Below are 142,353 nucleotides of genomic sequence, written 5' to 3'. Positions count from 1 at the left end.
CACAAGGTGGAATCAAGATTGCCAAGAGAAATATCAATAACCTCAGGTAAGCAAATGACACCACCCTTATGGCAGAAAGGGAAGAAGAACCAAAGAGCCTCTTGATGAAAGTGAAAAAGGAGAGTGAAAAAGCTGGCTTAAAACTCTACATTCAAAAAACGAAGGTCATAGCATCCAGTCCCATCACTTTATGGCAAATAGATGGGGAAACAATGGAGACAGTGTGAGACTTTATTTTCTTGGGCTCTAAAATCACTGCAGATGGTGACTGCAGCCATGAAATTAAAAGATGTTTGCCGCTTGGAAGAAAAGCTATGACCAACCTAGACAGTGTATTGAAAAGCAGATACATCACTTTGCAAACGAAGGTCCATCTAGTCAAATCTATGGTTTTTCCAGTAGTCGTGCATGGATGTGAGAGTTGGACCATAAAAAAGCTAAGCACTGAAGAACTGATGCTTTTGAATTGTGGTGCTGGGGAAGATGCTTGAGAGTCCCTTGGACTTCAAAGAGATCAAACCAGTCAATCCTAAAGGAAATTAATATTTCTGAATATTCTGGAAGGACTGATGCTGAAGCTGAAGCTCCAATACTTTGGCCACCTGATGCAAAAAGCCAACTCATTGGAAAAGGCCCTGATGCTGGGAAAGATTGAGGGCAGTATAAGACGAGTGCAGAGAAAAAGAGAGCGAGCTGGAGAGTCAGGCAAGAAAAGGGAAATTTATTAGAGGGAAAAGAGCAGGTGACTGGCCTTTAAGGAGAACCAGCGTCCTCCCTTTCTGACGCAGTCTTTCTCATATCCCACCAATAAAAAATTCTCTGAAGGGATGGTTAATTTTTATCCTGTAGTTGAGTCCTATGGTCATGGAGCCGGAGGTCTAGAATCTGGTGGTCTTGTAGCTTTGAGAAGGTAGGCGCCAGTGAGAAAACAGTACTCCGTTTGGGCAATTTGGTCATTCTCAAATTTCACTGTGATTTTATTCTTGGTTTGTGAGGTCAACATAATAAGCCATCTTAACAATGTGGGCCCTATCAGTCAGGAGGATAAGGAAGGGACAGAGGATGAGATGGTTGGATGGCATCACCGACTCAATGGACGTGAGTTTGAGCAAGCTCCGGGAGATGGTGAAGGACAGGGAGGCCTGGCATGCTGCAGTCCATGGGGTTGTAGAGTCAGACACGACTGAGCGACTGAACAACAACAACGGAGATTAGTTAGTTCAGGGACTGAGATTGAATTCATCTGGGGGACGCAACCATATCTGGCCAAGTGCTCCTCTCAGACTTTCCAGCAAAGATTGTGGGGTCATCTGGGGACACAGCCAGAGGAGTGGCCTGCTGTTGGTGAGCAGAGGGGCATGTGGACAGAGGGGCTAGTCCCACCCTGTGACGCCTGACTGAGCCACCCCCAATCTGAGAACATGTCACCCTCAGTCCAGGTGTCATGGGTGAGTGGCTGTAGCCACAGCTTCATACTCCTGAGGGAGGGGGCTGATGGGCCTCCTGGGCCCAGCACATACCCTGGGCAGAGGTCAGTGCCAAGCTGTCCATGGACAAGAGTTCAGGCAGGAGATGGCAGGTCACAGAGACCACCCATACCCGCTCGCTCTCCCCACCCCTCCAAGGAGGCCAGCAAGCAGCAGGCCAGGCAGGCTGGGATAACAGCATATCAGCCAAGTTTGTGCTGGGGCCTCCACAGGGATGGAGCGGTTTTTGTCCTTGTGTGGCCAACAGAGCAACAGTGCGAATAAGCAAAGCAGCTCTTCTTAACCTTCCCGCTCTCCTGCTAGAGGGGTGCTGTGACTGCCTCAAAGTTACCTATGGGGAAATGGAGGCAGGGAGTGGTTAGAGAGCTTGCCCATGGCCAGACACCTCGCCAAGAGATGAGCAGACTCCATCTGGACTCCTGGCCCCTCACCTGCCTGTGTTAGTGTGACGGGTGAGGACCACACAGTGCGTTTGGGGAGGACCACCTTGTCCCTGGGCTGAGGCTCACTGACGCACCTTCACCTGCGTGTCTGTGGGAGCTGAGGTCTCCTGGGCCCGTGGGGCCCTGGAGGAGGGGTGGGAGTGCTGGGCGGGGGGTGAGGACCCTGTGTCTCGGGGCTGCCCTCTCTTCAGGTTCCGAAGTCCTGGGACAAGTGGCTGGGGGCAGACAGGTGCGAGCAGTTTAGGGGCACTTGGGGGGCTGCAGACAGCAACGAGGGCTCTGTTCTGGTTCCCCTCAGGCTCGCCTGGGTGGGTGCAAAGGCCTCCAAAGGGCAGACACACCTCATGGCCCGTGGAGCCAGAGCAACTGAGAGCACTGTTGGCTGAAGCCTAGGCGTGGTTGGCCTGCTCGGAGAGAGCCTCATCGGGGCCTTCTGATGCTGGTGCCAACTGGCTGTTTCAAAGGATGCTGACAGTAACTGGGGCAGAGACGTCGGGACTCAAGAGCCCCCGGTGTGGAGTCTGAGCCACAAGGGCAGCCAGGACCTACGGTGTGGGACCCAGCACTCTGAGCACAGGCGGCTGAGCAGGAAGCTCATGGTGGGGCTGGGCAGCAAAGCCCTTCCCAGACCCACCAGGGACAGCTCCTGGAGGGGATGGGCTGGGTCTGTGCCCGTGGGGCCATAAGGCTGGGCACAGGCTGCCCGATGAAGCAGGGTGCAGGTAGTGCAGAGGACCTCCTGCCCCAAGTAGAAGATGGAGCCTGCAGGGCCGGACCCACATCAGGTTTTAGTCCATAGGATAGAGAACCGTGGAATTTCCCAGGCCCTCTCCTCCTCTCTGTCCCCCAGCAGCTGCAGACACCGCCCACGAAGTGACCACAGGAACCAAGAATGCAGCCGCCAGACGCAAAAGGAGGAGAGTCAGGAAGACCCACTCCCACTGTGTCGAGGGAATCTCCAGCCTCTGTGAGCAGTAAAAAGAAAAATAAAACTAGCACAGAACCGTTCATTGTTCTGTTTCATGAACTCAGGAAAGGGCAGCACCTACTTGGGAAAGAAATTTTAACGGAAAGATAATACATCCTGGCTGCTTTTTTCACTTCATTTAAGAAAATTTCTATGTAGGAAATAAAGGCTGAGATGCAGATGAAACAGACTGAAATTGAGCGGAAATTGGTGGGTAGACAGATATCCACTGAGATGAGAGCAGATGATGTAGGGGGAAAGTGTGGAATAAAAACATAGTCTCGGGACTTCCCTGGTGGTTCAGTGGCTGGGACTCTGTGTTCCTGATGCAGGGGCCCCGGTTCAGTCCCTGGTCAGGGAACTGAATCCCATGTGTCGCAACTAAAGACTCCACAAGCTGCAGCTAAGACCTGGCGGAGCCAAATGAATCTTTAAAAAAAAAAAACAAACCTTAAAAAAATCACAATAATAAGTTGAAAGGACACTCAAAGACAAAAGCTAGAGCCTCGTCAAGTGCTTTTCCAGAGGAAGAAATATAACAAACAGAAAAAAGACAATAATCAAAGATACAGTAGAAGAAAGTTTCTTAAACTGAAGGCCAATGACTATTTAACAAAAAAGTCTCATTGGGTACCAACCCAAAGTAATGGCAATCTGGTGAAAAACTTTCAAGTATAAAACCTCAGACAAGTGCACACAAAGAAACTCAGAGTAGTCTAGCGAGTTGTGTACAAATGCCAGGCAAATACAGCCTTGATGCCATGGCTGCAAACCCTGACTTCTGTACCTAGCCAGGTTACTGTGGGGTGACCTTCTACATGTGTGCAGGCAACAGAAAAAAAAGTTCTCAGGTACAAGGGGCTCAAAAATTGTACTAAGAACATTCCCTTCCTGAAAAACCAACTCAAAAAACCATCCAGGCAAACAAGAGGTGACTCAAAATAAAGACCCTACAAACAGAGAAAGCCAGGTTGGAAAGGGTGAATGGGGGAATCAAGGTGATTGAAGTTGGAGTGAAGTTCAAGTAGAATCTATGAATAAAATCCAAAAATTATGAAAGAAGTACTGCTAAAGCTAAAACCTTCAGCCTACAAGGAATGGTGGTTCTTTGGGGTCTCTCTTCATAGCAGACACGTTTAGCACAGTAGGTAGCCCCTGGGAGAGGTGTGTATGCTGTCGTGCTCACAGCCGGCACCAGAGTCTGAGGGTCCCCTGCCCACCCAGAGCCCTTTGGCACAGGTCGTGGAAGAAGGCACACCAGCCCCATCCCACCCCACGACTCGCACCCTCAGCCTAGCCACCTCCTTCCTTCCAGGTCCCTCCACACCTTCCTGTGGATTTCCAACTTCTTGTAACATTCAGTCTATCCATTTCTCTTGTGTCTGAGTCAGGGTTCTCCAAAGAAACAGAATCAGTAGGGGATATATCCATATTCATATCTGTATCCATATTGGTATATAGCTATGGAGAGAGAGGAAGAGAGGAATTTATTTTCAGGAATTGGCTCATGTGCTTGTGGAGGCTGTGTGCTTAGTTGTTCAGTCCTGTCTGACTCTTTGCAACCCCGTGGACTATAGCCCACCAGGCTCCTCTGTCAATGGGGTTCTTCAGGCAATACTGGAGTGGGTAACCATTCCCTTCTCGAGGGGATCTTTCTGACCCAGGGATTGAGTTTCCCACATTGCGGGCAGATTCTTTAACATCTCAACCACCAGGAAGCCTGCTTGTGGAGGCTGGCAAGTGCCAAGTCTGCAGGGCAGGCTGGAGTCCTGGGAAGAGCTGATGCTGCAGCTCTAGTCTGAAGGCGTCTGGAGGCAGAGCTCCTTCCTCCTTGTGGGACTTCAGCTGTGCCTTCTCTCATGGCTTTCCACTGATTAGATGAGGCCCACCCATGGTTTGGAGGGCGATCTGCTTTACTCAAAGTCTACTGATTTAATGTTAATCTCATCTTTAAAAAAAAAAACACAAAAAACCTTCATGGCAACATCCAGATGTGTTTGACCAAATACCCGAGTATTATGGCCCAGTCAAGTTGACACACAAAATTAATCATCATCCCTTGTCAATCCTGTAAAAATTACATTTTGGGAGAAATTATAAGGAGAGGAAAATATCCTCCTTTTAGAAAAGTGAATCACCTAATCTTCCCTCACACAACATGAATTATTTCTACCATATATGTGCATACTTATTTTTATACTTCAAAAACAAACTTCTATTCTCAATTACACAGGTGGGGCAAGGGTGAGGGACCTCTAAAGGCATTAGTCTCACCATTAATATTAGCACATTTTCTTTCTACTTACTTTATTAACAATGACGAATTTGCCAGTAAACCACAGATGTCATGCCATTCCTCCCCAAAATCTCTGTTTGCCTCTCTTAAAAATACAAATATTTCTCCCCTAAACAAATATCATCACCATCACAAAATCAGGACAAATTGTTTCATAATATCCAACCTCCAGTTCATGCTCTGATTTCTCAAACTGCCCAAAAATATCCTCCACAGCTGGCGTCTCTCAAAGAGGACTTAATCCAGACTGCACATGCTTTGTTCCAGTCCCAGATGTGGCGTTCCCAGACCACACGCCATCTCCAAAACACTGACATGAAGACAGGCTGGTGTCCTGAGAGCGTCCACTCCTGGGTTTGCATGGTGGCCGGTTGTCTCGTCCCTTGTCATCCCTGCAGCTGGAAGTTCACTCTGAAGGCCTGTTAGACTTGAGTTAATTGTTTGGGCAACAGTGCCCTGTAGCTGACGTCTGTGGGCTTGCATCACAGGAAGAGACACGAAATCCAGGCATCACCCTGTCATGGAGCCAAAACTGACTCAGGTTCAAGCTTCAGCCAGTGACGCTGGCTCACCCAGCAGAGCAGCCCCAGCACCTGGCCCACCTGCCCACCCGTCTAGAGACCACTCGCAGAGCCAGTGTTGAAGAGTCCACGGGGCCGTCTCGAAGCGGCATGGCAGGTTCACGTGGAAGCTGGGGACCTGCTGCCACCCTTGCTGCTGCCAACTTTGTTGTGGTGGCGCCCCCAGCTGTGGAGTGGGCAGTCCAGCTCCTGTGTGAGTGCAGCTGCTGGGCCTTGGCCCTACCTGAGTGAGCAGGACAGGGGGAGCCACAGCCGGGGGCACTTTTGTTGTTCAGTCACTCAGTCGTGTTTGAATCTTTGCGACCTCATGGACTGAAGCATGCCAGGCCTCCCTGTCTGCCAGAGTTTGTTTAAACTCGTGTCCATTGATTAGCTGATGGAATCCACCAAGGCCCCCAGCACCTCATGGGACACCCCCCATACTCTGTGGCCGTGTGGGCCCAGTAAGAGCTTCTTTCACTGAATTACGTTTTGGAAAGGAGCCTCCTGCTGTGGGGATGGCTATGACCCAGCAGGGACTTGCATCCGTGGACTGTTTCTCCAGGCGGCTGCTCCTGCCTCTCACTTTTCCCACACTGCCCTCTTCATGTGACCACATCCCTTCTGCCCTGGAGTCATGGAGCAGCAGCTCCAAATTCACCCCCCGAGGCCAGCACAGTCTGTCTGCATCCACCCAGCCTATGGGGGAAGGTGGACCGAGACCCTTTCCCCGGTGGGGGTTGGAGAGAACCCCCCTACAGGCTGGGCCACCCCAGGCCCCAAACGCCTCTCCTGGGAGAAAAGGCCTGACTTTTGGCACCTGCCTCTGTCCACAGTATGAACACTCCACCCGGCAGGCAGGGTGAGAGCCAGGTCTGACCACCATCCAGGGACCAGGGCCCCAGAAGACCTCGCAGAGACCACAACCAGTGAGATGTGGGCACACGGCCCCTGAAAGCCGACCTCCTGTCTTCACAGTGTGACTGTTGGCTAGGTTTTGCTCACCCACTTCTCTGTAACAATACCCCTAGCTCAGTCTACTTAGCTCATGGTTGGAATGTGGCAGGGCTCCCTGTGGCCAGTCCGCCCCTTCTCCATGGGCACCAATGGGTGATACCAGGAGGCTGAGGCTGGAATCCCCTGCAGGCTGAGCTCAGACTTGGGAGAATGGGCTGCCAGCTGCACCCAGGAGGTGCCACATAAGATGGTACAGACTCTGCACCAGGGCCGGAGGACGGCTGCTCAGACCGGGGGTGGAGTCCTGCCCCAGGAAGTGGGGGGGTGCCCTCGGCTGGCACAGAGCCCATGGGGCCACTGGGGACTCAAGGCCCTTAGTCTTTCTGTCCAAACTGCACAGGCCATGCCAGCCGCGTGTGTAACCAGGATGTGTGGCTATGTAGATGGCCAGGCTGCTGCCCTCGATTAACTGATGGCATTCTGCAGAGGCAGGCTCAGGGGCCCTGGAGAGGCCCATCATGCCCAGCCTGGGGCCTGAGCTTGGCCGTCAGAATTCTCATGCCAAACCTGATCCAGAAGCGGGCCGTCTGGGTGGTACATGTGCAGCAGGTGGCCTCGGCCCAGGATCTTCCCACCTCCTCGCTGACCCCAGAGTCCCGCGAGGCCTCCCTCCATGCTGTGCAGAAAGAGCCTCCATTGCCTGTATGGAAGGGCCCTGAGGGGTGCCCATTGCTTCTCAATAAAATGGAGGTGGGGGAGAAGCCTGAGTGGTACAGTAGCTGCTGCTGCTGCTGCTAAGTCGCTTCAGTCGTGTCCGACTCTGTGCGACCCCATGGACGGCAGCTCACCAGGCTCCGCTGTCCCTAGGATTCTCCAGGCAAGAATAGTGGAGTGGGTTGCCATTTCCTTCTCCAGTGCATGAAGTAGATGTGGTTCAAAAGGGAGAAAGCAGAAAGATGCTCATGCAACCAGACTCTGCTGCCGAGACAAAGAAGCACAGAGGCACTGAGTCAGGAGCAGCGACCGAGAAGAGGAGAAGCTGGGGGCCTCCCACTCCCCCAGGAGCCCTCGAGGAGCTCTGGATCCCTCAGGACCACCCTACCCACAGGCCTCAGTCTGCAGGTCTGTACCCATGTGCAGCCCAGACTCCTGGACACCACTTGGGCCTTGCCCTCCTCAAAGGGCAGGTGGGTGGATGTTGGGGATTTCAGGGTCTACACGGGCTAATTACCAGCTAATTCCTGCTCTGCCCTGCCCAGCGGCTTTGTCACGGCTGGACACACCACCAGCACTATTATGCTGCCTAGGGGTCTGTGAGAGACTGCACGGGCGGCAGTGCACGCACACATAAGCACACAAACATATGCACATACAGTACAGACACTCACAGACAGAAGCACATGCACACACACACACACACACACACAGTCTCGAGCGCAATTGTGGGCAGAGCCACACTTTGACCAGCGCAGCATGGAGCTCAGCTGGGGAGGACAGGGGGACCTGTCAGCCCCGAGTCCGTGGTGGGGTCGGATAGTGCCCGTGGGGAGGGGGTGACATGGGGCTTGGTTCTAGACGTGCTGCTCATGGGCATGGACAGCGGCCCAGCACCATGGGAGCGTGACCCCAGACCCTCGAGCTCACCTGTGTTACACGGGCCTCCGTGACTCAGGCGCAGTCACTCCCGAGAAGTTCTGGAGGGATGGGACTCAGGCTGAAAGGACAGCAAGACGACCCCAGTGCCCTGGCTGCATTGGGGGTCTCAGCCCCACACCGCCCCCGTGACCATGCTGCTGCTGCTGCTGCCAAGTCACTTCAGTCATGTCTGACTCTGTGCGACCCCATAGAAGGCAGCCCACCAGGTGCCCCTGTCCCTGGGATTCTCCAGGCAAGAACACTGGAGTGGGTTGCCATTTCCTTCTCCAATGCATGAAAGTAAAAAGTGAAAGTGAAGTTGCTCAGTCATGTCCAACTCTTAGCGACCCAATGGACTGCAGCCTATCAGGCTCCTCCATCTATGGGATTTTCCAGGCAAGAACTCTGGAGTGAGTCCTGTGACCATGGACACTTGGCAAAGAGATTAGAGCCTGTGATTTCATCATGAACCCCTAACCACCCCAGGGAAGAATCAAGGAGTTCTGGGGACACAGCCCTCTGAGAGCAGAGAGTTGTCCCCACTGGAGTCGACGAGCCAGAGCTGGATGGGAGAGCGAGGGCCAATAGGAGAGGACTTAGGACATTGTCCAGGCCAGAGAGCTGTCCCCACCCAACAGCCAGCAAGAAAACAGAGCTCTCGGCCTTGCAACTGCAGGGCCCTGCATTCTGCCCACAGCACAGTGAGCGTGGCAGGGGCCCTGTGCTCCGACTTGGCCCTGCCAGCATGGGCCTTGATGGTGACCTCAAGCAGAACCCAGGCCTACCGGCTGCACTTCCAACCTACAGACCAGGCTGACAAGTGCTGATGGGCTCTCTTGTGTACTTATTTACTTTTATTGTGGTAAAGTACACACCACAAGAAGTTTACAGTTTTATCTCTGCATCCAGAGGCACTAAGTACTTCACAGAACTGCACGACCATCGCTTCTGTCCCACCACCTCATCTTCCCAGGCATACCAGGTGGACAGACCCCAAGTTCAAGTCTTTCAAGACACCCTTGGAGAAAGTGTGGGTCTCGGTCAGAAGCCAGAAGAGCCACGGGAAGCCCCAGCCCAGCCCCTGGGGCAGCTCGTTTCCTCCCCGGCAAGCCCCACTCTGTTTACTTTCTCTGAGCTGTCTTCCCACTGGGGAAACTCCACACCCAGCACATGGAGATAAGCTTCCAGGAGAACATTCCACCCCCTGCAAGCTGGGGTGTGGTGAGGAAGTGGGTGAGCACTCTTCCAGGTGCTACCTGGTGGGAAAGAGGAAGGCATCTGCCCACTCTTGACCTTGGGCTCCGGGACAGTGGGCCCCCTTCCCCCAGACTTCATGGCACCCCGCTGGCACCTCAGCCTGGGATTTCTGCAGGAGAGTGGGCGGAGGGGCTGGTTTGCACATGGCCCCCTAGGCAGCCCCTCTGAGCAACCACTGTAGGTTCGTTCAAGGCAAGAAATCTTCGAGAGGCTGCCTCCCTGTCCTCCCCCAGCCCCATTGCCTCAGTTACGTCTTGTCTCCTGGTTCCACAACAGGCTCCAAATGTAGCACCTCTCTGAGTGGACGTGAACACACACACGCAAGTGCACAGGCTCCTACATGTAAATGCACACGGGCCTCAGAGTCCAGGGGTCAGGAGGGCCCAGGCACCTTTTGGAGGCCACCTTCCTCCCCAGAAGCGACGGGCATGGGGTGGACAGGGTGTCTCAGCCCCTCTTTTGACCTGAGCATGCCACGTCAAACGAGGAGCTGAGATTCCTGTCCTCGCATCTTCTTTCTGCCCAGCAAAGTAATTGGAAATGCGATTAACTCCCCCTCCAGTCCCCCAGCCTCATCTTTTTTATTTAATTTTTTGCAGGACGCTTGCATGCAGGCAGGACGGGCCTAGCTGAGTGTGGACGCCTCTTCTGGTAGTTTCCACAGAGGATACTGTGAGCGGACAGATGCCCGGCCACTCCGCCAGGGCTTAGGAAACCACTTGCCACTCACGCCTGCAGAGGGGCCCATGTGCCCAGCATGGAAGACATGTTGGACATGAGCGCAGGATGCACGAACCAGGTGCCGTGTACAGAGACGCGTCTGCTGCCATGAGGTCACATCAAAAACACGGACATGTGCAGCTTCAGGACACACCTTCCCAAAGCTGTTGGGATGCATGAAATGCTTTCTGATGCACTTTGTGGGGAATTTGGAAAGTACAGAAGAACTCGGAGAAGAACCCGAAAATCACCCAATGTGTGGCCAGCCACCACCAGCTATCAGTGTTCCCGCCCAGGCTCAGAGAGATGTTTAAGTAACTGGGGGGGGGGCAGTCATATTAAATGACATGACCAAGTTGCTCACAGTGCCAGTGAGGACGGAAGCCTGTTTAATACAACAGGATATCCGAGCTCACATCTGGCCCCTGGTCTGCCCCACCAGCAGAGTGGGCACAGAGCCGGCACAGGTGAGGGTCCCTGACTGAGGAGGGGGGCAGGCGAAGTCCCTGGAGGGTGGGGACCAGTGTAGGATGGTGGCTGGTGGCCCTCTCTGTGGCTGACGGTGGCGAAGGGCTGGGGGTGGTAGCTGGCAGTTCAGTTGCCTGCTCTAAGGGAAGGTCCCTCCTGAAGTCCTGGCCCCCTGTCCTCATTCTAGGGTCCTGCTGCTCCAGGAACAGCTTCCCAGACCCCAGGACGCACCTTCAGGACTCTTGGGTGGGGTTCCGCCAGGATAGCTGGCCAATTCCTTAGAGGCCTGTCCCCTCCCTGACTGCCCCGGAGCAGGAATGAGAAAGCATTCTCCAAAACCACCCTCTTGCTCAGACCTGGGCGCCAGCCAGCATGGAGACCTGGTGGAAAGGGCTCCCTGCCAGTCGGAACCCTCTGCCTCCCCAGCCTGGTCACCTAGCAGCTCTCTCCAACAGACTGTGACCCCAGGACTGCGCTTGCTGGCAAGGCAGCCTCCATGCTCCCGGCCCACCAGCAACCCCCAGGAGTCCCACATCCAGGTCCCATGTCCCAGGTTTTCTGGCTCACAACCCCCTTCACGATTGTGCCACTTTTAATAAACACATGAGTTCAAGGTTAAAAAAAGTTGATTTTCTATCTGTAGCTCATTACAGATTTATTTAATAGATTGAAAGTGAAAGTGATAGTCGCTCGTCATGTTCATCTCTTTTCAAGGCATGGACTATAGCCTGCCAGGCTGTCCATGGGATTCTCCAGTCAAGGATACTGGAGTGGGTTGCCATTCCTTTCTCCAGGGGATCTTCCTGACCAAAGGATTGAACATGGGTCTCCTGCATTGTAGCCAGATTCTTGACTGAGCCACCAGGGAAGCCCCAATAAAATTTAAACTAAATATAAAAAAGACCAATGTCAACCTCCACTCATCCAGTCATTTATATCACCTTTGTAAGAAGAACAAATATTTTTCTGAGTGATAACATGTTTAATGCACCACAAAGTGCTTGATCTGGGAGTAAACCTGCACTAGAACATAGATGACATCCAGCTTCCTGTTCTGGCCGCAGGCCCGGGCACACCATCCTTGGAGGGGACTGTCGCAGGGAAGTCAGCTGCCAGCTTTCATCACATCCAAGCCGTCTCCAGGTGAAGAGCTCGATGCTGTGGGCAGCTTGGGTATGCTTCTTGGCAGAAAGGAGGGCAGGACTTCTGGCCCAGAAAGCAGCCCGTGGACCACACCAGGGATGGACCCTCAGCACTGGCTCTGGCTCACAGGCAGCCAGGTGCGCGGCGGGAACCTCAACCTGCCGAACCACCCAGTTCCCGTGTCCCGTTGACTACAAGTGAAAGTGAGACCCATCCTGAGCCCAAGGCCTCTGTGAGGAAGGAGGTAGAAACACCTGATGCTTCTCAGTGAGGCTGGATGTGTGTGATACACACAACCTATAAAGCTGAGTGGACACAGGTCCCAGGACCGAACCACCTGGAGAGATGGGCCTGAGGCCCTGTGGGGTCAGGGATGGGCAGGGGGACGCAGGCGAGAACTCGACCTCCAGCCACCTTTAGGGCATATGGGGGTCCCCAGATGGCCCCAGGTTTAAACGCATGTCTTCTGTCCCAATTCCTCGGCAGGTTGGTCCTTTTACAGAAATCAGACAGATGCTGCCCTAGGAATGACAGGCCCCTGTCCTGGCCCCCCAGGAATGCGGCCCCCGAGGAGGCTGGCTGTCCCAGTAAGTCATGTCCACTGCCCCCTGGACCCACCCCTTCCTTGCCCAAGGCTCCAGGCCGGTACAGCACTGCTGCCTGGCTGCCTTTATCCAGGGACATGATGCCCACTCTCCTGGAGCCAGGGCATCTGACCTGCCTGCCAGTCTACCCCCACCTTTCCAGCTGCAAGATGTGGTGTGGATGTTGGGCACCCTGCTGCTAGGCGAGTGGGGAGCAGCAGGCACACTCCACAGCAGGAAAGTGCCAGGGACCCTGGGCACAGGAGCCATGGGGGCCCGTATGGATGGAGCCCCAAGGGACTGAAGGCTGCAGTTTCTACTGAAGGAAACGGAGGCCTAGCCAGATGGAGGGGCCATCCTGTTCCCCGATGTCACGAGAGGGGAGCCCAGGCTGCTAGTTTGGACTCTGAACATGTCCCCCTTTTAACAACTGCCTTCCAACTTCACTGACTCCAAGCCCCAGTTCAGGGACTCCCCAGTCCTGCAGGGACATCGCACTCAGCACATGGGCTCCCGGCCAGCTGGGAGCTGAGGAGGCAGGCAGGGTGCCAGGGCACATAGCTGGCAGGAGTGCGCGCCCCGCCCGCCCAGTGCCATGCCCGCCTGAGGCTCTGGGAGAGGGCTCACTTCCTCCCACTGCCTGTCTCGGGGTCCGGCTCCCACGTGAAGGAACGAAACGTCAGGGCAAGTCCCCTGGCTGCTTCCCAGGAAAGTCCCAACTGAGTCCCGCTCCCTCGACACTTTCAGGGCTTATTTTAGCCCAGGAGGAAAGGGGATTTCTCTCTCCTGTGTCTGACAGGCATACTGGGCCCCTCATATTGGCCCTGACAATCACCAGCTCCTGCTGCAGCCACGGGGCCCGAAGCTTCCAGAGTCTGACGAGGCTGGACCCACACAGGCGGTGAGGAGCCCCCAGGCCAGTGACCACTGCACCCAAAGGACTGGGGAACAGATCATCCCCCAGATCAGCACCCATCAAACCCCCAGAACTGCGGACAGACATACCCCCAGGTCAGTGCCCACCACACCCCCAGGACTGCAGACAGACATACCCCCAGGTCAGTGCCCACCACAACCCCAGGACTGGGGACAGACATATCCCCAGGTCAGTGCCCACCGCACCCCCAGGACTGGAGAACAGACCTCTCCCCCAAGCCAGCACCCACAGCACCCCCAGGACTGGGGACAGACTAACGCCCAGTCCAGCACCCATCACAACCCCTAGGACTAGGGGACAGACCACACCCTCATGCCAGCACCCGACACACCCCCCAGGACTGAGGACAGACTACCCCCCCAGGCCAGTGCCCACCACATTCCCCCAGGACTGGGGGCAGATCATCCCCAGACCATCACTCACTGCACCCAGGACTGGGGACACTAAAAGCACCATCACAAGGCGCTTCCCCTCAGCAGCTCACATCGTGCCTTTCCAGGCCTTTCTTGGGGCACAGATTCTGCAACCACCTGATTAGGGACCCCCCCCCCAGCAGGGTTGCAGCCCCTTCCCACCAACGGGGCTCTGGCTGCAGTTATGAGGGGGTGAGAGGAGGGGAACCTCCTCTCAGCAGGATGTCCTGTGGTACAGAAGTGTGGGGCCCTGGGGACCCTGGTGGGGGACAGTGGCCTAGAGGAGGTGGACACGACTACAGGAGACGTGCTCAGGCCCTCCTCCTTCTCACCCACCAGTAACCTTGACTTCACAGGGTCTCCTGGGCCTCAGTGTGCCCCGCTGAGCTGCCTGGTCCCAGCCCTTATCCCAGTCTTCCAAGGGCTAGGACCACTCACACTCGCCGCAGTCCTGACACCCTGCCCCTCTGGTCTTTGATCTCTCCCCGCAAACCTGAGGGGTCTGAACTGTTGATCACTGACTTTCACTCAAGCCCAGGCACATGTCCACTCCCTGCCAGCTCCTCCCTGGGCCGAGGGTGAGTGCAACTTGGAAAGGAGCCCTCCAAGCAAGAGGAATAGCCTGTGCAAAGGCCCGGGGCAGAGGTGCCTGGAGAGAGCAGAGCAGCTGAGCTCGCAGAGGTCGGGGATCAGGGCAGGCCTGGGTGCAGCCTGGTGAGTTGGCACTCGGGGTGTGGGCTGGGGGAGTGGGCTCCAACTCCCACCTCTCTGACCCTGGCGGGGCTCCCCCAGGATGCTGGCCAGCCAGCCCTCTCTCACGCCGCCAGCTGACCTGGTGACTCCACTTTCACCTGGGGTTTCCCCACGAGTGTCTCCGTGGAAGGGAGCCTGGCCAGGAAAGTCCCAGACCACAGGCGACAAGGGAAAGTAGGCTCCAGGCCAGACTGGGCAGGGCCAGGCCAGTGGTGCCTGGAGGACTCCTGAGGGCCAGAATTCAGGCTCCAGTTCCTCCAAGGGCAGAGGGCATGGGGCCGTGGGGACACCAGAGGGCCTGCGAGGAGACCTCTGTCAGGCCTCGGCCTGTACCCGCGCCGGCCTCTCGGCCTCTGCTCTGCCCTCAGCCAGATGTGGGCATGGTCCACGGACCTCAGGGCCTGAGACCTGGTTGCTCTCTGGGAAGTGACCCTGATGCTGGGGAGTGGGGGTGGCCAAGAGCAGGGGTGCAGTGGGTGTGGGGTCTGGAGGATAAGGACCCCAACCTCAGATAGAGGGGGCAGGTTCAAATGCACGGGGCTGGGCGGCCACAGAAGGGGGCTCTGGGCTCAGTGGGGGATGTGGTGGAGGAGATCTGAGAACCCAGAGTGGAAGGAGCCCCGAAAGGACACGACAGGGTGGAGGGGCGGCCAGGGACATGCAGAAGTGCTCTCATTCCAGGAGGTCCTGCTCCACCCAGTGCAGCCCCAGAGGTCAGAGGTCAAGCAGGTGGACAGCGGCTGGGCTGTGAGGTGGGGTTCCAGCGCTGCAATAACAGGGCACAGTAGGGGTCATGCCCCAATAGAGAGGGACAGTGGAGGTGTCCTGGGCCTGAGTTGCCCACCTCTTCCCAGGGTGCAAAAGCACACGCAGACAGTGAGGGGGGGCCCCAGAGTTACTGTGTTCCCACTGGGGTTCCTGGGAAGCAGGTGGCTGGTGGAGGTCACAGTCCTGAAGGTAGGGAGGAGAGGCCCCCACCCGCTGAGGGAGATAGCCCAGGCCTCACTATCACCCCTAAATGCCATGGTCAGCATGTACACTGAGCTGAGTCCCTCTCCTCACCCATCCTCCTCTGTCTCTGCTCTGGGGACTAGGGTCCCCTGAGAGTATACGGCCCACAGGGAGCACAGGTGGGTTCTCCCAAAGGGACCCCACTAACCAGAGTCCACTCAATGACGGACCTCGCCCCACCATACCAGTCTCAGCACCATCTCCTCCCAGTCCTGGGACAGCTGGCATCCTGTCTGATCCCTGTCCCGTGCCTCGAGGGTCTGTGCCCCTGCCCGCTCGGGTCGGCCCCTCCCCCACGGCGGCTGGCTCTCTTCTAATCCTCCTCCAGGAAGAACTCCTAGCCCGGGCTCCTGTCTGTGGACAGACAGGCTGTGAGTCTCCCTGTGCCCTGATGTCATCTTGGCTGTGCATTGGCGAGAACCCAGCCCGTCACCCTAGAACCAGTGCTCCCCGAGTCCCGACTTCGACCAATTGGACTTCTTGGCCCAACTGACTACCAATGGCCCACTCTCGCTCCTTATCTTGACCGTCCAGGTCCTCCTATGGCAGCCAAGTGACCCTCTAGAAGCCATTCCTGGCATCCCTCTCCACTGACTCCCGGGGGCACGCCAAAGGCACCGGACAGCCTGTTCAAGTCCGTTGACAGTCCTGTGCTGCTGCCTGAATGCGCGCCCCCACCCAGAACAGCTCTCACCCCCGCTGTCCCTCCAGCCTGTGTCCTCGGTTCCACCTGCATCCGCTGGGTGCACCCTTGCCACAGGGCTGGCGTCCTCTTGTGGGCAGTGGTGGGAGATACCTGCCACGCTTGGATGTGAACAAACCCTGACCACCCCACAGAGTCCACTCCCCTCTGGCCTGGCCACATCCTCACGTGCCAGGGTCCACAGCTGGATGCATCCATGCCCCTCGTCTGCAGCGCCCACCTGGCCCCCCACAACCCACAAGCACCTCAGGAAGCAGCTCTTTATTCTCCCCATTTCACAGGTGAGGAAGTTGAGGCCTAGAGAGTTGGGCGGCTCACCCCAGGCCACAAAGCGCGGAGGACAGAGCTTGTTCAGAGAGAAGGGGCCCTGCCCACGCCCACTCCAGCCAAACCTCAGGCCTGTGGCGCCTGACAGCCTGACCGGCGGGGAAGCCCCTGGAGGGAGCATGCAGCTGCAAGGACAGGGCTCTAGCACCGGTCTGCCCCTGCTGATATCCTAAAACACTTCACATTTCAAAACAGTTTCAAGAGTGGAAAAAGGAAATGGGGCTGAATGTCACACTTTCTCCAGATTGGCAGCATCTCCATCGGGGAAGTCAGTGCAGGCGGCTCGGAGCCCTGGCCTCAGGAAGCCGCTCATCAGGGCCTGCACTGAGCCCCAAGGACCATGAGGAAACCCACACCTTCCTTGGAGCCAGGTCGAGATGTGAAACTCAGGTCTCGTGAGATAATGCAACTGAGTAATATCATAAAGTTCTTAGAAACCGAGTTTCAGGGCAAGGAGGAGGTAGCACAGACAAACAGCCATGCAGGTGAGACTCCTGCTGTCATGTAAGCGGCGATGCTGCCGTGTGCATGTCCACCTGTGTGTGTGTGCTCTGCGCTCCATATCCTAGCTAGCTCTAGGGAATGATCTAGAGACAGGGACACCTAAGGCCACTGATAGCTCCTGGGCCTCGGCCTCAAATCCCCCTTCCTTTGAAAGGAATCAGGAAGGAGGTGGGTGCGAACCCGCAAAGGTGGGGCAGGGGGGTGCAGGAGCGGGTAGGAGGCACTCGCCACCTGGGACCCTGGGTTGGGGGGAAGCCAGCAGCCACACTGTGGACACTTTCAGTGTCAAACAGAATAACGGCTGTGATCCACTGTGATACTTTGAATGAGTAAAAATCCATAAATCCAGAGAGATACTTTAAAAAACTCTAAGGCTAAACGAAAAAAGCAAGAGACTGGAGACAGAGGGAAAGGAGACTTGACAGTGGGGGAGTAACAGCACCACCACCTGCCACCCCCTGTGATGACCACCCCCACCTCCTGGGACAGAGGCAGAGGCGGAGGCCACCAGGTGAAGGGTCCCCAGGGGCCAGGTATCTCTTGGGATGAAGTGGGGTCTCCAGTGACTTAGGAGTTGGCCGCAGTGTAGGCCTGCCTGCAGAGGTCACAGGTGCCCTTTGCTGGCTGTCCTGGCAGAGGAGCAAGCTCTTGGCAGTGCTTGCTGCAAGGACCTGGCCAGAGGTGTCTGAGCTGGAGCTCGGCAGCTTCCAGACTGGGGGTCCTCACCCTGGTGCTACTGAGCTCTGGGGGGCCAGCTCTGTGCAGATCAGGGGTCCTCACCCCGGTGCTCTGGGGGGACAGCCCCGTGTGGTGGGGGCTGCCCTGCACGGTGCAGGGTGTTGAGATGTGCTGCTGTCCCTGGGAGTGACAGCCCTGAACGTCTCTGGGTGTTGGTGACTATCTCCTGGGGGCAAAGTTAAGGATGACCACTCTGGACCCTGGTTTCCTCCAGGTTACAGGAAACCAGGCAGGGGATTGTGGGCAAGCCAGAGACTGCAGGGGACAGTGAGACAGATCCAGAGTGTGGACCAACTGCAGCCAAGGGAGTGTCATCAACAAGAGACTGTGGTCCGAGGCTGGCTGTGACCTGGAGCGCAGGCTGGTGGGCATCTGGGAGACGGGCAGGGTGATGGGGGTGGGCAGTGAGGAGCTACGGATGTCCTGAGGGCAGAGAGGTCACTGTGGTGACTTCTCCTTACCCCAGAAGTTGGCTCAGGGATCCAGAGTCCAAATGTCTACAACTCACTTTAGGTGGAACATCTGAAAACAACGTATGCGCTGATATCAGAAGAGCTGGAGTGAACTTGCTAACTGCTTTCCTGGGATACAGGATGTGGGTGGGGTCCTCAAACTTCCTAGACACTTAGCAGTTTTCACAACACACCCCACTGAGATGACTGTGACGTAGAAACAAAGAAACAGGAACACAAATGTTGGTGACAATGAGCGTGTAAAGTGGTGCAACTGCCATGGTGCAACCACAGGATGGTGGTTCCTCAAAAAGTGAAAAATAGAATTTCCATATGACTCACTTCCCTTAGGTATAGACCCCGAGATTGAAAGCAGGGCCTCAAACAGGTATTTTGAGATGTATTAGTACATCTGTGTTCATAGCAGCATTACTCACAACAGCTAAGGGGTAGACACAGCTCAAGTGCTCGTGGGTGGATGGATGGATGGACAGGTAAAAGGTGGTCCATCCACACAGAGTCCATCTTCCAGCCTTGAAAAGGAAGGAGGTTCTGACACCTGCTACACATGGGTAGACCATGAGGACATGATGCTCAGTGACACCAGCCAGACACAAGACGAATACTGGGTGATCCACTTACCTGAGGTTCCTGGAGGGGTCAGATCCATAGAGACAGGAAGTAGATGGTGGAGGCCAGGGGCTGGGGTGGGGGATGGGGAGTGACTGCTTCCTGGGGACAGAGGTTCAGTTTGGAAGATGGGAAGTCCTGGAGATGATGGTGGGAATGCTTGCACAACAACACGAGTGTACTTAATGCCACTGAGCTGTGCACTTAAAAATGGTTACGGTGGCAAGCTTTACATTGTATGTGTTTTCCTACAATTTTAAAGAAGGAAATACTGGTTTCAAATAAAGCTTTCACAACAAAGCACTGGAGAAAACTTCCCTCGGATCCCAGGGTCCTTTCTGGAGAGAAGGCCCCGCTCGGTGGCTGCAGCCAGAGAGTGGGAGGCGGGGGCCGGGAGGGAGGGGAATGGGCCCTGGCGGCTCCAGTTGCTGGGCCACCGCGGGGGAGGGGGTGGACTTCCGCTCTGTCTTCCTGAGCCTGACAACTGCCCACTCGGCGGTCCTGAAATTCAGGCCTCCCCACCGCCCACTGACCTCCAGCACTTCCCCAATATTTCCTGAGACCGCGGCCTGACGCCCTGCTCTGAGGGAAGCCGGCCCTGTGGCTGGAACACGCGTAGCTGGCTGCCCCCACCTGAGGGATCTGCGGTTTCCCCCCACTTCCTCCAGGGGCAGCTTCCCCGTCTACCCCAACCTGTCCTTCCTTGTCTGCCCACGCTGTCCACCCTTCACTTGTCCCAAACTTGGAGGGGCCTGTGGGGCTGGGCAGGTGGCAGTCATGGCTCCCATCTACAGCCACCCCTGGGCACCTGGGGAGAATGTAGGGGGGCCACCAGGGTGGACATTCTAATCAGCATCATGGCCCCCCAGCCTCCAGTTGGGCCCCCCACACGGCTGCTCTCCTGGCTTAGGCTAGCCTCCTTCTGGAAGTGGGGGTGCCTCCTGAGGTTGGGGAGAAGTTTCCATAAAGCAGCTCGGCCAGGGGCCTCCACTGCCTCACCCACTTGCCCCCCGGCTGTCACCACAGACCTCATCCCTGTTCCAGAGGGACGTCCCCTCCCCTCTGGAGGTGACCCCTGCAGATGACCAAACGGCACTCCTGGGGCTGGAGGTGGACAGGGAGGAGTCAGGCTGTGGCTGGGCTGGTGCTGGCTGGAGGCTAGGGGTCAGTGGTCAGAGGGCATCCAGTGCCAAGGAGGGTGCCCAGATACACGGGGACCTGGGGCAGTTGGGTGTGGGGGAGGGGATTATCAGAAGAGGCCAACACAGCGCTGCACCTGGGAACTGGGGGTCCTGGCTCCCTCCCCTGGCTGGTGGAGGCCATGCTCCAAGCCCCATGGCCTCAGCCCGGGGCCCCACTATAGGGAGGCCAGGGGTCCTGGGAGGGGGCAGCTCTGAGCCTGGTGCTGCAGGGAAGTCTGGCCACCAGCTTCCTAGTGAGTCATCATATGGCTCTGAGGACACTGTCCTCAGTCATGCTGTCATACCACAGAGACGGCATCGGTGTGACTGCTGGGGTCCTTCCAAAACCCTTCCCTGCCTCTGGGTTTTCCTCAGGTCACTGCGGGCAGGTGGACAGATGGAGCAGCAGCCACCCCCGTGCTGAGTGGGTGCCTGAGGCCACCGGCTCTGAGCCCAGGTGTGGGGGTGGGGGACATGCAGGCTGTGGTGCTGCCTCCCTGCACCACTAGGGTCTCCTCTGTGGTGGTGCCTCCAGGCTGGAATGTGGATGCTCAGGACCCACACCTGAAGCTCCATGATGGCTGCGGGTCAGGGTCGGGTCACTGCTCTCACCAGCTGGGCTGCCCCAGGGTTTGACCCTGGAGGGTTGACAGCACTCCGTCAGGCGTCTGTTTTGCAATAGAGGATGGCCTGCAGTCCAAGTTCAACAGCCCAGGCAGGCGGGAGGTCTGTACTGAGGTCAGTGAGAGGAGCCGACCAGGAGAGGAAGGGATGGCTCCCTGGGCGGTGGGGTCCGAGGCTGAGGCCAGCCCGGGTCAGACAGGGTCTGTCCCCGCACGGGCAGTGATCGCGCTGCAGACCCCAGCCGACACCCCGGCCGGTGGACAGGCCCCCACACGGCGCCCCCGCTCTTTCTCGGATTTCTCCTGACCTAGGACCCCATGGACCCTGGAAGAGGAAGCTGACTGGAGAGCCGCCCACCTTGCCGGCTGCCGCGGGCACCCACCTCCTTCTCCAACCTGAGTCTTGGTTTCTGGGTCAGGTCCTGGGCCTTCCTGTGCCCTGGGCTGTGCTCCGCTGAGAGTCACATCCCTTTGGCTGGTGCTGGAACACATAGGGAGGGCCCCCGCCTGCCCCATGAATGCTCCTGGCTCCTCCAGGGACACTGTCCTCCAGGTGCTGACGGGCACCCTCCATCCTCAGTGTCAGGACTGGGGGCCGCTGGGCACGGGGTTCCCAGCCAGGCTGTGAAGCTGGGGGGTCCCAGGGAGCTGTTAACATCTGCTGCCCAGCACACAGCCCATCAATCCAACCAGGGTGGTGAGTGCAGGTCCCTTGGGGCACGGGGAAGCTCCCAGTGGCGTCAGAGGTGCTGCTGGGGGCGGGGAGGGGGGGGCTCTGGTTTTGTTTCTGGTCACTCACGGTCCAGGGCCCACCAGCATGAGGGCAGACACTCAGAACCAGTGGGAAGCCCAGTCTGGCCGCCCAGATGCTGAGTCATAGTCGGCTTTTCAGCAGGAGGCCGAGGATTCCGTGCCCAGCCGCGGGTGCGGTGGGCTGCTTGGTGAGAACCTGGGGATCACCTTGAAGGAGTGGCCACGTCCGCTCTAAGAGGGGCAGCAGCCACCCTGCATTCACCATCATATCAGCTCCCTGGAGCTGCCTAAGCACAGACATGGACCTCCAGGCAACAGAGATCCAGTCCCTCACATTCCCGAGGTGAGGGCTGGGAACCCAGGTGTCTACAGGGTTGTTCCCTCCTGGAGACTCAGGGAGGCCCTGCTCCAGCCTCGCCTCCAGCTCCAGGGGCCCCGTGCATCCTCAGCTGGAGGCCACGTCATGCCATCACTACACAGCCTCCTCCTCTCACCGTGTTTCCTGTAGGGACACCTGTCCCTGGACTTAGGGCTGACCCTGGTAACCAGGACCAACTCATCTCAGGATCCTCAATGTAATCACCTTTGCAAAGACCTCACTTCCAGGAAAGGGGTCCAGGTAGAAGCATCCAGCAGGGTACGACTCAACCCTCTACAGGATCTGGACCAGTACACTCCTTCCCAGAAAAGCAGCCATGTCCAGACAACGCCCACGTGTGCTCTGCAGACCAGCACCTCAGGGACGCAGGGTCCTGGACAGCGCCCCCAGTGGGATCACAGATGAGGGGTGGGGGGGTTGCTTATGATGCCAACGCCTTTAGTCCAGGTCCCAGGAAGGAGTTCCTCAGGGCAGGGCTCCACACCATGACTGGAACAAGAAACGAGCAAAGAAGGTTGGTGGGGTCGGTGGGGTTGGCAGGGTCCATGACCCTGTGAGGTGGGCGCCTGGGAGGCATGTGCAGGGCCCGAGATGTTCTCCCATAAAGACGCCAGTTCGGTTCGGTTCCGTTTAACTTGCTGTTTTCCCACACAGGAAAGGCTGGACACCAGGCCCCCTACCCCTCCAAAGGAGGCTGGGCATGGACCTGGCCCTCCCAGGACCTGGGACAGTGCCCACACAGGGCCCTGCCCTTGCTGCACCCCCTCCGCGGGGTCTCTCTCATCCTCCGCCACCCCTGGGGCTCCAGGAGGCCCTCGGGAGTGAGCTGGAAACCAGGGCCAGCTGCTGGGCTCAGGACAGAAGCCTAGGAAAGGACTCGGGGTCAAGGGCACCAGGACCCCAGGCTGGGCAGTGGTTACTTAAACCCAGAGCCCTAGCCCAGTCTGGAGGGAGCCTCAAAGGAAGAAAGCCATCTGACAACTCTTAACATGAGAAGGAGACACTCAGGGCCTTGGCTCAGCCTGAGTACCGGGGGGACGGCGGGGGCTGGCTGCTCAGAGATCCCGGGGCTGACAGGACTCCTGCTGGGGGTGAGTGGGTGATCAGATGGCTTGGAGGACAGGGGGGTGAAGTGTCATATACGGAGGGTGGGGCTCGGGGGGTCCCAGTGGAGAGGGAGGTGCACAGTGGAGCCTGGCTGGTGCGTCTGCCCCAGGCTCTAGGTCAGCATGAAGAGGAAAGAACACGTCTGGCCCGGGGCAAAGGCTGTGGCTGGACTGGGGGGGGGGGACAGGGGGCGGGGACACCAGGAGAGGAGAGAGGGTGAGGGGGGAGCATGGTGGGGGGGCAGGGGGCCGAGCCTTCCTTTCCACGTCCTTCCCAAGATTTGCTGAAGGTTCCAGGAGAAAGTCTCAGGGGAGGAGGTAACCTTGAGGGCCAGGCTGGGGGCAGCCAGCGGACCCCCAGAGCCCCAAGCGCCACACGTGCTCTGACCTGCCTGGAGCCTGCGGTGACAGTGGGTCAGGGGGCCGGGAGCGGGGCCCTGGCCCACCGTCCTGAGCAGCCCCACCTGCCCTTGGATCCTGCCCAGAAGCTCTGCCTTCACCTACTGACCCGCTGCCCGCCCACCTGCACGTGCAGACAACGACGAGTGTGCTCAGAACACAGCTCCTCTCAGACTAATGACACAGACAGTGGGGTCTCCACCTGACGGCCAGCGACCCCGTGAGCCCCCGACCGGGCTGTGGGGTTGCCAAGCCCTCCTCCAGGGGATCTTCCCAACAGGAATCGAATCAAGGTCTCCCACATTGCAGGCAGATTCTTTACCAGCTGAGCCACCAGGGAAGGCTGTGGAGATGCCCAGTGCAAGCCAGGGCCACACCCATAGTGGAGGGACCTAACACAGGGTTCCTGGGAGAAGGGAGTCTCTGCAGCAGCCCCAGGGGAGGTCTGGGGACCCTCCTGCCCAGCCCAAGACACCCAGCCCCTCTACTAGGACCCCGGCGGCCCGATCCTGGCCCATCATGCTGGGAACGTCCCTTGAAGAGCAGCTCCTGCCTTGGGAACCTACCCCCTTGCAGCTCAGCTGTGGATATTCACAACCTCGATCCTGTAACCCACTTCTGAGAAAACACTCTGAGGGAAAAGCCTTAGAGGCCAAAATGTTCTTGTCAATGTTATTTTCATCAGGAAAAATCGCAAACAACCCCAACGTGGGTCACAGTAATGGGGGGGGTAGTTTCATGTAAAGGCTCCGTGGAGAAACCACCACGGCCAGCTGGAGGCCCCGTGTCCCAGCAGGAACGTCGGAAAGGCTGTGAGACCCAGGGCTCGTCCAACAGGCTGCAGGGCGCACACGAGTGTACGTGTCCAACACACACCAAACACAACACGCGGCTGCTTTGGGGCCCCTCCCCCACGTGACACCACCGTGGGGGCAACTCAGCCGCCAGAGGAGCCCCTGGAGAGGCCCCCCCTCAGCTTCCCACCCTGGTGTCACGTGCGGGCCCTTCTTTGTCGGGTCCAGGGGTAACTAAAGGCTTTTCCACGGGAAGGGCCACCTCCATGTCCATAGGGCAAAGGCGGCCCTCTGGACAGGCACCGGCCTCAGCTGTGCTGCCCACTGTCCCCCTCCACCTAGCTCAGCTCCCGGGAGCCTGAGGTGGACAGCAGCCCCACATCGTGTGTCAGGCGAGCCCCTTGTCACACAGCAGTGAGTCAGTGAGGGGGTCGCCCCAGCTCTGGGCTGGGGGCTCACAGGGTTCTGGTGTCTGCTCTGGTTTCCTGTTGGCTTTACTGGGATTGCTGGGGAGGAAGGCAGAGTCCACCGAGTCAGGCTTGCCCAGAAGCGCCCCAAGATGCAGGGGACACATAACACAAACTGGGCATCAGCCTGCTGGGACCAAGGGCCCTGCCGCCCGCCCTCACTCAGGAGCCCACAGGACTGAGCCCCAGCGGGCACAGCACAGACCTGAGGGGCTGGGCTCTAAGCTCTAAGGTGACTCACTTGGTAAGGACTGACCTTTCAGAGCCACCTCCATGAAAGCTGGTGCCTGAACAGGAACTGCCCCCCCAACAAAACCCCCACAGGCTCCAGAGACCAACTTCCTCCTCTGGATGGAGCCAAGGGCTGTGCCACTGGCTGCCACCTGCCCAGCTCCAGACCCGTGCCAGCCCCGCCCTGTAGGAGCAGCCAGGCAGGTGAGGGGACAAGTAGGTCCCGCCCAGGACATCACGGGTCCAGAGCTGCTGGGGTACAACACTTGCTCTCACAGATCCTCTCCCAGCTTCTGTGCCCCCATCCCAGCCCGCCCATGGTGGGCACTCGGGGCAGTGGGCTCCAGGAGCCAGCCCTGAAGCCCCCACCTAGGCAGAGGCACCTGGAAACCTGTGTCCTGGGCCTGATGGACAGGGCAGGGGTACAGGGGCCCTGCCCACCTCGCTGGCTGGAATCTCGAAGCTAACTCACCCTCCAGGGCCTGGGATCCACCTTGAAGCTGCCATGCTTGCCCCCCAACCTGTCTGCCCATGTTCACGCCCCTCCTCCACAAACCCCTTGACCCTCACCCCAGGTGGCTTCTAGAGCGCTGGTCTGAGGCAGCCTGTGGGAGCCCCGGCTCAGCAGAGGGAGTCCCTGTGGGCACCGTGGGGTCATGTCCCAGCCCTGGGGCGGCCAGGAGAGGGTGGGCTCTGGGGAGAAGGTGGCCATTAGGACTTTCTTGGACCCCTCGGTGCTGGGGCCCCACTGCTGTGCTCACGGACCGGCAGAGAGAGGCAAACAAGCTTGGGGCACGGCCAAGGCCTCAGCACTGCCGAGAAGAGCTGGGCTCTGACACCCAAGTGGCCTCTTAACTTTTCCTCTGAGCGTGTCCAGATCCAAAACCCATGTCCACCTGGAGCTGACAAGTCCCCCGGGCAGGTGGGTGGGCGGCTGCCAGGTGGCGTTTGGGGTGACAAGGGAGGGTACCGAACTGACTCTGCTGGTGGCCATATGGCATCAGGACTGTCCTTGTCAACCACAGAACCATCTGCTTTAATACAGCTAAAATGGTTAACAGCTAAAACAACCTGTGCTCACCCCAGAAAGTCCATGGGCCAGGAGTGGGGTGGGGGAGTGGGGGCCAGTGCCCTCATCCTGAGCTGTGTTGGGGCCAGCTGTGGGCAGGGGCCCTGCAAGCCTGTTCACCCTGTCCAAGAGGGTCCACTCAGAATGAGCTCTGCTGTCAGATGGGCACTGCCTGACCCCAGGTGATCAACAGCCTCACCTTCAGCCTCTGTACTGACTTTTAAAAAAAGATGGTTTTATGTATTGATTGATGTCCTCCAAAATCTGTATGTTGGAGCCCCGGCCCCCAGCACTGGAAATGTGACAATGTGTGGAGGTGAGGCCTCCAGAGACGTGACTATGTTATAGGGAGGTCACCAGAGTGGGTGCAATTCAACCTGGCTGGTGTCCTTATGACCAGGGAAGATCAGACATAGACAAGGGACAAGCATGGGAGACACGGGCCGGGGACGGCTGTCACACGCCCGGGAGGAGGCATCAGCGGGATCCTGCTGACTCCTTGGCCTCAGGCTTCCAGCCTCGACTGAGAAAGAACAAACCTCTGCTGTGAAAGCCGCCCTGTCCATGGTGTCGGATACGCCGCCCTGTCCATGGTGTCGGATACGACAGCCTGAGAGGACTGGGTCCCAAGCTTCCCCGAATGACCTCAGTCCCTGTAAGCCTCTGGTGTCGTCCCCAAGTCAGGGATGGGCCTTTCGGGCTGAGGGCCCCGCATCCCTGCAGGACCCCAGCCAGGGCCACCAAACCCGCGGTGGACATGGAGACTGCCCGGCGACAAGTCTCAGGGAACTAGCTGTTTGGGGCCAGATCAGAGAACCATGAGACATTTGATGAGAAATATTTTAGTACTTCTGCTATTTGATCTCAGCCCAAACCAGGAAGTGCGGGGAGGCACGGCACGGAGACAGAAAGTAAAGACAACATTTTCAAAAGGAGCCACAGGTTATGACGTCTGAATTCCATAAATTCTTCCCGAGTCCCACAGTGTGTTCCTGGGCCTCGGCCCCTTCGGGAACACCCTTCTGGAGCCAAGAGGTCAGCCTGCACATGTGGCATGCCGGGGGTGGGGCCTGAGGGGCTGCAGCACAGACCAGAAAGACCAGGCCGGCCGCTGTCTCCGTCTCCACGTGGGAGTCGTGGGCAGGGATTAGCAGTGGAGCGCCAAACCAAGCACTGCAAGGCCCCCAAGGCCCACAGTCCCCAGGCAAAGGCAGGAGGCTGGGCCCTGTGGGCTGGGTCAGACCTCACCACAGCAGGAGTAAATCACTGACCCCTGCCTTTAAAAGCAGCCCCCTGCAACCCCGTGGGGTCAGGACGTTCCTGGTTTCCTGTTTCAGCACACCAGCCCCCTGAGTCACCCTCCCTCCAGGCAGAGGTGGGGACCCACACAGCCAGGCCCTCAGGAGCTGCGAAAGCCTTTCTTGGGGGCAGGGCCCTGGACTGCTGTTGTCATAGCAACAGGGGCAGCTGGGTCCTGAGGTCAGAAGTGAGATCCCACCTGCTCCCCACACAAGGTTCTGCTGCCCCTGGCAGTGAAGTCCAGGGCTCAAGTGACTGAGTGGTGGTTGTTTTCTTATGGCTGCAGTGGTTTTCTAAGAAGGTAACTCATGTTATGTGATAATAATAAAAATAATTACTGTTAATGCAAACTGGCATCTCCCTGACTACTCTAGATGCTGGCATACATGCACACATTAATGTGCACAACACACACATGTGCACATACACACACATGCACACACACCTACACATGTATATGTATCAGCACCACAGAACCACACATGCCTATTCGTCTGTGCACTCACATGACACACCAACATGCATGTACACGCCTATCTGCACACACTTGTGTACATATACCCTATACACACATGCACACACTTGTACACATATACCCTATACACACATGCATACACTTGTGCACATATATGTACACACTCAACCACACACAGCCCAAGTCCTCAAAAGCCCCCATGAACAGGCGCTGTCACCTCCATTTCTCCGTGGCTTCAGCAGTCACGGGATTTGCCTGTGGTCATGCAGGAGAAGGGATCAAGGTGCAGACCAAACACTGTTCTTTGCCCAGCAGTGCCCTGGGTTGTGGGGAGGGGTGGTGCTGCTGGTGGTCACAGGACTCACGCGCCCACAGCACACAGAGGCTGGCAAGGACCTCCCTCTGGCAGCTCCAGTGGACTTGGAGCATCTGAACTCCTCCAGCACTCAAGCTCATGCCAAACGTCTACCCTCCTGGAAATCCGAAACACCCAACCTCTGTTCCCAGAGGACTGGCGTGGGGCCACCGGACCTGACTGCAGAGCATCCAGGGAGCCAGGCCTGCCTCGCTGGGGAGGCCTGTTCTAGAAACACCTGGTGCCCACCAGGGAGCTCCGGTCCACACATGGATGAGCCCCCAGCACACACAACACCTCGGGCATTTCTTCCCTGTGAGACTGTTCTGTTTCTCTCTTGGATGAACAATGGCTTTGGATTTTCACCACATCTGTGACCCCTGAAGCCCCTCACCACTCCTTTCACCGTGGACTCACCCTCTGCCTGGTGAGCCCCCTCCTCCTGATCCTCAGAGCCCAGGCCTGCAGGCACACACACGACATAGCTGGATGGGGGGACTCTGGTGAGCTAGGCCAGCACTGGGTCAGCGTGAGCCTCAGGACTTGAGCTGCTAACTTGAGACCCTCCCCAGTGGGGGCGGTCAAGGGCACGGAGTCCCTTGTATCAGGAGACACCGACCACACAGGGCTGATGACGAAAAGGGACTTGATCAGTGGCAACTTCACCTGAGGCCAGCTCACTCCCAGGATTCTCGGGGGCAAGCTCAGGAACCCCTCCCCTGTGTAAGCCCATGTGTGTGGGTCTCCGTTTTGGAACTGACACATTCTGAATCCAAATGCCCCCACTTTTGAAATTCATCTACAGTTCACATCAAGGCAGAATTTACTTAGCTATTAAAAGGCCAGGGGGGCTTCCTTGGTGGTCCAGCGGTTTGTTCAGTTCAGTTCAGTTGCTCTGTCATGTCTGACTCTTTGCAACCCCATGGACTGCAGCACACCAGGCTTCCCTGTCCATCAACTCCCGGAGTTTGCTCAGACTCATGTCCATCAAGTTGGTAACGCCATCCAACCATCTCATCCTCTGTTATCCCCTTCTCCTCCTGCCTTTAATCTTTTCCAGCATCAGGGTCTTTTCAAATGAGTCAGTTCTTCACATCAGGTGGACAAAGTATTGGAGCTTCAGCTTCAGCATCAGTCCTTCCAATGAATCTTCAGGACTGACTTCCTTTAGGATTGACTGGTTTGATCTCCTTGCAGGCCAAGGGACTCTCAAGAGTCTTCTCCCAACACCACAGTTCAAAAACATCAATTCTTCAGCGCTCAGCTTTCTTTAGGGTCCAACTCTCACACCCATGATGACTACTGGAAAAACCATAGCTTTGACTATATGGACCTTTGTCAGCAAAGTAATGGCTCTGCTTTTTAATATACTGTCTAGGTTGGTCATAGCTTTTCTTCCAAGGAGCAAGCATCTTTTAATTTCATGGCTGCAGTCACCATCTGCAGTGATTTTGGAGCCCAAGAAAAAAAAGTCTGTCACTGTTTCCACTGTTTCCCCATCTATTTGCCATGAAGTGATGGGACCAGATGCCATGATCTTCGTTTTTTGAATGTTGAGTTTTAAGCCAGGGTTTTCACTCTCCTCTTTCATTTTCATCAAGAGACTCTTTAGTTCCTCTTCACTTTCTGCCATAAGGATGGTCATCTGCATATCTGAGGTTATCCATGTTTCTTTTGGCAATCTTGATTCCAGCTTGTGCTTCATCCAGCCCAGCATTTCTCATGATGTACTCTGCATATAAGTTAAACAAGCAGGGTGACAATATACAGCCTTGATGTACTCTTTTCCCCATATGGAACCAGTCTGTTGTTCCATGTCCAGTTCTAACTGTTGCTTCTTAACCTGCACACAGGTTTCTCAGGAGGCAGGTAAGGTGGTCTGGTATTCCCATCTCTTGAAGAATTTTCCAGTTTGTTGTGATCCACAGTCAAAGGCTTCAGCATACTCAATAAAGCAGAAGTAGATGTTTTTCTGGAACTCTCTTGCTTTTTGTATTATCCAACAAATATTGGGAATTTGATCTCTGGCTCCTCTGCCTTTTGTCAATCCAGCTTGAACAATCGGAAGTTACCGGTTCACGTACTGTTGAAGCCTAGCTTCGAGAATTTTGAGCATTACTTTGCTAGTGTGTGAGATGTGTGCAACTGTGCAATAGTTTGAACATTCTTTGGCATTGCCTTTCTTTGGGATTGGATTGAAAACTGACCTTTTCCAGTCTCGTAGCCACTGCTGAGTTTTCCAAATTTGCTGGCATTATGAGTGCAGCACTTGAACAGCATCACCTTTTAGGATTTGAAATAGATCAGCTGTACACACAATGTACAGCACAAGCATTTCTGCTCTACAAAGACACGATCAGGAGAATGAGAAAACAAGCCACAGACTGAGATAATTACAGAAGACATATCTGAGAAAGGGCTGTTATCCAAAACATACCAAGAATTCTTAAAACGTAACAAAAAGTAAACGAAGCAATCCCACTGCTGGGCATACACACTGAGGAAACCAGACTTGAAAGAGACACGTGTACCCCAATGTTCATCGCAGCACTGTTTATAATAGCCAGGACATGGAAGCAGCCTCGATGCCCATCAGAAGATGAATGGATAAGGAAGCTGTGGTACATATACACGATGGAATATTACTCAGCCATTAAAAAGAATACATTCGAATCAGTTCTAATGAGGTGGATGAAACTGGAGCCTATTATACAGAGTGAAGTAAGCCAGAAAGAAAAACACCAATACAGTATACTAACACATATATATGGTATGTAGTCAGTCGGTAAAGATAACCCTGTATGCGAGACATCAAAAGAGACACAGATAAATAGAACAGTATTATGGACTCTATGGGAGAGGGCGAGGGCGGCATGATATGGAAGAATATCATGGAAGCATGTAAATTATCATATGTGAAACGAATCGCCAATCCAGGTTCAATGCATGATACAGGGTGCTTGGGGCTGGTGCACTGGGATGACCTGGAGGGATGGGATGGGGAGGGAGGTGGAAGGGGGGTTCTGGAAGGGGAAAACATGTACACCCATGGTGTATTCATGTCAGTGTATGGCAAAACAAATACAATATTGTAAAGTTAAAAAATAGAAAATAAACTAATTAAAAAAAAAAGTAAATGAACAACAGATTTTAAAGTGGACAAAAGATCTGAAAATATACCTCACTGAAGATACACAGATGGCAAATAAGCCTATGAAAAGATTCGCCACATCACAAGTTATCAGGAGGAAAATGGAAACAGCAGTGAGCTACCCCTAAGCACCTCCTGTGGGGCCAAAACCCCACACCTGACACTCCAAGGCCAGTGAGGATGCGGCGCCCTCCGTCACCGCTGGAGGGAGTGCAGAACGGTACAGCCATTGTGAGGTACAGCCACTGCAGTCTTTTCCAAACTGAACATACTCCCACCATACCATCCAGCAGTTGTGCTCCTGGGGGGTTATCCAAAGGAGCTAAAAACTTATGTCCACACAAAAACCTGCACACACATGTCTACAGCAGCTTTTTTTCCACAACTGCCAATACTTGGGAGCAAACAAGATGCCCTTCAGTAGCTAAACGGATAAACAACAGGTCCATTCTGACAATGGACTATCGTTTCAGCACCAAGAAGGAATGAGCCATCAAGTCAAGGCCTGGAGGAACCTTAACAAATACAGTAAATGAAAGAAGCCAGTCTGAAAAGGCTACAGACTGCTTTCAACTACACAGCATTCTGGAAAAGGCCCAACTATAGAGACAGTAAGATCAGAGGCTGCCAGGAGAAGGGCTGGGAGGGCTGCCCAGGTGGAGCTGTTTTAGAGCAAACCCGTCTATATGAAACCACCATGGTATCACTGTCATTACACACGTCATGGTATCACACGTCATTACACGTGCATCTCAACACACAGGCTGTCCAACAACAGGAGTGACCCCCCGGGTACACTGTGGACTCAGGCGGCTGAGGCATCGGTGCAGGCTTCTCAGCTGTAGCAGCTGCACATCTGGTGGGGTTGCTGACAGCGGGGGAGGCTGTGTGCATACGAGGTGGAAACCCTGCACCTTCCCATCAACTTTCCTGCAAACCTAAGACTGTGCTAAGAAATAAAGTCTGTGTAAGACACACAGAGAACCATATTACCACAGGAAGTCCTGCAGGAAGAGGAAGCTGCGGAAAAGCAGGTCCGTCAAGCAGAGGGGCCACGGGGCAGGCCTGGGGCAGGCTGAAGGCAGCACCAGGGCCTCCATGTGAGCCCCACCCCGGCCAGCAAGCTACGCAGTTTCCGGTGCCCACTAGTCAGTTCACTACCTGGTCCTGGGGAGACCGAGGAGCTGTCCAGTGTCTTCTCTTTCAGAGCTCTCAGTCCTCGTGGACAGGACCAGTGACAAGCCAGTGATGAGAACGTTCACATGCATGTGCACAGGCATGCACACGTGGGCGTGCACAAACACAGGTCACGAACCAAGAGCTCAAGGCAGCAAACCAGGAGGCACCCCCGCAGCCAGACAGCATGGCAAGTCCTCAGCAGGGTGATGCTGGGGCAGGGGGCTGAGGGCCAAGGGGGCTGGTGGTCCAGAAGCAGGGGCCAGGCTTTCCAGGTGGAAGGGACTGGAGGGGTGGTGAGGAGGTGCCCACAAAAGGGCCCAGACAGGGGCACAGGGAGGGACTGTGGGGGCCAGGAGGGCCTTGGGGAGAAATGACAAGCCCTGCCCCCGGGGTGCAGGAGGAAGAGGCTTGGGGGGCTGTCACGCGGGCCGGGTCAACCCTGGAGCCTGCACCAGGCCTGACGATGGCTCTGCAGCGCCCCTGGTGGCCGGGCCTCCTGTCAAGAAGCCTCCAGGGACCCACAGCCCTGAGGCACCAGTGCCTCCCACCATAGATGCCATGCTGTCCTTGAACCCAGGCCCTCTGCACGGCCACTCCTGTCAGGACCGCTCTTCACACACAGCCACCTACTTGCTCTGCTGTCAACCCTGCTCAGATGGTGACCGTCCCCTCGGACGGCCCTCTTGCACTGCGTGTCCCTGCCCCTTGCACCCAGCTCGGGGACACTGCTCAGCGTGAGGCAGGCACTCAGTCCTTGTAACTGGACTTGTGCCTGGACTCCCTCTGGCTCTGGTCTGCTGGTCCCTCCGGGGCTTCTGAACGCCTCAGATGCGTTTCCAGAGCCAGGTTCTTCACCGGTCTTGCTAGTTGAGGACCCCTCCTGGGGCTGGCACCAGGGCTAAGCGGGCAGATGCACAGTCCACAGGACAGCGTGATGGCTGGCACCTAGACCTGACACCCAGGTGCTCTGTGTGGAAGAGTCCAGGGCAGACAACAGGAAACCATGTGACGACACCCAGTGACCACACCAACATCCTTGGGGGGCTTTCTTGTGAGCTCTCCCTGCCCCCTCTGGTCACCTGCACTTTGGCCGGCTCATGGTAGGTGGCAGCAGAGGAGGTGGAATCCAGGGGCCCAGCCCCTCAGACACCGAAGCCCCACAGACCTCGCCCCCACAGCCATGGGATGAACCCGAGCGAGCGGGGCCCCTGGTGGCCTCGTGGTGATGGTTCTCGGGCCGCCACACCACGCTCTGCTCCGTGGGCATGGCCCCGGGATTTCTGGAAGAGAAGGATGGAATGCAGAGCAGAGGGTTCCAGACCAACCGCTGACCTAACACGAGGCGGAGTAACAGTGGACCCAGGTTTCAGAGGAAGCACAGGAGAACGTGACTTCCTTCCAGGGGAGGAAGTTCTTCCACAGAAGGACAGAAACACAGGCAGCAAGGGGAGGTGCAGGCCTGTGACTCTGCACTCTCCTACGTGTACACACACATTTGTAGTAAACTTGTCAGTGAACAAGCTCCTTAGAAGGAGCTGTCACCCTCAGCTCCCTGACCTCCGCAGGCCCTGCAAGCCCTCTGCAGCCACCCGGCACAGGATGGTCCCGGCCAACCATGCTGGTGCCCCCAAGGGGGCCCAGGGGCTTGTGTCCCAGGGGACCCAGGCTCACGGGAGGATAACAGGCCACAAGAGAACAAGTTCTTGGGGAGGAAAGAACGGCAGACACAAGACACCGCGGCACTGAGGGGACTGGGCGGGCGTGAACTCAGGCTCTACTGAGCCATCCGCAGGCCCCTGCCCCACCCACGCTACCCAGGAACCCAGAGAGCTGCTGGAGGGGCGTCACTGTGGTACCTGATGTGGGGCGGGGGGCAGTGTGGGGAACCTGTCCAGCCCACCGAGACACAGCTCAGCGTGAACTAGAACCAGCTGTGCCGGCCCAGCAGCCTCCTCAGGACCAGGCGTGGACGCGGCAGCACAGTGGCCAGGTCCCTGAGGACAGGCGGGCAGGGCTGTGCCATGCCACGTGAAGGCCTGGGCTCTGCCCCGGGACAGAAACCACTCGCTCAGACGAGGGCGCCAGCCAGAACCACTCACACTTCACTGCTCCTCCCTCAGGTCCGGGTCCCCTTGCCCCCTGCTCAGGGCCCAACCCACAGGGCCCACCCTCCCTTCCTGACATGAGCAGACCTGAGCCTGAGGTGAGGAGCTCACATGGGCCCCTCATTTGCGGGCTCAGGAAGCCTGGATGGGGCGCCCTTGTCTGTTTTGGACACGTGTTTACCCTCCCAGCCGAGGGCCTGCTGCTCTAGAAAGCTGCAGGTCATTCTAATCAGGACACGTCTACTCCAGGTTAGAGAATCTTTAATTACCGATAAGATGCTATTTTGGTCTCCTAACTATGAGATTTGTGAGCTTCAAGAACGTTTCCTTCCAAACACTACATTAGGTGCCCTGAAGCGAGCCTGACCTCGGCCTGGCATCGCCTCAACCTGCTGCTTGTGCTGAAGAGCAGACTCGAGTTGAAGCCGGAGACTGCAGAGCAAGTAGCCAGGGTTCCTCAAAGGGTGGCCCCGCTGCCCCCTCCCTCCTTGCTGGGGGAACACCTCACGTCAGGCTCCCGGCCCCGAGTGTGTGAGAAGTGCCCTCCTTACAAAGACGATGCCTACACGTTTAAGCAAAGAGTCAGCCCCTGCAGGGTCCCAAGCCGATGGGAGGGTGGTTGTGCGGGGAGCTGGCCGGGCCTGTGCCGAGGCCTTAGCGGCCAGCGAGCTCCAGCACCTTCCGCACCATGGAGCCGATGCCATCGTGGATGTGGTGGAGGGCGGTGTCGCACATGAAGGCCGGGGTCGTGACCACCTTGTTCTTCTGGTCCACGTGAGCCTCGTGCACACAGGTTATGGAGAAACACCCGCAGCCAGGACCAGGACGATGTGGTGTCCAACACCACCCTGTACCCCCAGAAGTGCATCCCCCTCCCGCCCCACAGCAACACCTGGAAGAGGCTTCTGGCACTGACTGCACTGCTTCAGCAAAGACCCGAGACCAGCCAGCAAGCTGCTGAGACCCCACCAACAGAGTGCTGCTTCCTGACCCGCATCCCTGTGGCAAGCCACTGGGGGGCCAGCTGCAGGCCATCTCCACACCACACAGCCGCCACCCCCCTCACCCCCGCCATGAGCCCAAGACCGTCTCCTCGCCCCACCCACGGAGCCTGAGTCTGGGGTGCACTGAGCTCAGCCGGCACCACTGTGGGGACCTGGGAACAAAGCCACTGGGCAGAGGAGGCATCAGCCTCGCTGCTACACCCATCACTCAGGTGCCCCGGGCACCCCCGCCCTGCAGTGCCCCAGGGCAGCCCTGAGGGGCCGGAGGGGGTCCCCACACCGCCCCGGCTCTTGGAAGGATATGGTCACACCCATGACACAGTGCTTGGCGCCCAGAGCTTTGATGACCTCCGCGGTTCCGGCGTGCGGCCACTTGCCACCTTCCTCCTGCTCGTGGCCCACAGTGACCTCGACGCCTCTGAGCACTTTGGCCGCAAGGACAGGAGCGATGCAGCACAAGCTGAAAGGGGATGAGAAGAGGTCAGCTCAGGACCACACGTGGCCACCTGGTCGGTAGCACAGTGAGGCCACCTGGAGAACATGGTCAGCCTCAGAAAGGAGCGTGAACCCTGTGCTGTTGGCTCTGCTGGCTCTGAGGGCTGGAGTCTGACCCTGACCCCCGGCGGCCCGCAGTGATTGTGACCGGCGGAGCGTGGGGGAGTGTAGGGCCCGGCGCCAGGCTGGGGACCCTCAGGGGGCAGTTAGCTGAGGCCCGTTACCACATGTGCACCAGAGGCACCCAGCAGTGTCCTGTGTCCCGGGGAGACCGTACATGGTAGCACTGTCTCTGGCTGAGGCTTTCGGCCAGTCTGTCACACGACACAGAAGCTGAACTGTACTGACCGGCTGCAACCCGACCTCCTTTTCTGGAGGGAGAGCAGGGGGCTGGGGGATGTGGTCCAACCAGCAGCCTTGCCTGGCCTGTCGAGTGGAGGCGAGGGCCCTATCCTAGAAGCAGGCCAAGCCCACCCCCACCCTCCACAGCAGGCTATCCCCAGAGGCGCCAGCAGGTTCAGGGGAACACCTGCAACATGGATGCCTGTTCCAAGGTCCTGCTCTTCATCGAGGGGCTCCCGACCAGCAGCTCCTGAGCCCTTGGATCAGCAAACCCAAGGCCCACGGGAGCCAGGGCTGCACCATTGCCCTGCTCCCCAAGAAAGCACGTGTGACACCCACCACAGCAGTTCCGGGCCTGGCCGGTCCCACTCCTCTGAGGCCCAAATGCCCCCAAAGGGCTGCACCTCACCTCCCCCACCTGTTCATTTGGTCCTGAGCTGACCTTAAAGAGTGAGTGTGCACTCCCTGTAATAAAACGTCCTAAGAACGTTATCTTCACACTAACTGGTGCCACAGCAACTGGGAACGAGATAAATGCCTGCTGCCTGGACCAGGTGAGTGTCATCGGAACCGACATCTTGGGGACCTGTTGTGTCACCAGGTCACAGGTACCTAATTCGGCAGGCGATGCGCAGAGGTGTACACTGGGCCGTGGACACCACCGCAGGCTGCCAGGGGCCCCTGCAGTGCGGGGACGAGCACAGAGACCTGGGACAAAGCTGGCTGGACCCCATACCATCCGTGCTTGTGACCAGCAGGCTGAACAGTAATGGGCGGGCGGCCTGGAAGGAGGATATGAAGGGTCCTGACCTAGCAAGGGCGTTTTGCTCGTGGTCGAACAACACTGCCACTTTTAGAAAGAAACAGGCAAGCTGCTGTAGGAGGCACTGAACAGAGCTGCCCAGCATGACCTGGCAGCCAGCACAGGGCGATGTCTCCGCCCTGTGCCCTCCCCCCGGCTTCCATGCAGCTCGGCTGAGGCGTCCGCTCACTGGAGCAGGAGTGCCCGCTGGGAGGTGGAGGAGCGCCCGCCGGGAGGTGGTCGATCTGCTGAGTACCCATCCTGCTCATCGTGCCGTGCAATCGTTAGTGGAAGAGTGTGATGCGCTTGTCTGCACGCACAGGCCCTGCCTCAGCGAGGTGCCAGGGCTGATCAGTTGGGCTCTGCAATTGCTCGGCACCGCCTCCCACAGGCAGTTGGAGCATTCAAGGTCTGGGGTGGAGGTGTTGTATGGGCACATGTCCTCCTGGGCTATGGCTGCTGCAGCAGGGGGATGTGTGTCCTGGATGTTGAACCCTTGGTAGGCTGTCCTCTCCAGCCTCTGTGCCCCCTCCAGACTGAGCACTCTAACAACCTCCTTCTCCAGTTTGCCAAGAGAAAGCAGCAACCAGCTGTGTGATGTAGGCCTGGCAAGTTCTGCTTTCAATGTGTCTGTGCACCACTGTGCTCCTGGAAGGACTTCCCCAGTCAGGGATGACCCCAGAGCATGCGACCCATGTGCTCCAGCACCACTGTCTCAGTAAAGCAGAACTGAGGAGCCCCCTGGGGATGCTCATGGACAGGACAGCCTGACAAGTAGGTCTGATGATGGCGTGGCCATTTCCTGTCTCTGAGAGCCTCCTGGTGTGAGTTATAGCTGGTCTTGCCGGTCTGTTGGGACCAGGATCAACGACCAAGGGCTGGGCAGTGAGGAGTGTCTGTGCCCTGAGTGTGGGTCCAGTGTGCGACCACCACAGGATCTAGTCCCCAAGGAAGCTCAGTTGTGTCACGGGGCCAGCATGGTGCTCAGGGTGGCTGTGACTCCAGGAAGGACAGGCCAGCTAGCTGAGGGGCTGCCTGAGCCAGGCCGGGAAGGCAGAGGCCAGGAGCGAGGAGAGGCCTGGCAGAGGCTGGGGCCAGAGCAGGACCAGGGAACCTTCTAGACATGGACAGACTCACTCTCTCCTCTCCCTGTTATGTCACCCAGAAACATTAACATAACCACACAACTTCAGAATTCTCAGAGCTGGAAGGCTTTGTGAACTCACACAAAACCCCGAGTTACAGTGAGGAAAGGGCCGAGAGTTTCCAAAACCACACAGCTCCAAGCCCAGCTCCTGGCCAGGGGACCCGGTATGGCCACACTGTGGGCTCCACCATGGCCCTCCCACCACCCCGCTATGGCCGCCCCTCCCAGCCGCACCTACCCAATGGGCTTTCCGGCCTGGTGGAACTCCTTCAGCACACGCTCTACATCTCTGTTGACCTTGCAGGTGCCCCCATCCACGGCAAATGTGCTCCTGCCACGAGAAGGGGGCTCCTCAGACCTCAGGGCTCCACGTCTGCCTGCCTGGGGAGCACCCCCTCCTGGATCCCGAGTGCTCTGTCAGCTTCTCAGCAGCTGAAGGAAGTGGCACGTGTGCAAACACGTGTGGGTACTCAGCTGTCTGCTCGGTCAGCCCCGGAGTAGCAGGACATGCCATTGGCCTGAAACCCGTGACGGAGCCTGCACGGCACTAACAGGGCTGAGAGACAGTCAAACAAGATCCGTCTTCTTCACAGAACAAGGGCACTGAGGGTCTGGATGGGCCCCCTCCAGCGGGTGGGCTCAGACCCGGCAACGCCACAGCACTCTCTGCCACGAGCCCCCTCCTGGCTCCCTCTGCCAGGCTCACGTGGTCAAGGCCTCTGCCCCGGTAGGTTCTCAGGCTGTGTGAGCACCTCAAAACGGGTCAGACTTTACACTTTGACCACATGCACATCAGCTAAACCCCCACAAGTGATGAAGAGTCCTGGAGTCTCGTCAGCCTCACGTCACTACATGATGGGATCTGCATGTGTGGCTGTCCATTAACAGACAAGTCGCAGCTTTAACTGAAAAATACAAAGTGCAGAACAAGAGGCTACCATCTTACTGGAGTTTTAAGACGTGTGTGAATCTCGCAGAAGACAAGAGTTGGCAACGGTGCTGGAGAGGGGTCCCGGGGTCCCCTGCAGGAAGAACTGGGGTTCCACAGGGAACAGGTCACACTGAGCTCACCCGCTGCCCCGTGTGCACCTCACAAACCACTGGCAAGGAGCTACTTTCTTTTGGAAAGGTCAGAGAGAGCTCCCTGGGGGTCTGTGAGCTCACAGACAAGGATGCTGACCCGAGGCCCCGCTTCCTCACGACCGCTAAGTCACCCAAGGCGGGTTGTGAGCCACACCAGGGATACAACCCCAACCCCCTCCCTGCCACACACACAAGGACACACTGGTGCCGCTGCCCTCAGACAGGGCAGGGTCTGTGGACTGGGGCTGGCTCCGTGAATCCAGCTCATACTTCAGGGACGGAAGCCTGGTCCTGCCAGGGGGACAAGCCCAGCCGATGCAGATGAGACCTGCTGCCTCCCGCCAAGGGGCTCGGGAGCACAGAGATGGTGGAGAGCACCCCAAGGCTGGCCATGAGAGGGGCACTGGACACGAGGCGCAGCAGGAGTGTGGGGAAGGACTGTGGAAACCGCCGGGAATGTGGGGAGAGGAGGCTCTCAGGGGACATCCGTGAACAGAGGGGAGCCTGGAGGTGAAAGGCCAAGGGCAGGGATGGAATCAGGAAATGGAAGCGCCTCTGCCCTTGCTCCTGGGGGCACGGCACCCGGGCAGACAGAGCGCCAGCTGGGAGGCCATCATGCTGCCTCAGAATCACCATGAGTGAACGGGTCAACTGAGGAGAATGGTATTGTTGTGAGGCACAACGCCCTGTGCTAGAGCCCCAGAGCCACGGGCGCAGCTGTCTGGTGCCTCCTGGCATAGCTCCAGCTGCAGCAAGCCCCTCCGTCATGGGAGCAGCAGCTCTGCGCAAGGCGGAACGGATGTGCTGGGCCCACGAGGCCAGCGTAAGAGGACTTCCATGAAACGTGGAGAAGAGACTTAAAGGAACGGAGAACAGAAAGAGGACCTGAAAGCCAAAACACGTCATGGCTGTGGTCATGACGGCCTCCCGGCTTGAGGTTCAGTTACCCTCCTGTTCCCCACAGGGCAGAAAGAACAGGGCGCCTGGCCTCATCAGGACCATCCTCCAAATGGCCCTACTGGGAAGGAAGGGCCGTTTCCCCACTGCAAGGTCCACAGGAGGGCAGGTGTCTGAGGGGAAAGGCTCCGGGGAACGGCCCCCAACTCCACGCCTGATGGCCTGGTCCACGAGCCTCCTCCCTCTGGGGTCCCCTGTCCCAGGGCAGCTACATTGTCGCCGGGCCTGTCACTGTCTCCCCACAGCTGCTCTTGTCACCACTGTGTCCCTACCCAACACCCCAGGGGAAAAGAAGGAGAGCCCGAGCGGCAACACATACAGGTTTTTGGCAGCCCCGAAGCCCCCGGGGAAGATGGCTGCGTCGTGGTTGACAGCAGTGAGCTTGGCCAGGTCGGTGATCTTGCCTCGCGCGATCCTTGCCGATTCAGTCAGAACGTTCCTGGGGATGAGCACAGGCCCCAAAAGGTCAGTGCGGACAGTCTATCCCTCAGCGTGAACGGGGGTGGGTAGAGCTGCCACGACACAAGAGGACCCACCCTCCCAGCTCACAGGCCACACTGTGACAGGGACCACAGTGGGTCTACATGCAGTCTCCGGACCCTTTCAAATGGCACTCAGAACTACCACACCTGGTCACTCAGACACCAGTGTCAGGCAGGGCCACCAGGTGGTGTTCAGCGAACAGAACAAATGGGGACAGAACTGTAGGGGGAGGGTTAAGAGGTGACTTTGAGGGACCAGCCGCAGTGGGAACTTCTCCCTGACTCATGGGCAGCCCAGGGCCAGGGTCCTGACCAGGGGCCCTCAGTCCCAGAAGAGGGCACCACACTTCCTTCCCACCACCCCATTCCTCACTGTCTGCACCCTGCCCTGAGGGCACCTGGGAAACACAGCCTCCAGGGGCCGTCACCCCACAGCCCAGGCAGGATGGAATCCGAGAGCAGGGCTGCATACCCTCAGAACAGAAATGCTGGTGGGAGCTGCTTACAGATATCTGGGGCCCAGGCGGGTGGATGAGGTTCAAGGCCAAAAGAATGCACACGCCTTTGGTCAGAAGGCAGGTATGAGAGCTCATTGGGGAGACCCGCCTTCACTGTTCCTGTAGCGTGGGAAGTGAGAACACCCCGACCCGAGGCCCAGGACAAGCCCAGGACCACGGCTGTGAAGTCCACCTGAACACGGACTCGGCTCACAGCTAAGACAAAGCAACTGTGGGCAGGCTCTCAGAGAGTTTCAACTCGCCCTGTCCACACTGAGGGATGAGGCAGAGGGCTCATACCTGGTCTCGCCCTCGGAAGGCTGTCCCTTGATGTGGTCAATCACATGCATCTGAGGGACATCAGGGGCGAAGATCTGGACCTCGGCACCCCCACGGCTCAGGTGGACCAGGATCCTGCATGGGAGGGAATCAGACCAGACTGACCTGTGCCCAGCCCAACTTTACCTGCCCACAGGTGTTTATAAACACAGTGTTTCAGCTGACTGACAGGTGCACACTCCTCACACAGGTTAAGTCTCCTTGCTCTGAAAATAGTTATAGCTGGCTCACTTAACAACCCAAATGCCCTCCATTGAGTCGATGTCACTGACCTGGCCTGAGGAGACCAGCCAGCGCCCAAGCTCCTTCTACAAACCAGGGTGTGGGGACGGGCGACCAGCTGAGGCCACAGCCTGGATGTCTGGGTTCCCAGGCTGCCTCTGGGCACTTGTTCTCCCTCAGGCCAGCAGACAATGGCCTTGAGGGTTTGAGGAGGGCTTCTGGTGGTCCTGGTCCCCTCAACCTTCCCCTCATGGGGGTGAAAGGCAGGAAGACATGCAGGCATCCTGGGGACTGCTGATGATAGCAGTGTTGCCCAGGGCTGCTTGGTGCCAGCCCAAGTCCAAACATTGGCATGTGATCCATCCCTGGCAGGGCTGTCAGCACCCACTTCCAGGGAAGGAGGTGGCATGAGAGCATGACCCCAAGAGAGATCACAGCCATCTACTGGCAGGGCTGGGAACCCCTGGATCTGGTCTCAGCTCCTTGGACCTCGTGTACATTCGACCCATGAAAGTCACTCCCTGTCCAACCAACACCAGCACATGCTGGCCACCCCCAATGGGAGGGCTCAACGGACACACCACCGTAAGGGTCCTCTGGGGCCAGTAAGGTCCCAGGCTTTGGAGGGGGGGTGTTCCCTAACCCTCCCGTCCAACTAACTTTGAATCTCACAGCCTCTTCAGTCCTGCTCACAGTAACTTCTCAAATAAACGAAAAGCCAAAATATAAACTACTTGGTAACAACTGACAGGCTACACCGATGACACCTGTCTACAGCGAGGTCACTGCATCACCCTTAACAATTACGCTGTAAACACGGGATGGAGCTCGATCTCAAAAACACAGGATCTTGTGAATCCAACGTGTGTAACACAGGGGTGTGGAAAAACAGGAGGGGAGAGAGTGTTTACTGCTGGGTGACAACATCAGAGGTGACGCTAAAAAGCTTATTTTGTGCCTCCCTGTATTTCACATGCATGATTTCAAACGTTTTCCTTCGCGTCCACCGTGGTCTCTGCCTAACCAGCAGGAAGGTTTCTCCAGACGATTCAGGAAAAGGGGGACCGGCCCTCCCTAGAGTGAGCCGCCTGGGGGCTTACGATGAGGCCTCGTGGAGCTCGGTTCCGTCGTAGACCCCGCAACCAGACAGCACCTGCGGGGATGGAGGGCCGGGCACCAGGGTCAAGGGGTCCGCCGGGCGGCCGACCGCTTCCAGCGGGGGGAGAGGCTGACTTCGGGGACGGGGAAGGGCTGGGGAGCGGAGGGAGGGCGTGGATGCAGAGGAGCCGACCGCGGGCAGAGACTGGGTGGGAAGTCGGGCCTCAGCGCCCGGTCCCCACGGCCCCAGGTTCCCATCTCCCCAGGTGCCCGCGTCCGCTCACCACTGCAACCCTGGGCCCGGGGCACGGCGCGGAGGCGTGGAGGGCCGCGCGCGAGGAGGGCGCCGGTCCGCCGAAGGGCAGCGACCACAGGCCGGGACGCGGCGCGAACCCGGGGGTCACCGCCAGCTTGGACGCCACCAGAACCCTGAATGCCGCCATGCTGCGCGAGGAGAGCAGGGTCACAGGTCACGGTGGGCGGGGCCGCGCCTGCGCAGTAGCCCCTGAGTCGGGCTCCGCCTCGCGAGCGCAGGTGCTCGCGCAGGTGGTCCCGCAGTGGACTGCGCGGCCTCGCACGCTGTCGCCGCTCCACGCCGGTGTCCCCGGGGCGGAGGGGGCTGGGGGGACGACGCAGAGTCGCAGCCCCCGAGAAGCACCATGCTGAGATACCGGTTCCGGAAAGTTAACTTCAGTGTCGCCATAAGGCCTCAACGAGACGGGCGACACCGAGTGGCCGGCGCCCACTTGTCCAACTCTCATCCACGCCCCCCTTTCTGGTTCGCTGAGTTGGGACGGAGTGAGGGTCCCCACTTCAGCAGCCTGGCGACCTTACCGCCCCCCTCCACCCCCGCCGTTCCCCCAGCCCCACCCCCACCCCCAATGGAAAGCTCTTCGCGTTTCCATTGACCAGGTTGTGCAAAGGGAAGGTCACGTAGACACCAGGTCTTTGCGGAGAAAGGGCTTTATCCCACGGTGCCAGGCAAGGACCAGGGGGTGAAGCTCAGATGTGTGTACCTGAGGGCTTCCGAGGGGCTGTTTATGCGGAAGTAAGGAGCAAGAAGGGAAGGGTAGGATTGATGGAAAGTGTCCGCATAGCGTTATGGAGAGCTCGGCGCTGGGGCAGTGGCGGCACTTCATGCCTCTTCCCAGGCCCATGTGCAGACTGGGAGTAAGACACAGTGGGTCTTCGGCCCTTGAGGACTAAAGTTCACTATCCTTCATTCTGGTCTTTCATGTGCCTGCCTGATTCTTGGTCAGAGGGGCTGTCAGCAAGCTGTTTCCCTGTTGTTCAGTTGTGTCTGACTCTTTGCAACCCCACGGACTGCAGCACACCAGGCTTCCCTGTGCTTCACCATCCCTGGAGCTTGCTCAGACTCATGCCCATCGAGTCACTGATGCCATCCAACCATCTCATCCTCTGTCATCCCCTTCTTCTCCTGCCCTCAATCTTTCCCAACATCAGGGTCTTTACCAGTAAGTCAGCTCTTCACATCAGGTGGCCAAAGTATTGGAGCTTCAGCTTCAGCATCAGTCCTTCCAGTGAATATTCAGAGTTGATTTCCTTTAGGATTGACTGGTTTGATCTTCTTGCAGTCCAAGGGACGCTCCAGAGCCTTCTCCGACACCACAGTTCAAAAACATATTCTTCAGCCCTCAGCCTTCTTTATGGTCCAACTCTCACTTCCATACAAGACTACTGGAAAAATCATAGCTTTGACTAGATGGCCCTTTGTTGGCAAAGTAATGTCTCTGCTTTTTAATATACTGTCTAGGTTAGTTATAGCATTTCTTCCAAGGAGCAAACATCTTTTAATTTCATGGCTGCACTCATCATCTGCAGTGGTTTTGGAATCCAAGAAAATAAAGTCTATCACTGTTTCCATTGTTACCCCATCTATTTGCCATGAAGTGATGGGACCGGATGCCATCATCTTCATTTTTTGAATGTTGCATTTTAAGCCAGCTTTTCCAGTCTGCTCTTTCATCAAGAGGCTCTTTAGTTCCTCTTCGCTTTCTGCCATAAGGGTGGTGTCATCTGGGTATCTGAGGTTATCGATGTTTCTCTTGGCAATCTTGATTCCAGCTTGTGCTTCATCCAGCCTGGCATTTCTCATGATATACTCTGAATATAAGTTAAATAAACAGGGTGACACTATACAGCCTTAATGTACTCCTTTCTCAATATGGAACCAGTCTGTTGTTCCATGTCTGATTCTAATTGTTGCTTCTTGACCTGCACACACATTTCTCAGGAGGCAGATCAGGTGGTCTGGTATTCACATCTCTTTAAAAATTTTCCACAGTTTGTTGTGATCCACACAGTCACCCCTGCAAACAGGCTTGGTTTTCTCTATATCATTTTCTACCTCCTGGGCCTTGTAACTTACAGGGGGTGGTTTCAGTCCATGCCCGTCTTTGGGTCATTCCTCAGTCTTGACGGATGGAAGCAACCACCCCTCTGGCTGCCTCCTGTTGCTAAGGGACGTAGGCCTAGCAAGGGCTTGGGGAATAAAACAGTTTGATGATGGAGCTGTACAATTCTTGGGTATTCAAACTGGATTGTTGGAGGGATTGGTATCTACCAGCTCAGGGTTGACACAGGGGTTGACAAAGAGGAATAATCTGGCTGCCTGTGGCCTTAGGGAGACAAACCTGACGTGAAAGTTAAGAATTACAGGCCCAAACAGAAATCAATAGTGCTGTGACTAATGAAGTACCAGTGGATAAAGCCAATTTCACTCAAACTTACAGGAAGGTCCTTTTTAGAACTCCATGCCTCCAAGACAGAATCACCAGGACTCTGTCCCCAACTGCCCAGCTGGTGTAGTTCCTTTCCATCGTGGCCACTCGTCGGGTGGTGTCCACGTGCAGCAGGTGTGGCAGCCACACTGACTACTTGTTCTGCCAGGAGAGAACTGAGGGCTGCTCTATTATCCATCACCACGCTGTCTACACAACTCCCCAGTCTGTAGTCTAACTGGAGGCTAGTGTTTCAGCCAGTTCCTCCACTGAGGCGGATAGATCTCTGATAGGCCCCCCTTCCCATGGTGAGCTCATCCTGGGCTAAGCTGGTGCCCGTGATCAACCCTGAGGCCTGCTCCTTTTTTATCTGCTCTCCTGGGTGAAAAATACTTGTCTCTGGGTGACATGATACAACCCTTTTGAGTCGGGCGCCACCTTCTGCTCACTGTCACTCATGCCAGTAGATGGAGACCAAGTTCAGTTCATAAGCAAAGGGAAACTTTATTCTGTGATGAAAGAGTGAGCAGTGTGAGCTCGCCCTGGAGAGCACAGGCTCTGTCCTGAAAGGCTGTAGGTGATGCTGCTTTATAGGCTGCTCCCAGAAGGAGGGTTGGAGTCGTGGGTTGGGCTGGTCGAGCTGTCAGGCACAGTGACTTTGCACTGGGAACTCTTAAGTAATTCCTGTCTGGGGACCTGTTACGCTTATTTTACTGGAACCCATGCTTGACACTCAATGGGCTCTTGGTAGCCAGCATGTTCTAAGGCTGCCCAGGCAAGTTGGGAGCACCCTGGAAGGCTTGACCATCTTTGGTTTGGGTCAGTGCCTTTGCTGACTCATTTTGGATCCCCCTCTGTGGAATAGATAACAAGCTGTAAGGTTAGTTTTCGGCTGGCACCCACTTGCTAGGGTGTCCTGGGTTGCGGATGGCAGATCCGAGCTCTGTAGAGAGGCACTTAAGTACATCATTAAGGGAACTGTCCAGTGGTGTGTGGGCTTTCCTAGTGGCTCGGTGGTGCAGAATCTGCCTGACAGGGAGACATGGGTTCAATCACTGGTCTGGGAGGATCCCAGTTGTCAGGGGGAAAGCCCGTGTGCCCGAACTACCGAGCCTGCCTGCCTCGAGTTCGTGCTCTGCAATAAGACAAGCCACCGCAGTGAGAAGCCTGCACACAAGGAAGAGCAGCCCCGCTCGCCACAACTAGAGAAGTCCACATGCAGCAGTGAAGACCCAGTGCCGCCAAAAATAAATACGTAAAAACCTTTTAAAACAAGAACTGTATAGCCGCATGTAAGGGGAAGTCAAATTAACACAGGAATTTTGTTTCAGGGGTGATGTTAGGGTAGCCTCTAGAGGAAGGTCAAGGTTACATTACTCAGTCCTCTTTTGATATTAGTGGGGGAGCCTGACCCCTAGATGGGTGGGGAGACAGACCCTACACCGCTCTTCACCACCTGCTGCTGTAGTGGCTTTTGACAGCAGATTCAGAGTGTTGTGTCCCAATCTTGGTAGGTGACAACCACCAGCAGGGAGAGGGGAGAAAAACGTCTGTCCGAATTTTTTGCAGGACCACGGGGATAGCTTAAGATGAGTTATCTGTGTCTGAACGTACATAACCATCCATGTATTTATTTTATAGCTTAAGACCCAATGATGGAAGAGGATCTGATAGATATTATGTTTACAAAAGAAATGATTCCTCTGGAGGTAGCACACGTTTCACAAGCAGATAGAAGAGCACCGCAAGGTGATACACGGTCCTACCCGACAAGCAAGAACCTGCCTGCTGCCCTTCCCAGTAAGTCCAGTGACTCCTGGCCACCCCTGGTGACCTGCAGGCTGGGGCCTGTGTCCTGACCCTGGAGGCTGTCACTGCTGAGAGCCCAGGCGCCTGGCTGTGGTCTGGACCACCCTCATGGTGACCCTTCCTGAGGGGCCTCACGGGATGGGGTCCTCCTTGGTGCTGGCAAGCAGGTCCGACAAGTCTCCCTGGGAAGCCCTTCCAGGCCATCTCCAAACTTAAGAGTCCAGCGGATGCTCCCTGCCCCAACCCTGTGCAGGGAGATGGGGGGTGGCCAGGCTACCTGCCCCGCTCACCTGTTCGCTGGCATGGAGGTGCCAGCATGACAGTCACACCCAGGATACGTTACAAACACTTCAAATTCAGAGATCAGGCTTAATACCTATGTTTTAGAAATACATGTCATTTTTATCCCTAAAATTATCAAAACTTTGTATTAAAAATATAAAAATCCTCATACAAAGTTTGTGTCTTCACACATTAGCCCATTAGCCTCTCTGCAAGGTGTTTCCAATAGCAGACGCTCCCAGGCCCCGAGCGCTGAGCCGTGCCCGCCGGGAACCTGTCGGCTGGAGCACTGACCCCGCGACGGCGTTTGCTTCCTGCTGCAGGGCGAGCCCAGGTGCTGGTGCTCCGGCTCAGGGGACAGCTGCCCCCAGTGATGGCGGTCCCTCCTCACCCAGCATCCCAACCAGAGCCGTGGAGTGCGGCCCTAGGCCAGCGGCCTGTCCTCGCGACCACGTCCTCCCCTGAGCAGGTGCAGACTGTCGTCGTCATCCTCGGACGCGTCTGCCTCCTCCTCGCTGCCCTGAGGCTCTGAGGGCCGCTTCAGGCCCCGCTGCTTCGAGACGGCCAGCGCATACTGCAGGTTGTAGCGGTTCCAGTCGCAGCTGTGAGGACACGTGGGACTCATGTCAGTGAGACCGACGCGGGGGCCCTTTGTGCCCAGATCTGACAACATGGGAGCAGCCCTGGCTGGACCAGCTGGCGATAGTGAAAGCCCCCCACCCCTGCCCCCCGGAGACGTCACATACAGCTTGGAGACATCATCCAAGTGGCGCTGGATGCTCTTCTGAAGGAACTGAACCACCGGCAGCAGCGTCCCTACTCTAGAAAAAGACGTTCCTCAGCATGGGCTGCCACCCGAGGCCCCCGGGACCTGCTCCACGCTGTCCCTGGGTAAAGGCTGCCACCTCCACCCCAACCAGCGGACCCAGTGACCGGAGCCCACGGTGAGTGGGCAGGGTGTACCTGGACTTCAGCTTCTGTCCATGCACCATGAGCAGTTTCTGAGTCCATATGAGATAGAATTCTAGATGGCGAGATACTTCAAAGGACGAAGCTAAAAATTCCAGCACCTTCTCCACGTACAAGTCGGGCAGGGAGGAGCTTATGACTTCAACTGTGAGGGAAGGACAGCTGCACTCAGCCCGCAAAGACCCCGTCAGGAGAGAAGCGCTCACAGCTCGTGGCCTCTGCACGTGCAAAACCGGCCAGCACGTGTAAATGCAGGCCCCTCGGCCCCCCTCGCTCCTCCGGCCCAGGCTCACTCTCATCCCAGGGCACCGCCTCCAGAGTCTCCTGCAGTAGCTTCCTCTCGTTGAGCCGGAAGGCCAGGAGGATGGCCCTGGTGAAGTCCCGCTGGCGCAGTGCCGCCCGGATCCGCACGGGGGTGACGCTCGTGTCCAGCTCGAACGGGTCAAAGAGCATCTGGGCATCCAGGGAGTAAATGAGGAGCCCCTCGGTGGTGGTGGCCGCCCAGCAGCGCCCTGGAACAATAAGCAGGCTTGAGAAAGGCTTCCTGAACATTTAGTTCCACTTTCCCCCTTAACAGGTCCTGAACACATCTGGGACCCCGAGTGCAAGTGTGGAGGGAGCCTGGGAATGCTGGCCCCTCAGGAAGGGGTGCCTGGGCCTCTGCTGTGGCCCCTGTGAACCCCTGTCCTGCTCCACCCCCACTGGACACTCCGGGGTGGGGGCGGGCAGGGGATGAGGCCCAAGAGGGACACCGCTGTCGGGGAGCAGGGGAGCTGCCTGCCTCCGTGCTCCCATGCCAGGCACGTCTGCAGCCAAAGCTGCCCTCCAGCAAGGACACAGGTGACATTTGACCCCAGGGGGACTGTGGTGCCCAGAGCTGGCCCCGGGAGCAGGGTGACAGGCCCAGAAGCCCTTCGGGACCAAGCTCAGCTCTCCCACCCTGACGACTCGAAGCCCAGGGCTCACCGGTGGGGGAGAAGCGGAGTGAAGTCACCCTGATCTCAGGTTTGAAGTGCCGGGAGCTCATGTCACCTGGGAACAGAGATCCCCCTACTCACAGGGCTGCACACACCTCACCACCCCCCACAAAGGGAGGCCCATGCTTCGGAGCCTCGGGTATTGCTTCACGGGTGCCGGTGGTCTCCACAGGCAAGCCCTCAGTGTGGACCCTCCTGTGGGCTCGGGCCCAGCCTAGAGCAGCCCCCCTGCTCCTAGGGAAAGCCCCGCCCAGCCCAGGGCTGCCAGGCAGGTGGTTTCAGGCCCTGCACTCCTGACACAAGACTTCCTCTCTGGCCACATGGGGGCAGGTACTAGGAGTAAGGCACAGGGCTGGGCACCAGCCAGACGTCCAGCTGCTCACAGGGGGCTACCCACGTCAGGTTCCTGGACGTCAATCGCTATAGCCTCGACAAGGGAGCAACGCGGCTGTCACCCGGGAAAGTGGCCAGCGAGTAGGACGGCCTGTCGTGGCCTGGCCACGGGACATGAGAGGACCCCTTGGTCACCTTTCTTCACGCCCGGCAATGGTATGGCGACCCCGCCCTCCTCCGCAGCGTCTTGGTCAATGAGTGCCAGGTTGCCAAACTCCGTCATTTTCCTTCTGTTCAAAAATTCCTGAAGGGCGAAACCCAGACGTCTCACTGTGGGAGGTGGGGAGGGTGCACTCATCTGCCCCACCTCCCCCTGCATCACCAACAAGGGGCACAATCCTGCCTGGAACCCACACAGGACACAGGGAGCCTGAGACAGGACAGCCCAGGGCCCGCAGTCAGGCTTGTGGAAGGCGGGTTCTCATAACTCAACGTCTGAACAGAGGGTGCGCATGAGCCCGCGAGGGAGACGCACATGGGGCACCTCTGCTGCCACTTGCCTCGGCCTGTCCTGGGAACATGAGGATACCCCAGCCCCGACACCTTGGAGGGTGGGCTACGGCTGCACACAGAAGCCCTACACCCGGCACGAGGGCCAGAACAGGTGAACCCAGGCAAGCACACCTGTCTGGAGGGTCCCCAGGTTGCCTGTGGGGCCAGGGAGTGAGGAGGCCTCCAGGTGAGGCTGGACAGCTCTGGGGACCACGGAGCTGGCAGATCCCACCCAGGGATCCCCCGGGCCCTGCAGCCCCCCAGAGCTCACTCACCTCCATGGCGTCCAGTGACAGGTTGCAGGAGATCTCGAACTTCTTCCTGAGAATCTGCTCCCTGACGTGATAAATGCACACGAACTTGGACATCCCTCCCGCCAGGATGCTCTGGCCGTCCGCAGAGTAGCACAGAGTGGTGAAGGCCCTGGGCAGAGGGCATGCAGGCTTAGAGGGCATGCAGGCTTAGTCACCACCCAGAGGACAAATGGCATTTGCCCTGGCCCCTCCAGGGCTCCAGCCCAAACCCTGCAGCCTCGTCACCCGGCTCCCTGCGGGCAGCACGACCCCTGGAGGAGGTCAAGGACCGCGGAGCTGCGTCAGGGCGCTTCCAACTGAAGTCAGCACGGAGACGGGTCAATCTGCCCACCACCCCCGCAGCAGCTGCGTACAGGACCAGAGCTCAGGCCTGCGCTGCCCTGGCTGGCTCTCAGGACTTGAGACAGCAACCTGGGATTTGGCAAAGGATTCTTAGATATGACACAAAGAGCTCAAGTGACCAAAACAAACAAAAAAAACACACAAGTGGACCTTTGTCACAATTAAAAACGTTTGTGCTTCACATTAACATTCTCGAGAGAAACTGGGGAGACAAGCCACAGGGGGAGGAGGTATCTGCAGATCGTGTATTTGATGAGGCCTCGTATCGCCAGTCTGCAGAGAGGCCTCGCAACTCGGCACTACAGACACACGCCCATTAGCACAGGGCTCTCCAAAGCCCACACACGGATGGCCCGTCAGCTGACGAGCAGACGCCCAGGGACACCAGTGCGCGGGGCCTGCCAAGCCCCAGGCATGGCTACACTGCCCTGCCCCCCGCCCGCCCAGCAGCGCAGCTGTGACTGTAAAACAGAGTAAAGAGCACTGCTCGCAACGTGGGGAGACCGGAAGCCCCTGCCCTGGGCGGGTGTAAATGGTGCAGGCTCTCTGAAAAACAGCCTGCGGGGCAGAACACTGCCAGGGGTGCACCCCAGACCTGATAACGGGACCCACAAACACTCGTCCTCAGGGTGTGAGGACATGGGCACCTGTCAACGCACACAGACCCCAGGACAACCCGCTCCCTCTGGGGTCCCAGCCGAGGAGCCCCCAGGCTCTGGGACACGCCTCGCTGGGCACTCACTTCCCCTTGGCTGAGTGCTTGGCGGTGATCTTGTCCAGCTGCTTCCGGCCCGTCTTGAGGTCGTGCCTGCCCTCGATGGAGCCCGTCTGCACCGCATTCTCGGGGTCCCAGAAGGTGATCTGTGAGTTCAGTGTGGCCACGGCCAGCTCAGCACCATCAGGGCGAAAGGTCACGGCCAGAGCTAAGAAGAGATGTGGAATCAGGGCTGGGGAAAACCCTGGGCTCCAGCCAATGGGCCACTCTGCCCTGCCCTCATCCTGGCACCCTGAGGGTCCGGGGGCCACTGGACCCACACAAGCATGACCGAGCCAGGCAGCCTGGTGAAGGAGTCTGGGCAGGAGGCGCCACATGGAGACCATGGGCAGGCTAAAAACAGACTAGCTGGAGACAGGGTCAGTACAGGGGCCCTGAGAAGATGCAGGGCCCAACAGCTAAAAGCCTGAATCAGAGCCGTGTAGGGTAGCAGGAAGCCTGACCACTGCAAAGACTAAGAGCCCCAGGGCCGACAATTGGGTTCTGTGAAGACCAGACACCGACAATGCAGTCTTCCTGTGATCAGTCAGCTCTGCAGCACGGCCGGCTGCACCCCAGAGAGCAGGTGGCGGGGTAGGGCCTTGCACCCAGGAACGGGAGGGAAGCCAGCTGCAGCAGGACCCTCGCTTGCTCACTCTGCTGGGGAGCCTGATGCCAAGCCACACAACTGGGCTGCCAACCCCAACAGCCCACGTCACTCTGGGGCTGCCAGTCCTGACAGCCCATGTGCTCGTGACCCTGGATTTATCCAAGCATGTGACTGAGACCAGGCCTTCCCCCGAGTGCCACTCACCGTCAGAGGTGAGGGCCAGTGTCTCTGTGGTCCTCCAGCTGTCCGCCATGTCCCACAGACGCACTGTCCTGTCCCAGGAGGCGCTGGCCAGGACTGACTTCATGGGGTTAAAACACAGTCCGCTGATGGGCCCCTCGTGGCCGGACAAAACCTGTGGCCATTCAGAAGAGAGCTCTGAGGACCTGAAGACCCTCGGGGGCCCCCCACCCCGAGGTCGGACTTGCCTGCTGGATGCTGGTGTGCAGAGGCCGTGGCCCCTGGGCTACGGGTGAGGGAACCCCACCATGGTTGGGCCAGGGAGTGGGGCCTGCCAGGAAATGCGTGTAAACGGTGCCACCGTGCCCGACGTGACCCGTCCCCCACCCGTCTCACGTCAGCAAGGCCCCCTCCCCACACCCTGGCCCCTCCCAGACTTGTGGCCCTTACGTCAAGGAGCCGGCCCGTCTGCATGGACCAGATGAAGACCTCGAAAGAGTCCTGTGCTCCAGCAGAGACGATCTCCCCACTCGAGTCCACAGCCACGCAGGAGAACTGGGTGGGGCGTGGGGATGTGAAGGTGCGGAAGTTCCGGTACCTGTGGGAGGACGGCCCGGATGGGACAGTTCCAGGGCCACATGACCTCACCCATGTCTTCCTGCCAAGCCCTGACCCCTTGACCTTGCTCTCACAGCCCAGAGCTCAGGGGGAGCCCTCAGAGCCAAGGTCCCCACAGGAAGTCACCTGTGAAGATCAAAGGCGCGTACAGTCCCATCCATGGAGGAGGTCACGATGACGTAGCCAGTGGTGGTGAAGGTCACGCCAGTGACCCCACTTGAGTGCTCCGTGAAAGTGACAAAGCAGAAGCCGCTGAGGATGTTCCACACCTTGACCTGTGTGGGGAGGCCACGGCTCAGGACAGCCCACGTGGGTGCCCCTGTGAGTGAGAACTAGGAGCTGCGGGGGGGGGCCTCCCATCAGAGCAGCTGCTGGCAGCACGGACCCGAGCCGTGTACGGAAAATCAAGTCAGGAAGGGAAACAGACGCCACAAGGCTCTTCATTCCGACCCCAACGAGCCTGCCAACGGCTTCTCAGGAGCCCAGGTGGGGCCCTGCTCTCGGGGCCAGGCCACCAGTGTGGCACCCCTCAGCCGGTCAGCAGAACAGAGATAGGAGGGGGACCCCCCCAGATGGGATGCAGCCAGCCCACCTTGCCATTGTCCCCGCCGGTCACGATGTACTGCCCGTCGGGGGAGTAGGCCAGGGACACCATGCTGTTGAAGTGGCCCTGCTGCTTGAGCACGTAGGACTCGCTCTGCCACTCCCACACCAGCAGCTGGCCCAGGCCTGTGGGGCACACAGAACTGCTCGTGACCCCCGTTTCCCATCTGGGCCTGAACATGGGGACCCAGAGCGGAGATGCCAGCCTCCCACATGGCCTCCAGAGGCCAGGGCCACGGCATAAGTGTTCCAGGCAGCAGCAGGACTCAGGACTCAGAGGAGCCTTTGTTCTCAAGGTTTCATTGGCTGCTTCTTCACAGTGAGCCAACGGCCCGCCAGCCTGGCCCCGGAGCCACGAGAGCGAGGTGGGACAGGGCAGGCTTCCTAAGGAGGAGGAGCTCCACTCTGGTCCTCACAAACCCAGACACCAACCTGAGCAACCGAAGGCGATCCAGTCCCCAGAGCTGTTGATGGCGACGGATGCAACCCTCTGATCCGAGATGCTAGGGAGACACACAGGACCTGGTCAGCACAGCAAGGCCTCTGTCCCCACCCCAGCGTGGCTGCCCGAGCCAGGACGGGGCCGGGTCTCCCGGCTGCCGGCACCCACCTCCTCTCCACCCGGTTACTATGTTTACTTCACTCAGAACAACAGAAGACCCAGAGCTTCTGTACCCCGTATTCAAAAACTTGGAGCTTTGTGGCTTCATGAAACCAACACTTCAGTTTCCTCCACGTTCCAAAGATACAGGAGGGAAAACGAAGACAGAAGATAAGGATGACACGATCCACACACACCTCCCTGTGACTGGGGGTGGGAGTGGCACGTCTGAGATGGAGGGTGGCACAGCACCCCAAACCCCTCCAACCCAGGACGGAGGTGGGGTGGGTGTTCTGAGAAGCCAATCACGCAGCCGGTCGGGCCTCCTGATCCCTCCACGGCCCTCAGTCCTGGCAGGCATGGTGTGGCTTCCACCCACCCTGCCCGCCTGGCAGACAGAGAGCACACATGTACACACGACTGCGCACACATGTGTGTACACAACAGCACACACAGGTACACAACCACACACACACAGGTACACGACCACACACACAATACACGACTGTACACACATGTGTACACAACAGCACACACAGGTACACGAACGCACACACAGGTACATCACCGCACACACATATGTACACAACTGCACACACACAGCAGAGGCACTGACCTCAGCGAGTGGATAAGGTTGAACTCTGGGAGCTCATGAAGGTGGAAGATTCCAGAAGCAAAACCAGTGACCAAGAGGTGGACCTTCTTGTGATATGCAGCAGCCGTCAGCTTGTTAAAATCTCCTTCTTTGTTGAAAAAGTACCTAAATAGACAGGGACACAAGAACTGTGGGAGAAGGACCAGAGAGCCCAGCTGGTCCCACAGCCCCACCCCAGCCTCCGCCCCGGTCCCCCAGGGCAGGCGGAGGACAGCAGGTTGGTGCTGCCCTGCAGTGGCCCCTGGTCCTCACCCACCGCCCCAGTGCATGACGGGCACCTACTTGGCCAGCCGCGAGTACTTCACTTTCCCCTGCTGCTCCTCGGCGGCTGGCGTGGCCTTCCCGCGGATGGTGGTCTCCCTCTCTGCCCCCTCCTCCTCCTCCTCCTCCTCCTCCCTCTGCAGCAGGTCTGCCTTCCAGCCTGTGGGGGCCTTCAGCCTCAGGCCCTCAGGAAGGGTGTCGCACTGCCATACGCACAGGGCACCGTCCTGGCTGAGCGTGTACAGCTGCAGAGGGAGACGTGTGAGCCTGGGTGGGTTCCCCAACCCCCAGCCCACACCCACCCGGGCTGCGGGGCAAGAACGTGGCCCCGTGCTGCCAAAGCCTGCCTGGCTACCATGGCCCCCTGCATCCCCAGGGGAGGGCCCAGCACCCCGCTCGAGGCTGTGATGAAGACGTACATCCAGGCTGCTGGACTCAAAGAAGCAGGCCACGATGGCATCCTTGTGTCCCCCCAGCGCGTAGTAGATGAGGTTGTCCCAGCGCTCGGCCCCAAACACCCATGTGGACATGTCTTTGCTCCCGACTGCAAAGCACCTGGGGGACAGGGGGGTCACAGCTCGGCCTGGGTTCGCGGGTGTCCACCTCCCACAGCGTCCCGGGGCACAGGGGCGACGCCCGAGGTCGGCTCGGGTCTGCGTCCACCTGCGCTTCTCCCAGGGCCCAGAGCCTCACTGCACGTGTCACTGCCCCTCATTGCACAACAGTCTCTCATGGGGACGGCCCAGCGAAGCCCAAGGACCGACCACTGAGCCCAACGGAGGGCTGCCTGGGGGACCCTGTGCCTCACATCTCCCTGACCCCAGTCGGAGCCAATTGTGCTCTTGGCAGGAGGAGAGCCAGATGTGGGCCCAGGCCATGCAGAAGGGCATGACCTCTTGACTGTGACAGCCCACAGCCCACCAGCATCTCCCACGGACAGTGTGAGCCTGGGGCTGTGTTCCTGCACTGCGGCCCAGAGAACATAGAAATAGTTGGCCTCGCCTACAAAGTGGCAGCCACCTCCAGTCGTGCCCCCCGTTCCCTCCGCCGCCGATGAATGCAGGGCAGCAGACACAGCCCCGGGACGACTTTGGGGACAGTTGGGGGAGAGCACTGCCCGGGCAGCCAGACTGGGAGATGCTGCCAGCGCTCCTGCTGCCCATGGCTGCTCTGGAAGCTGGGCCATAGCACACTGGGCCATAGCTCGGGCGGTCCTCATCCTGGGCCATGCTTCACTCTGCTCTCCAGTGACCAGGGCCAGGCAGACCTGACTCAGACTCAAGAGCCAGGCCTGCGTCCAACCCACACGAGAGGCTTGTGAGAGGCCATTTGAAAAAGAGCCAGAGACGTGACAAGTCACCCCACATGCTGAGACACTGTTCACAGGTGCCCCCTCAGGCTCCTCCTATGTCCACCACCCCTGCCTCACCGGGAGTCGTCTGTCCAGTCAATGCATGTGGTCTCGTCGTATGGCCCAAAATAGGTTTTGTCCAGGACGAATGCGTTGAATTCCCGCTTCCTCCCAGGGGCATGGTACATCTGAGCAATGTTGCCTTTCGTGACGACGAATTTCCTGCCGTAGAAACAGTGTTGTCAACATCCGACACCAGGGCAGGTCCTGAGCCCAGTACAGAGCTCCGGAGACAGCATGTCTCCTGCCCCGAGGCCAGTTTCCCACGGGAGGCAAACCTGGGGCCCTAACCCTCACCCTGCCTCTCATGGGCCCTGAGTCCCCTCTCCTCTGGGTGGATAGCCAGGGAAAAAGTGAACAGACTCTAGGTCACGCCGCACTTCTGCCCCAGAGCAGACACCCCTTCCACCGGACTGGGAGGTGGTCGCCAAGGTCAGGACAAACTCGGACAGCCCCGGCCCAGGACGCCCTCTACTGGGTTTCACAGTGTGGAGCAGGGGCTCACAGCTGACCACTGGAGCGCCTCCTCCCCAACACAGCCAGGTTGGCCCAGGTGTGAGCAACCTGAGATCGAGCCCCCTTTCCTGCAGTCCAAGAACAGGCCAAGTCTGGCCACACCATGCTCATGGTGGACGTCAGGGCCAGGGGCCAGTGCCACCCAACACCATGGCTCCTTCATGGCTCAGGGGCCATCTGTGGCTCGGATGGTGGGCCACCCGAGCCCACCACATGAGTAATGCAGTTCCACAGCTCCCACCCCACCTGCAGATGCGTACCTGCCATCGGGGGAGAAGGAGACGCTGTGCACGGCACCCTTGAAGTGGAAGTGGTGCAGCACAGACCTGCAGACCAGGCTGACCAGCAGCGCATCCCCCCCTGTGGGAAGGAAAAGCAGAGTGAGGCCCCGCACATGGCACGCACGTACCAGGCCTTGAAGGCAGGCCCTGGGCCCTGCAGTGTGGGCAGCACACAGCCAGGGAGGATGCCCCACACACCTACCCGAGGCCCACCCAGGCCCAGACACAGAGGCAGCCGAGGGAGTGGAGGGACTGTGCGGGCCTCGACCCCCAAGGGTCTCAGTGTTGGCCTCTAGTCATCTGGATGCCACCACACCTGTCCGCCAGTCACTGCCACCCCAGTCGAGGCAGTTACCTTCGTCAACAATGATGGCCAGGCGGCCGTCCGGGGACAGACCCACACACGTGATGTTGTAGCGAGTGGCCAGGGGCAGGGTGTTGGACTTGTTGCTAGGAGACAAAAACCAGAGCTGAGCCACTATGCTCGAGTCATTGGGCAGGGGGCGGGGGGCGGGGGCAGGCCAGCCTGGACCAGCAGCCCTCACCCCTGCACAAAACACGTGAAAACCTTAAAAATGGGTTTTGAACATGTCAGTTCTGCTTCTAGGGCCTCATCCCAAGAGGACCTGCAAACATACAGTCAGGAAACCGGAAACGACCAAGCTGCCCAATACCAGGGTAAGCCCAGGGACAGCATGCCCAGTAAGGCCTTCTGCAGGAATGGAAAAATGTGGAGTCATGGAAAACTAAGTAAAGATAAATAACCACTGGATCACACTCTAATTCTGTCTTCTATCGTATCACTTTACAGTTCTTCTTCAGCAGTCATGATGCCTCGACCTTGGAGACCCCCTGCCACACATCACTTACACAGTTGACACCAGCAATGACCTGCCAGGAGCTGGCCCTGGGTGCACCCTGCACTTCAGGAAACAACTCACAAGCAAGGCAGGTACTATGGCCCCATCTTATAGATGCAAAAACTGAGGCCTGCAGAGATCCAAGAAGCCTCTGCAACAGGAGGGTCTCACCCAGGCCACACATGTCTGAGAAGACAGGAACAAAGCCACATGCATGCTCAGGGGAGACAGAGTGAACCTGAGCATGCTGGCCAGGCAGCAGTCTAGGGCTGGTCCCATGCCCAGGCATCCTCTACCAGATATTTCAGCCAAGTGATACAACCTCAATACACAGGGTCCAGCGGAGAGGTTAGAAGGGAGAAACTGGGACCCCTACAGCCAGTCCTGCTGCTGACCCATAGGCACTACATGAATCTACAAGGCCCTCTTGGGCTGTCTTAAGTAAAAGGTATGCTTTAGACAGGTGAGAAAAATGCTGTTTTTACCTGCAAACCATAAAGATCACTATTGCTAAGATCATTTTAGCATACTTACTTTTTCAAGTCGAACACAGTAACTCTGTTTCCCACAGGGCTGATAACTGAATTCCCATCACAGGTAAAATTTAAGTTTCCACACCGATAGACTGTCCCCAGCAAATTTGAAAACTGAAAAGAAAACAATGCTGTTTTTATATTATAAAGAAAATACAATTCTAGGGAAGGACGGAGCGAGGCTTCTGGCCAAGGAGGTGGTGCAGACTCTCGCAGGCTCCCTGGTTATACCCGGGGTCCCTCAAGCCACCCCCCTCCTCCCGGGACAGTTTCTGGGCACCTTTCAGTCGGGCCCTGAGCAAGAGAGAAGACATGAGCCCAGTCCCCAGCGGCTCTGAGCTCCCGCTGGGGTGGACAAAGGGCAGAGTCAGCGCAGGGAAGCCTCCAGATAGGAGGCATCTGCTGGAGGGAGGGGAGGACAGGACCCGCGCTGCAGGAAGAGAATTGCTAAGCGAACAGCCTCCCGACTGCATGTGGGGTTCAAGGCTTCCTGAACAGGGTAACCTGCTGGCAGCCCATCCTTTCAATCATTCATCCAACTATCAACCACCTGCAGGTCCCACGACCTGCGTGGGCCATTGAGACAGGAGGGATCTCCAAGGAGCATCTGGAGCTGCAGGCGGGCAAGGCCCTGGGAACCACAGGAGGCTACCGGGACTGGAGAGCCGGGATGGGGAGCACGCCGAGAGGAGCTGGATGGGGGAGGTTGGGGTCACAGTTGGGGAGCATTCTGAGCAGGAAGACCAGATTGGGTAGGGACAGCGTGGGTGTGGGGTGTACCTGAGACCTGACAGAGAGAGAAAGGCTGGAAACGACAAACCTGCGGAGCAACAGCCTTTAGGGCAGTGGCAGCAGCGGGCAGGGCCGCGCAAACGCTCACGGCTCCAGACACGCAGGTGGCCCGCTGTGCCAAGGGGCCCGAGATGCGGAGAAGATGCAGAAGCGCGTCCGGTGAGCTCGGCACCCGGCTCCCGCCCTCTGCCCCCGAGTCCTCGCCACGTCGCGAGCTGAGGAGCCTGGGAACCAGGACTTCCGTCCGGGCTGGCTTCCTCTGCCTTGCTCGGCTCTCAGCGTGACCCTCCCTCAGCGCTCCTACTCTTTTCCTCCGCGCGCGCCGCTCCGTCCCAGCCCAGGGCTCTGCGGCCCCAGGCCGGGCCTCTCTCAGGCTGCCGGGTGAGGAGCAGGTCGGTGGTGCCTGACCCAGTCAACCCAGGCCCGGCTCCCTGGCCCCGAGGGAGCACTCTCGAGGAGCGACTCCATCCGGACCCAGAGTTAAGAACCCCTCACCTCCCCTGGCCCGCGCTCACCCTGTATGCGAACTTCATCCCGGGAGCCACACGTGTGTTGCTTGCCGTCTCTGCGTCTCGCCCCTCGGCCCGCAGCAAGCACTTCCGGGATGGGAGCGCGGCGACGCGCCACAGCGCCCCCTCGAGGCCTGGAGGAGCGGCGCCGCCCGAAGTGGGGTCCCAGCCGGCCGGCCCCGCCCCAAGGGTGGTTTCCGGGCTGCCGGTCCAGCCCCAGGCGAAGCCCCACCCACCGGCCCCGCCCCTAAGCGCGGGTTCTTTCCAGTCCGCACAGTCCCAACACAGAGCCCCAGCCCCAGCCCCAGCCCCAGGCTCCGCACCCCGCAGGTCAGGCTAAGGTGCTCTTGGGCTTGGGGTGGCTTGACCGGCTGCTTTGACAAACCATTCCAGCACCATGGAGGGCGAGATCTGATCCGATCGTCCGATCCCACGCTTATTTGTTTAAATGCTCCAGGTTTTATTTCAGTTCAGTTGCTCAGTCGTGTCCGACTCTTTGCGTCCCCATGAACTGAAGCACGCCAGGCCTCTCTGTCCATCACCAACTCCCGGAGTCTACCCAAACCCATGTCCATCGAGTCGGTGATGTCATCCAACCATCTCATCCTCTGTCGTCCCCTTCTCCTCCTGCCCCCAATCCTTCCCAGCATTAGGGTCTTTTCCAATGAGTCAACTCCTGGCATGAGGTGGCCAAAGTATTGGAGTTTCAGCTTCAACATCAGTCCTTCCAATGAACACCCAGGATTGATCTCCTTTAGGATGGATTGATTGTATCTCCTTGCAGTCCAAGGGACTCTCAAGAGTCTTCTCCAACACCACAGTTCAAAAGCATCAATTCTTCGGCACTCAGCTTTCTTCACCATCCAACTCTCACATCCATACATGACCACTGGAAAAACCATGGCCTTGACTAGACAGACTTTTGTTGGCAGAGTAATGTCTCTACTTTTAAATATGCTATCTAGGTTGGCCATAACCTTCCTTCCAAGGAGTAAGCGTCTTGTAATTTCATGGCTGCAATCACCATCAGCAGTGATTTTGGAGCCCAAAAAAATAAAGTCTGACACCGTTTCCACTGTTTCCCCATCTATTTCCCATGAAGTGATGGGACCAGATGCCATGATCTTAGCTTTCTGAACGTTGAGCTTTAAGCCAACCTTTTCACTCTCCTCTTTCACTTTCATCAAGAGGCTCTTTAGTTCTTCTTCACTTTCTGCCATAAGGGTGGTGTCATCTGCATATCTGAGGTTATTGATATTTCTCCCGGCAATCTTGATTCCAGCTTGTGTTTCTTCCAGCCCAGCGTTTCTCATGATGTACTCTGCATATAAGTTAAATAAGCAGGGTGACAATATACAGCCTTGACGTACTCCTTTTCCTATTTGGAACCAGTCTGTTGTTCCATGTCCAGTTCTAACTGTTGCTTCCTGACCTGCATACAGGTTTCTCAAGAGACAGGTCAGATGGTCTGGTATTCCCATCTCTTTCAGAATTTTCCACACTTTATTGTGATCCACACAGGCAAAGGCTTTGGCATAGTCAATAAAGCAGAAATAGATGTTTTTCTGGAACTCTCTTGCTTTTTTGATGATCCAGCGGATATTGGCAATTTGATCTCTGGTTCCTCCACCTTTTCTAAAACCAGCTTGAACATCTAGAAGTTCATGGTTCACGTATTGCTGAAGCCTGGCTTGGAGAATTTTGAGCATTACTTTACTAGCATGTGAGATGAGTGCAATTGTGCGGTAGTTTGAGCATTCTTTGGCATTGCCTTTCTTTGGGATTGGAATGAAAACTGACCTCTTCCAGTCCTGTGGCCACTGCTGAGTTTTCCAAATTTGCTGGCGTATCGAGTGCAGCACTTTCACAGCATCATCTTTCAGGATTTGAAATAGCTCAACTGGAATTCCATCACCTCCACTAGCTTTGTTCATAGTGATGCTTTCTAAGGCCCACCTGACTTCACATTCCAGGATGTCTGGCTAGGTTTTAAGTGGGGGCCAAAACAACGAGACTTAAGTAAATGGAAAATCTTTTCCGAAGAAAAGATATTGTATTAGTGAAGCTACCAAATATGACATAAGCAGCTACCTTGTCAAACTGTTGTTCAGGGGCTAAGTCGTGTCCAACTGTCTGCGACCCAATGGACTGTAGCCCACCAGGCTCCTCTGTCCTCCACTATCTCCCAGAAACTGCTCAAATTCATGTCCATTGAATTGGTGATGCTATCTAACCATCTCATCCTCTGTCACCCCTTCTCCTCCTGCCCTCAACTTTTCCCAGCATCAGGGTCTTTTCCATGAGTCAGCTCTTCCCAAAAGGAGGCCAAAACACTGGAGCTTCAGCTTCAGCATCAGTCCTTCCAATGAATATTCAGGGTTGATTTCCTTTAGGATTATACTGCATTGATCTCCTTGCAGTCTAAGAAGTCAAACTGTAGGATGGCAAATATGTCTACAAAAAACCTCAAAAACCCTCTAGACTTCAGATGTCTTACTTCTAGTGTGCTATTGGGCAGTAAGGGGCTTCCCTGGTGGCTCAGCAGTAAAGAATCTACCTGCCACTGCAGAAGACACAGGTTCCATCCCCGAGTCAGGAAGATCTCCTAGAGAAGGAAATGGCAACCCACTCCAGTATTCCTGCCTGAAAAATCCCATGAACATAGGGGCCTGTCAGATTATACAGTCCATGGAGTCGCAAGAGTCAGAAACGACCTAGCAACTAAACAACAACAACTGGGCAGTAAGTTGTTAAAAATGATCCCTAATGCTACCCCCCAAATAATTAATGTTTAGTAGTCAGGAACAAGGATTAGGGAAAGAAAACAAGAATATTCTCTAACTTTTTTTTACACATTCAATTTTCACATTCCACAGGATAAGAATGAAGTCCAAAATAGCAGGTTTCTTCTTAAAATGTGTATTTTCAGAATTATAATGCTTACATTTTAAACAGTCTTAATACAATGGCTTTAGTCTAACAGTATATTACAGAATAATGTGAAAAATGACTTTCATAGTAAACCATGAAAATGGAGTTAATACCTGCAGTATCAAAGTCACCAACTTGTCACCTTTTCCAGCCGCAGAACGCCAGCAAACCATCTCGACCACACTCTCGGGTCTTACAGCCTGATGCACAGGGTGAATACATTTAGAGAAAGGGGCATTTTCATGAAAAGTCAAATTTTAAAATCACATAGGATTTCTTTCAAAGATTACAGTTGACAATAAAACATTTAGATCAGGTTAGTCTGTTGTTTTATAAAAAGTAGTACAAGTTTTCATGTCATATACACACCTGGAGTGTTTAACTTCATTTTGTAACTCAGTTTTATTTTAAACCCTATAGAATTGACTAGAAGCCTGTGTGTCTTTTCTCCGCCAACTCTGGGATACCCAGTCCCATCACCTACGGCCAGTATGGGAACGTGGCCCACGAGAGGCTGAACTGATGATGGAGTTGCAGGTAGAAGTAATTTTCAGATTAAATACAACAATTTCCACATTAAAACAAGAAGAGTTATAATTTTTCCAGTCATAGGAGACCCTATGAAATTCACCAAAATTATAACTTATTTTCTTTTCCCCTTGCTAGTATTTACATCTTTCACAGACATCTGTAAAATGGCTGCATACTGTTTCTTAGATGCACATTGGATACCTGGCCTTACAATTGTTTAACAGCTGCTACATTTTACCTACAAAACCAGCTTGTCTCAAACACATAAGCCTTATTTTAAACATAACAAGAATTCGGTTACAGCCTTTTAGGCTAAAAAAAAAAGTTTTAGGTGACGTTCTTCATTTATGTTAAAAAAAATAACAACAGAGGTACCCATATAACTTAGATTGCAAAAGATCTTCTGGGTAATCAACGAGGAAAAATATAAACCTGTGATAAATTTCATGTCATTCAATTTTCAGACATAAGAAACCACCATGAACATTTTGGACTTACACTTCATTTTTTCCCTTCTGAATATGTATGTAACTAGGGAATTTCATAGTGGAATCAGAACCCAGCGCAAAAGTCAACTGGGTATCGGGAGGCACGGACCCACATCCCCCTCCAGAAGGTCACACATGAAGGAGGGTGCCGTCCTGGACTCTTAGGCTCACCATGCAGATGGGTGAGAGGCTTTTCCGACACAATCAAGTCTCAAAGATCTCTTCATTCACTGGGCTTGGCGGATCTGTAGGGCAATCATCAATTTTTACAATAAAACAAGCTCATGTTAGAAACTGTAAAATACCATTAGATTCTGAACTTCTAATTTGCTTAGTTTGTTAGCTTTAAACTGCACATAAGGATGGTAAATTTCTGAAAAATTTAATTAAATGAACCGGTATTTATCTTCTTTGTATATTTCTCTAATTTCTATAAATGAAAACCAGGGGAGCAAGGATCACCACCTTTATTTGTTAAACAAGGTGGAAGACCATATACTGAAGAGACTGTGATGCTCTGCTCTCTGTTCATTTTGCCCTGTGACCTTCTTGCCCCCAGGCCACCAGGAGGTGACAGCCAGAGACAGTGGTGGCTGCAGAAGCCTCCTTTTTCTCTAAGGCTCACACATTTGAGGTTATTCATGAGGTCCCACCCTCTGCTGGACAGACTACACTCACTTGCATTAATCTGGTCAGGTTCAATTCCAAGCACACTTTCCCAATGAATTAAGAGTTCTCTATTTCATATGTACAAAAATACATCGCTTTGGAGAGCTGGAAAAGGTTTAATACATACAACACTTATTTACAAGCTGTGACTTTCACACCAATAAAAACAAACACACATTTATTTTGTTCTTGATTTTTGGTGCAACTTATACATAAACATCAGTTAGTATGTACTTTTAAAAATAATAAATCAACCATATGTACAATTAAATGTACAACCGAAAGCAAATTAACCCATTTGTATGGTATGACTGCCACATAGTAGGCAGCAGAGAGTAATAATCCAAGACTCTTGCCCTCATACAACCAGACTAGAAATATGCTGAGAAGACCCCTCTAATCGTCATTTAAATGGAACCTCTTATTAATTTCTGACACTTAAGGTGCAAAACAAAAATACTGATTATGCAATAAGAATTACATGTAAAGACTTGAAAGGTGAGAGAAAAACACAACATATTAACCCCCACATATAAAATGATAATTAAAATAAATATATATTTAATTCCAAGTGCCTATGATACCTAATCCACATGGGGGGGAGGGGAGAAAGGGTTCCAGAAACATTTATTCCTAAATTATTTCAGTGCCGAGTTGTTTCTTATGCCCTGGTCTAGTCTTTAAGTACCTTTAAAATGGCTCCAGCTGTCAGATGCTCCAGGCCCTCCCAGCCTGACGTCCCAAGGCACAGAAGGGGTTTTATTCCCTCCTCACCTTCAACCCCCCTGCCCAGAAAGGGAGTTATTCTAGAAAAGCATGACTAGATAATCTGGGATAAAGGGCTGTGCTTTCCTCCTGAGGAGACACACAAGCCCAACTGGTCCAGAAACTGAGCAGCCATGTGGCCAGAAAGGCATATGTGTCACTAACAAGCCCACAGGGCCTGTGTGTGTCCACCTGAAAGACACCTGGACTTCAGGTGAAGAACTGGCAGATGACAGGCTGCTCAGGCGAGTGGGCTCTAGAAAGCTCTTCAGGGAGCAGGGAGGAGGGGGGAGGGGGCAGGGCTCTGGGCAAACCTGGAGGACATCATGGGGCAGGGATGAGAACATTAACGGCCTCTGACACCCCGGGTGACAGGAGACAACCAGCTGAGCACGGGGACTTCTCTGACGCTCCCACGGCCAGGCAGAGTCACACAAGTCAGGTTAGAGCGAGAAGGCTACCATCGAGTCAGGACCCTTCCGGCACACACACCCGGCCCGGGGACTGTGTGAGCCCGGTGTGTCATGTGACGCTGACTTCGAGAACGTGGTCGTCTTTGCTGGGGATGACCAGGACCTGCGTGCCCGCACTCGAGTTGAAGGCCTGGCCGGGGGGCAGTGCCCGGAGCCGGGGCATGGGCAGGCCTTTGTGCTCACTGCTGGCAGCCGAGTGCATGCTGCCCCTGCTCCTGGTGCTGCCGCTGTCCAGCTGGTCGTCCACGTGCTTGTCCACCGACAGGCTGTCATTTTCTATCCAGCTGTCTGCAAAACGAACAGGAAGTGAGATAGGCTGCCCTGCGGTGGCCTCTCCTCACCCCGGGGAGCTGCCCGCCTCCCAAGCCGCCCTTCAAGGCACAAGGATGTCAAGAGCCGCCACGCCTTTGGAGAGCTCCCAGTACACAGGTCCCGGGTGGATCACCCTTGGGGCAGGGGCCCAGGACGAGTGACCCTGACCAAGTGTTGGTGTTAGAGCACCCCGGTCCCGAGTGTGGGGCTGCTGAACAGCATGGAGCTGCCACACACCCCGCACCGAGGGCGCGCTGTGTCCGTTACCAAACAGGGTCCCTACCTGCATCCAGCTGTGAGGACTGTGCAGAGTGGTGGGGGAGGTACTTGAATAGCCTGACGTCGGGGAGCGGCAGGTAGCCCGCAAAGAGCGGCATCACCTCCATGTGGACTCGGTGCGTGGCCTGAGCGGTCACGGGCATGGAGATGACTCCGGAGCTCTTCCCACACACTGCCCAGTTGCTGCTGTTGTCCACAACTGAAACAATGAGGGAAAGCACCATGTTTACCCAGAAAGGGCCTCCAGGTTAATATCAAAGGAGAGGCAGCCAGTCCACGCTCCAGAGTGATGTCCAGAAGTGGGGGTCTGTGCCGTATCTTGGTAACCTGGAGCTGCACCTCAAAACAGAACACCTCTGACTGAGAAAGGAAGGTACAGGCTGGCTACACGGGGGACGATGGCTTCTTTCTCCTCACATTTGTGAGTGAGCAGAGTCAATGCTGCCTTGAAAGCTCCTTGAAAATGCGGTGTAACCTCCAGCCCAGCACCACAGAAGTGGCCTCAGGAGTGAGGATGGGGTTGGGCACTGGCTCCTACGTTACAGGTGGTACTGACCAGTGCATGTGATCCCAGCTCTGCTGCTCACATCAGCCCCCAATGGTTGGGGAAGAAAAGCTACATGTGAAGCACGGAGCTCCTCTTTGGGAACCACGCGGAGGCTGCACACATGGCAGATGCTGCTAGGGACACTGTGAGACTGTGACTGTGATGTAACTCAGTGCGAGTCAAACAGTGGACTGAGCAGTCACCCATGGGCAAGTAGGACAGGATGCTCGCAGGTTCAACAAAGGCCAATGAGGAAGGAGGGGCAGCAGAAGGCCAGCTTCCCACAGCTGAAGCCAGGGGAGCTTTGAGGACGTGCAGAGACCAAAGCAGCATCGGGGAGGGACACACTGGAGCAGCGGTTCTCAGAGCTGGTTCTAAGGGCACCCATGAGGGCACGTGTCCCTTCCTCACTGTGCTGGCATGCCCTCTGGTGGGAAACCCACAGGACTGAGTGTTAGCCGGGGCCCCACTGGCACTCGGAGTAGAGGCACAGTGTTCTTCACCACTACAAACTTAGAGGAAAAAACTGCTGCTTTCAGTTAAGGATGTTCTTCACGGAACAGTCAAAATCTAATTCAACCCTTTTGTACACGTCTTTTTTTAACTTTAATTCTAAGATGATTACACACTGACAAAAAGTTGCAAAACAGTAGTGAGAGGTCCATGCACCCACCACCCCACCTCCTGTGCCAGGGGACACAGGCCCAGGCCCAGCACAGGTCACCGGGCACTGGGCTGGCAGCCCTCGGCAGCGAGCTCCTCAGTCTTAGGTATTCAGCAGACGTCTTCTTAAAAATCAACAGCACAAGCCTGGTGCTTGGAAGAGGCTGCCCGTGGTACAGTTCGAAACTCGGACCAAAACTCAGCATTCTGGAAAACATGCATTTGTCACTGTGAGCTTGGTAGTGTCCCAGCTCAGAGTGCCATGATGAGCCCAGAACCAGTGTGAACACGCAACTGTCAACAGCAAGAAGGGCCAACGCACAGTGGATCTGCACAACCCAGCCACCATGTTTCACAAACACCAGAAGTGTGAGGGGAGGAACAGCGCCTGGCTGAGAGCCTTTCTGCATGAAGGATGGGGGAAAGCACCAGGTGAGCTGCTCACATGATTTCAGACTCCAGCCGGAGCCAGCCTGTGAGAAACTGGCTTGTGTCAAGTGTCGGTGGAACGTCAGAGGAGTGGCCCAGTCCTCTGAAGGCTGTAACAAGAGTCCTCCTTTACCAACTACGAGTCTACTCGGGATGGGAGGCTCCCATGTCCTTCACCAGACTGAACGCAGCAGATGGGAAAAACTCGGGCACTTTCCGGGAGGCAGACACTGAAGACATGTGATGACAGCAAAATATCGTTCTTCTCACTGTGTTTATTATTTTGGAAAATAGTTCTTTCTCAAGAGTGCTTTCCTAACATCTTAAAGAAAGTAAATAAAGACTTGTCTCCCTAACCATTTTTAGAGCATAAAGGGCCTGACACCAAAACCTGAGAATCGCTACAGAAGCAGCCCAGGCCCCAGAGGAGGAGGGCTGTAGAGGGGCGTCTGGGAGGTGGGGAGGAGGAGGGGCCAGGGTCTGGGGAAGGGTGAGGGGGTGAAAGGAGGCTGGAGGGAGAGGGTGGGAGCATGAGCACAGGACACCTGGCCTGCTGAGCGAGGGAGGCCCTGACTTACAGGCAAGGACAGAGCAGCTCCAGGCACCACTGTGCACTCAGCCCCGAGCCCCACAGTTACTCCAACCCCTCTCAGAGGAACAGCTCTGCAGTAACCAGGATCAATATCCTGTGAGCCCAGGGCCACATCGTACACTGGGACATTCAAACGTGCTCTTTCAATTCTAGAATGTTCTCTCTTCAGATGAGGAGCACTTCGCGTTGTGAATGACAGGGACGAGCACAACAGTCGGGAAAGAAGCCTCCGGACCTACCTTCATACATCAGCTTTGTTGAAAAATACTCGTCAGATTCCGTCAAGGCTTCATCCTTATCCACCTCCAGGAGGTCTGAGAGCCGCGTGATAGACACGTCCAGGGAGCAGAGTGAGCCCGTCCTACAGTGCTCTGTGCCCGGAGGCGGGGATATCTCTGCTTTCACATTGTACAAGGTCTGGGCCAGAAAGGAGAAAGGGCAAAGGAGACCGTCAACAATCTGAACAGACAGCCGTCTGAGGCTGTTGTGGTGCTGCCTGTAGACTTGAAATTTCGAGAATGGACCAGAGGAGCAGCTGTGCGTTCGCTCCCTCTGACCGACTGAGTCCCTGTGGGGACACGTCCTCGGGAAACCCCACCCCAAGAGCCTTAAACTCTTCTTAATGTGAACATGATCAAGCCTCTAGGGAGGAGGGAGGCTGGCCTGGTGACTCTGCGCAGGCCTGTCACCAAGTCCCGGGCCAGCGTCGTGCTTCACAAGCCTCCTCTCCCCACCAACACACACTGACTTATCCGCCGGGGCTACTGTAAAGTGGGTTCCAGACCCGCCACGTCACCCTGGACCCTTCAGATGCGTCACTAAAAGACACAACGCCATTACCACAACCAGCAAAATGAACAGAGTTCCTTGGACCTACCCCATATTAAGCCCATCCTGAACCTTCTCCACAATGGTCCCTTCTCTGTGACCTCCCTACCTGACAGTCACACCTGCTCACTCTTGCCCACCACTCAGGACAAAGGCCCCAAAGCCACACAGGATGAGAGCCTGCCCTCCACATGCTGGCAGCTCCACTGCCACAGGAGAGGAGAACGGCCACACCAGTGGAGCAGAGGGAAGAGGCCCGGCCTGGGAAGCCCACGGCTGGAGCCCAGCCATAACAAAGGATGGGGTCCTGACATGCTCTCCAAACTGAACAAGTGTTGGAAACATCATATCACATGAAAGCAGTCAGTCTTGAGGAGATCACACTGACTGTCCTTGAACAGGCGCGGCTCAGGCACCCTGCTCTACAGCCGGGTAGCTCAGGGCTGAGAAGAGAAGGAGGGGGGAGTGTAAATGGGCACAGGCTTTCTTCTTGGAAGAATGAATATGATCGTGGTGCTGGTGGCCCAGCTCTTTCAATATACTAACTTCACTGAAGCGAACACCCCAAACAGTGAACTTCATGGTGAAAGTGCTAGTGGCTCAGGTGTGTCTGACTCTTTGTGACCCCGTGGACTGTAGCCTGCCAGGCTTCTCCATCCACGGTATGGCCCAGGCAAGAACACTAGAGTGGGTTGCCATTTCCTTCTCCAGGGGATCTTCCCGACCCAGGGATCAAACCCAGGTCTCCCACATTGCAGGCAGACTGTTTGCCATCTGCACCACTGGGGAACTTCATGGTACAGAAATGAAACTTTAAAAAAAAAAAAATTCTGCATTTCTGGTCCTCAGAATACCAGTTTTGAAGAGAGCAATCCACTAGGTATTTTTCTCTGGCTTTTTTACTAAGCTTGTACAGTTCTAAAGGGAAGTTTTTCCTATGCTCAATTTGAAAAGGAAGCAAAAAAAGACAAAAAAGTACCAGTGGGATCTGCTAATGAGTTCATCGTCATTGGCAGTAAGCAAACTACATTACGCTTCTGCAGACTCTTCACCATGTGAATAAGCTAATGTTCAATAGCTATCACCACATCAAAGGGGCATCTGCTTATCCAACAAAATGATGAACTACACTAGTGGCTATGTTTAACTCTAAGGCCAATACGGAACACTCAAGAAAACAGGTGGGTTCAAATAGTCTTTTGGTCAGAAGGAGGTATTAAAAAAACTGCTAATATCAAGAGCTATGCACAGAAACACCTTCTCAAATAAAGTGTTGCTTGACGATCTCCGTCGTTAAGAGAAGAAAACACCACAAAGTTGTGTATCCACATTCTGGTTTACCTAACGCCAAACCCAATCATCTCACTAAACAAACAGCACACAATGGCCCTGACTCACCTAGCTGCAGGCTGCTTTTAGCTCTACACCTAATGTGCAGGTTAAAGAAAATCTGCTTTCTTTTAAAAAACCGAAGACGTAGCAGCTAACGCTCAAGACGAAAGGAACAGGTTCAGGACATGACTATGTCAGTGTAAGGAAGACAACAGGGAGGAAAGGCTGGAGTCCTTTCTCTGGAGATGGCCATGCTCAGCGGGGGTCACGCAGGAGGGCTCAAGGGGCAGACACACCACCTGACAGGACCAGAGCTCTAACTACAGCTGGTCGCTGCCTCCATGCCCCTAGTGCTGGCTCTTTTCCATGATAGGTTGCTTCATTATATTGCAAGATTTTGTCTGTTTGATTTTTAGAAGGTAAAGAACATGACGTTACCTTCCATGCTTCCACCCTAGAACCCCACCAAAAAAATAAGGCGATACATACAAAAAAATTTTCCACTTGAAATTCATAGGTATAGGGCTTTAAGGAGATAGACAGCTGTTCTTCAGAAGCCGGGGAGAATCCGATGGAGAAGCGGCAGTGCAGAGAGGGGGGAGGCTCCTGTGTCCACTTCAGCTCCCAGACAAAGAACACGGCCTGCCTGCTGTGGACGCACTGCAAGAGAGTCAGCTGTCACTGTGTGCACGCAGACATGCACACGCAGGTACACAACGCACACACCACAGACGCTCAGGGCAAGGGTGTGTGTGCCCCACCAGGCGAGCGGGAGGGAGCTGGGAGGCTGTCCCCAGGCCCGCTTCCTGACACACCTGTGTGTGCTGCCGCAGCCCTGCCTCCCAGCACCTCCCAAGGCCCTGCCCACCAAGACTCTCCGGAACTGGTCAAACGGTTTGATTTCTTATGATTCCATAAGCTCAACAACACAGGGGTAAGGAATATTTCTCAGTACACAGTATCTCATACGTTTCCAAAGTGGGAAATGCCATCAAACAATTACAGGGACACTTTTACACCATGACAAGCACTATGATCTACCACCAAGTGAAGTGGGGAAAAGAACTGGTGCCACCTCAGGCATTAAGTCCACATCTGTAAGTGTGGACAGACTCAGGAAGCACTGAAGTGGGCCAAATGTGGGGAAAAGTCCTTTGAAAATGCTAGACGTCAGATATTCTTAAGAAAACCTTTGACCTTCTAAACACCCAGCACTGACTGTCTAAAAACACACGCAACAAATGAACAGAAAGTCGGGGCCAGGATTCAGCCAGGCAGCATGAACACGAACATGACTCCTTCACGAAGCTACCCTGACCCCCGAGAGCCCATCACTGAGCAAGGCAGCGTGTGACTGGGCAGGACACAGCAGCCACTGTTGTTGGGGTGATGGCGTCTAGCCATCACCATGAGACTCGAGGAAGAGGTGAGAGTAAATCTGTGTGTGAAGTCTGACAAACGGAAGATTTCATTTTTCTAAAAACACATCTGTTTCCTACTCTGTGCGCTGTGCCCCTTGGCCCACAGAGAACCCTGGGCGTGCACATCCCACTACCGCCTGCGTGGTTGTTCCCTGCACATGGTCAGCTCCATCAACACCAGCACACTCTTATTCTCACTCTGCATTCTGCTGAGAGCTTACCTGTTCAGATTCCGTGTTTAGCGGTATTAGCTGCAGGTCGGTACTACCATGGGTATCTACAAGACGACTATCTGACAGTTGAAAGTCAAGTTCTGACAAATTCTGGACACACACTTGAACATATTTCCTAAAGGAGAAAAAAAGATCCTGATGTTTGAGAACTGTATTAAATGTACTTTGGCTGTGTTAAGACACTGGAGCACTTTCCTGGTGATCCAGTGGTTATGACTCCACCTTCCAATGTGGGGGGCTAGGGGGGGCTACGATCCCACATGCCTTATGCCAAAAAACCAAAACATAGAACAGAAGCAAAATTGTAACAAACTCAACTCGATAAGTAGAATTAACTTGAATTTCTGTTACACATAAGAGAAATTTTGAAAAATCAGTCTCAAATGCAGCAACTCAAGTTCTCTGTAGAGTCATTGGTGTTTTTAACCATTAATATCTACAGAACTGCTCAATCATTAATATCTGTAGAACTGCTGGTGTTTTTTTGTTTGTTTTTTTCTAATTAATTTTTGGCCGCACTGGGCTTTCAGTGCTTTGTTCAGGCTTTCTCTAGCTGTGGAGAACAGGGGCTACTCTCCAGTCGCGGTGTGCGGGCCTCTCCTGTTGCCGAGCACAGGCTTTAGGGCACACGCGCTCAGCAGCTGTGGTTCCGGCTCCAGAGCATGGGCTCAATGGAGGTGGTGCACAGGCTTAGCTGCTTTGTGGCATGTGGGCTCTTCCCAGGCCAGCGATGAAACCTGTGTCCCCCACACTGGCACCACCTGGAAAGCCCACTGCTGCTGTTTTCAAGCACCAGACACTGTGCCTCCGGTGCCCAGCAGACGAAGGGCAGGACAACACCCGCAGACTTCCTTGTTCAGACAGTGAACCTGAACCCAGTCACACCTCCAAAGCAGCAGCTCTCAACTGGGGGCAATGTCTGGAGACATCTGTGGTTCTCACACTGGGGGTGGGGAGGGTGAGGAGTGTCCCTGGCAGAAAGTGGGGGAGCCAGGGGTGCTGTCAAACACCCACCATGTGGGGCTACCTAAGGGAGCGTAAGAAGAGCTGAAGTTGCAAATCCCACCTTTGAGGTAAGAGACGGCAGCTGACAGGGAACTAGTTACACAAACCCATGACGGTGTGATCAGTGGAGTCCAGGATGGCAGCTGACCCAGCTCTGTCAATGGGCCAGTGGCTTGAAAACAGGGAAGGAGGGGTAAAAAGGGATCTCAGAAACAGAGGACTTTGTCTGAATCCCACATCCTACGAACCAGCTGTGCAAACTCACTCCTGAGACAGCTGGGGAAATCTGAGTAGAGCCTGTGCACTTAGGATCCAGGGAATGACTGTGAATTTTGACAAGTGGACCGCAGCATTATGGCTGCGATAAAACATGCGCAGTGTCACCAAAGTCAAGCTCTGAGCAATAGGGCCTGCGTATGGGGGAGACTGGGAAAGGAGCAGGGCCTGCGGTCCTTTACCGTGTCCCGGCTGACAGCAGGGAGTGCGTGGTCCTGAAGGGCACGCTGAATGTGAGCGCGATGACAGTGGAGTAGATGGACCACGGGCAATCGATGGACACCTGAGGAGAAACAGGGAACAGGTCTTCAGACCACTCATCACAGGGACAGCCACTGCCACCCCTAGCCATCCAGATCTGTGGTGGCTGCCACTTTCCTAGACATTTAATATGTTTACCATTCCTTATTCAGAAAGAAAAACCCCACTAAACATACCACAAAGGAAGGAGAGAAAAGTGACTCACCAGCACAGTTTCAATGGCTCCCAAGCAGACACTACAGCTGAAAGTGCAGACACCACCCCCCCAAACATACACACACTATTCTCACATACACATGGCCACAACACTAAGTATGTTCTTTAACATGCAGGAGGTTATGACAAAGTGCTTTTAGTCACATATGTGCAGATGATGCTAATCAATCATTAATTATTATAAAATAAAATGAATTGTCCGAACTCTTAATCCACATGACACTGACCACATAACTGAAAACCAATCAATCTGAGAGCATCGTGGAGACCAAGCTACTAACTTCCTTAAGGGCAGAAACCAGGTCTCAAACTTCTATTTATTTCCCTCACGGAACAAATGCATATACTGAGTATAGAGCGTGCACATATTGATATGTCTCGTCTCTGCTTCCTGAACTCTGTATCAGGTAAGAAGGGAAGAAATTCCAAGGACTGAAAATTAAAACATTATTCTTCAGGTGCTGCCCTGTCTGATATTTGATGCCATAATCCTTTTGAAATGACCGCATTTATTAGCCTTTTATCTTACTGCTTTTGTACATATACTTCTTTTTGCAAAAGTAACAAAAAACAAAAACAAGTAACAAAAAAATTCACTTTTTCTCAATCCCTTCTCCACACCTCATGCAGCCACCAACCTATTTTCCATCTATGAGCCGGTCTTTATTTTTATTTTCCAGATTCCACATATAAGTTAGATTACGTGGTATGTGTCTTTCTCTGACTTATTTCACTCAGCACAATGCCCTAGATCCATCCTCTACCCATGCTGTCACAAGTGGTAAGATTTCATTCTTCTTTATAGCTGAATAATATTCCTGTGTGTGTGTGTTCATCTTTAATTCATTCACTGGTGGGTGCTTTAGTTTGCTTCCATATCTTGGCTACTATTAGCAATGCTGCAATGAACATAGGGGTGCAGATATCTTTTTGAGTTAGTGTTTCTGTTGTCTTCAGAAAAATACCAAGGAGTGGAATTGCAAGATTGTATGGCAGATTGATCTTTAATTTTTTAAGGGAATTCCATACTGTTTTCTACAGTGGCTGCACCACTTTACATCCCCACCAATAACACAGGAGGGCACATTGCCGTCAACACTTGCTATCTGTTGTCTGAGAACAGCCATTCCGACAGGTGTAAGACGTGATCTCATTGTGGCTTTGATTACACTTCCCTGATGATCAGTGATGTTGAACATTTTTTTCATGAATTTGTTGGCCTTCTGTATGTCTTCTTTGGAAAAATGTTCAGATCTTCTGTCCATTTTTAAACTGGATTGCTTTTTTTTGCTATTAAGTTGTCTGAGTTCTTTATATACAGACACTTATCACATATATGATCTGGGAATACTGTCCTCCACTCAGCAGGCTGCCTTTTCCTCTTGTTGACGGTTTCTTTGCTGGCTAGAGGCATCTTAGTTTGATGGAGCTCCATTTGCTTAGTTTCGCTTTTACTGCTTTTGGTGTCATATTGAAAAAATCATCACGGAGGCCTATGTCGAGAACTTACTACCTGCGCTTTCTTCCAGGAGTTTTACTGCTTCAGGACTTACTTTCAAGTCTTCAATTCGTTTTGAGTTGATTTTTGTATACAGTGTAAACTCCAGTTTCATTCCTTTGCATGTGGCTCTCCAGTTTTACCAACATCTTTTACTGAATGTCCTTTCTCCAATATATATTCTTGTATCCTTTATTATAAATTAATCGACCATATATGCAAAGATTTAAAGGCTCTCTATTCTGTTCCACTGATCTATGTGTCTATTTTCATGCCAGTATCATAAATACTGTTTGAATTACTATAGCTTGGTAATGTAATTTGAAATCAGAGAGCATGTTATTCCCAGCTTTGTATCTCTTTCTCAAGACTGCTTTTGCTATTTGGGGACTTTTGTGGTTCTGCACAAACTTTAGGATTATTTCTTCTATTTCTGTGAAAAATGCCATGGTAATTTTGAAAAAGGCTGTACTGAATCTGCACATCACCTTGGGTAGTATGGACACATGAACAGTAGTAATTCTTCCAACACACAAGCACGTGGTATCTTTCCATTTATTTGTCTTCTTCCATTTCTTTCATTAATGTCTTTTCAGTTTCAATATACAAGTCTCTTACCTTCTTGGTTAAATTTATTCCTAGGTGTTTTATTGTTTGATGCAATTGAAAACAGGATTTTCTTAATGTCTCTGACAGCTCATTATTAGTGTAAAGAAATGCAACAGATTTCTGCATATTGATTTTGTATCCTGCAACTTCATGAAATTTGTTTACTAGTTCTAATAGTTTTTTGTTGGAATCTTTAGATTTTTCTATATATAAAAAGGTGCTTCCTGGTAGCTCAGCTGGTAAAGAACCCACCTGCAATGCAGGAGACCCCAGTTTGATTTCTGGGTCAGGAAGACCCCCTGGAGAAGGGTTAGGCTACCCACGCCAGTATTCCTGGGCTTTCCTGGTGGCTCAGATGGTAAAGAATCTGCCCGCAATGCAGGAGACCTGGGTTTGATCCCGGGGTTGGGAAGATCCCCTGGAGGAGGGCATGGCAACCCACTTCAGTATTCTTGCCTGGAGAATCTCCATGGACAGAGAAGCCTGGCAGGCTACAGTCTATGGGGTCATAAAGAGTTGGACACAATTGAGACTAAGCAAACAATAGTTTTTTGTTGGAATCTTGAGATTTTTCTATATATATCATGTCATCTTCAAATAGTGAGTTTTATTTCTTCCTTTCCAACAGGGATGCTTTTATTTTTCATGCCTAATTGCTCTAAGATTTCCAATACTATGTTAAGTAAAAGTGGCGAGTGTCCTTGTCTTTTTCCTGATCTCAGAAGAAGAGCTTTCAGCTTTTCATTGAGTATGATATTGGCTGTGGGGCCATCATATACGGCCTTTATTGAGGTACATTCCCTCTATTCTGACTTTGTTGAGAATTTTTATCATAAATGGATGTTGAATTTTGATAAGCCTTTCTGTATCTATCAACAAGATCATATAATCCCATTTGATCATGGTGCACAATATATGTTGAATTTGGTTTGCTAGTATTTGGTGCAGGATTTTTTTACCTATGTTCATCAGAGAGATTGGTCTGTAATTTTCTTCTCTTGTGGTGTCCTTACCTGGTTTTGGTATCTGGGTAACGTTGGCCACATAAAATGAGTTTGGAAGAGTTCTCTCCTCTTCTATTTCTGGGAAGGGGTTGAGAGGACTGGTACTAATTCTTTGAATGTTTAGTAGAATCACCAGTAAAGCCATCTGGCCTTGGACTTTTGTTAGTTGAGGGGTTTTCTGATTTCTGATTCAATTTCCTTATTAGTAATCAGTCCATTCAGTTTTTCTATTTCGTCATGATTCAGTCTTGGTAGGTTGTATGATCCAACAGATGCTGAAATTTTGATCTCTGGTTCCTCTGCCTTTTCTAAATCCACTTTGAACATCTGGAAGTTCTTAGTTCATGACTACTGGAAAAACCATAGCTTTGAATATACAGACTTTTGTCGGTAATGTCTCTGCTTTTTAATATGCTGTCTAGGTTTGTCATAGCTTTGCTTCCAAGAAGCAAGCATCTTTTAATTTCATGGCTGCAGTCACCATCTGCAGTGATTTTGGAGCCCAAGGAAATCAAGTCTCTCACTGTTTCCACTGTTTCCCCATCTATTTGCCATGAAGTGACGGGACCAGATGCCATGATCTTAGTTTTTTGAATGTTGAGTTTTCAGCCAGCTTTTTCACTCTCCTCTTTCACTTTCATCAAGAGGCTCTTTAGTTCCTCTTCACTTTCTGCCATAAAGGTGGGGTCATCTGCATATCTGAGGTTATTGATATTTCCCCCAGCAATCTTGATTCCAACTTGTGCTTCATCCAGCTTGGCATTTTGCATGATGTACTCTGCATAGAAGTCAAATAAGCGGGGTGACAATATACAGCCTTGTAGTACTTCTTTCTCAATTTGGAACCAGTCCGTTGTTTCATGTCCAGTTCTAACTCTTGCTTCTTGACCTGCGTACAAACTTCTCAGGAGGCAGATAAGGTGGTCTGGTATTCCCATCTCTTGAAGAATTTTCCACAGTTTGTTGTGATCCACACAGTCAAAGGCGTTATTTAGCGTAGTCAATGAAGCAGATGTTTTTTCTGGAATTCTCTTGCTTTTTCTATGATCCAATGGATGTTGGCAATTTGATCTCTGGTTCCTCTGCCTTTTCTAAATCCAGCTTGAACATCTGGAAGTTCTCAGTTCACGTACTGTTAAAGCCTAGCTTGGAGAATTTTGAGCATTACTTTGCTAGCCTGTGAGATGAGTGCAATTGTGCAGTAGTTTGAACATTCTTTGGCACTGTCTTCCTTTGGAATTAGAAAGAAAACTGACCTTCTCCAGTCCTGTGGCCACTGCTGAGTTTTCCAAATTTGCTGGCGTATTGAGTGCAGCACTTTCACACCATCATCTTTTAGGATTTGAAATAGCTCAACTGGAATTCCATCACCTCCGCTAGCTTTGTTCATAGTGATGCTTCCTAAGATCCACTTGATTTTCTGTTCCAGGATGTCTGGTTCTAGGTGAGTGATCACATCATCTGGGTGGTTATCTTGGTCATGAAGATCTTTTTTGTACAGTTCTTCTACGTATTCTTGCCACCCTTTCTTAATATCTTCTGCTTCTGTTAGATCCATACCATTTCTGTCCTTCATTGTGCCCATCTTGGCATGAAATGTTCCCTTGGTATCTCCAATTTTCTTGAACAGATCTCTAGTCTTTCCCACTCTATTGTTTTCCTCTATTTCTTTGCACTGATCATGAGGAAGGCTTTCTTATCTCTCCTTGCTATTCTTTGGAACTCTGCATTCATAGTAGTCTCTTATGACACTGTAATTCTGTGAGGTTAGCTGTAACATCTCTTTCCTTTCTGATTTTGAGTTCTCTCTTTTGTTCTTGGTGAGTCTGGCTAAAGGCTGGTCAATTTTATCTTGTCAGAGAACCAGCTCTTAAGTTTCACTGATCTTTTCTATTGTCTTTTTAGTTTCTATTTCATTTGTTTCTCCTCTGATCATCTATAATTTCCTTCCTTCTATTAAATCTGGGCTTTGCTCTTCTTTTTCTAGTTCCCTGAGGTCTCAAGTTGTTTGAGACTTTATTTCTTGAGGAAAGCATGTATTGCTATGACTTTCCCTCTCAGAACTGTTTACAATGCATCCCAGAAATTCTGATATGTTACATCTCCATGTGCATTTGTCTCACGGTAGGGTTTTATTTCTCTTTTGGTTTCTTCTTTGCCCACTGGCTGTTCAATAGCACGTTGTTTAATCTCTAGATATATGTGCATTTTGCAGTTGTCTTCATGTAATTAATTTCCAGTTTTATACCACTATGGTTAGAAAAGATGCTTGATATCATTTCCATCCAATTAAGTTTACTATGACTTGTGTTGCAGTCCAACATATACTCTATCTTGGAAAATACTTCATGTGTAATTCAGAAGAATGTGTATTTTGTTGTTTCTTGATGGTATATTCTGTAAATGTCTGTTAAATCCATCTAGTCTAACATGGTTAAGGCCAACATGTCCTTATTCATTTTCTGTCTGGGGGATCTATCCATTTATATAAGTGGAGTATTAAAGCCCCCTACTATTACTATATTGCTATTTCTTTGTTTAAATGTTAATATTTGCTTTATATTTTAGGTGCTCCTATGCTGGGTGCATAAATACTTACAAATGATATCTTCCTAATGGACTGATCCCTTTATCATTACCTAACACCCTGCCCTGTCTCTTATTAACAGTCTTAAAGTCTACTCTGTCTGATATAAGTGTAGCTACTCCTTTTCATTTGCATGGAATAGCTTTTTCCATCCCTTTACTCTCAGTTTGTGTGTCCTTACATCTGAAGTGAGTCTCTTGTAGGCAACTTAAAGACGGGTCCTTTTTTTAAAAAAATATCTATTTTTATTTATTTATTGTTTATTTGGCTGTGTGGGGTCTTCACTGTGGTACTTGGGATTTTTATTTGCAGTGCAGGAACTCTTAGTTGTGGCATGTGGGATCTAGTTGCCTGACCAGGGATCGAACCCGGGCCCCCTGCATTGGGAGCGCAGAGCCCTAGCCACTGAACTGCCAGGGAAGTCACAGATCTTGGTTTTTTAATTCATACAGCTACTTTGTCTTCTAAACGGAGAACTTAGTCCATTTATATTTAAAGTAATTATTGATAGGTGTATGCTGCTGCTGCTGCTGCTAAGTCGCTTCAGTTGTGTCTGACTCTGTGCAACCCCATAGATGGCAGCCCACCAGGCTCCCTCGTCCCTGGGATTATCCAGGCAAGAATACTAGCGTGGGTTGCCATTTCCTTCGCCAATGCATGCAAGTGAAAAGTGAAAGTGAAGTCACTCAGTCATGTTCAACTCGTAGCGACCCCATGGACTGCAGCCCACCAGGCTCCTCAGTCCATGGGATTTTCCACCCCAGGAGTGGGGTGCCATTGCCTTCTCTATGACAGGTGTATACTTACTGTCATTTTGTTAATTCTTTTCTGGCTGCTTTTAAAGTTTGTCTTTGTTCCTATCTTCTTCTCTTCTTGCTTCCTTTGTGGTTTGATGCCTTTCTTTAGTGGTATGTTTATATTCCTTTATCTCTTGTATACTTACTATAGGTTTTTGCTTTGTGATTATCATGAGGCTTATATATAACAACTTATATTTATAATAGTCTATTTTAAGTTGATTAACAACTTAAGTTTGGTCTCATTCTAAAATTCAACATTTTAACTCTCTCCTCCAACATTTGCTTTTGAGATATTTTACATATTTTTATCTTGTGTATCCATCCCTCTTAACTAATAATTGTAATCATAGCTATTTTCACTTTTTAAAAAACCCTTCATACTAGCTTTGTAAGTGACTGATCCATTACCTTTATCAAATCCATTGCCTTTCCATTGTGTTTCTGTTACTATAATTAACAGTATCTTTTCATCTTAAAGAAATTTCTTTAATGTTTCTTAGATGGCCAATTTAGTGGTGATAAACTCCTTTAATTTTTATTTGTCTGGAAAACGCTGTCTTTCCTTCAATTCTGAATAGCAACTTTGCCACATATTCTTGGTTGGAAGTTTTTTTATCCCCCCCAGCATTTTAATATATTGTGCCACTCCCTTCTGGCATCTAGTCTGCTGCTGAACCCCTCTAGTGTATTTTTCAGGTCATCTATTGTACCCTTCAGCTCTGAGACTTGTATTTGGTACCTTCTCATGTCTTCTCTCTCTTTATTAAAGTTCTTGCTGTTTTCCTCCATTTCTCTCCCAGCTCAATGGGCATCTTTATGATCGTCACTTTGAATCCTTCATCAGATCAATGACCTATCTCTGTTTCACTAGGGCTTTGCTGAGATGCAATCTTGCTCTTTCATCTGAACACACTCCTCCGCTCCTTCTTTTTGCTTGACTGTGCGTCAGTTTCTACACAGCGGATGAAGCAACCACCTCTCCCAGTCTTGACAGAGAGGCCTCATGTAGGAGATAAACATTCCACTCTGCCCCAGCTCTTGGTTGTCTCTGTGCTTGCCCAAGCAGCCTATTATATTTTCAATGGCTCCAGAAGCTGAGGATGTGCCAAGACCTGTCGCTGTCCCAAAAGGGAGGATCTCAGCAACTACATTCAGGCTGTTTAGAAGCTAGACCCTCAGGCAGCAGCTTTTAAAAAGTATGCCAAAAAGACAGTCCCATGGGACCACAAGTACACACTTCAACCCTTGGGTTGTTCAAAAGCCCTCAGAATGGATATCTGTGTTACGAGACATGGACAAAATCCGAGTAAGCGTGATACTAGTGCAGGTTCTGTGAGCTGTGGGGCTGTGGACTCAGGACTAAAGTTATGAATCTCTCAAATAACTATCAATAAATACCTGTATCAAAGGATAGAATGATAGCACATCTTCCTTGCTAAGTACGATGTGATGTTTCAGGGAACAAAAAATGAACCACACCAAGACAGAGAATTTCATCTAGCCTAATCACCAGGACAAACGGACCACCGAGGCAAACCTATTGCCTTCTAAACAAAACCTGTATCTCTTACAGTCAACTGTCCTTCCTCGAGGTGGGACAGAGAAGTTAACAGCCTGTTTGTCTCTGTCTTTGCAAGATGTACCCCTTATCTAAGGAGGGGTGATTCACAGATATAAACGCTAAACCCAACCAGAACCTCTGGTGTTAGGAACTGGGAAATCTGCCCCCTCAACAGAAGTTATTTCGAATGTGCTGTCTTCAAATCAAGGAGGACAGGCAGAAGCTGCCCCCGTAGGCTGCACAGCTCCAGCCCCTCCTTACTTTGTGGTCTGTGGTAGCCATACAGTGGCCAGTCTTCTGCGTGTCCTTTTGCTTCCCATGGGGCTTTGTCACCCCTAGCAGGGTGCTCTCCCCTCCTGCTGCTGGAGCTGAAGGTAAAGAGAGAACTTCCAGTTCAAATTCGATAAGGTGGTATGTGGGTGCAGCTGGCAGACTGATGCTTGTGACCTTGTCGGACGACTGAACCCGGAGCAGCGCGTCAGAAACCTTTTCTAGGAAAGAGAAAAAGTCACCTTTAACACAGTGCCTCCGTTTCCTTGCTCCTTTCTCCTCTCGTAGATGACGGGCCCCGAAGTGAAGTTCCAGTCCAGCTCCTGCTGTGCGTACACACGTGCAAGGGTATAACCAGGAAGGATTACAGAGGGAGGAAGACAGGAAAATCAGGAACAAAATCCCCTGAGACAAAGCAGCACTGCATGAGAGCTGTCTGGTCGAGCTGGGCTCAGAGAACTGTCACTGTACTCAGTCTGAAGACAGAAAAGAGACACTTCCTCACAGCCCACCTGAGATGGCCTGTGTCTCAGTGTGATGTGGCCCCACCCCATCCCACCACCAGATCAACCCCCACTCAGGAAGAGTGCTGAATTCTTCCATCTCCAACCTCAAGGCTGGGGACTGCGGGAGATCGGATTTTTTTTAGGGCTTCCAACCAGTGCCTTCAAAGGTTGATTTGCTTTTGCTTTTTGCAGAGGAAAGTTGAGGAGGGTGGAAGGAGGCTGAAGGCCACCAAGGCATCACCAGGGAGCACGAGCCAGGCGGTAATGCCGCATCACAGACCGCAGCAAGGTCCACACGGCCTGGCCGCAGAGCACTGCACAGTTCTATGTCTATCCCCTCAAATGTCACGCCACGTCTAGGGGCAGGGTTACTGTCCACCTACAGGCAGAACGCTGCCAGGAGAGAGCTGCAAGGAGACAGGTCCTTGGATGCCACCTGGGGATGCATGGATGACAGTGCCTTAGAGCCTGATGGTCCGCAACAAGGCCAAAGGCCCACCTTCACCAGTGAGTGCCCCTTACCTCTTGTGTTAGAATAGATCACGGCTCTGTTCTCCTCAGGACACAGGATAAGCATAGCGTCTATGTTGCTGAGCTGGAGGCTGTCCCCATTTTTTACTGTATAATGGCCAGTAGTGACAGTGAACTTGACCTTCTGAGGAATACCAGCCAAAAGGCTATCTAAAGGGAAAAAGATGGCAATTAGCCTTGCTATCAACCAAGAGGACCAATGGAAAGGCTACTGTAAGTTAGAAGAGTGTGTTTTCTCTACTAGAAAAGATCTGTTCACTCTAAATACTCCATCCATTCACTCAGCGTCCATCCATCCACCCTCTTTTCATCTCAATTACACGGACAGCAGAGCTCAGGGGCCCTCGCCTGGAATAAGAAAATCTGTGAGCCTGGGGGACCTCATCACCACCTCGGTTCAGAAAGCTAGGGGTCATGGTGGTAACCATGTCTATGAGGGTCTCAAAATGTACCTGCTTGTCAGTTACTAAGAGAGAATCAGGTAACAATGACACTAAAGAAAAAAACTAATGAAATCGCATGTGCTGCTACTATTCAGATTTTCCTCTGGCTTTTTCAGGTCAGGCGTCTTCCAGATCTTTGGTTCAGAAGCAGCTTGGCAGAAGATACAGCTACATTTTCTCCTGGATGGAAAGGGAGGGGAGGGAATGGGCTGAGGTTTCTGAGAACTGGCTCCAGGGAAGGTCGAAGGAAGAAGCAAGAGACAAGAGACAAGACACAAGGAGGAGGAACAGCTGACAAGAAACGGGGAGGGGGAGGTGAGAGGTGGTAAGGGAGTGAGGGCCCAGAGGAGGGTGGAGGCACGAGCCAGCACCTCCCAGCCTCACGACCCAGCCTTTCTCACAGAAGGTTCTCTGATGAAGAATCATGCGTGAGACTCTGTGCTCCACATCTGAGGGCCTTTCCAGGAAGTCAAGGGAGCAGTTTAAAAGTGTAAAAATGAGGAGTTTGGAGAGATTAAATAGCGAAAAAGCTCTCCTTAATTTTTTTTCCACAAATGGAAGAAACAAGCAAATAAATACACTGTTCCCAGCCATTAACTGAGACACTTAATCGTTAGTGTTTCATTGAAGTGCCATGTCGTCTTCAATAATTCATTTGTACCAAGTCCTCCTAATTTGAGAACTTAACAGAAAGTACAGCAGCACTGAATTCTCAAATGCCGTGCCAGGGGTCAAGGTTAGTCAACACTTTCAATGGAAAAGACTTTTGATCACTGCATAGATCACAACTAAATCTAGCATTTAGCCTTTGGAATTCTAAGCAGGAAACTGTAATATTTACTGATTAAATTCTCTGCAGCAGACATCAGCTGATTTAGCCAACTTTTCTCTTATTTTTTGTATTTTCAGATACAGAATGTTTAGTAAACATGGAAGTAGCAATTACAGAGAAGCAAATACTGAGATGAACAAAAGAGCCACAGTTCCCAGGCAAAACCTCCACGATGCTCCCCACAGTGTCACCTAGAGAGAACATGGTCACGGAGGACCCTGCCTGCTTCGGGCCCTCAGACATCTGCACAGGGTCCCCCGCCCCACCCACCCTGGGCCCTCAGACCTCTGCACAGCACCCCACCCACCCCAGGCCCCCTCACCAGCCAGTGGTTCCACAAGCAGCTGCGGCTCCTGTGAGTACACGTCGTACTGCACCAGCGGGTAGATGTGAGGAAGCACAAACCACACCGGGCCCAGCGAGGCACACAACTGCCGCAGCGTGTACGTTCCCGGCTCCCTGGCCTACGGGTAAGACAAGTGTTGGCACAGTCGTCCCCACTTGTGACAACGAGCTTCTCAAGGGAAGGCTGAGCCATAGCCTCTGAAGGGACCGCTGTTCTCACCCTCTTTATCCTGCTTCTCTGTGCTAACACGTCTATACTTGGGCTCTTCAAAAGATCCCTCAGAATCTCTTAGTTGAGGTCTGGGTGAGCAACTGATGCTTAAGTTTGACTTGACGCTTCTAACAGTGCTTTCTCAATTTAACAAGCTTTATCTGTGGCATTCTCTTCTGGAAAAGGTATTCAATGGAGACATGGAGCATGAAATTTAAGACCTGCTCCAAGACTAGACTGAAAACACACGTGGCGAATAGCAGTACTTTCCACCCACCTAGCCTCTGTGCAGGCTCAGAGGAACAAACAGAACACACTGTGCTGGGGCTGGGGGCGGTGGGGGGGAATCTGTATCAAGCGGGCAGAAGAGACTGACTGTTCTGACATCCATCTGAGTGGCCACAAAAGGAAAAGAAAGTTTCACGTGAAAGTGCTGCCTCTTTGAAACATCCTCATTTTAATAAATGAGGATGTATTTTAATACAAACAGAAAAAGTCTAAATCCAGTGAGAATGTAAATAATTATTTACGTTAAGAACTTTATGCACAACTTATCGACTGCCTTACAGCTATGCAAGTATAGAAGATTTTTTCAAAACACCAGTCTATTTTTCCGTAAGGATAAACCAGAGCCAGGCTAATGGAGCAGAGGCCACCACTGGACGCTCAGCTTCTCCAGACGGTGCTTGCAAGCGCCAGCGTTCTGACCGCCCCAAAGCCAGCTCCTGCACGGCACATACCTGTGTCCTGAACACGATGGTGTTGGGCCCCGGCTGCAGGGTCACGCCAGCACACCTCAGCACGTGGGCCCCGTCCTCCAGAGCCAGGCCCGAGGACGCCTCCAGGGACGTGCCGTTCTCCTGCCTCCGCAGGAGCATGTGGACGTTCTTGCATATGATCCCTGTGGTGTTCAAGGAGTTGTCGGAAGGACTCCTCTCAAACATCTCATACAGCTCCAGCGCAGGGAGGCTGCTCTGGGATGTGGGAAAGGGTGAGGCCTCTGCCGGGAAGTTAACAACCCCGTTGGCCGTCTTGTGCTTGGTGAGCCACTCGGCGGTCTTCCGGTAATTGTTCTTCTCAATGCTGAAGTGGACGTGGATGGCGATCTGCTCCATGTGGATGGGCACAGGCATCTGACTGCACATGGTTATCTCCACAGACAGGACGCCACCCACATGAACCACGGCATTGGCAGGGGTGAAGCGGAGATCGCGCAGCTGTGCGAAGGAGTGCATAGGGAGGGCGACCCTGTGACCTGTGGACGCACAGTACGCATTTCACTCCCCAGTCACACTGTCAGGGGCTCAGAGACAGCAGAACACAGTCACTGTCATGTGGCCAGAAGCAGTGACATGTGACAGAGACAGTTTAGACCCTCCCCACCCCATGCCATCTTCATACACCAAAAGTAGTTACTCTGTCAAAAGCAGTTACTTTGTAAGAAGCAGAACAGGAGCACATGCCCAGATACCTCCTGGAAATCATAAAACCTGAAGAAATTTAAGGTCTCTAACTCCCGTTTTGGCAAACCCAAGAGAAATACAGGTTAACTAACTCCTCAATTTCAAAATGAGATCTGTAAAGTCCAAGTCCTAGAGCTGTTTCAGGAAGTCCACCACCCTCCCACCCACACAAAGTTCTCTAGTGAAGACGCCTGAGTCCCCCTACATCTGGAAATAAACAAGCCCAGGGGTGTGCCACCCTGGGAGCTCAGCCAATGATGCGGGGAGTCGGGAGGGCAGCGAGTCCCAGCCCTCGGTCACCAAAGGGGCAAATCCACTGCACCCTCCACCAGCACTGTGTTGAGAGAAGCCACCAGGCCGCTGGACTGACCAGGAGGTGTTTATAAACACCCAGTAACTGAAGGCTGTGCTGAGATCGATGGTGTAAAATCACAAGAAAACAGGGACAACCACAGCAGAGTTTCTTCATGGAGAGGCCATGGAATGGTGGAAAAGTGGAAGTCCACGGTCTCACACAGAGTAGACGTGGCACACAGCCCTATGATGCCAGTCTGGGCACACTGAAGAACCTAACGCACAGACCAATGCCACACTGGCCCCAAAAACCCCTCCAGATGGCTGCATGTGAGGGACGTGTACCCAGCAGCCAAGGACCACATCAACCGGAGGCCAAGACCTCTGGACACACTGACTTCCCAGCACTCAGCAATGGCTGTGGACAGCATGTGATCCCCCTAGCTCTCCGGCTGAAGCCCTACATCGCAGACCGATGGTGACTGGAAGTGGCTCCCCAGGGGAAGTTAATTAGGGTTAGGTGAGGTCAGGGACAGTCATGCCCTTACAGAAGGATGCACCAGAGAGCCCTCTCTGTCTCTGAATCTATCCATCTCTCTCCTGTCTCCTCTCCCCTCCTGCACCCCTGGTCATGAAAGGACAAGTCAGGAAGAGAGGAGGCCTCATGAGCAACCAGCCCTGAGGGCATGTGGCCCTTGGCAGTCAGCCTCGAGAAGGCACTCACTCAGTCTGTGGCATTTTGTTATGGCCACCGAGCTGAAGGAGACAGTGACTCTTTAAAATAAACCCTCATCTTGAAACTGAATGTGAGAAGCTAAATATTACCATAAACCTAATCTTACCACACAACGATATGTATAAAGTATATTTGCTAAAACACTCAGAATCAAAGTCTTTCCGATCTGCTGTCCTGTTGGACACACCCACAAGGAAACAACAAATTTCAGAAGGTGAGATGGTCTCCGAGATACCTGGCTCGATGACTTTCAAAAGTCAGTGTCTTACAACCCACACCTGCTGAGGGGATGAGTGTGGTCCATCCATCCAATGAAATATTATTCAGCCATGAAAGAGAATGAAATGCTGACACATGCTACAACACAGGCGAATCCTGAAAATGTGCTGTGTGAAATAAGCTGGTCACAAACAACCACACACTGTATGACTCCATTTATGTGAAATACCCGTAACACGTATCCTCAGAGACAGAAGGCAGGCTAGCGACTCCCAGGAACTTGGCGGGGCGGGGGGTGTGAGAGAAGGTGGGGGTGGGAGAAGGCTGGGAGGAAGTGAGTATGGGGCGGGCTGCTTTTGAGGGGTAGAAGTGTTCTAAACTTGACGGTGGTGACGGCCGCACATACCTGTGACTAGACTAAAAACCACTAGGCTACACACTGCAAATGGGGGCTGACATGATACGTGAATTCCATCTCAATAAAACTGTTATATTTTAAAAGGTCGGTGTCTGGAAAAAAAAGATGGGAAGATGGTAAAGGAGAATTGAGATGTAACAATCAAATGCAGTATGTGATCCCTGATTGGACTAGTACAGGCCAGTGATTCACTGTGTGAGACAATGAGGTAGACCTGAAGAGGGCTAACTAAGTTGGAAGCCCGAGCCAGAACACTGTCCTTCTGTGGGCAGGGAGTTTAGGGGACCACTCTTGCTTTCAGAAGATGCTACACTGTCCCAAGGTGGAGTGGTCCTTGTGGTCTGGAGTGGCTCTGAAGTTCACCAAAAAGAAAAAAGTAGGAAGATATAGACACATGGGTGCTACACAGCAAAATGTTAGCAATTGCGGAATCTAGGTGGTCAGTATACATCACCTATTATATACAGTGTTATTCTTCTTGCTTTTCTAGGGTATTTGACATTTTTCATAATTAAGTTTTTTTAAACCTTTACTGAATTTGTTACAACATTGCTTCTGTTTTTGGGTTTTCTGGCCAAGTGGCATGTGAGATCTCACTTCCCATATCAAGACTGAACCCAAAGCCCCTGCGCTGGAAGGTGAAGTCTGAACCCCTGGACCACCAGGGATGTTCCTGTAACAAAGTTGCAGAAATGAGTCTTACCTGGGCTGTCCATCTGCTGGCTGGAGAAGCTGAGGATCTCTCTGCAGAAGTACTCCCGCTCGTCCGTAGTCAGGTGCTGGTCACTGGCCAGGAGGCTGCTGGTCTGAAGGTAGCTGAGTGCAGAGTCAAGGGGCCGGAGAGGACCACGTGGTGGGGCGCCGCACACACAGCCCCCAGTCCCGGGGGTGCAGCCAGCAGGTGTGCCCCTTCCTCCAGGGTCCTGGGAACTCACACACAAGTCAGGCAGGCAGACACCTGACCAGCTTCTACCCAACAGGGGCACATGTCAAGGCAGGCTTCCCTCTCCTAATTACCAGGCACCTATGGGCATGCGACTGTGGGCACTGCTGCTATACAGACAGACAGCAATTTTCCTATTTCGTGAATGTACTCGACTTAAAGGATACTTCTCAATCTGTCCAAGGCGTTTCTGACATTCGGCAAGCTGCTTCCTTGTGTGTGTGATTGGCAGCGCCCAGCCCTCAGCCAGGTAATTTTTCAAGGCTCCTTGAAGATACATCTCTGCCTTCTGAGGTGACTTCTTCCTCCTTACAAGTCAACAAACAGAAGCTTTCATGATGGGTCATGATAATCAACAAACTCAGACCTTTCATGGCTTGCTCCCCACCCTTGGTGATCTCGGTGACACCAAGACACTGGTGCCATCCACAGAGTCCTCCTCTGACCACTGCCCCCCGCCCAACCCCCGAGGTGAGAAAGAACACAAAATCAGGAACACATAACTGGACACGAGAAACGTGCCAGGCTGGCAACCCCACACACGCTGTTTGTCCAGCATCCTACACTAGCTGCAGGGCCTTCAGAGCTCAGTCTCTGGATAAGAGTGTGAGGGCATCACTTATGACTTCAGGCTGCTGTGAGGCCACCAAGTGTGAAGGAAGGGGAAGGATCTGCCCACCGGCACAGAAGCAGGTACAGAGGAAGCTAGAAACCTGGGCTTGGAGCCACCCTAGCTCCTGAATAAGACCAAAACAGAGTGGTTTCCATGGACCAACCAATGGGAGCTTGGGCCAACTCCAAAACTCAGGCCAATGCACCGAGCAGGTTTCAGAGATTTACAGAGAACTATGATGGATTTATTGACTATGCCAAAGCCTCTGACTGTGTGGATCACAATAACCTGTGGAAAATTCTCAAAGAGATGGGAATACCAGACCATCTGACCTGTCTCTTGAGAAACCTGTATGCAGGTCAGGAAGCAACAGTTAGAACTGGACATGGAACAACACACTGGTTCCAAATAGGAAAAGGAGTACGTCAAGGCTGTATATTGTCACCCTGCTCATTTAATTTATATGCAGAGTACATCATGAGAAACGCTGGGCTGGAAGAAACACAAACTGGAATCACGATTGCCAGGAGAAATATCAATAACCTCAGATATGCGGATGACACCACCCTTATGACAGAAAGCGAAGGACTAAAGAGCATCTTGATGAAAGTGAAAGTGGAGAGTGAAAAAGTTGGCTTAAAGCTCAACATTCAGAAAACTAAGATCATGGCATCTGGTCCCATCACTTCATGGCAAATAGATGGGGAAACAGTGTCAGACTTTATTTTTGGGGGCTCCAAAATCACTGCAGATGGTGATTGCAGCCATGAAATTAAAAGACGCTTACTCTTTGGAAGGAAGGTTATGACCAACCTAGTCAGCATATTAAAAAGCAGAGACATTACTTTGCCAACAAAAGTCCATCTAGTTAAGGCTATGGTTTTTCCAGTAGTCATATATGGATGTGAGAGTTGGACGGTGAAGAAAGCTGAGCACCGCAGAATTGATGCTTTTGAACTGTGGTGTTGGAGAAGACTCTTGAGAGTCCCTTGGACTGCAAGAAGATCCAACCAGTCCATCCTAAAGGAGATCAGTCCTGGGTGTTCATTGGAAGGACTAATGTTGAAGCTGAAACTCCAATACTTTGGCCACCTGATGCGAAGAGCTGACTCACTGGAAAAGACCTAATGCTGGGAAGGATTGGGGGCACGAGGAGAAGGGGATGACAGAGGATGAGATGGCTGGATGGCATCACCGACTCGATGGACATGGGTTTGGGTAGACTCCGGGAGCTGGGTGATGGACAGGGAGGCCTGGTGTGCTGCGATTCATGGGGTCGCAAAGAGTCAGACACGACTGAGCGACTGAACTGAACTGAACTGATGATGGATTTAAATAGCAACACACATCACATAAAAGAACATCTTCCTAGGCCCAATTTAAACCTTCAAGATATTCAGGATAAAACAAAGTTTAAAATACGATTAATGAAGCTTGCCCAAGCTTCAGTGACAACATGGATGCCCTGGCCTTTCCCAGAGGGCTTGGGACTGCTGATCTTGCAGGTTAAAGGCCAACAATAAACAAGCATCTGCTCTCCTGGCATCTTGGGAAAACATCTAGTCCTCAGGACATTACTCTGAAACAGTGAAAGTTCCCAAATTTTCAATTTCAAGCCTATCAAATTACATGTGCCCGTTTTTCTAGACTTTTCTGGTCCTCTCTCATCCTGTCATTTAAAGGGGCCAGAAATTTCCATACTTCTTCAGTTAGTATCTCCAGCCAATGATTCGTACACTATAGTGAGGGATGGGAGACCACTGCCAGCCAGCCGCCAGAGACGCAGGCCGAGGGTCACCTGGGTAGTCCATGGTCACACCAGAACCAGGACCCAAGTCTCCCGTTAGCAGGCCAGCGTCACCCCACCGCAGTGCCAGCCTCAGGGGGCTGAGCTCACAGCATCTGAGGACGTGGATTCTCTGTTTCACTAACCAATAATAACTCATTCCTCAGTACACCAGATGGAGACTCAAGAGACCCCACCTCAGCTCTGTGACTGCTGGCTGCTCCAACCACACCTAAAACATCAGGATGTTCACTTAGATGATCTACTAATCCGTTCCCTGCCTACTCAACCAGTTACAATAAATTATTCTTTCCTGTTTCATCTAATAAAATTACAAACTGTATTTATCCAGATACCACTTCAAACACATATTTCTTTTGAGAAAACAACCATCTTTCCCCTTATAACTTGTATCTTTTCCAGTGCTTTGAATTAGCAGCTGCATTGCCAGCCAGGGTTCTTCTCTTTGATAGGCTATTTACCAAGTACATATGAAATATACCATGTTTTGAGTCTTTTCTCTGGAATCCAACTCTGAAGCTGGAGCCAGATGAGAAACATTCACCGTTTCTGTACACTCCGGCTCTCAGGCACTCACAGCTCAGCCCTCTCTCATGGAGGTGACACACGCACGTACTCCACGTCACTGACCTCAAGGGGACACTTACGAGCAACCAGAGAAAATGATGTAGAACACACACCATAACTGCATACAACAGGGCATACACTATCTACATACGTGTAACACTTATGTAAAAGTTCACTAAATTAATTAAAGGAACACAAGATCAGTAACAATTACTATGGTTAATAAACTAAACTCTGGTATTCAGAAGGAATCTTCTGAAAAATGATGATGGTTGGTTAACAGTTTACATTTTCATTCTACAAAGTTAGGTACAATTCATATTAACTCCTACATAACAAACCTCTTACTACACATGGGAGATGTCTGAAATTCAGAGAAAAGTTCAAAATCAATTACATGTAAAACTCTGCCAGATCCTTTCCAACAAGCTTAGCAGATCGAATCCTCCCAATACTTGTGAACATTTCGATGGTGGCATGGGACAAGTCCTGTGGAAAAGCAAAGACCGAGTAACTCTATACTTGAAGTTTAATGCTATACAGACCCAACATTCATTTACCCAAAGCTGAAGCAAAAGACTTCCTTATTAATATAACAATTTTTTACTCAGGATCTTTTTGTTATTTGAGTTTTTATGAAACAGTGATTTATACAAAGTCATCAACTTGTATATAAACTATGAAGCATTATAAGGAAAGAAACATGAACTCAGCAGACATAAAATAATTTTTTTCAGTGCATTTTCCACATGCAGGTAACATTTTTAGTGTTTTTTCACTCTTCGAGTAACAGAGACAACTGTCAGATGCTCTTCAATTAACCATGACTTGGGAACACAGGTGGTCCACTGAACTAAGACTGCCCAAATTGAAGTCCTTTAAAATCAAGTACAATAAGCCCCGTTCAAGTTCAAACTGTTCCTCTGTATACAGAAAATCATTCACTAGCCTTTCTTACAATTTCTGCTCTACTGAATAAGCAATCCCATGGGGAACAGAATGATAAATATCTAAGGATGCTTCTATGCCTAATTATGGCACTGTGGATACTGACTCACCAACTACTCCAGGTGCATCCACAACTCCCTAGGGCACTGAGGAAATTTAACAGGCCAGCAAGGAGGTCCCAAATACCAGCTCACTCCCAATCCGAAATGCTACAAATGTAGCAAAGTCTCACAGAGACAGGCTTTCTGCCACCAGTGGACAGGGAACACTTGAAATACTTACTAAGTAGTGCTTTTCAAAAGCTTCTACTGATGACAATGCTTCTTTGAGTTTCTTATAAGGACTCTGAGCTGTGTTGGCTTAAACAGAAAGAAATAAAGAGTCCTTATTCATCTTCATTACATCCAGTCATGACTTTAGGTTCAGCCTCAAATGTCACAGGTAAATGTCACAGGTATTGGACTTTGTCTGATGCTTGCGTAAACTACCAACACACCCATGTCAGCGGAAACCACATTACTACTCACGTTCTTGTCCAGTTAATATACTCACGAAATAGTCTAAACACTTCGTGCAATGCTTTTATCTTTAACTGAGGCTACAAGTCTTCAAGTATGTATTACAAATCCTACAATGAACTGAATTACTTTTTGAATGCTGTTAAGTGGTCTCAGGTTGAAACAGAGCAACACACACATCATACACTTTCCCTGATGAACTGATCCGAGCCAGCAGGAGTCCTCTCAGGTCACTAGGTGCGCTTTAGTCAGCAACAGCCCTGCTAACTCACACTTATCATTATGCTAAAACCATCAGTAATGCTCCTTTCAAAGTGCTCTATCACCTAGGAGCAATTTACTCAATAAAAGGACTTGTCTGGCCATCTTATCAGAAAAATAAATCACCTATAACTGGGGGAGATTGGTGCGTTTACACTTCATGAGGGCTGTACAAAGTCCTAACCAGCTCAATGTAAGCCTGCCAGAAACTCAGACACAGTTTTAAGAACGCTTATACTTTTTAAACTATTTCTGACATCTCTTTATGTGATTAAAGGGTAAAATATCCCATGTCTTAATCTGGTCAGCTAATAATGAGTGTAATTTCCCAAATGGTGAGTAGTTATATTGCCAGAACCTGAGTTATATATGCCAAGTACAGCCCACATTCTCGGTGCTTTTGGGAACATTTCAAAACGTACCTGTCTCAGGCCGCTCGGCTCCCAAACCTGCCAAAAGATCCACGGTCCTATTGAGGTCCTCTGAATTAGGTCCCTTTTCTGACACAAGTCCACACAGATAGCCCAGGGACTTCAGCTGTTGAGATAGACCCCAAATTTCAATTAATCTGCTATAAGAACCAGTAGAGAATTAACAAATTTAAAGTTAACATCTATCTAAATGCAAGAAATTTAGCTTTCCTACCCAAAAGATTCTTATCTGGATATAAAAACACATCTTGCTACGGTCCTTTCAAACGCAAACCTTCTACGTGATCATCCTGGGAGTGCCTCTGACTCTGGTCTTTCTCAAGCCAGCAAGGTCTCCCACTCTGTCTGCACTGCCACCAAGCTTTCCTGCTGCCCACACAGGACCACCGTCCTCATCTGATTTCTGCACAGGTTTCACGCTCACCCTGCTTTGTCTCCACCACCCTCATTCCTGGTGCAGAAGTCCACCTTTAGCACGAGCACAGCAAGTGTCTGACGTCTACTGGAGTCAGAGACACTGGCAGGGACCCACCACGTCCATGTTGCTACCAGATGCCCCTGAAGCAGCCAGAGCCACCCAAAGAGGGACCGCGTGTGCAGCACTTCCCCACTCTGGGGGCACGGCCCAGACAGGCCCCCTCTGCACTCGGCAGCTACCTTCTCCGTGGCGTAGCTCCATAAGCCCACGGTGTGGGCAACATTCGAGTCTATCTGCGCCCGGTCACAGCACCCTTCTATCCTCTGCAGCACCTCCAAGCAGCTCAGGAACACCCAGCAGTCCAGGGCGCCAGGCGGCACGGAGACCTGGGGGCACAGGCGCGGGCGGTGAGGAGGGTGCTCGGGGAGGCCCCTCCCGGCAGCCACCCAGACTCTGCACAACCACAGGGAAGAGAAAGGGGCATAACGACAAGGGCAGTGGCTCAGCTACAGGAGGAAGGGCCGTTTGTGCCCAAAAGCACTCAGTGGCTCACACTCCCAATGATACAGAGGGCCTTGGCAGGGGTGTGATCTCAGCAATGTACTCAAAAGCTTATTAAAGATGCCTACAAGAAGGCCGACTGTCAGCACTTACTCTAGGCTTGGAAACTGGTCACCTCTCAGTTTAAAGAGCACACATTCTGAAGGTGGGAAGCTAAGACCTCAGATGACCACTGGAACACATTTCAGATCATATATCAACATAGAAATCTGAGTATTAAGTAGATATTTGATGGTATTTGGCAAATGCTATTAATTTTTTAGGTGTAATTATGTTTGTAAAAATGGACGCCTGTTGCTTGAGGATAAAGTAAACACTATACTGTCAGATATTCAGAAGTATCTACTGTATGTGATTGGTTCTAAGGTGGACTTTCCTCTACATTTCAGGGTCTTTGAAACAGGAATGTCTCACAATTGACAGCAATTTCACATCCACACCTGGCAGTGCAGACTACCTTTTCGGGGGCACTGACGTCATAAGGTGTCTCACAGCTGGGGCCCCAGCTCTGGTGAGACCCGCCAGTTGGTCCTAGTCACAGTGGGGACTAAGAAGTGATATCACATCAGTTGACAGGGGAGGAGCTGCACAAGCTGACAAAACCAACTTATGTAAGAAAGACTTCAACACACCCTGAGCACAAACAGAAGGACCTGGCACCAACTGGAAAGACCCAGAGAATGCCATTAAACGTTCCTGTACATGCTAAACTGCCCAGTCTTTTGAAAAACGAGACAAACTACTTAGATCCTTTAAATGAAAAATCAGTACAGAAAATAATGACATGATCAGAAGCAACTTTCATAAGGTGATCAAGTGGTATGACTCTCTCGTCCAGACAAGAGTCCAGAGCACATGCCTCCCCCGAGTCGAACTGCATTGCTCCACAGGGGGCGAGGCTGAGGGGTACCAACAGCCCACAGGGGTCTCACACAAAAGCCACATATCTTCAGACAGTGGCAGGCTGAGTTCCTCTGACGGCCACCCATCCCAGTGCCCCACGCCAGTCACACATGACAAAGCAAGCCCTGCCTCCCACAGGCTTGCCCTAGGCAAGCTCAAGGCTCTGCCAGTCCACCTGGAACCCAGTGGCACCCTCGGCATCTGGACACTTCACGCACCCTAACGAGAAAGACACTGAGTGCCTTTCCATAGACTTCAGGGCCCTCTGGATAAACTCCTTTGTCAACAACAGACTTTTTAAAACTAATTTCTTCAGAAACATTCTTTAGCTTTCTTCAAGCCTCTCTCCTTTTCTGATATCAGTATTATTGGTCATGGCAAGAGCTGTCTGACCATTTTCCAAGCGCAAAATTTAAGACATTCTTTTGTCTTTTCTAAACCTATGTTTTAAAACATAATGCAAATGCAGAAAACCCCAGTGTCCTATATGGACCACAACGGGGCCATGCCCACCACACACCTCCCAACAAGCCACCTCCTCGTGAACTAGTACACATGAAATCAACATGCAGGCATGTCTTGTGTCTGACTCCTCCAGCTAGACTCTGCGTTCACAGCCTCGTCCACTCCAAGTTCGTTGATTTCTGCCGCCACACCCCCGTCTGCTGTCTGCACAGACGGCAGTAACCGCTTCCCTTGTACAGGATGGACATTTGGGTTATTTCCAGGGTCTGGCAGTTACGCTAAGGCCACCACGAGCATCCCTGCACTGCCTCCTGGACAGAGCGGGGACAAATCACCGGCTCACGGGCAGCACAGGCTTGGCTCCAGCAGATGCTGCCAAACGGCTTTCCTAAGATGGGTGCCCATTCCTACTCTCCATGTCAAGGAAAGAACTCCAGGTGCTCCCCACTCTCACCAACACTTATCAAGCCCTTCCACTTTAGCCACTTGGGGGCGGGAGGTAGATTTCATTGTTATTTTATACTATATTTCTATTTCTCTATCACGAATGAGACTGAGCACCTTTTCATCTGCTTACTAGCCAAGTGGATATCTTCATTTGCCTACTTTCTATTGATTTGTCAGTCTTTTAAGCTGATTTGTAGGGTTCTTCCCATACTCTTGGTAAGAGTCCTTCCTATCAGCCTATGGACCTTTGTCCCCTCCTAGCTGCCCTGTCACCCTCCTCCATGGTGCTGATTGATGACGAGAGGCTCTGATTTCCAGGCTGCCTGTTTTCCACACTCTTCCCTCCTAGCCAAAGTCTTTCTGTCCTGTTTAAGAAACATTTGCTAATCTCAAGGTCATAAAGATACTCTCCCATATTATCTTCCAGAAGCTTTCTTGCTTTATCTTTCATCAAATAATAAATTTTTGTGGACAGTATGAGATTCAGTTGACTCAGACCCATTTATTCATTGAATCCATTTATATTCCATTTATTCAAAGTCTACCCCAGTGCCTTTGCTCAGACCTCACGTTTCTCCCCAGGTCTCGGCCGAGTCTCCAGCTCTTCTCCGCGTCTCCTCCTAATCGGGAGCCTCTCTCTGCCCTCACCTCTCACAGCACCCCAGCTTTCAACCCAAGGGTGGCTACCCCACTAGCTGTAGAATAAAAGCCAACTCTCAAGGTGATGTACGCTTTCAAACCTGGCTTCCAAGACCTCTGGAGCCTCACCTCCATACCCTGCTTCAGCCCTAAGTTCTACCAAGACTAAGCTCCTAGAGAGTTCTTTCTCAACAGTGAGTTCTCTGCCTGAAACTCACTCTCTCTGCCCGCCACCCAGGCCATGTCCACCTGGTGGGTCCTGACTCAGCTCATGGGGTGAGGAGGGGTGATGTTGGTCTGTTGTGCTCGCTGCTAAAAACACAGCTCCTAGAGTGAGTGCTTGGCTAGCACAAAACAGGTGCTCAACAAGTAACTGCTGAATGAATGAAACTTTAAAACCCAGCTCACACAAGACCACCTCTTGACCCCCACCCCCGGACACGTCAGGCAGCGTCCATGTGCCCACGCAAGCTGCCCCTCTCTCCTCGATTCCACCCCCATCCACCCACTCTGCCCTGAAACAGCTTGCTCTGATGGCCCAGCAGCTCTGGGCTCTGACAGCCCACTCACACAGCTGGCTCTGTGCACAAACTGTGGGTTTCTTGAGGTCAAGCAGGACTCGTTTCTTCCTTATCTGTGGGCCCTCTCTCCCCTCACCACTGTGGGTAGTCAGCTGCTTTCTGAATGGTGCTGGGCAGTTCCTTCTCTAACCCTCTTTCCCTCTTCCTGAGGATCATCGGCTCTTATCGATATCAGCACGTTCCCCGGTTGCCTCCTGCTCTGTCCACTCCCACTCCTCTCACAGTTCAGGTCCTCCCTCAGGGCTCAAGGTCACACGATGAGCAAGTACTCGATGACCCTGAGGTTCGCTCCTCAGCAAAGCCTCTGCTCTGTCCTCCGTGGGGCCTGAACCCAGGAACGCCAAGGCCAGCTGGCAGGCCTGGATGGCGGGCCTTGTCCATCCTGGTCAGCCTGCAGCTTCTCCCACACACAGCCCTGCTCACACCAGCCAGGGTGAGGGCATCTCATGCACGGTGCTGGCCAGTCTCTAGATCCTCAAGAGTCCTGCTCCCTCCTGGCCAGACCTGTCTGTGAACATAATCAGAACCTATGCTGATAAAAGACAAGCTGGTACCAAGAAAAACACATTAACACAGAAATCCTTTGGGTAGTCATTGTAACAAACATAAAACAACATTCTAGAAAATATCTTCCTTATATCGTTTTCACTTACCAATCTGGTAAAGATGAAAATATATACACATATTACTTTTTTTCTTACCAAAGATGCAGGAAAAGAGTATTACTAGTGTAACTAAAAATGGGACGATCTTTCTAGAAGGCAATTTGATGATGTACACTAAAAGCATTAAAGACAAGTGCAGCCTTGACCTAGCCATTCTACGTGTGAATGCACTGAATAAGGGTGATGGACAAGGATACACACTTCCGCAACAGCAGACACTGCTGAAAAATCCCAAAGTCCAAACAGTCCTTCTACGCACAGAAAGGCCACAGACCAAAAAGAGAATCTCTTACTTTAGAATAAGCAATGACATTTTCTTCTGCAGATCTGTCTGTATTTTCCAAATTTATGCAGGGAACACACTAGACTTTTGGTAAACGGGTTGGGGGGGGGCAGTTAAATGTTGTAGACAACAAAGAGATACTCTGTGACGGAGTCATCTGAGCTCCCACAGACCTGATGCAACTTTAGGGCTATTACTCCTGACTCCAGCAGCGGTGTGGGCAGGTACCCTTTCCACATTCACACACTGCCAAGCCAGGAGCTGGCCCCCAGCCTTAGCAGGCACCGCTGGGGGTGACGACCCCAGGCTGCACCACGGAGGTGGCATCTGGCCACCTCAGCGTCTCCTACTCTCAGAGAAGATACTACAAATCAACTGATGCACCAACAAGAAAGTCACCAGGACTTGCTTTACAAACCACAAAGAGCCAACACAGGCATTTTCTACAAAAGAAACATCACAATAAGAAATGCACAAAATGGTTGCAATACATATGCTTTTGGCTTAAAAAGGATAAATGACCAAACCTAACCCTAGGAGCACCACATACTGGCCCAACCTGCAAGCTGCCAAGGACTGGCTCTGCAGCAGTAGCTCTGCCCAGCTCTGTATTGGGGAACCCAAGGCTCTACGCTGGCCTCTGGCCATGGACATGACTGTCAACAACAATCACCAGAAAGAAAGCTAGCAGACACAGGAAATGAGTTCTAGTTTTGAGAGCAGAATCAAATATGCAGAAAAAATAAATAATTTTGAGTCTTGAATTTTCATTGTTTCCATAAAAATTTAAAGAGATTCTAAGAATAAACTTATCTGCTTTATTGCCAACTGCAAAACTTCCTTAAGATATAAGGACCACCACCAGCTTCCAAAACAACCTAGAGAGAGAATCTCAGATGAGAAAGTAGAGAGAGGAGTTCTGTGCCTGACACCCCACATGCCTTCTCCAGTGAGAACACCATCACTAAGTCCTAAAGAGCCCTCCTGAGTGACCCCAATTTGAAAGTGCCAAGGCTGAACTGCTTGGGCTCTTAATACACTTCCATGTTTTCCCCTGATCCACTAACAAGAGAAAATCTCTCAGTTAGTAAATCTCTAGGCCCCACAAACACAGGCGGGCCTGTCCCATTAATGAAGCAACCCTCTCAGCCCTGGAGTCTGTACAGCTAGAGTGGAATAGCCAAAGAAGATTATCTCAACCTTCTTGGTGACAGATGGCCACAAGAACATCACCTCAAGGTGGAAAGTGTTCTTTTTTCTCATATGCTCGATTAGATGTCCAAGGAAGAAAAATAATTTGATAAAAAGTCCTAAATTCTCAAGTTTGTGGCTCAGTTAGGCTAGGCATCTCTTCTTTAGAAATCAGCAAAATAGTTTATCTTATTGAGTCTGTTATTTAGTTTTTTAGGGAACATAAAACAGAAATGACTATGATATGAAAACTACCCCTACTGCCAGTGCCCTGGGTTTTCATTAACTGTGCCCCCGGAGCCCTGGTGTGCAGCCCAACAGAGAGGACTGCAGCCTGCCAGGAGGATCTGAGTCTCTGACAAGTTAATTATGTTACCTGTTAAGTCACCCAATCACTTCCACACCCACTTTCCTCCTTTATAAGACGGAATTAGACCACCCACTCAGTTCTTAACCGGGGAGTGGGGGTGGGTGCCTAAGAACCCTCTGAAAGTGTATGTAACATCTGGAGTGTGTATATGTGCATTTTTCCATGTAGAGGTCACTAAAACAAAAAAGGTGAGAACCCCCAGAACAGAGTCGTTAGAGCTCCCCTACCTCACTAAGATATTTACAACGCTACGGGCAGGAAAGAGTCCAGAGCCCTGGGGGATATTAATCTAGAAAAACAAGTGTTTCACTACAAATGAACGCCTTCAAGCTAACTGTGCTCTTTCATATACGCACGCACACATCTGTTTGTAACGTACCTCCATTAAACTGTGTGCTACCGATTAACGTGCACAGCTTGCTGTGTGTCACTCACATTGTTACCAGCATGCTCATGTGCAAATTCATGTATCTGAAAAGACAGCTCTGAAACAAAACAAATACTACCCGCGAAACCTGACTCTGCGTGTCCCCCAGGTGCTTGATCTTGATCAGTGAGGCCCAGCTCCCACAGAACAAGCCAGGGTTCCCTTAAAAATTGTATTGAGAAACTGATCTAGGAGGCTCGCTGTGGGCCAAGGTGAACTGCACTGTGTTGAGAGCAGAAGTTGTATTTTCTAGCAATTACTTAATCGGTTTCTACGCCAACAGTCAGGAAGCGGGTAAATGGGGAAAAGAGACGACTCACTTCCAAGAGCTTCAGCTCCTGCACACAGCTGTGCAGCAGTTCTAGGGCGCGCTGAGCCACCTCCCACGGCCTCTGCAGGAAGAGGAGCAGGGTGCACTGGCGAGAGAACAGGTAACTGCGCAGATCTAACAGGGTGGCTTCTTGCCTCTGTATCAATTCGCGCTTCTCCATATCTATGGGCTTTCGGAGGATCAATCCATTCCAGCTCTTCACCGGCTGGCAGAAAAAAGTCAGCCAGTTGGCACCATCTAAACAAACACACATCGTGAAAGGCGCTGACTGAAGATTTCTTCACCTCACTGCGCGGGACCGTGAGCCCTAGGGGACCGAGAGCCCTAGGGGACCGACGGGCAGCTCAACTGCTATTTGGCCCAAAGTGCCAGACCCTCGAGGCTGTGGGGAACCCAGCAAGGGACATAGGACAGGGTGGTGACTACAAGGACACCCACTCGGCACCTGGCATCGGGGGGCAGGATGGAGGCCACAAGACACAAAGCCATTCCAGGCCCCGAAGGTCGTGAACAAGCCGGGATGCGATCAGGCTGCTGGGCTGAGGGTCGGGGACACCTCAGGCTCCACAATCAGTCACCCAGGAGGAGGCATGAGGCCCAGGCAGGAGCATGCTATGTGGTTCCTCCCTACCGTGTGTGGGGAGTAGCCTGGCCACAGGACAGTCTTTATCTTCTTTCATCTCTACTCTCTTCCTGACGTATTTAAGCCTCCTGCCTTTCTGCCACTCTACCCTGTCAACACCTGAGTCCAGCTCCCAGAGGAAGGGCCCGCAGGCACGAGGAAGACGTAGTAGTGGGAAGCAGAGGGAACATCCTCTACTGTCAAAGATTTCCAACGAGGCTCCCCAATTCTAACAGCCCAAAGACTCAAACATGGTTTTAAATTAAACACACGAGTCTACAATAACAGGGCCATTCAATCATATGGAAAAAAACTATTTAATCTACCTTTCTCTCTCACGGCCACCTCCCTGGACGTCCACATCTACACTGGCACGGTGGCATTGCTTCATGGCTGCAGGGCTGGCAACAGCAACAGCGTCCCTCCCTGACCTGAGCTGAGACTCAGCGGCTCACTGCCCATAAAGTGAGGTGTCCCCCAGCCGTCAGGCCCTTCCTCAGCAGACCCCTCTGCTGGGGCCCCATCCCAGCACGTCCCTGGCTACCCCCCCACCCCCGTTTGATCAGGCCTCTCTCGGAGAGCCTCCTAGGCCCCCATACTACACCAATCAGCCCTACCGTCACTCTCCCCCCCACCTGCATCTTCCGTCCAGCTGCACTTGCTACCCTCACTACCTGACTCTAAGTGAGAAACTCGTTTGTCCATATGTCTCCCTTTCACGTAAACTCCATAAAAGAAGACATTGTTGTATTCCCTACTGTATTTAGAACAGGGCCTGCACAGAGAGGTCTCTCAGGAAGTATGTGTATGAATGAACAAAAATGAACCACCTTATCATTTCACTGTAAAAGCTGGTCCAGGCTTACTTTTGGATTTTAAATTGCCCCAGATTTATTTTAAAACTGAGAGAACAAAGAAACTATGTGAAATATAATGTAAGAAACATGTAAGCTATTTGAGACACATACATACATACATATATATATATATACACACACATATATATGTATAATATGGGTATGTAAAATATAAGAAATGTAATTTCACTTCCTTTATGCTTTCAAAATCTAATTAGGAAATTGCTTTAGTTATGTTTTTGTCTGTGTCTCAGCAAAGTAAGAGCTCCAAAGCTGAACTGCATGAAAACTGCCTGGAAGTGGGCCTCAGTGGGTGACATTATATCACTCTGAGAACCAGGGCGGGGCCCACAGGCTACGGGGGCAGCCCCTGCGCCTCACTCCTTATAGGTCTCCTAGCAGACACGACCATGGCTCCTGGGAATCACGTTTTTCTTCAGACACTGTGACAAAGGTTCTCAAAAGAACCCCTGATACAGATGTCTATTATAGCACTGCTTGTGGTAGCAAGAGCGAAACAACCCAAATGTCCAGCGCCAGGGGTGGGTGAATCAAGTCTAAGGAATCCACACTGTGAAGCACTCTGCAGCTACTGTAGAAACAGCTTAGCGCCTGATCTGTCAGCCTGAAGAGATGCCTGCGATGGACTGCTAGTAAGAACAAGCTACAGACAAACGTCATGATAATGTGATGCCATTTCTACTAAAATAAATACCAAGCAAAGAACAGTGAGCACAATTACAAACTTTTTTATTTGTACATGGGTCACTGTGCTAATTTCGTATTTTTAGAAAACTTTAAGACATCATTAAAAAGATGAACACCCTTTACAATGGTGTCATGTAAGACTCACTGTAGTGAACACTCAAATATTACACAGACAATATCTTAACCGAAGAAAAAGATCCCCACACTACGTTAGCAAGGAGGCACAGAATCGGGAGCATCCCTAGACAGCTGAAGCTGTAGAAATGATACTTTATATCTGAAAGCAACTCCTTCAACACTTTTATTCCTCAAGATTCTTCCACAAGTGTGACTAACACCTAACTCTCAGTTCATTCCCTAAAGCAACCATGGGAATATATCCTGCATAATCTGTTTTTTTAAAAACACGGAAGATGATTTAATCATTAGGTGAATAACAGCAGCTTCCATACTAGTTAAAAGTGGGGAAAGCTATGGTGAGAAAAGAACTTGTTTCTAAAACTTCACTACTCACCCCCAGCACCAAAGTTGACAACATACTGAGAAAACAAGGCGTCCAGTTCATCGTACTGCACCAGGGCGTCTTCAAACTGCTGCAGCATCTCAAAGACAAAGGCAAGCTCCTCCTAGTCACCCAAAAAAAGTTTAAAAAAGAAAACACAAAATTATAAATCAATGTTTTGAAACAAGAAGCCATGAAAGATCACAACAGAGAAAAGCAAGCAGCATTCTGAATAATGTTTATGCTAAGAAAAAGAAAATCAAGTTAATGACCACGCACAGACAGAAGCAGGAAAAGGCCAGCATGACTCCTGGAGTCCCTTTGTGACCTGCCAGGCCTGACTGCTCAGCCTCTCGTCCTTGGTACTTCCCTTGCCTCCCTAGACACACACTCTTTAATTAGAATTCTGCTCTATGGAACAGCAGAATCTTCTTCTTCATTTACTTATTAAACCAACTACTTATTTATATCTATGGAGACACAAGGATACTAATTCTATCCCACAGGGTGAGTCTCTGGTTTATCATTACTCATTTTGCTGCACACACTGCTCCTGCTCTGGGTGTCAGGAGGCTCCTGGAGGTGGTGTGTGTGCTCCTTTGACAGACCTCCACCTTTTTCTTGAGCACCTGCTTACTTTCTGCTTCTACAAAATATTGTATTTTCCCTACACAATCACATCCACAAGGACCCCTGGCAACTTTTATTGGAGAATTCAGTTTAGAAACCAAGATCTTAGCACTAAGTCTGCTCACTGCTACTGAGGTGTCATTTTTTTCCAGACCTCATCAGAGAAGAGAGCAAAGCAATATTTACATACACACGTATTAATCCTCACCTACACATACATCAATATTTCTGAATCTATCTATCCAGCCATTCAGTTATCCAGTCACAAGTTCACAGTGAATCTAAACCAATACCATTGTGTTCATTTGGATTCTTCTCTTTCCTTGTCACTACTCTTAGGAAATAAGTTTAATAAGATTGAAGGGTAAAGACACAGGGTAATCTAAAAGGTCTGTCACAGTCAGTCATACAGGGAATTATGAACACGTTCAAATTCCCTTATGTTACCCAAATCACCCAAATATCACCATGACAGGAGCATCAGAATAAGAGACACTAGGGTCTTTTATTTATTCAAGGTATATTATTTCTTCAGTAATTAATATACAAATGATATTGAAATATGAAAATCATGCTTTTTCAGGTAAAACATGGTGAACAAAGAACAAGGACACTAAGAGCAACACTCTTATCCCTCTGCAGTGCAAGGAGGGTCTCCTCCCCCAAGCTCCTCTGTTTCACATCACTTTGTTCACTTAACACACTCTTCCTCTTAAAAAACTTAGAGAACTGAGTATAGACCACAATTTTTGGAAACCTAAACACTTTCATAAGCTAGAATAAAGAAACCAGCTTAAGACAATCTTTCATTGGAACCCAAAGTTATAAAACTATGGAGGAAACATACTTGGGACTCAAGTAATTTAGCCACAGCGCCAGGCAGGCAGTAGACATCTTATCATCAGGGTCATCACCACTGCTGGGCTCCAAGGCCTAAGCCAGGTCCATGGTAGACATCCAGGAGGCCCGAGACACTGACAAAACCAAAACTGCTCTGAGGACAAGGTCATTTCATAAAAGGCTAGCTGCCATGCTCTGAAGCAGCGAGGCAGCTGACACAGTAATTACTCAGGAGACCATCTCCGATCCTCCTTAATAAGCCAAGAGAATGAAGCTGGCCACTTTACTGTCATTTGTTCTTATAAGCTATGTCCATATGAATGATCATAAGAGAGCTGCCTTATTCACAAGAATGAAGAGGGAGGGAAAGAGAAGGAAACAGTCTCACTCTATGTAATCACTCAGGTACCTGCACCATGAAATATTCACAGAAGCTCCAGCCTGGCTCGGTTCTCTTCTCCCTCAAGGTTCTCATGTCATCCTCAAACTTGCCTAGGTTTTTTGTAAAAGACATAAGAAGTAACGTCCTGAGTTTGGTCAGGAAGGCATTCCAGGATTCCTGAGTTCGGGAGGAGTCCTTCAAGGGATCGGAGAGCACGACACACCTGTGAAGACATAAACAGACAATGCAGAAAACACTCCATGCACAGAACCACTGCCCAACAGCAACCACATTCTTGGGATGCAAACTGGCTTCCTCCCTCCTCTTCCTTTCTTCCCTCTATAACTGGTGAAAAACATCAGGCAGGTGATGAGACATCAGATGAAGAAATGGTTTCATCATGAGCTGGTCTAAACCCATGTAAGCAGTCAGTGCTGTTACAAGTGAGATGCTGTGGGATGGATAGGGGGTTATGATGAGTCACAAGACTCAGACCCTGTCTACAGGGTGCACTGGAAAATATGGTGATTGCACCTCAGTTCCCAAACCCCAGGTGCCCTGCCCACTTCTAAAACCTCTTTGGGTTCCCTGTGACTGACAGACTAAAATGTAGATGTTTAATATGGTACCTGAGGACCATGACAACATGGACCAGCCCAGTTGTCCAGCTCTGATTCCTATTTTCTCCAGTTCAAGCCCACTCAGCTTCTCAGGCTCTCCTGTCTTTCTACCTAACACCTTCCTACTCACCCCACAGAACCCTGCTCAGCTGACACATCTTCACTGACCCTCTCCCCAGCCCCTGGCCCAGTTGCTCCGAGCTCAGCCCCACCGACTCCACAACCAATGTAGTCAGTGCACCCTGGAAACACTTCTCACTGTTAGTCTGTCTCTCTCACCAGACTGTGAGCTCAAGAGTAGCATTAATAAATAATAAATAAATGCTTAGAAGGATGGGGCTTAACTTATAGGACTTCCCTGGTGGCTCATACAGTAAAGAATCCACCTGCAATGCTAGAGACTCGGGTTCGATCCCTGGGTCAGGAAGATCCCCTGGAGAAGGAAATGGCAGCCCACTCTAGTATTCTTGCCTGGAGAAGCCCAGGGACAGAGGAGACTGGTGGGCTACAGACTACAGTGTTGCAAAGAATCAGAGAGAACTGAGTGACCGAACAACAACAAAGGTATGATACAATTTCACTACAAAAAAACTTTGTATCCATGGTGTAAAAATCTCAAAGGCATAAAGTTACAAGTGTTTCCAGTGGATCTGGAAAAGATAACCTGTTCATCCAACAGGTTGGAAAAGGTAACTTTCTTTATCCTTGAAAACAATACAATCTAGAGAGATGAGTAAATTTGAACTCAGAAATAACTTCTAAATATTGATGCTATGATGTCAACATTTCTCCTCTATAAATGTTTCACCTGAATTACCAGCAAGTGGCAAAATGAACAGATTTTAAGTTTCATTTCCTTCATACCCCCTGGAGGAAGGACTGATTCTATGGATTATCGACCAGAGGACAAAGGGTGAAACAGCCATAGTCTAGATGGCCCACCAGATGAGTAACGGCCCACCAGATGAGTAACGGCCCACCAGATGAGTAATCAGTACCAAGAAGGAAATTTTAAAACTGGTAGCTGGCCTTAATTTCAGTCACTCCACTCCCCTACTCCACACCATTAGATACTGTTTCTTCCCCTGAAAGATAAAGGGGTCCAGGCAGCTCACTCCTAAGCCTCCTCTGCCATGGGAGTAACGTGTATTTGTTCACTGTATGAGCTGCTAGGGTCTACTGGCTCAGTAGTTTCTCCTTAAGGCATTCTTAAGGATTGCAATCATCCACGTTTATTTCTGACCAGATGCAGAGTTCTCTACTACAGGGGTGGATGAAAAAAGAAACCTACACAAACAGCAACCACCGAAACAATATTTTCCTTCAGTGACCTGGTGCTTATCAACCAGACAGTACATCCTTTATACTCTCCATCCCTCATTAAGACCTTCAACGTTTACTGTTTCCAGATCTTCTCCTTACTAATTAAAACAATAAACAAACAAAGCTTCAGAAATTCCCATCAAACGTTGTTAACTCAGAAAAGGAGAACCCAAAGCAGCTGATGAAGTCAGGGCTGGCGGGGGCCGATCTGAGCAGAGCAGCGTCCACAGAGCACGCACCGGCGTGGCAAGGAGCTCCGGGCAGGGGCCTCCCTGTCACTGGGACGCCACTGCAAAGACAACACGTGACCCTGTGTCAGCAATACTCACCAACAGCCTGGACATGCACAAAAGTTTTTACCCAGTTTTTCTTTCAGGGAATCGATTAAGGAGACAATTAAGGAGGGGCCTGGTCTCTTCTGCTGCATCTGCCACATGCTCAAGCGTCAGGCACAGGGCAGGCACTCACAGAGCAAATACTTATGATCACCTGGAAGCCAGTAAACTATCTCACCTCGACGTCAGCCCAATGAGGTTAACAGCAAACACACACGTACCTGTCACTCTGTTTATTACAGAAATCATTTCTTATTTTGTCCACAATGGAAGTTCGGGGAAGTATGTTGGTTTTGTTTTTTTTCTTGGCATCATTTTCAACCACCACAATTAACCAGTCCACGGAGCTATAAGCTTTCAGAACATTCTGCCACTTGGTGAGATCATCCTTTACTGTAGCTTTATACACTTCAGTATCCTGAAAATAAATGAGTTACTGTGAACGCAGATTTATCAATACCCTATAGTTTATACTGCAAAAGAGCCTGACAACAGAGAAAGCAGCACACTTTTCTGCTCTGGGACAGGGACACACCATGGAAAGTCTGTCGCCGGTCCAGCTGCAGGCGCTCAGGGCAGGCTCGCCGCCACATCCCAGGTGCGCATTGTCCCTGAGACCAGGGACACCGAGGGGAGGTCCTCCAACGTTATGAGGACGAGTTGGAAAGGCAGAGGGCCGAGCAAGCTGCCCACAGTGACACACTCTGCTAAGAAAGCTGGGATTTTAAAACCCAGGTCTGCAGGGCTAGGGCCCTGGGCCCAAACACGGCAGGGTCCCCTCCAGTCACAGCCCCGCCACGACAGGAAGGGAAGCGGCCGGTCCCGCTGCAAGTCCACTGCCATCACGGGGCCTCCTCGTGGGTTCCTCCACAGCCCCATGGCACTCCAGGAGCCCCCAGAACCACTCCAACCTCAATGCCACTCACAGGCCATGTCAAAGACAAGGCACCTTTAGAGGTGACCCAGACAAAGAGGATAATCCAGGGCTTCTGGAAGTTTTTCTCATTCACATAGCATCAACAGGGGAGCCGACATGGGCCTGGAAATCAAAGCTGCTCCTGACCTGGAGCCCAAATGCCAGCCTGCTGCAGACAGTAGTCCTGCTGCCCGGTCATCAACAAGCCCAGCCTCGGCTCTCCTCCAGAGAGAAGCAGGGAGACACAAATTCTCCTTGCTTTGGAACTCTGTTTACAACTGATCTTATGCTCCATGAATCCACTCAGCAGATTAAGAGCAAAAATCAAAACCAAGATGCTTAACTCATTTCAATATCAGGTATTTAAAAACCTTTGGAAACTATAATTAATAGCTACTGTCTAAATATATTCTTTCCCTCTTCGAAAAGAAGGATTCTGTATTATCCTGCCCATATTTTCTCTGGATTTCTTTAGTCTCTCTTGAATAACACTCATGTGACTGATCCATGAATGAGTTAAATCTCAAATTCTGTATCAGGGTGCTCCCTTTCATTTAATCAGTAAGTGAAAGTTCCAAAAGGCAGTACTTAAAAATGTTAAAAACTGCCACGTCCTCAGTTTAACTCTGAAACAACTACAATCTGAAAAAGAATTTTTGGTTAAAAGGAAAACAATCCTGCAAAATTCTGATTTCTGTGAATTAATATCCAACAGTAACACACTCACATACTGCTTATTTTCCACACAATGGCAGTGCTTAGCACCAGAAGTTTTACAGGGCTGGTGTTCCGTCAGAACCCAGATACCTGACGCCTGGAAAGTGAAACCGGAAGGCCACCCCGGACCCGGCAGTTTCAAAATCAAAGCTCAGATGCAGGTCCCAGGGCCCACCGGACAGGGAGAGGTGAGGCAGCATGACAAGCTCCAAGGAGGCCTTCCCAGGTGCCCTTTGCCAGAACCCACAGCGGGGGGGGGGGGGGGGGGCAGTCGCACCCCAAGGGGACACCAGTCCCTCTCCTGGGGACACTGTGGGTGGCAGCCTGCAGGGACTCTCAGAAGAGGCCTCGCTAAGCAGCAGGCAGGACAGAGTCCCCCAAAGTCCTAGAGGAATCAGGACAGAACCCAGCCCATGGCTCACAACAGTGAGCAAAAAACGGACATTCCAAGAGAGGCCCAGTGACTCTGCAGAAGAGGAACCCAAGCTGAACCCATGGGGCTAAGGGTCTCTCAGGAAACCACAATGAAGAGAGGAAAATCCCATCATGGGGGAGGGAAGGGTGACAAGGGGCCCCGGCAGGGAGCAGAACCAGAGCCAAGCCCAATGAGGAGGACATCCCAGCGCAGATGGCGGAGGACGGGGGGACTGGCTCGAGGGTCCAAGGCCAAGACGGCCTCTGTGTGGGGTCATGGATCACGTGCCGTAGGGAGGGCTGACCAGGACAGAGCATGAGCCCCAGACCTGGGGGGCACCCACACCATGGGGCAGTGAGGATGGCAGTGATAGGAGGCGGCTCCCAGACGGCAGTGGTTCAAAGAAGCAAACACATGGAGGACAGTGAGTGCCTGGCTTCTCCGAGCTGGAGAGTCACACACACAGAAAGGGAAGGAATGAGAACTGACCCTGTGTGCTGCACTGGAACTGGGTTGTGTGTGTGCACACGTTCGCGTGCATGGGCACAAAGAGTTACATATGGAGGTAAACACCTATGTAAACACACGTGGAGGGCACTTACGCATATACACAAATATATCCTCCAACCTAGTGCTGTGCTTCATCACTCAGTCTTGTCCGACCCTTTGTGACCTCATGGACTGCAGCCCACCAGGCTCCAATCTAGACAGCATATTAAAAATCAGAGACATCACTTTGTTGACAAAGGTCCGTATAGTCAAAGCTATGGTTTTTCCAGTAGTCATGTAGGATGTGGGAGATGGATCATAAAGAAAGCTGAGCACTGAAGAATATGCTTTTGAATTATGGTGCTAGAGAAGACTCTTCAGAGTCCTTTGGACTACAAGGATCTCAAATCAGTCAATCCTAACAGAAATCAACCCTGAATAATCATTGGAAGGACTGATGATGAAGCTAAAGCCCCAATACTTTGGCTACCTGATGTGAAGAACCAACTCAGTGGAAAAGACCCTGATGCTGGGAAAGACTGAGGGCAGGAGGAGCAAGGGGTGACAGAGGATGAGACGGTTGGATGGCATCACTGACTCAACGGACATGAGTTTGAGCAAACTCCAGGAGATCGTGAAGGACAGGGAAGCCTGGTGTGGCTGCAGTTCATGGGGTCACAAAGAGTCGGACACAACTTGGCAACTGAACAACAACACCACCACCACAAAGGATCAAATTTAAAAGTAACAAATAAAGCACAAGAAAATTTCTGGGATTACATAAAATAACAGCACCAAACGAGATAAAATTCACCATGTCTAGCATCCAAAAAAAACTGACAGGCAGGTAAAGAAATAAGAATAAAAGATCTATAAAAAGCAGAAAAATCACTCAAAAGAAACAGACTCAGTAAATACAGATAACAGAGTTAGTAGATAAGGCCATTAAAATAGCTATAGTTGCCATATTTCATATGTTCATGAAGGCAGAGAAAGACTGATGCTAAGCAGAGACAGGAAAGATATTTTAAAAGAAGGAAAAGACCCCTGAGGAACTCAAAGAGATGAAAACCACAATGTCTAAACTGAGAAAGACACGGTAGGACTAAGAGCAGATTAGACACTGTAGAAGAAACAATCAGTTAACATGAAGGCATAGGAACAGAAATTCCCCAAATGAAACACACAGAGAAAAAGACTGATGAAACGTCCACAGCGCAGTGGCTTGGGAGACGTCAAGTGACCTCATACAGAGCTACCTGGAGTCCCCAGAGAAGAGAAGAGGAAGAGAAAAAATATTTGAAGAAATAATGACCAAAAATGTTCCAAACTTGATCAAAATTATAAATCTCTAAAGTTAAAAAAAAAAAAAAAAAATCCAAGCACAAGAAATGAAGCTCCACCATGGCATATCATAATCACACTGCTTAAAATCACCAATAAAGAAAAAGAATCTTAAAACAACAAAGGAGGACTTCTCCGGTGGTCCAGTGGTTAAGAATCCACCTGCCAATGCAGGGAACACTAGTTCCATCCCTGACAAGAGAAGATCCCACATGCCATGGGACAACTGGGCCTGTGTACCACAACTACCGAGCCTGCACTCTAGAGCCCACAAGTCTCAACTACTGGGCCTGCGCACCTTAGAGCCTGTGCTCCACAAGAGAAGCCACCACAATAAGAAACCCGTGTGCCGCAACTAGAGAGGAGCTCTCACTTGCCACAACTAGAGAAAGCCCACAGGCAGCAACCAAGACCAGTGCAGGCATAAACTATTTAATTAATTAATTAATTTGGGGGAAAAAAAACACCAAAGGAAAGACATTTTATGTACAAAATAACAGTCAAAAGTCAAAGATTTTTCATGGGTAACAATGGAAACCAAAAGACAGTGAAGACATCTTCTAGGAGCTTGAAAGCGGGAGGTGGGGCGGGGAGAACCTTCAAACAAGAACTCTCTATCAGGGAAATATTCTCCAAAAATAAAGGCAAAATAAATAGCTCCTCAACTATTTAACAGCTGAGAAGAACTCATCACCAATGGACCTGCACTATAAAGAAGTTGAAAGAAATCCTTCAGGAAGAAAGAAATTAATACCAACTGAAAATCTGGATCCACACAAGGAAGTTAATGCACTGGAAATGGTAAACACACAGGCAAATACGAAAGACACACTTTCCCAGGTTTATTTTCTTTAAAACATGCTTGCTGGTTTTCAGTAAAAATAACAACAATGTACTGTGGGGTCTACCACACACGTAAGACTGAATGTAGGCCACAATAACACAAGGCAGGTGAAGGAAAAGCAGTGCTGTGACATCCATATACTGTCTCAAGCAGCACAACAGGCTTGAAGGAAGGAGGTGTAACTTACAGTGCAGACGATAAACCCTAAAGCAACCACTAAACTAACACAACAGAAGTTTACTTCTAAATCGAAAATACTAAACATTGTCAACTTGCTCCAGAAATTTTTCTTAATATAAGAAAAAGTGAAAGTGAAGTCACTCAGTCATGTCTGACTCTTTGGGACCCTATAGACTGTAGCCCACCAGGCTCCTCTGTCCATGGGATTTTCCAGGCTAGAATACTGCAGTGGGTTGCCATTTCCTTCTCCAGGGGATCTTCCCAACCCAGGGATCGAACTCAAGTCTCCCACATTGCGGGCAGACTCTTTACCATCTGAGCCACCAGGGAATCCCATGGTGGGATTCTCCACCCATGGAAATTTTCTTAACAGATGATAACCAAAACTAAAACAGAAAAAAAAAAAACTCCACAGGATTCCTACTAGGAAATGTAAGTTTAAGGAGGAAAAAAATCATCTATAATGTCCACCTGATGCAAAGAGCCAAATCACTGGAAAAGACCCGGATGCTGGGAAAGACTGAAGGCAGGAAGAAAAGGGGGCGAGAGAGGATGCGATGGTTGGATAGCATCACTGACTCAATGGATGTGAGTTTGAGTAAACTCTGGGTGATAGTGAAGGACAGGAAAGCCTGGCGTGCTGTAGTCCATGGGGTCCCAAAGAGTTGGACATGACTGAGTGACTGAACAACAACATAATGTCCACAAACACTAAATACATCTTGCAGTAAAAATGTAAGACTTTTATGAAAAACATTACAACACATTACAAAAGAACATAAAAAAGCCATAAAGAATGGTTCCCAGAGGAGAAGATTCACCATCATTAAAATTCTTCTCAGATGAATGTATTAACAATTTCAAGGCAATCCCAGTCAAAACACCTCCAGTCTTCTGGTTGTTTTCTTTTCAATCACAGTTATCTATGACTTTGTAACAAACTGCTACAGAACACAGTGGCCCAGAAGACCAAGGGCTCCCAAGTCTACAGCTCGTCCGCTCCACCTAGTGTCAGCAGGGGCCCTGGGATGCATTTAAACTCACATCTTTAAGGACCTATATCACTAAAAATTTAAGAATGAAGATAAATGTATTTCCAACTCAAAACAACTAGGAAAAGAACAAAGTAAACTATAAGAAAACAAAAGGAAGGATATAGTAAAAAAATGAAAGCAGAAATTAATGATAGAAAACGTACTAACAGTATATCAGACTAACAAATGAAAATCCTGGTTCTGGAGGTGGGGGGGAATCAAACTAGCTAATTTCTTCAAGAAAGAAAAAAAAAAACCACCAATATACAAAATAAGAAATAACAATGGGGAAATAACTGTAGACACAGAGCACATTTTAAAAGTCAAAAAAAGACTACTTCATACATCTCAATGGAAATAGATTTTAAAATTTAACTGAAATGTAAAATTTGCAAGAAAAACATAGTTTATCAAGGTAGACAAATGGTTAAAACAGACCAACTTTCATGGAAGGGATACAGAACATGATCCAGAAACTATCCCATGAGAATGCCAGGCCCAGATGATTTCTCAGGAGAACTCTGTCAAGTTATTTTTAGGAATCAAGCATAACATTGATAGCTAAACCTTATAAACACAATATACAAAAAAGTTAAAGACCAATCACTTGTGAATGCAGATGCAAAAAATCCTAAATAAAATGAACAGACACCAATGTCACATTAAGAAAATAATACTCTGACCAAGTGGAATATACCCGGAATACAAGTATGGTTCAAAAATACCCATTACCTGTAATGTAATTCAACATATTAGTAGACCTAAGTGAGAAAAATCATATGATTATCTCCATCAGGTATGACACAGCCTTTAACAGAATTCAACAGTGTATTCCTAATAAAAAAACTCCCAAGAAAATAGGAATGGATAGAAGTTCCTTCACACATTGACTCAAATTCACCTGATTCCCACAGCCAGCACCCTACTTACTGGGGAGGTACCAATCAAAGGCATTCCCAATAAGGAACAAGGAAGATACCCACTGTCTCCACCACTAATAGACAATGTCCTAGACCAGGAAAGTAATCTGAGACATAAGAATTGAAAAGGAAGAAGTAAGACTCTCTGCAGGTGGCATCATAGGATAACTGGAAAACCCTAGACTTTGGGGCCTGGAGACACTGGTTTTGAGAACCAATGACAAAACAAACTCAAACAATAAAAAAAAATTCAGCAAGGTTAACATGGAGAAAAAAAAAAAACTCAACAGTTTCCATATACACAAAAAATCGCCAACTGGAAGATACGATGTGAGAAAAAAATCCCATTGACAACAGCAACAAAAAAGGTAAAATACTTAGAAAAGGAATTTAATACTAAGGTTCATATGAAAAAATAAACATGCCAGAGCAACTAGGCAAACACTGAAAAGAATGACCCCTGAGAGTGACCAGCCCAACCAGGTCTGAACGTGGACTATCAGGCCAGGGAAAGCACGCACTGCACACAAGCTCTGAATTTGTCTCAGCCAGCCTGTTTCAGGCTGTCGTGTGGGTATAGCAACTCTGAAACTATTCTACGCATACTGCAGCCCTGAGCAGGTAAGTGAATGTGCCCATGTTGTCAGGGCCAGGGTGGATATAAACACAGAACAGGTTAAGGCAAGAAAGCACCCTGGGTAAGGCTAAAATCAGAGGCATCAGTATCAACTCGTGATTTCTAAGACATGTGCTTCCAGAGCCCTGTGGAGTCAACTGGCGCAGCAGCAGGGCCTCTCCCGCCAGGCCAGGGGGACCAAGGCCCTGAGAAAAAACAGCTGATTCCAACACAGGGGTAGCAAAGGGACAAGAACCCAGAATATCCTATCATGTCAGAAGTTAGAAAGTGCTCAGAAGGCCAAAGGAGCCAGTTTGAAGTGACTCTCACTGGCCAAACCTGCGACAACTTGAACATCAAAATAAGGATAATCAACTGTAAAGCACTAAAAGAGAAACCCACACAGGTTTCTGATAACTTGGGAAGAGGTGTGCGCAGGCTGTGGTGATGTCTGGGTCAGGAAGAATCAGCCTTGTGCTAAATCCAATCTGGATATTGGAGGATTCCCGTCACTGTGCCAGAGGAGTGCCCCCTGCACACAAACTGCACCCATCTCAGGGCCTGTGCTGACGTCTGCATTCCCCAGGAGTTCAGAGTACTGCTACATGCCAGGCAGAGGTTGCCTGTGTGCTTGGTCCAATAAAACCCTAGGCATCGCATCTCTAAAGAGCGCCCCCCCGGTGGACAACACCTCACACAAGCTAGCCTAAGAGTTTGCCAGGAAGAAGCCTGTCCCATGTGACTTCACGGGGAAAGGCTACAAAGTCAGCAAAGTCAAAAGTAGAGGGGGTGAAGGGAGCCCAGGCCTGAGCTTCCAGCCTTTTCTCGTTAGAACTACAAAAACTACTCCACATCCTCAGATTCGGGTTAAAACGTCACAATGTGTAATGATTCATGTATTCTGTACACTGCTAAATGCTTATTTTATTAGAGTTGAAACAGATAGAACAAATGACCCACAGAATTTTCTATTCGTTTATGAAAGAAAAATTCAGGTTCATGAGTACAGAACTGCCAAGTACAAGTAAAGGCCAGGGTGCCCACAGCAGCAATGTCTGCTCTCTCAATGGGCATCACAGAGCACCTCCTGCACCAGACTCAGGTGGTGAGTTAGGAGACAGTTCCCTGCCCACAGAGAGCCTGCCAACCAGCACCAGAGACAGACAAGGATTCTCAAGGAGAACAACAGCCCTGTGGTGAGTACAGGGTGTTAGGAAAACAAAGCTGAAAGGAAATATTAGCCCACCAGGATACAGTGAGATGGCTCTCAAGAACTGGAAACACAGGAAGTAATTTGGTGACTGTATTTGGTGATTATAAGGAGTACACTGCACTGGGCCAGAGCAGAAATGAGCCATGGCAAAGTCATACACTTGGCTGAAGAATGGAGAAAAGAGAATACCAAAAAATTAAAATAGTAAATTTCAAAAAGTATAGCTGTCTCAGCAAAACTCAGACCTGTGAATTCTCAACCCCTTATAACCTTCCCCTGAATGAATACTCACACAGCACTCCGTCCAGTAAATGTGCAAGAAGGGGAAGGTCAGCAGAGCTTTGTTCCCTTCTTTGGGCAGCAGCTCCTCTTTGAACTGAACAAAGTTAGACTCCAGGTGAATCATCTTTGGAGCCCGGCCATAGGACCTATCAACAATTGTGAACAAGTCACTGAGAAACATTAAAATGTTCAGCAGAAGGAAACGGAGAAAAAGACAACAATCTAATCATATCTATGCATTCAGAAGTGCATAGGTGATATTAACCCTGAATTTTAATTATCATATGTTCCATCTGAAGAGATGATATAAATTATTTTAAACACAGTTCATGTGTCAAAGCTCTTCATAACTCCATTTGCAACAACACAGACCTCTGAGAAAAATAAATGTTAGTGTACAGTCACCATAAAAGAAGAGTTTCCCAAATGTCAAAAGTGCAGTTTGAACCTACCAAAGCTTTAAACTGCTCTAATACTTTTTCGACAAACTGCATTATCCAAAAAAGAACTGTCTGGTGAAAAAGAACAGGTTTCTCTTTGCACAGCATAAACAGTGGTAACCACCATCCTCCAATTTTTTTCAAAGGACATCTCAAGGAAATTTTTTTAAATAATTTTTAAAATTTATTTTCAGCTGCGCTGGGTCTTTGCTGCTTTTCATGGGCTTTCTCTAGTTGCAGCAAGTGGGGACTACTCTTCGTTGCAGAGCACGGGCTCCAGGCACGCAGGCTTCAGTAGCTGCAGTGCATGGGCTCAGTAGTTGCTGGGCTCTAGAGCACAGGCTCAGCAGCTATGGCTCACGGGCTTAGTTGCTCCGTGGCATGTAGGATCTTCCTGGACCAGGGATCAAACCTCCATTGGAAGGCAGATTCTTACCCACTGCATCACCAGGGAAGTCCCATCCTCCAATTTTCCTCAATCCAAGAACAAAGATCCCACAAGCTACACGCATCTAATCGATGGCTATCCCAGAGTATGGGCGCCGTTTTATTATACTTCTAAAAATAAATTAGGCTACATACATCTCTTTTCAACACCTCTATTTTCCACCTCTGGTGAGTTGTGTCTCTTTTAAATATCTACAGATGAACTTTATTCTTTTTGTCTAATCTAAGGAGTCTCCGTGATGAATAAACTGAAAACAACCATACTGAACATTATGATGCTTTCACTTGTGGATTTTCTATTTCGTGCTAGATTTTTCCTATCGTTGGTGAGATTAATCAAGTTTTCCTTTTCCATCCTTTTTCTCTGTTAGCTTAAAAGTTTAATCTTCTATTTCTTTTCTGTTGTTATTTACATTTTAATTTTTAATATGCATAAACTTAAATTTCCCTTTCAAATAGTACAGTAAATGTCTACCCCTCCTTGAACATGACAAACATACTACACTGTTTTCTTTCTGCTTTCTTCCACATTCTGAAATTTTATATTTTTAATTTTTAAAAGCATTGACACCATAATATAGTGACAGATATTATTAAATTCTTCCATTTGCTGAATTGTTTTCTCTCATTCACAGCACTAGGCCTCCTCAATAGTTGAATAATTTTTCTGTGAGAGAATTCTCCCAGTTCTGTACATTCTTATATTACATTTTGGTAAATAAATACATTCCTTGTAACACTAAGCAGGCACAAAGATTAGACAAGACTCAACCGAGAGCCTGGTAAAGTCATCCAGAATGTTAATTCTTCACGTTAGGAGGGTAAAAACTGGTGGTCAGAAAGGAATAATGTAGCAAGAATCAGAATTACATGAGCATGAATAACAACAGGAAAATTTTCATTCATCTTGGTTAAAATCAGATTGCCAGTATTAACAGGTCACAATCCAAACATTTTCTACAAATAATATCTAATCTTACCAGAAGTTAGTTTTTCAGTAAAATAATTCAAAGTCAATTATTTCCTCAGAACAAGTCATTAGAGGAATAATCACAAACAGGGCCAATAGGAGGACTGATCTGATTGCAGTCCTAATTTTAAAGATCATCCTTCTGTCCACTTTTTCATCCTTAAGAGAAGAGCCCAGGCACTCAGAGTGACAAAGTCCTGGTGAAGACACAGAGGCACCAGGTCTACTGAGGAATATGGGTGCACATCTCCTTAACAAAATGCCACCAGGAGTCAGAAGTCACCTCTATACAAGGGGCCTGCGACTCCGGAGACGTGTCCCATTTCTATCATCCTAGGTCTTGTACAGAGAACAACACGTTCCTTAAAAAAAGGCCCACAGATTACGGGGCCTTCTTCTCAGTCTCCTTAGAACTCAGGCTCTCACTTTCACTGCTTCACTCACTCACACAAATGCCTACAAAACAAGGAGGGAGATGCCATACCTTCTCCATTCCATCGGTTCTCTTGGAAGCTGCTGGGAAAGTGTCGGGTAAATGGAGGTAAATAAATTCTGATCTCCAGCACCTACAACAGGAATAAACATGGCATCGTTAGGTAAATATAGGGAAAATGGGCTCTAAAATGTATTAATTGGTATTTTTAGACAATTTAATAATTTAGCAAAATGACATCACAAAACAAAGTTGTTTTGTATCTTTAAAGAAGTGGTCTCTAGAAAAGCCAGCACTTGATCTAACTTCGCCCCCACCTGGCCTCCCTGAGGAGATAAATTCTCCCCAAGAGGAAGAGGAAGAGGAGGAAGAGGAGGAAGAGAAGGAAAGTAGAGTCACCTGCCCGGGTCTGACAGCTAAGGAGGGCAGAGCTGGACCAACCCTGCCCAGCCGCGCACCTGTGTCGGCTCCTACAGCTACTTCTTCAATTTGGATAAAACAGCCATGAAACTCCAGGCAGAAAAGGAAGCCAGGACAAGTGGATGTGAGTTTCTTCACCAAATTCCAGCAGGAGCCGAGATACACAGGCTACTCTCTGTGCACACGGTACCCAGGACACCAAACCACCTGCTCTCACTCATCCTCAGGGAAGCCCTGGAGGCAGATCCGACCGCTCACCGAGAACAGAGGAGCCTCACGAGAACAGAGGAGCCTCACGAGAACAGAGGAGCCTCACGAGAACAGAGGAGCCGCAAGGACCCGCACTCAGAGCGCACAGCTTGCTGGTGGCAGAGACCAGTGAGGAGCTCAGGAGCCTCTGGCTTCACAGCTCGGCTGTGAACTCAGCTCTTCATCCCGGCCTTAACAGAACTGGAAAACCCACTAAGCTCTCCTAAAATGGCAGTATAGCCACATCCTACTCAGCCTAGAAAGAATCTTTCAATACCGATGGCTCAGTCTTACACTCAGGATCCTCTACCTTTAAGCAAAACCTTTTTCCAAATTGCATTTATATTGATCTTGAAGAAATCACTGGGAAGTGATGAGGGCCACTGACATACTTACTTGTTTTGCTACCATGAGCCTAAAAAAAAAGAAAACAAAACAAACAAAACAGAACCTTTCCCAAACCACATAACAATGTCAAGTCACTACAGAGAGGAGTGATGTTTCTGGGCAACTGAGCTGATCCTCAGAGAGGCAGTGGGGCATGGGGACTGGACACCAATGCTGGAAGGTTGACCACCTGGGTCCCTTCTGAGCTCCACCACCTACTAGCTGAATAGGCTTGGGAAGACCATGTATCCTTTCTGTGCCTCAGGGATTCTCTGTGAAATGGGAAAATACAAATAGTTCCCAACAGGATTATTGTGAGACTGAGTCAAGGCAATAACCTTGAACAAAGCCCAACACAGAGTAAATCGTTAACAAGTGTTACTATTAATAATTTATTGTTGCCATAAAAACAGCTTTTAGGTTTTAACTCATCAGTTTTCACCGCATTCATGTATTTGGTAATTGTCTTAGAAATCATTAAAGTAAGAAAACCTTTAGTTACCTTCTAATTTCTTATCTTTGAGTGCCAACTCCTGCTGCCTCTTGAAAAGGTTCTAGAATTAACATATTAAAAAAATGACTACTCTCTGCTAAAAGGAAATTGGGCAACCACAGGGAAGCTTTCTCCTCTTTCACTTGGTTTTTTTATATATATGCTCTTTGTAATAAAGTCTCACATAAAGGTACAAATAACCTCTGCAACAGGGTAAACAAATGAAGTGCCTCCTATACACCCCCTTCTCAAGCGTCTCCCCCAGGAAATCCTGTTATACAATATAAAACTTGTCCAACTGGAGGCTGTAAAGTAACAATTTTTCTTACATTCAATCATGAAATAAATCTTTAATCTGTGTTCTAAATTTAATTTTAAACAATTATAGGTCAATTAACATATCTGTCAAGGGCAGAGACATCATCTGATAATAACTGGGCACTGAATATGTGACCATTTGATCTCAGCCCCTGTTAAGGAGCTGAACTGTGTCCCAGCAAAATTCACACATTGAAACCCTAACTCCTCAGCACCTCTGTATGTGACTGTATGTTAAAGAGGTGATTAGGTGAGAACAAGGGCTTTTGAAAGGGCCCTGATTAAATCCCTTAGGCATCCTATGTGGACACACAGTCACTGCGGCGGGAAAGACCACATGAGGACGCAGCAAGAAGACATGGCCACTGACAAGCCACAAAGGGAGGTCTCCTAACCAACCCTGCTGACACCTTGACCTTGGACCTCCAGCCTTCAGGACAGTGAGGAAATAAAGTTCTGCTGTTTCAGCTCCGCCCCTACCCCAGCCTGGAGTATGCCTGGAGTATTTTGTTACCCCGAGCAAACTGACACAGCACCCTACTTTTCATTCCCACTCACTGAAACCCTATGTTGCCTGAACATGAAGAAAGCCACCATGATTTTCTCAGAATACATGGCTATTATTAATGACAATACTCTCAAGTCTTTATACTGAGTATTATGGAAAACAGAGGGAAGTATATTTGAAAATGGGCTACAAAGAGCCATAAAAGACAGACAGGAAAGAGCTTATATGTAAAACCTCAGAAGACTAAAATCTCCATTCACGTGATAGGTAATTAAATTAACAATGTGTATTAATACTTTGTAGTGCCCCAAAATAGCCCAACCAGTTAATAGAAAAGCCACTGGAGTGCTGAGGTCTGAACTGTAAGAGCAACTTCATTTTGATCCCATGGGCTGCACAGGGGCATGAGAACAACAGGGACTCAGTTGTTAGAATATAGCTACTAGAAGCAAAAATGAGGCTTAAGATGATGTGTTGAGACAACTTTGTTCAGAAAATTGCTGTGTTTATTTTTCTTACTCAAGAGACCTACTAGGATTCACTCAGGGACTTCCTTGGTGGTCCCGTGGTTAAGAACCCGCTTCCAATGCAGGGAATGCAGGTGTCATCCCTGGTTATGGAACTATGATCCCACATGCTGCAAGGCAACTTAGCCCCATGTTCCACAACAAGAGATGTCTGAGAAAAAGGCCGGCGGAGCCCTGGGTTCCTGACCACCTACGCCTCTTTTCTTACGTCTGCCATTTGTGATCAGACTCTGGTCCACGCACTCAGGTATCTGAGGCAGACCTTCACTATTTTCTGAATTAGGACTGCATTCTCTGAGATATTCAGAAGCATATATTTATGTATTAATCACATAATTTTAAACTTTTTATGTTAAAAGCAGGTAAGAACTAATTAAACACAGCCAGTGGGGGGAGGGGGTGGCAGTTAAAAAAGATGATTTCAGTGACTTAAGTATATATGGGTCACATTTCAATAAACTCAGCTGAACATTTTCTTAAAATTTTAAAAACAGAAAGACTTGGGAACTCAATTATAAAATAGTTAACTTTTACCAACATTGAGAAGACACTAACACATGTCCAACAGAATATAAATAAATATAGATAAAGATGTGTCACTTAGATTTTCACACGCTAGCAAGGTCATGCTCAAAATCCTTCAAGCTAGGCTTCAACAGTACCTGAACTGAGAACTTCCAGATGTACAAGCTGGATTTAGAAAAGGCAGAGGAACCAGAGATCAAATTGCCAACATCCACTGGATCACAGAAAAAGCAACGGAAAAAGAAAAAAGAAAAAGCAAGAGAATTCCAAAAAAATGTCTACTTCTGCTTCACTGACTAATAAGCTAAAGCCTTTGACTGTGTGGATCACAACAAAGTGGAAAATTCTTAAAGAGATGGAAATACCAAATAGGAGACTGATCTGTCTCCTAAGAAACCTGTATATAGGACAAGAAGCAACAAGTAGAACCAGACATGTAACAGTGAACTGGTTCAAAACTGGGAAAGGAGTACGTCAAGTCTGTATACTGTCATCCTGTTTATTTAACTTATATGCAGAGTACATCATGCAAAATGCCAGTCTGGATGAAGCATAAGCTGGAATCAAAACTGGGAAAGGAGTACATCAGGGAGAAATATCAACAACCTCAGATATGTTGCTGATACCACTATAATGGCAGAAAGTGAAGAACTGAAGAGCCTCTTGATGAGGGTGAAAGAAGAGAGAGAAAATACTGACTTAAAACTCAACATTCAAAAACCTAAGATCATGGCATCTGGTCCCATCACTTCATGGCAAATAGATAAGGAAAAAGTGAAAACAGTGGCAGCTTTTCTTTCTTGGCTCCAGAATCACTGTGGACAGTGACTGCAGCCATGAAATCAAAAGACACTTGCTCCCTGGAAGAAAAGTGAAAGTGAAAGTCGCTCAGTGGTGTCCGACTCTTTGTGACCCCATGGACTACACAGTCCATGGAACTCTCCAGGTCAGAACACTGGAGTGCGTAGCCTTTCCCTTCTCCAGGGGATCTTCCCAACCCAGGGATCGAACCCAGGTCTCCCGCATCGCAGGCAGATTCTTTACCAGCTGAGCCACAACAGAAGCCCAAGAATACTTGACTGAATACTGCAAGAAAAGCTATGACAAACCTAGACAGTGTATTAAAAAGCAGAGCTATCACTTTGCCGACAAAGGTCTGTATAGTCAAAGCTATGGTCTTTCCAGTGGTCATGTAGAAATGTGAGAGTTGAACCATAAAGAAGGCTGAGTGCTGAAGAATTGATGCTTTTGAACTGTGGTGTTACAGAAGACTCCTGGGAGTCACTTGGACTGCAAGAAGATCAAACCAGTCAATCCTAAAGGAAATCAATCCTGAATATTCATTGGAAGGACTGATGCTGAAGCTGAAGCTCCAATACTTTGGCCACCTGATGCAAAGAGCCAACTCACTGGAAAAGACCCTGATGCTGGGAAAGATTGAGGGCAGGAGGAGAAGTGGGGCAGAGGATGAGATGGTTGGATGGCATCATTGACTCAATGGACATGAGTTTGAGCAAACTCCAGGAGATGGTGAAGGACAGGGAAGCCTGGTGTCCCTCAGGTCACAAAGAGTCGTAAACGACCTAGCGAATGAACAACAAGAGACCCGTAAGAAATTGGCTATTTTTGAAACAACTCTAATTTTCAAAGAAGTAAATTATAACTAAAAATAGAAACCTGTAGGCCAGACAGTCTTTTAGACCCAACATACCATCACTAAGATCAGAGTCTAAGCAGAGCTGAGTAACAAGTCCAGAGCAACTCCAGGAGGGTGCAGCAGACCCGCCCAGCTGCGCTCAGGGCCACTCACAGCTGTGCTCAGTCGCACAGCATTGGCTTCACCCTCTACCAACGTAGAGAACAATGGAAACTTTCAATCATTTTTATGCACAAAACTTTTATTTTAGGATCCACTAGAACTGCAATGTCACAAGGTTATTTATTGTCAAAGCATTTTTAAATCCTGATCTTCAGAATCAGTCTTATGTTGATACTTAGAGAGCAGAGGCTGAGTCCAGGGTCCTGCTCTGTGTGAAGGTGCCTTCAGCAGAGGAAAGGCACGTGAAGCTCCACCGTGCTGGCCTCAACATCCAACCAAACCGCATGAACTGGCTCCACCTGGGGTGGAGGTTAGAGAGAGATACCCATCTGCATCTCAGGAACACTGGGTATCTAGACTAGGCTAACATAAAGGCATCTATTCTCTTAATTGAGAAGAAAATATTTGTATCTCTGTTCAAAAAGCTATACATTTGTTGCTAATGTAGCTGCAATATTTATGGTTATTTATATGCAGTATTTATGTATATGTAATATTTATGTAATCATTTTTTTTTTAATTTTAAGATTTGATGATGACGTAAGATTGCATTTAGCACTAAACCATTTACAGGAAGGGTAGCGTAAATTAACAAATGTGGTGCCAGTGCTCCAAAGTTACCAATCATGCCTCAGGAGGAACAAAAGGTTAAACAGAAAAGTCACCTATTTGTTGGGAAGGACACAGGGCTTTCATACTTACAGAATCAGACATGTGTCAAGGGCATTCAGAAATTGACAGAATCGTCCTGTTCCCTTGGGGCCTGTGAACATGTTACATTACACGGCAAGGAAGAATCAAGGTTGCAGATGGATTAAAGCTGCTAGTCAGCTGACCTTAAAATAAAGCGATGATCCTGGCTTATCTGGATAGGCCCACTGTGCTCCTAAGGGTCCTTACATGGGGAAAAGCCACAACCAGAGAGATGGAGTCATGAGAAAGACTGAACTGGGGCCCAGAGAGCCAAGGGAGATGCTAGAAAGGGGATTCTCTCCTAGAGCCCTCAGAAGGACCAGCCCTGCCCACACCTCAGTCCAGAGAGAACCACGTCAGACTTCTGACTTCCATGACTCAGAGAAAATACCTCTGCGTTACTTTTAGGCACCAAGTCTACGTAATTTGTTACAGCAGTCACAAGAAACTGACACAACTATGAAAAGTGAAGTCATGGGACTGATTTAAAACAAACAAAAGCATTTGACTAACCCCCCCCCCCCAAATCTATGTAATACTCCCAATCTGATGATCCGGGAGGACTTGCTATAAGCACTAGAGGATTTGGCCCCAGGTGAGAAGTAGCTGACAGAAGTCAGAGGAGGGACCATTCATTTACTGCGCAGTTGCTCACGCACTGTCAGCACGCTGCTCAGCCACCCTGAGTCCTCCCAGCAGCCCGAGGGCCACCCCACACAGGGAAGCCCAGGCACCCACGGCTCTCCACCCAGGTGAGTCAAGCGGCGCCTCAGAGTAAAGCTGCCTACTCTGGGCTCAACATTATTCACTGCTGCTCCAAGATGCTTCTTTCTCTCATTTTATTGTTTCTTGGGCTTCCCAGGTGGTTCACTGGTAAAGAATCTGCCTGCAGTGCAGGAGATGTGGGTTTGATCCTTGGGCTGGGAGGATCGCCTGGAGAAGGAAATGGCAACCCACTCCAGTATTCTTAAATCACAACTCGGCCAACCCTGCCATCTCAGCACTAGCTTTGTGACAGGTCTGGCCCACCAGCTTCCCCTATCTGCCGGTGACAGACACCTGCTCGCTCTCCCCTGCCAGTTACACAACCAGCACCACCCTGCCTGCAGGCGTGACCAAAGGGACGAAGTACAATGTGTGAGGGCTAATCAAGTTTCATACTGTGGGAGTTTGCAGAAAAGAAACTACAGCCAATACACAGAGGCTGTTCGAGACAGAAAGTCCCAAAGTTTCCCTTTTTTTAAGAAGTAAGACAAGATAGTAATGACCTTCTCTAGCACTCAGAGACCACACTAGACCCAAAACTCAGGCATTTAACAGAAAAAGAAAGACAGGATAAGTGCATCTATATATAAGACCACAGAAGAATCAGCCTTTGAAGGTTTACATATTTTTAAAATACAGGGAATATAGTCAAGCTGCAGCCGTTTGAATCACAGCATTTGAGATTCAGGAGGACATCTTGCTCGCTTCGGGCACACCTGGACGGGAGGCTTCTCCCAAACCGCTCTTTTCCTGGATTTCCCTCTCACCTCCTTAAAAGTCCATTCGAAGATCACTCACTTTCTCAATGGGGTCTCACTATCGTTTTCAAAAGATGCACCATTTTGAAGAGGGATTTGAACACAACTAGCAAAACTGTGCTTACCACAGCCCCAGCAATCCTCACAGTGACAGACCCCAACAGATACATGGGGAAAACACATCTGATTGCAAGACTGTGTCAAACAGCAAAAGATGAAACCATTCAAACTCCACTGATGGATGACCAGAATAAACCACGGCACATCGACATGACAGGGCTCTGAGGACTAAACAGGAGAGGGCACCATCTCTACACTCAGTCCTACTGGAAATGTTAAGGGGAAAGCGAAGTGGGGAATGTGCATGTGGTCTGCGATCTCTTATCTAAGAAAGGGAAATATTAATACAACACATATGACTATTTCCTACAGAAGGAGACACTTCAGGTCAGGGAGGGACAGGGCAGAGAGGACAGGGCTACACACTAGATTGCTGCACTGCTGGTGGCATTCACAGGGCCATCCGAGGCTATGTGAGGTGGACTGAGGAGGGCCCTGGACCCACAGCACCAGGATCACCTGGGCATCTGTGAGAAGTCCTCACTCCCAGGCCCCACCCCATCCTGTTCCATCAGAAACTCCGGGTGTGGTCTGGCCTCAGGCCCCCACAAGCACTCCAGGGGATTCTGATCCAGTCTGAGGACCTTGTCCTATCATCCCTAAGCATGCCTGAAAACTGGAAGAAACACTACACAAGACAGAGAGCAGGGAGAAAGCACATACAGAGGACAGAGCAGTTAAATAAAGCCCTGAAGTCCTGAACTTGAACTGAAAAGATCAGAGTGAATTTAGAGCCCAGCTCTTCCCCCTATAAAGGCCCAGCAGCCACTAGAAGCCAAAGCACACAGACTGGGGTCTCCAAATACCATCTCCCACCAGAAGGAATCGGGGCTCCCTGAAGAACGGCTGATACCAGTGCCAGGGCAGGAAGTGCACAAAGTGAGTCTGGAACACCATGTCCCACCAGAGAGCAGAGAAACTAAAGATTCCTACAAGGATTCCTACACCTCAGAAGCCAGCTGGCAAATGGGACACAAGGCACAGCCCCCCAGACTCTTCAACAAGCTGTAAGGAACCACAGAGGGAGAAAGGGAAACTAAGGTTTCAAGGGAGAATGAAAACATTAATCTAAAAACCTACTGACACTAAATAATTTAAAGAATTTTTTTAAAAAAGACATTTCAGACACACTGGAAATATAAACACTTAATATTTGATACTAAGAAATTGTATTTTTAGATGTGATAAAGGTTTTGCAGTTATATTTTTTAAAGTCCTTATCTTTCAGTGACACAGGCTGTCTTAGCTCAGGATGGAGATGGAGTGGCTTAAACAATACATACAACTGTTTTCCTCCTTGTTCTGGAGGCTGATGTCCAAGGTGCCTCCTCATGGCTTCCCAGTGAGGGCTCCCCTTGCTGACTTGCTCTCCCAGCCTCTCCTCCTCTTCTTACGAGGCCGATGACCCCACCATGAGGTCCCCACTCTCATAACCCAAGCCAATCCTAATTATCTCCCAGAAGGTCCCATCTGCAAATATGACCACATTAGTGGTTTGAGCTTCAATGTAGGAATTTGGGTGGGGCACACAAATATTCAGTCCACAACACATACACTTACTGATAAATGTTCGATGCCTGAGATTTGCTTCAAAATAACAACAGGACTGGAAGGAATGGGCAGGGGTATAAAGAAGCAAGATTGGCCATTTAGTTGTTGAAACTGAGTGATAGGCTTGGAGGGGTTCTTCATACTATTTTTTTTAATACAAGTTTGCAAGTTTCTATAATAAAACATTTGAGATGTTAACAATTCTCCTATTTCTCTTATCCTTTTCTCTTTCTCCTTTCTTCCTAGCATGCATCACCTATTACATGATATAATTTACCCTGTATGCACACAATCTACACTCTTGCTGGAACATAAGCTCTAAGACAGCCAGGAACAGATGCTGAGGACATGCGCTGATGGTGAATCCAGGGCCCAGTTCTACACTAAACAACGCAGGGCCCCCAAAGGCCAAGATATCCTACAGCAGATGGAGTGATGGCACTGGCTGTCAAGTTCTCAGAAGATGAATTTAATTTTAGAATCAGTAAGATTACACCAAAAACTGCCAGTACGGCTGGCTACCCTACTCAGTTCTTTGATGGCTGAGCTAAAGAGAGTGATGTTTCTATTCTACTCAGCTCTATGGCAAAGGCTTTCTCTCAGGGATAACTTGAGGGACAACCCCCTTTCTGTGTAGGCAGACGGTGTCTGACTCCCCGACCGCTTGGCCAGGTTGCGGTGGACGAGGAGTTGGCCACCCTTGGGCCTGGTCCTCACTGCGTCACCAAACACTGAGGGGCCTTGGTCAGGCACAGAAACTGGCGCTCAGGTCTTCAGCCTCAAAATGGCCCTTCCCGCTGTTCACCTCAATGCTTAAGAAATGTTCAAGCTGACCTAGCCAGACTAAGAGTGCTTACAAATGGTGAGCTGTGAATGTAGTAAAAATTGTTACCACAGGCGTTACCGTTAGTTCTAAGACTCTACCTAAAACTGCAGCTCTGAAATGTATGCAACTACTTCTAAACACTAAACAGATCTGTTGAAAAAAGGAAAAATTTCCAAACACATGACATGACACTTCCTGGTGAAAGCAAGGTATAAGCCTGTTGTCAGTTTCTTCATAATTTCTCTGTTCACTGTTTTTAAAAAATAATTTTATCTATTGATGCATTCATTCATTTATTTTATTTCTGGCTGTGCTAGGTCTTCGCTGTTGCACAGGTTTTTCTCCAATTGTGGAGAGCAGGCTTCTCATTGTGGGGGCTTCTCTTGTCGTGGAGCACAGGCTCCAGGGCACGCGGGCTTCAGCAGTAGAGGCAGGTGGGCTCAGCAGGTGCAGCTCGCGGGCTCTAGAGCACAGGTTCAGAAGCTGTGGCACACGGGCTCAGTTGCTTCATGGCATATGGGATCTTCCTGGATCAGGGATTGAACCCATGTCTCCTGCATTGGCAGGCAGATTCTTAACCACTGAGCCAACAGGGAAGCCATCCCTGCTCACTTCTTTAAAAAATTTGGCAAATGAGGGCCTAAAACAACGAGGAATGAAACATCATGTAACACATGTGCAGGAAGCCAATAAAAGCATTTATTTTCTTGGGGGAAAAAAAGGAAAGAGAGGTCGCATAACAGGTTCATCTTTTCTTAAGAGATTATCCCACCTTCAGTCAACATCTCAAGCCCAAAACTCCAGATACCATGGACTTGCTCAGGGGTCAGGAGCACAGTAAGGACATGCCTCTAGACAGAGGACGTGCTATAAAACCAAAGACACATGATGGATGCTGCCAACATGCACCTGGATGCCAGTGCAGACGCCATAATCAAGGAGCTGACCAGAATCCCTAGAAGATTTGTCCACATCCTGACCCCCCGCCCCAGGACCTGGGAATGAACCTTATTTGGAAAAGGGGTCTTTATAGATATGATTAAGTTCAAGCTCTCAAATAAGATCATTCTGTATCATATACAGATGGGCCCTACATCCAATGACAAGAGGTCACTTGTCAGGTCAGATAAGAGGTAGAAGGGAAAACACAGGGAGAGAGAAGGCCATGTGAAGACAAGGCAGAGACTGGAATGATGTGCCTACAAGTCAAGGAACAGCAAGGATTTCTGGGCACTGGAAAGAGGCGAGAAAGGACCACCTCCACCCCCAAGGCCTCAGGAAGAAGCACAGCCTTGCTGATACTTTGATTTTCAATTTCTAGTCTCCAGAACTGTGAAAAAATAAATTTCAGTTGTTTTAAGCCACTCAGTTTCTGATAATTTGTTACAGCTATCCTAGAAAACTAATACATATGGCGTAAAATACAAAAATCAAACGCACATCTTCCCTAGCGCTCTTCCAATCCATCTTTTAGATATGTTTTTGGCCATACCGCTTACACGTTGAAATAAACACAGATGAACGGGCAATTCTCAAGAGGTACAAGCACAAAGAACCACATAAAAAGAACCTGACTAATCATCAGGTGTATAACACCAAAACAACTATGGTGGAAGATGGCCTTGGGCTGGTCAAAGAGTTCTTAGATAGACAACCAAAGAATAGGAGAAAATATCTGCAAATCACATATCTGATAAAGGAGGTATTCCAGTCCACACACTGGAATAGGAGACAGGAAGAAAGGAGGAGCAAACTGTAGTCGGTGCAACATGAATGAACCTCAGAAACACTGCAGAGTTAAAGAAGCCAGATAGGAGACTGCATGTTACATGACTCAGTTGTGTGCAATGTCTAGAAAACACCAATCTATAGAGACAGAAAGCAGGTCAGTGGTGCCTATGCCTAGGGGCAGAGATTAACTGCTAACAAGTTCTTGGGGTGATGGAAATGTTCTAGAACTGAACTATGATGATGGCTGCACAACTGTGAACATCTACTAACAGTCTGAGAAGTGTACACATACAACGGATATTAATTTTATAGTATGTAGACTAAAGCTCAATAAAGCTGCTCAGAAAAAGAAAAAACAAAAAACTATAGCCTGTCCATTAGACTGGCAAAAATTAAAAAGATATCTCCAACCCAGTGGGGCAGAGTGTAACTCGGAGGGAAGCTTTTTCACAGGGCAATTCGGGCTCTCCCTTTCTGACCCAACAATTATACTTCTAGATTCCATCCTTCATAATGAAAATGTATTCCTGCTTTATTTATATACTTTTAAGGTTAAAGTTTCATTTCTAAAAGTTACAGCTGTATCTTTTTCAAAGGCTTCACCCAAATGCCAGGTTGACAGTCCCTCAACCCTAAATGCTCCAGAGCAGAAGCTGAATCACAGACCTGAGAATGCTTCAGTTTGTTCATACATTTCTCCTGACTTGAAGTAAAGAAACCATATCTGAACACAACTCAGAAGGACTATTTCAAAGACTGTGGGCCACATCTTCTACTGGATTAACACGTATTTCCTCAATTCAAAAACTCCAAAGAGAAAATGTTCTAGTACCAAAAAACAAAAAACCACCTAAGTGCTAATAGTTTACCTAAAAACAAGTCTGAGCAGTCAGGACTCAAATTCTCCAAACATTTTTCTACAAAGCTATCTGATCGTGACAAACACATGTATTTAAAGAAAATAACTACACCATTGAAACCTCCTACCTTACATATAACACAGTTTCCCCTCTAGAGTAATGGTTACTCACTTATTAATTTTCTCTACAAATATTTACTGAGCACCAACTATGTGCCCAGCACCATCCAGGTGCCACAAATATAGCAGTGATTACAGAAGATAAAGTTCTGAACCTCACGTTCTATTCCAGGGCAGCCTGGGTTGGGGTGGAGAGAAACAACCATGAAAAAAAAAAAAATCTGTTGGGGTGCTAAGCAAGAAGACTGAGCAAGTCCCAGAGATGCCAAACCCTCACAGGCCCAGGAGGTGGCACGTGAGCAGCTCCGGTGCGGGAGGAAACACCCAGGAGTCAGGAGAGCGACAGCACAGGGGCTGCTGGGCCGTGTGTGTGCAAGGCCCGGCCAGGAGGCCAGCTGGGGGTGGAGACGGGGTCGTGGACAGAGGGTCTCAGAGCCCACAGAAGCCCTGAGGATACTAGGCCGAGAAGGCGGGTGGCCCCTGGAGAGGTGGAAGCCAAGGGAATTATGTGCCGACTTCTCTTTTGGAGGGACTGCCCTCAACCCCAGAATCAGCTTCAAGGGTAAGGCCAGAAACAAGCCGGCCAGTTGGAAGGCTGCTGGGGTCCCAAGGAGAGATGAAGGGGGCCAGGGTTTGGGGGAGCAGCAGTGAAGGCAGAGAAAAGGGGCTGAATTCTAGATCAATTTCAAAGATAAAATGATATTTGCTGGTAGACAATGTTGGTTGTGAGAGAAAAAGAGAAGTCAGAATGACTCCAAGGTCATCAATTTTATTTTTAAAAACCAAATATTCTTAAAGAGCAAAATACTGCGAATACACTTTAAAAGTCACATTAAGTGCAGTTCCCCAGGGACGACCTGATTGAAAGTGGGAACAGAAGGGAGCAGAGAGGAGAGAAAGCCCAGGAGGCTCTCTGGGCAATCCCCAGAAGGGAGGGGTGACAGGGAGGATCTGTGGGGGCCCATGTCCATCATCCAGACCCCCCAGGCCAGAGCAGAGGGAGGGAGGATCAGCAGGGAGCCCTGGGAGACGAGGCACCAGCACTCCGTCAACTGACAAAAATCTGTTTTTAGACAAGAAATTCTCAGGTAAGTCACTTGCCTTTTCAATAAAAGGTGACCAAGGCCCTTCCTACCTCTTGTGTGGACAAGCCAGCTGGCTGTCAGCTCCTTTCCAGGCCAAGACTGGCTCCTGCGTGGTGTGTGCCATGCTTATTTCAAAGAGCTTAAAAAAAACTCAGACCCTTGAGTCTTATTGCATAAACCAAACTTCATTGGAAACTCTTCAGGAACATATCTTACAAATCAAGCCCATGAGCACTGAAGTTCAAATGGAAAAGGACGTTTTTCACATCTAAATGATTGGTTCAGATCCACCCTAGAGTTGGGCTAACATACTAGTAACATGGGTTCCCAAACTTACCCAGGTGCCCCAGGGTACCGCTGCAAACCCCCAGAGGCCCAAAGGATGTCCCAAATCTACAAGGGGAACGGCAATACCAAGCCATCCCAGGCCCCAGGAGAGTCAGTTTCAATACTACATCGGCTGTATTTCTTTCAGTGACATCATCATCATCACAAAACAGGGTAGCTGTTGTGATGAAAGGCAAGTACCACTCCACCCCCATCCCAAGTAAAGCGAGCCACTGGGTCCAATCTGATCCCCTGGTTAGAGAAGTTGTGCAGTGCCCAACAGGTGCAACCATCCCAATAGTATGCTACTGTGGTTATCTAAGAAAGAAATAAAAAAATTTCTTCCAATTTATGTGTATTTTTTCAAATAACTTCTGTTAAGACATAATACTTAATAAAATTACTTGAATCTACTTAATAAATGGAATTACTAAATACTCTTTTGAGTCTAGAAGTGTCATGAAACAATTCCTGAGACACTAAAGCCAGCATGGAGAGAGGAAACTGAGGACTCTCTGCTGAGAAGCTAACATTTTTTGCACATTCATCATTCTTCTGAGTGCTTTACACATACTCATTCAAGCTGCTATCAACTCTCTGTGACTGGCACTATCCCTGACCCTGGGTCACAGGTGAGGAAGTCGTCACACAGTAAACCATGCCTGCTTTTACCTGCGCACAGGTGGCAGCGCCTTCTAAAGCCAGGGAACACAGGCAGTAATTCCTCAGTCCCTACCTCCAACCATGGCCCAAGGAACCGAGGTCTCCTAAGGAGACACGTTCCCCCCTCTTCTCAACTGTTGCTTCTCTGCTGACTTAAGAATGCATTGTGGACCAAGACCTGCATTTATGTGTATCAGTCTAAAAAGAGGACATTTTAAGTTACTTTTCCAACAACGAAACTGAAAGTGGTTAAATCACAAGCGCACATTTTCATGCTTGGTAGAAAATCACAACGTGCGAATTTAAAAACTTTAACCCACAGGGAGAGAAAAACAAACTCCAGCCAGGTACAAAGTGTTACACATCTGCTCATTTCTTCTATCTTTTCCCCCACTATGAAAATCCATAATGTCAGATCCAGAACTCGAAATACAGAGACTGAGAAAAATTGAAGCGGCAACATCCAGTGCAACTGGGTGAGAACAGAGCATCCTTTGGATGGAGCACTGCAAGTTTTCAGATGCTACACAATCTCATGTTGATGCTTCCCAATTGCAGGGCTGGAGAAGACTGTTGAGAGTCCCTTGGACCGCACGGAGAACCAACACCAGTCAATCCTAACAGAAATCAACCCTGAATATTCATTGGAAGGACTGATGCCGAAGCTGAAGCTCCAGTATTTTGGCCATCTTTTTCAAAGAGCAGACTCATTGGAAAAGAAGGGGGGTGGCAGAGGATAAGATGATTAGATAGCACCACTGACTCAATGGACATGAATCTGTGCAAACTCCAGGAGATAGTGGAGGACAGAGGAGCCTGGTGTACCACAGTCCATGGACTCACAGAGTCAGACACAACTGTTCAGTTAGCAACTGAACAATAATTCTGGGTAGGATATCAACAAATCAGTGAAATTACCATAGCTTTGCCTGCTAAACGAGACAGCTGGAAAGGAAACACCTCTTTCCTAAAGTATCCTTAGATCAGAAACCCCAGTCTTTAAAGCAGAGAACTGATCCAGTGGCTGAAAGAAAAAAATCGAAGGTCCAACTTAAATTTAGACTGAATGGATCTGCTGAATTGGTTTCAGTTTCACGATGCATCTTTCATGATTAGTAAACTATACTATAGGTGTTCAAATTGCTATGGCCAGGTGATGCATCACCCAACATCATCACACCAGCAGCACCACTGAGTGCTCAGAGGACAATCCCGGGCATTTCAGACACATTTCCCAACACTGAGAAGCTTCTCCAACCCTGGAAGTCTAAGCAGATCCTCCACTAAGGTGGTCACTCTGCACCACAGGCAGTTGGGCAGCGGCTTTGGAAATTTTTAATTATGAACTGAAAGTCATTAAAACTTCTAGGTAGCTTCATAATATTATTAAAATAATTTAACAAGGTTTCAAGTAATGATGTATCCTGTTTACCCATAATCTCTGGGGACTTTCCCCTCTTCTCACAGTTGCAAATAAACAGTTCTTAAATTTATCTGAACCAGTAACATTCTACATTCTTCTCAGAAAGCTGATGCACAATTCATTCAAAGTAAAATGTTCTAAAATCTATGAAAAAAAAAAAACCTGAAAACAAGTTATCAACTCTGCTGTCATTTTACAATGAACAAACACAGACTTCCTGAGGGTGCAATGGCTGGAAAAAGTATTGAACAGACTTTTGAAAATTAAAATGATGCTAAGGAGGCTATGTACACAACAGCCAAGCCTCCAGAAGGACTTTTAAAGCAGTTTTTCTACTACCTTTATCTACACTGCTTAGACTAGGGGCTCCTATCAAACGTGTGCCGCAGAAAGAATGGAACAAAAAGAAGAAAGTACGATGCAAAACTAGGACAGTAAGTGCTTACTGGAGCTCCAGTCCAGACACACCAAAATGGAATTTCAAGTGTGAACTATGAAGTCAGCTCTTCTAAAAGTTAAAAAATCTTTAAATTTAAAAGGATCTTTTTTATTTTTCAAGCTTTCTCTGAAAGTTTACTGAAGCCGCTTTCTTCTCTGGGGCAATGAATGAATGGTTGTGCCTTTGAAAACAGAGATACCATCAGTACAGACAACAGCTTTAAACACTGGAAAAATCTCCACCAGTGTAGCTTTTACAATAAATCTGTAGGAAAGGAAACTTTCCCAGAGTTGTCTGTCATGTATGTGAAATGAAACTAAACATGTCACATGTTATCTCAAACACCAAGAGGATAACAATCTCCCCACTGAGTCAAGGCTGAGCCAAAAGAGCTTTAGGAACCTTCTCTTCAGGTAAGTATTTATACAATGCCTACAGAAACACTGCTAGGAAAATGGAAGCTAAAGGGTACGAGATATAATGAGAAGTCTGGATGCCTCCACAATACTGATCCAGCACTCAGAGCATGGAGGGCATTGGGGAGAGGTCTCCAGGATTTGGGAGACACGGAACCTGAACATGAGCACCCCCAAGTTTGGCCCCTCTTCCCTCAGGATTAACTGCAGGGCCTCCAGAGGACCACTGCATCCGCACGCTCTCTCAGGCTGAAGGTGCAGTCCTGAGGAAGAATTTCAGTTGGTAAGTGTCCTGGTGAACAGAGAAAACTTGGCTGAATTATGCAAGTGTCTAAATTCAGATGTGACACAATCCATTTTCCTAAGAAAAGTTATCACTTAAACATAAAGCAACAAAATTCGACTTCAAATAGACAGTTTCTCAGCAATATGAGAAGAGGAAACACACAAGGAGAGTATCCATTAATCAGAAAAAAAGCGAAAAAGAATGAGAGAGAAACTTTAACTTTTAAAAGGATCTTCTACCTACAGAACTGTCTACTATGGCCTAAGTGCCTGCCCCCGGATGTTGCTATAGAAAGAGTGCTTCCTTTCAAAGTGTAGAAAACCACCTGAAAAAATTAACTGACGACAAAAGCACTGTCAAAAGTCAAAACTCCTAATAGTCTGAAATCTCTCTGCAAGTCAGCAAAATGTCAGCCAACATTTCAACACTTTCCATAAACTCAGTGCTTTTGAAAGTACTGAATTCTGAAGTCACGACTGTAAATATTGGAGGGAATTTTGTAACAGAAAAACAGTTCCTTTGTGGGTGCATAAGTGTGGCACCAAAAAAAAAAACAAACCCGACAGCCAAAACGTCGAGACACCAGTCTCCGCTCAGAGCGCGGAGAGCTCGCGGAATCTTTTTACACGCCATCTGTGAAATGGGTCTCTGCTCTGTGCCAGCGTCGCGGGCGGGGAAGAGTCCTGGCCCGCGCTCCCAGCCAGGTAGGGCCGGCTATGCACGGCTCTGCCGGGCGCCCTGTGTCTCAGACCCACCACTTAACACTTTCCTGAAGTGCACACCCCGTCTCCTAACAGCACAGCCGCACGCAAACTTCGTCCACGCTCGCGACCGAGCGCCGGGAGACCGGCAGCGGGGTCGGAAGGAACAGTGTGCCCGGAGGAGACCGTCTCCGCCGGGAAGGACGGGCCGCGAGGGGCAAGCTGCCAACCCCGTGGCCGGACGGGGCTCACGGCCGGGGCCCCTCGGGGCGCACCTCGGTCCGGGCCGCCTCGCATCCTCGGCGCTATCCACTACAGCCGGACAACCGGGAGGGCGTCCCCGGGGAGGTCAGAGGTCGCCTCCAGGAGAGCTAGGAGGTCGGCCCCGGGGAGGTCGGAGGTCGCCCGCGGGTCAGAGCCCCGCCGCAGCCGCCGCCCCGGCCACACTTCTATTCCAGGAAGTGGCCGGGCCGGAGCGCGGGGACCCAGGAGCCGGCGACCTGGGCCGCTCTACCCGCCGCGGCCGCCGCCCCCTCCCGCGCCGCCGGGCACTCACAGGTGACGATGGGCTTGTTCTCCATGGTGTAGATCACCGGCGGCAGCGGGTCCTCAGGGGCGTCCATGGGCGTCCGGCGTCACCGGCCCGGCTCCTCGCGCCCCATGGGCAGCCCGAGGCAGCGCCGGGCCAGCCCGAGCCTGAGCGGCGCCGCAGCCGCCACAGCGACGCCCGCCCGGCAGCGTTAAGCAGCTCCAGAGCCGGCCGCTCGCCGCCGCCGCCGCCGCCCGCCGGCAGCATCCACTTCCGGTGCCGGCGCGCGGCGGGTACCGCTTCCGGGGCGCGCGCTTTAAAGGGGAGGCCTTTCCGCCGCGCGGGCGCAATCCTCCGACAGAATGGTCGCTGGGCCTTCGGGAGGATTGGCGGAGCTCTTCGCTGCGCCTGGGCGCCGAAGCACCCGTGAGCCAGCCGTGGGCAGCAGTGCGTCCCGCCTGGGGCCCCTACCGTAGAGGCTGGACGGCCGAGAGCCACCACCCCAAGCCGGCGCCCTCGGGCAGACTGGGCTGGCTTGGAGAGGGCAGCACAAACTCGCCGTGGGGCGCCCAGGAACGTCGCCCCCGCCCCACCCCCACGCCGCGTACCCGACGCCGAGGACGGACTCGGGGGTCACTGACAGCCGCGTGCGGACACGGAAACCACCTGGGGGTCACTCACACTGACACATGGACCCGGGAGTCACCAAGAACTGCAAGTGGACATGGGCATGTCAGTTTCTCACCGGTGTAGGACTGTCGCCCATAACCTAGCATTGGTATCTTTACCAAAGACCCGATGCCTGGCGGGGGGGATCAGTTAAGACACCGGATTAATTCCCACCACTGAGCAAATGGCAGTTACCCCTTGCAAAACTCTTGATCTTGTGTTTCTTGTTATTCTGGTTTTATGAAGTAATATTGCTGCTGTGAGGTAGAACAAGATTATATACCTTTTCAGTACAACCTGAACCCTCCAGCACCTCCTCAAGGTTCACCTGGGAGGTCGACCCCCACAAATCCTCTCCCCCTGGTTGGAAGCAACCATCTCTGAATTTCCACAACTCTGGTTTCCTGTCTCCGTGGCACTGAAAAGTTCTTGGAGTAGAGGTTGCTTTTTACTTTTGTCCCCAACCTGCTCCCCTCTCCATACCCACCAGGGCCTTCCGTGGCTTGTGTACCTTTGGGGAATGCACAAAATAAAACCTTACTTTAACTGCATGTACATTTTTTTATGAAAGGAAAGTAGGTTTGGGTACCTTCTACAAAAGCAGCAAATGTATGTGAAACAGTTTGAGTGTGAACACAGATGCTAAACGTGTGTGTGTAGTGCGTGCTCTGTGGCTGGGTGAGCAGGCAAAGGGCAGAATCCAGGACAGCTGGAGCCTGTGAGGGAGAGCACCGATCTGCCAGGATGGGGAATGAGAAGTCTGTGTGGGGGTCCCCTGAACGTGCCCCATGCCAGCTGGCCTCAGCACTTGCTGGATGAGATTCCAAGAGACCCACCAAGAAGAGACTGAGAAGAGGGCAGAAGTCCACAAACTTGATGATAAATGTTGACTTACAGATTGAGAAACTCAGGACAACTTCAGTAGCATAAGTGCAAATAAAGTTGATAGGGACAGAATGCAGGGACAAAATAGGTGACTAACTATTTAGTTAACTAACTATTTAGTTAATCCCACTAGTAGATTGTTAAGTAAAAAGAATATGGTTGACCCCTGTAATTTAATGATTACTCGAGAAAGAAGGTTTGCTTAACCATAAAACCAAGCAGGATTGCTTAACAACAAAATCTTGCAACAGAAACACGAGACACGCCCCCAAACAACAAACAATGGTGGCCTGGGACCCACATCCCACCCAGTGAGCTGAGTGAGTTAGTAGCCCCCGAAACATGTTCTTTAGCCCCTAAGACAAGTCTTTTACACAATGCCCGCAAAACAATAAAACAATAGAAAATGGGGCCTGCACCCTGCCCAATGGTGTCAACAAGTCAGTGACCCCAAACCAAGCTCTGTGCACACAGAAAACAATTATTTATGGGAAGGTCACTTCAAAATGAAAGACCCTGATTGTACCGAGACCTGAAAATGTTTTTCCAAAGTGCTATGACAGTCCTGGCCTGACCATCTAGGGAGGGACAGGGAGACTCCCCTGCTGTACCCGGGGAGGAACTGATGGTGGAAACATGGCGTCTCCTGAGAAAGACAGAGAAGGTCTCCTCCCCCTCCCCACTTTTCCTTTGATTAGAAAACTGTTCGCTAAGTTATCAGGGCGTGGCATTTCTTGTCCACCTGCTTGTAAGCCTCACAGTGTCCTATTCTAATCAATCACTTCTCATCTACCACTTTGCTCTCACTGTATTCTCTGCAGAGACGTAAAGGCTGAGGTACCGGAGCCCTTTAGAGCCCCCCTGAAATGACACCAAGTGGTCTCAAAATCATACCTAGGCACATTACAGTCAAACTGATAAAAACCATAAAGAAAAAAGCCTTGAAAGCATCCAGCCAAGAAAGACAAGTTACTTTCAGGGGAAAAATGATGAGAATTTCCACTGACTTTTCATCACACAAAAAACCCACTGTATAAACCTTTAAAGTGCTGAATTTTAAAAACTCAGCCAAAAACTGTATGTCCAGCCAAAAAAAAAAAAAAACTCTAAAAAAAGAACAGATAAAGCTATTTCCTGATAAAGTTGAGAGGATCTGTGGCCGGCAGGTAGAGACTACAAGAAATGCTTTAGGATATTATTTTTTTGGGGGGGGGGGTGGAATTCCCACTCTAGGATGCTCTTGAGGGTGAAAAAAATAATATATCCAATAATACATTGGAAACTTGGATGTATGGGAAGGAAAGGATAGCCCTGGAAATAATCAACAAATGGGTAAACATAAATTATGCTTTTTTTCTTCTTCCCATAGGTTCCTTAACAGACAACTGACTGCTTAAAGCATACTTAATAACTTTGTGTGATGGTTTTAAAGTGTATATAGAAGTAAATGAGGGACTTCCCTTATGATCCAGTGGCTAAGACTGTGCTCCCAGTGCAAGGGGACATGGGTTTGATCCCTGGTCAGGAAACTAGATCCCACATGCCACAACTAAGACCCAGCACAGCCAAATAAATAAATACTTAAAAAAAAAAAAAAGAAGTAAATGATATGACAGTGACAATACAAAGGATGAGGTGGATAAAGGACATCACACGTTTGTGAGTGTGTTACATTGTTAAGTGAGAAATTTCAGGTGTGAGGTGATAAGTGGG

General features: G+C 50.8%; 3 protein-coding genes across 11 annotated transcripts; all 3 read right to left on the bottom strand.

The window, feature by feature from the left end:
• Positions 1–34,795: 34,795 nt before the first annotated feature.
• Positions 34,796–43,469, bottom strand: GATD3 (glutamine amidotransferase class 1 domain containing 3). 2 transcript variants are annotated; one of them, XM_081570053.1, is made up of 7 exons: positions 43,304–43,469; positions 43,022–43,074; positions 41,661–41,774; positions 40,701–40,820; positions 38,580–38,672; positions 35,859–36,015; positions 34,796–35,334 (listed from the first exon to the last, which is right to left on the bottom strand). In XM_081570053.1, exons 1-7 carry the CDS (start codon positions 43,460–43,462, stop codon positions 35,206–35,208), a joined length of 825 nt encoding a protein of 274 aa, XP_081426179.1. In that variant the 5' UTR covers positions 43,463–43,469; the 3' UTR covers positions 34,796–35,205. The 2 variants fall into 2 exon arrangements, with proteins under 2 accessions (XP_081426179.1, XP_081426180.1); XM_081570054.1 differs by lacking the exon at positions 38,580–38,672.
• Positions 43,470–47,371: 3,902 nt separating this feature from the next.
• On the bottom strand, positions 47,372–60,594 carry PWP2 (PWP2 small subunit processome component). 2 transcript variants are annotated; one of them, XM_081570052.1, is made up of 21 exons: positions 60,042–60,594; positions 59,223–59,335; positions 58,184–58,278; positions 57,808–57,907; positions 57,050–57,193; positions 56,040–56,175; positions 55,642–55,865; positions 55,321–55,464; positions 54,536–54,606; positions 54,093–54,229; positions 53,627–53,775; positions 53,333–53,480; positions 52,907–53,057; positions 52,081–52,261; positions 50,958–51,105; positions 50,326–50,434; positions 49,787–49,852; positions 49,114–49,332; positions 48,815–48,965; positions 48,598–48,672; positions 47,372–48,453 (listed from the first exon to the last, which is right to left on the bottom strand). In XM_081570052.1, the coding sequence occupies exons 5-21, from the start codon at positions 57,157–57,159 to the stop codon at positions 48,276–48,278; spliced, it is 2,397 nt and encodes a 798-aa protein (XP_081426178.1). In that variant the 5' UTR covers positions 57,160–57,193; positions 57,808–57,907; positions 58,184–58,278; positions 59,223–59,335; positions 60,042–60,594; the 3' UTR covers positions 47,372–48,275. The 2 variants fall into 2 exon arrangements, with proteins under 2 accessions (XP_081426178.1, XP_081426177.1); XM_081570051.1 differs by having other exon boundaries at positions 60,529–60,594.
• A 2,831-nt stretch (positions 60,595–63,425) lies between these two features.
• Positions 63,426–139,364, bottom strand: TRAPPC10 (trafficking protein particle complex subunit 10). Of its 7 annotated transcripts, none has more exons than XM_081570043.1 (23): positions 139,114–139,364; positions 120,600–120,681; positions 118,269–118,404; positions 109,510–109,706; positions 107,038–107,233; positions 105,171–105,282; positions 102,459–102,706; positions 95,846–95,992; positions 95,180–95,294; positions 94,261–94,337; positions 93,428–93,519; positions 90,211–90,351; positions 89,804–89,916; positions 86,711–87,225; positions 85,737–85,878; positions 84,131–84,289; positions 83,094–83,323; positions 74,479–74,579; positions 73,004–73,130; positions 71,851–72,021; positions 69,441–69,618; positions 66,975–67,169; positions 63,426–66,667 (listed from the first exon to the last, which is right to left on the bottom strand). In XM_081570043.1, exons 1-23 carry the CDS (start codon positions 139,178–139,180, stop codon positions 66,429–66,431), a joined length of 3,780 nt encoding a protein of 1,259 aa, XP_081426169.1. In that variant the 5' UTR covers positions 139,181–139,364; the 3' UTR covers positions 63,426–66,428. The 7 variants fall into 7 exon arrangements, with proteins under 7 accessions (XP_081426169.1, XP_081426170.1, XP_081426174.1 ...); XM_081570044.1 differs by having other exon boundaries at positions 83,094–83,200; XM_081570048.1 differs by having other exon boundaries at positions 105,197–105,282.
• Between the last annotated feature and the right edge of the window lie 2,989 nt (positions 139,365–142,353).

Source organism: Giraffa tippelskirchi, chromosome 2 (genome assembly GCF_054371585.1).
Source record: "Giraffa tippelskirchi isolate mGirTip1 chromosome 2, T2T-mGirTip1v1.2.pri, whole genome shotgun sequence".
Classification (NCBI taxonomy): domain Eukaryota; kingdom Metazoa; phylum Chordata; class Mammalia; order Artiodactyla; family Giraffidae; genus Giraffa; species Giraffa tippelskirchi.
This window is presented reverse-complemented; position numbering and strand designations above follow the sequence as displayed.

Excerpts from the sequence above, each read along its gene's own strand:
- PWP2 (XM_081570051.1), bottom strand. Across the intron at positions 55,465-55,641 it reads AAGTACTCGCGGCTGGCCAA|GTACTTTTTCAACAAAGAAG; the intron begins GTAGGTGCCCGT and ends CTGTCTATTTAG. Across the intron at positions 51,106-52,080 it reads AAGCACTCAGCCAAGGGGAA|GGCCTTCACCACTCTGTGCT; the intron begins GTGAGTGCCCAG and ends CCCTCTGCCCAG.
- GATD3 (XM_081570053.1), bottom strand. The coding sequence starts at position 43,462 with ATGGCGGCATTCAGGGTTCTGGTGGCGTCCAAGCTGGCGGTGACCCCC. Across the intron at positions 40,821-41,660 it reads CCTTCCGAGGGCGAGACCAG|GAACGTTCTGACTGAATCGG; the intron begins GTATGAGCCCTC and ends GCTCATCCCCAG. Across the intron at positions 36,016-38,579 it reads CAGGCCGGAAAGCCCATTGG|CTTGTGCTGCATCGCTCCTG; the intron begins GTAGGTGCGGCT and ends ATCCCCTTTCAG.
- TRAPPC10 (XM_081570043.1), bottom strand. The coding sequence starts at position 139,180 with ATGGACGCCCCTGAGGACCCGCTGCCGCCGGTGATCTACACCATGGAG. Across the intron at positions 107,234-109,509 it reads TGTAATAAACAGAGTGACAG|GTGTGTCGTGCTCTCCGATC; the intron begins GTACGTGTGTGT and ends ATGTCTTCACAG. Across the intron at positions 87,226-89,803 it reads CCAGCAGATGGACAGCCCAG|GTCACAGGGTCGCCCTCCCT; the intron begins GTAAGACTCATT and ends GTGCGTCCACAG.